Below are 130542 nucleotides of genomic sequence, written 5' to 3' on the forward strand. Positions count from 1 at the left end.
ATTTGTGTGGGTGACAACCATACACAAATTAGTGTAATTACAGAGGAAGTGAAGGCCACAGTGGTGAGCTTCTGGACTCACAATACTCGCGTATCGTCCAACAAAAAGGATGTGTGTCGAAAGCGTATTGCACGCAAAGTATTCGATAAACACCCAGTGCATCTTCTTGAGCAACCCCAGGTTTGTTTTGACTTCTTGAGTAACTACAAGCTTATTTTCATACAATTATGGCACTGGTTTGGTTGTACTTTAGTTGACTGTTGTATAGTTTGCTTATTCTTGCACATTGCTTTAGACCTAGTAACTACCACTGCCAAATAGGTAGCTTACTATACATGACTGGTAGCTACCACTGTGATCCTTATAAGTACCACTGTCAGACTTTGGTAGCGTCCATGTTGTCCTCGGTAAAGGTAGCTACTAGTCTGATAGGGGCTGCTACCAATCTGCCATGGTGTTCTTGATAAATTTGTTGGCTACCACCATGGCAGATTTGCTGGCTACCACGTTCAACCTGCTAGTTTACAGTCTCATAGTCATGATAAGGTAGCCACTAGTATGATAGTAATTTCTACCAGATTTCCATGGTAGTATTGGTGTACTGGTAGCTATTATTGTCAACTTGGTAGCTATCAGTATCCTAGTGCTAGCTGGAGCTATCACTCTGAGAGTAATAGCTTCCAGTCTGCCATGCAATCCTGGTGGAAGCTACCAGTCTGCCATGGCAATGTTGGTGGAAGCTTCCAGTTTGCTATGGCAATCGTGGTGGATTGGTAGCTATCACTGTCAACATGGTAGCTATCAATGTCAACCAGTTATCAATGTCAACTTGGTAGCTACCCTTAGGTAGTCTGATAACAACCAGCCTTACAGTGCTACTCATGGTAAAGGTAGCCACAAGTCTTAGAGTGCTTCCTAATATTAGACTCAGGCTCTTGTAACTTTTCTCCTTCCACTCATCACAAAATATTAGTTACCATTCTGAGAGTAATAGCTTCCACTCTGCCATGCAATCCTGGTGGAAGCTACCAATCTGCCATGGCAATCTTGGTGGAAGCTACCAGTTTGCCATGGCAATCTTGGTGGATTGGTAGCTATCTTTGTCAACCGGGTAGCTGTCACTGTCAACCTGGTAGCTACCACTGTTAACCTGGCAGCTACCCTTAGGTAGTCTGATAACAACCAGGTCTTAGAGTGCTTTCTACTATTAGACTCAGGCTCTTGTAACTTTTCTCCTTCCACTGATCACAAAAGTATTAGTTACCATTCTTATACTAGCTCCCACCAGATTGATCTCAGTTTTGCATGTCAACAATAATTTATGATTTTGCTAATAAGTGTACTGAATATCATTATTTAATGCAGGTAGAATTATTTCTTACCTTCGAACAGAGTCACCCAGAGGTACAAATTCACCAAAGAACATTTGAAAAGCTGAAACCTTATTTTGTATGCAAGCTTCGAGATCGCTACAGCCGCTGTTGCATCACTCATATTCAAATGTCATTCTTGAGGGATGTTGTAAACCATATAAGGCAGATTTATTATGGTGTGCATGGGAAAGAGTGTAGCTGTCAATGTGATATTTGTGGTGCAGATTTGAAATGTAGTGCTCAAACAAATCAGTGCCCTAGCCTTACAAAGCTTTGGGAGTCAGTTTTATGCTTGAAGGCTAGCGGGTCAAATTTTTTTGCACTGAAGTGTTTGATTGGCAAATGCTCTTCGTGTGGCCCTTCAAAGAAGCTACCAATTTGCCCGATTGAAGAGTTAAATGGTGCACGCATGGTAACAGTTAAGATTTTTGAAGACCTTGAAGTTGGCGAAACAGATTCAGGGAAAAGAAAGAAAAGAAAAGTTCTTTCTCACAAGGAGATGCAGTGCGGGCAGCTTCTCATACTGTTCAAGGATCATCTGAGTAAGTTCATAAAGCACAATTTTTTTTATAGATGGCAGGCCGAGCAGTTTAAAGATTGTCTACGTATCTTCCCTGAAGATGTGGTAGTGTCAGTGGTGGATTTTTTTGAAAATTACACTTTCAAAGAAGAGAACCAGATCCAATCGATGCATTGGTTTTCTAGCCAGGTGACAATCTTCGTTCACATTACATATGTGAGGATTGTAGGTAGTGTCCAAAAATACTATCATTTCTATATATATGATGATAAAAGCCATGATACTCTTTTTGTCCAACATTGATTTATGCTCCATTATGGTTGGTTGAAAGAGCTAGCATATCACTCAAAGAACATTGGGTCTAGTCAGATGGAGCAACCTTGCAGTTCAAAGCAAAGAGACCTTTTTATTTTGTTGCTCAATATGGAACTCTGACAAGTTTGAAAATGACACATCACTTTTCAGATTCAGGTCATGGGAAGGGCGAACATGATGGTGCAGGTGTTGTTATTAAGAGGCATCTCACTCAGGAGCAGCTAAATCCAGACTATGTGAAATTACAATGTGCAGCAGATGTGGTGCCATTTTTGAGAGAAACCATGTCCAATGGTGCTACAACCACGTATTCTTTGCAGGTACGACCAGTTACTCTACTGTTCTGGGAGGTCAAAGTAGGTGATGTGGATAGAAGCCAACGTTGGGATTGTAAATCTGTGCCTAATGCACGTGGGTTACATTGTGTTAGCGGCTACTTCTTAACAAATGGAAACTTCTTAGGTATCGGCAATTCTCATGCTTTTGTAGTGCTTGCTTGCAAGGCAGCTGGAGGAGGTGTTCGAACAAATCACACGTTTCTGCATGGAATTATGTTACCCTTGAACCTACAGATGATGTCGAGATGATGATGAGATTGAAGAGTTTGCATATGAAGGACACCATGATGCGTTGAGTGATGCACTTCATGTTGGTGACAATTTTGCTGTTATAGCTCCTCATGACAATAAGGAGCTTGTGGATTCCTATGTCTTGAAATGTATAGTAGAAAAGACTCAAACTAAAGATTTGCTAAGAGATGCATGGGGGAATGTTTGCAATGCCGGCTCATTTGTTGTCAAAGGAGTTTGGTACGAACAAGCAAAAGAAAATCCCTAAGAGTTTAAGCTATTAAATTCTGAGCCTGAAGCCACCTTGCAATCCCACCTTGTACAAGCTATTAAGTTCCCAATGCAGAAAGTGGGACGTACAAGAAAATTCTTACTTTCCTCAGAAACATATGAGGCTATTTACAATAGTACTCCTTTTGATGTATAACATTCCTAGTTCTAATCTAAGCTTCTTTTGATGGCCCTTCATCATCTTTCTTTTTTTTTTCTTTGGGGGAATCTCCGTAATCTCTGTGCTGAGCATCACCCTATTTTGCAATTGCTTGAATTGTGTCTAAAATGCCTATGTGATATCCTGAGGCAGATAGCATGAACACTCTGTCAAAAGCCTTTCCCTAAAAAAGGAGATGAGGGCAACTCCAGATGAGACTTGCACATGCAGCCGGCCATTCAAGGGTTCGATGCCCCTGACCGGATAGCCAACCGATGACAGATCTCGCACATGCAAAGCAGGCGGTTGCTCAATGATTGTGTTGACAGAGGATAAGGTCAGCTTTTGCAGGCCCACAACAGTAGGTGTTAGCAGTCTTTTGCAGGCTCCTGCTTCTCTCCCGCCTTCGCCATCGGCACCGTTATAGCTGAATGTCGTGAGAGGGGGGGGGGGGGGGGGGGGGGGGGGGGGGAGCCATTCAGAATAAGCGCAGGGGCATGCAAACGTGGCAGCACTTTTCGAACGTTCGAGGCTGCATGTGCGAGTCCTAAGAGACAATGGACAAGTGACTCTGGTAAATGCTGAATACATCTGATGCATGAATGATCATGACCACTAGAACCAACCCAAGTGCCCACCAGTACTCCCGCGTGTACATTAAGCCATAAGAAATAAATCATCTCCACAACAGACATAGAAAAATTAAACAAGTGTAGCTAAGTAAGCTGCAAGGGTAGCTACTATGCAGACTGGTAGCTGCCCTTAACATTTCCTGGTATCAGAAGCTGTGTTAAGTACTTGTAATTGTGCAACTGTGGAGGTGCAGTGATGAAAAATGCGAAAACATAAACAAGTGTACAATTTAACAAAAGCTGCTTTACTACATTGAGCATTGGAAGCTGCTTTACTACATTGTGTCATCATTACAAGTGAGCAAAATACTCCATAAGTCAATAAATGGTTGACTATTTACATTGCTTATCATGGTTACATGTCAGGATAATATATCTAGCCATAATACTCTAGACACCACTGCTTTGAGATCCTAATGCTCAAGTTATCGATCGGTCTCGGCAATGCACATTCCTCGGCATACTTGAGGCGATCTTTCCGCACAAAGCCAAGCCGTGAGCCAAGATCTTACAGTTGTTGTAAGATATCCTTGAATCTCACTGGGATTCTGATTTTCCATATTCTTCACAATGCAGAAAGTGCCTAGAGGATTCCACAGCTGCTTGTACTGTGTGTCATCCACTAGAATTGTGGACGTAGCAGTGTACTGACCTATTTTCTCCCAGAAGTCACTTAGCTTCTTGTAAAATACATGCTTTCCACTAGTTATCTTGATTCTAGCATCTCTTACACAATCCTGCTATGCAAGAATTTCAACCACCTCGGGAAGATGGTGACGCATCTGTGGATGCAGGTGGTGCACTTGGTGTAAGAGATTCTAGCATGATAGCTGCCACTATGAGAGTGGTAGCTACCAGTATTGTACGAGTAGCTACCAGTCTTGTATTAGTAGCTACAATTAGCAGGGTTCCCTTGATAACACAAACACAAAAAAACAGATAAATTTAAGCTCAATGCTACAAAATACAGCAGGGTGTATACCATGGTCCATGCTTAAGGGCACTGATGAGGTTTTGGTGTCTGATTGCACTCCTTGGAAATTGGCATTCGTACTACCGAGGATCACCAAAGACCGCATGGTACGCGAAATCGGTTGCATGCATCCCATCTCCATGCATGTTTCTTTGCTTGCAACAAGATGGCCAAAACAATACATGTGAAAGGCATGATTGCAGAGCAGCAAAAACATGCCAAGTGCATCGTCGTCGTACATCGTCAACCCACAAGCACTGCAAACTTTGTCCAAAGGCAAGGTGCCCATATCCACAGGTGGAACTTTCAGTGGAGGTGCAGACAACAAAACTGTACTTCTTTTGACCTACATGGTCTTCACAAAATCCATCCGCGCGTGTGCACACTCCTCCACTTCCTGTATAAAATCTCTCTCCTTTAGAGCACTATCCATAGCATCAAGTGGTGCCTTCTCCTCAACTACCACTTGCAGTGTTAGCGACAACCTGCCGACAGTATTTTTAAGCTGCTCCACCTTCATTGCATCCACAACATCGACGCTACCTTCTGCGTTTAGTAATGCAGCCTCTGCATGTTTCAACTGGCCTTTGAGATTTTCCACTAGGAGGTTGGCACCATCATTTCGGTGCACATCATCCTGAAGCAATTCCAGCTTCTTAAAAGCTTCATTATAATCTGACAATGCAAAAGAATGCTTGCTTACAACCATTTTGTAAACAGTATCTAACTCTGTAAGAGACGGTGGACCAAATAAATTCTTTTTTTGCACATCATCCACTGTATCGATCGGAGTTTCCTAGGGTGCCTCCAAATGATCTGGAGTCCTCGTCATTTGCCGCGAACTGTTAGGGGCAGAGGAGGAATGGAAAGCTGCCCATCGATACTTCTTTGCATGTAATTTGCCTAGATCCATATTTGTGACAATACTTTCTGAAAACAAGGCCCAGTCAACCTGTCCCTTCAACTGCTCATATAGAAAGCCTCTAGCAAATCCTTTAGTCACCTCCATACCATAATTGCTAGGAGGTTCTTGGGATGTGAACAATACATAAAACCTGCTCCAGAGCTCTGGCTTCACATCTCTACATTTTACTTTGCTGCCCCTCTTCGGCACCTCCTTAAAGCATTTCAACCAATCTTTGTTGGTGAAATCTACCTCAGTCAGCAGTCGAGCATCCACTCCAGAGTTGGGGAGGTCGTATACTTCATGTGCTTCACGCTTTCTCATGCAAAAGACTGTCTTCCTTTCAAATGGCACATATGGAGTGCACCAACGGCCTTTGCCCTGTAAAATACAGGGAAAAACATAAGACCATAGTTGTTTCCATACAGCAAACGCATACGGGTATGGAAATATGATTGGAGTATGGTTCAACACTTAAGCTTGAAACATGCACGGCCATAAATTTACTGAAAACTTAGATAACTTATGCATGGCGAGCATTTATAATATCACAATTTTACAGAAGTTTTCACATTAAACATCAATTGTTGCATTGAGCAGGAGCAGAAGCAGGCTAGGCATGTGCATGAATAGGTGGTACAACTACCTGTGTCCCAGACAGATAGCTACCATGTAACTACCACCTTGGTATTTCTTTGCTAAATGAACTTTTTGATTGGTAGCTGGCTAACATAATGCTACCAACTTGTTATGTTTTTTGCAGAATGCTGAATGCTACAACCTTGATGATATCTGATGCACTTTCCTTATATTAAATGAGTGTTGCAGGTGGTAGCTACCACACTGATAGAGTATCACTGTTTCATGATTCTTCATAGCACTATGATTGCAATCCATACGAGTACGGTCCCAACTATGCACAAGACATGAATGTGTGTGCAGCCAGACAATTGAAGTTCAGTCAAAAATGCAATGTGCACAAATATATCTGCTTGAATGCATGCATGACTCTACACAGGTTTTCAATGCAAGCTTGAATGCATGCATGCATGGATGCCTCTACATGGGTTTTCAATGCAAGCTTGAATGCATGCACATTAGCTTATGGAGCTTGAATGCATCTACAAACATCTAGCCTCTAACTTAGGTTTGCTTCAAAGCAAGCTTAAGAGAGCTTACATGGACCTTGGAAACAAGTTACAACAATAAATTGTGCAGAGACAGCCAGCAACACTAAGATGCAGTAGTACCTTAGTGTTGGGGGTTACAACATCTGCCATTTTTGAATGTTTCTTTGCTATAGGAGTGCAGGGCTTTGGTGAAGGAGTCAAGACCTTCTTCTTCCTCTTTCTAGTAGGGGAGTCCGAGGGTGGATTAGGCGAGGGAGATGAATGACGGGCCCTCTTCCGCCTCCCAGTAATTGTGGTTGATTTTGCTTCATCTGCAGGAGCTGCTTGGCCACCTGAGTTGCCCCCCCTCTGCAACCGTCAACGAGCAGGAGGCGTCATGATTGTGGAGTAAGGTGGCTCCCCTGCACTACTTTCACACACACAGTTGAAACTGAAAAGATAATTTTTAAAGTTTTTAAATCCAGCTCGCTACTCAAGCCTTTTGATGAACAATTTTCAAATAAAACCTTATAAAAGATTCTCAATGTTTACTCACCTAGCTACCAACTAGCCCACCCCCTTGCTACCACCCCCAAAAATGGGTAGCTAGTGTACCACCTATTCATGCATCCACCCCTCAGTACTCCAAGAAGAAGATGGGAGTCAAACCATCCTCCCTACCTGAAGGGAGTTCCTTGAGAGTCTCCTAAAGCTCCCCTGTCTGGATTTTTCTCTCAAGCCTTTGGTGTATCTCCTTAGAGACTAAGAAACACATCCATGCCCATACCTGCTCTTTGCATGAATCCTGAAAGCAGCTTATGGTAAAAGTCAATAGCAACTACATGCATATCATCCGGCTCTATGTAAATAGACCCATTCAGTCTCCTCAACTGGCAAACACTACTGTGCGCATGACAAGGACCCACTATCTCAAAAATCTCACCAGTAACTATGTCTCCCACATGAGTCTACTGAGATGCTTGATGGTGGAAGAAAAATGCATAGTGCAACTCCTCAATGGTAATCAACTCTTTCCGAGCATGTTGCATATGCTCCTCCATCCAAGGGCTGCTTGTGTGATACCTTGTATCCATCGTAGGTAAGCAATGCCCATCGGAGCCACTTCTCCTCCTCTCGGGTCACACCCAAGTAGGATGCCGACTCCTGGAAGAAGAAACAACTAAGCTCCACAAGGCCAGTTGCCGATCTAGAAGCAGGGCACCCGATGTATCCGAAATCATTGTCCAAAGTGCCACAACCTACTCTCTAAGCTCTGTATTCAACCAAATCCTCTCTAAAATGTGTAGCATGAGACTGCCACTCTCCTGTCTATTTGAAAAAGTAAGAATCACTCACACGTGGTCTAAAACAGTAGTCCCTACCAAAATACATACTAAACCACCCATGTCATAGAAGTGGTCATTAGCATAAAAACGATCTATCTTGGATAGATTCACCCCTCCTACTCTACGGTCAGACCAAGAGAAAGATAGGTTGTTTGGGGCCACACAAAGTCTGCATGATGTCATACATCCAAAGTCACACATAGATCCCAAGCAGCCAACTTAACCCTGTGTATAGTAGAATGGCTGCCCCCAATCCTCTATGAAGGGTCCTCAAGAATGTTGAAGCCCCCCCTCCAATGCACCACTACTCAGCATGAGGTAAGGACTCCACAATATGTGACAAAAACTCAAGCAGTGCACTCCTGGAATTGGATACAGAGATGTTCAAGAAACCCACAAGTCTATTTTGAAACTACATTGTGATTCATTGGGAACTGCATGGCACAATAATACCTCTCCTCATTATGGCCTTGTGCCATGAGTATGCAATAATCATACATACACTTCCTTGAATGCCTCCAGGCCCAAAGGCAACTAACCAAAATGTCTCAAAGTGACCATGCAAGATCTGTCCACAATGTCAAATACGGCTCTCACAAAGATGATGCTCTTGAAGCATAAGGATATCTACCACACCATCCACAAGGAATTTTTGAATCTCCTGCAGGATAATCCTAATGGGGTTGGTGAGAGAAAACCGATGCTTCCGTAGCATCCACCCACACAATCTTTGAGGCCAGTTTGGATGGGGAGAATCCCGCATCCGAGCACCCCCAAAATAGGTGTGTTTTTAGTGTCTATCCAACCCATGCCCAAGATAAGCATGCAATCCATAGAGCTGGATCCTCTGTCCAAGTATCCTAATGTACATATACATAGCAGGGAGCACTTTGAGTGTCTGCAAAAAATACCACAATGTGTCTACAACCTGCTACATTAGGTGGTGTCACAGAGAACTTGGCTAGTGGCCTTAGGGTTTATATCAAGGTTGTCACTCCTAAGTCCCTGTATGGTGAGAGAACTCAAGAGCCTAGGCATGGATCCAATCCAACACTATGTGCATAGTCCACTTTGTGTGATCCCTACCACAATGGAAAAGGTTGTCACTCCTAAGTCCCCGTATGGTGAGAGAACTCAAGAGCCTAGGCATGGAGCCAATCCAGCACTATGTGCATAGTCCACTTTGTGTGATCCCTACCACAATGGAAAAGAGAAACCAATCACTATGTCCACGACCTTTGTACCTCTGGCTTCCAAAAAAGGACATGTACTTTGAAGAAAGCTTCCTCAAGGTCAGGTGATGGGTCTCCAAAAAAACATGTAGAGTCATAGTCGAAGAAATCCCATCGTTGACTAATGTCAACACTAGTCGGCTCACAAGGGACTGGCACAAAGGGGAAAGCCTGCACCAAAAATGGCATCCTCAAGTAGGGCTATCCCTCCCAAGCCAGTCGGCACAAGCACTACCAAGTGATCTTCAAGCAGTTGAGGAGGGTCTTATCCCTTGATGCAATGGTGGGTAAGAGATGGGCTAGGAGACGAGGCAGAGGGGTAGTAGGGGAGATGGGAGGGGTAGAAGGGGAAGGTGGGGGAGGAGGAGATGGAGGAAAAATGGTGGAGACGAGGGGTAGGAGAGGAGGCGGAGGGGCTAGTAGGGGAGATGGGAGGGGTAGGAGGGGAAGGTGAGGGAGGAGGAGGTGCAGGCAGAATGGTGGTCTTGGGGGCGCGCACGCGGGGGGGGGGGGGGGGGGGGGGGGGGGGGGGGGGGGGGGGGTGGCTGAGCTGGAGGGAGTCTCCTTAGGCACATCTTGTTGTTGAAGGGGGTCAAATCAGTTCCTTTTAGGAACCCAATGCTCCTGGCCTATTGTAGGTCAATCTTGCGAGAGGGGCTTGTGTGGCGAACCTATCCCTGATGGCGGCAGCCATGTACTTGTTGCCAACCATCAATTGACTGGGTGCCTGTCTTTGAAGAGGTGCTAGCCTGTGCACCCTAAGTCTCTATCTTCTATGCCTAGCTAGCCTTGGTAGGTTGAGTTTGAGGCGTGGGGGTGGGCCTACTATGAGGATAGGCCCTTGCAAGATGGCCCATATGTCTGCATATGAAGCACTGGTTTTGGAGTCCTAAGTACTCCACTCTATTGTAGAACCATCCACCACTCATCCTAAATAGTAGGACTACCTTCGGGAGAGTGTGAAAGCCTCGAAATAGATTGTGTATTATAGGTATACCTTGACAACTACTAATGTTGTCGTGCGTGGTATCTCCAAGACGGTTCCAATTTTGGAACCTACCCTCAATAAAAGCTCAATCTGATAGTAGCCACGCCTTAGGAACTATACGTAGATGATCTTTTCCACCTCCAAGAGAAGGCACATCTAGAGGAGATCGTGCTTCTTGCCTCTACTAGGTTGGGTGTCAATAATCTTGTAGAGAACAGAGGTGGCCTGCAGGCACTCCACCTCTGCTGGAAGGCTTTCTTACTCCATTGGCGAGAGAACAAGTCGGATGGTGGGTTCTATGGGGTTGGGCAAGGGGAGTTCATCTAAGTCCCTCTGAAGTAGAGCAAAGTCCTCCATCTATGTCTATTGCTACTATGAAGAAACCCTATGTTCGAATCGACAACGAGGCAAAGCAAAGATGGCAAAGGGGAACACCTTGTTGACAAGACCAGATGCATCTAGTCACCACGACAAGAAGGAGGAGCAAGAAAAAAAAGTGTGCGGAAGCGAAAGAGGGGGGGGGGGGGGGGGGGGGGGGGGGGGGGGGGGGGGGGGGGATTTCTCTCAACACTTACAGGACAGTGTGAGCAGCAGGCTATGGAAGCGAAAGAGGGGGGGGGGGGGGGGGGGGGGGGGGGGGGGGGGGGGGGGGTTTCTCTCAACACTTACGGGACAGCGTGAGCAGCAGGCTATGGAAAGGGAGAAACAACGTGGGTAGAGGATGTTACCGTATACATGTGGTAGTGATGTGTGTGAACACACTTAGGACCGCCGGGGCATTTTTTCCCTCACTAGGAGGTTTTCTCCCCCGTGCATTGTATATACGCCCATCATTCTAGGGCTATCTACCTTTCCATTGCACACTAAGTAATACACTCTCTATTGTGTGCCTTGAGCTTCCTTCGTCTTCTCCAAGCTACGTGTGTTTTCCTACAACCCTAATTCCAACAATTGGTATCAGAGCAGGTTGCATCCTCCCGGGCTTAGTCGCCAGCAGCTCCAGCACACGCGTGCTCACTTTCTCCTTTTTCTGTGAGCTTTGGCGAGTGACGCAGGTCGACAAAAATTTCAAGACAACTCAAAGAGCTTAGTCTCCTCAGATTCTGGTTTGGGCTCATTTCGGCCTATGTTTTCAATACACGCAGTACTGCACATTCTATTTCATCATTTTGTGCAGAATTTTTATCGGTGCCGTTTTCTGCATAACATGTCCCTTACAGTCTTCTACGGTTTGTGCTATATAGCACATGTTGTCCCCGCTTTGTTTCTCCTTTTTTCGGGCAGTTTTCAAGTTAGGTGCAAAATTTACCATGGCTAACAACAACACATATGTGTTTAAGATGTTTGCCGCTGCTGAGGACAAATTGGATGGGGACAATTACCCTATGTGGGCTTATATGATGCAACATGTTCTTGTGTTGAAGGGTATCTGGAATATTGTGCAAGGCATTGATGTAGGTCCTGGTTCTGAGGATGTAGGAAATGTTGAGGATAATGCAGGTCTTGCTGCAAGGATTTCTACTATTAGAGTTGTTTTGCCTACAACTCAACAAGCTCGTTGGGATGTAAAAGATGCGTAGGTTCATGCATTGATTACATTGTTTGTGAAGCGCACTACTACTCCCCACATTCGTTCAATAAAATCTACCAAAAAGGCTTGGGATATTCTGGTTGGTCTTTATGCAAGTCGCAATGAGGTTAAAATTGCACTGTTGCGTAAAGAGCTAGAATCGAAGATTATGCATGAGGAAGATGATATGGACACTTTCCTTGTTGGTGTCAAGGATATTAATGAGCAACCTATTTCTGCAGGTGAAATCATTTCAGACAGCTCCCTTATGCAGACTGTTCTTGATCCCTTGCCAGATTCTTAACAGACTTTTGCTAGTATTTAGAGACTTCTGATCCAAGGAAATCTTGAAGTTGTCAAGTTTGATGTATTATGCACATTGCTGTTGCAAGAGTCACTTTCCAGAAAAAAAAGACTAGACACAGTGCAGTTGAACATGCTTTTATTGCTGCTCAAAGAAAGGGTGGTAACAACAATGCAACCACTTCTTATGGTTTTTCTGTGAGTGGAAAATCACCTGCTCCAAATGCTTTTGCTAGCAACAATTTGTTTGGTAATAAGGGCAAAAAGAAAATGTGTTGCCATTATTGTATAGCTAACGATCACTTGATCAAGCAATGTCCTAAGTTGAAGGCCAAAGAGGCTAAGAAGAAAGAGGGTGGTTCCACTACAAATGTTGGATCCACTCCAAATGCAGCTATTGTTGAGTCTTCTGTGAAAGGAGACTCTGATGCTAATGTTGATGCGGAATGGGCTTTTAGTACAAAGTGTACATATAATCCTAATGTCCGTGTTGCATGCATGTCAATTGCTGCAGATTCGCGTGTGGTATTTTGACAGTGGTGCTACAAAGCACATTACCTCACATCGTGATTTGTTCACCTCTCTCTAGTCTATCCCTTATGGGAATTCAGTCACTTGTGCGAACAATGCCTCTTATCTGGTTCAGGGAATTGGAAAGATTGTGCTTACTGATGCAAATGGAAGTTCTTTCACACTTGTTGATGCACTTTATGTACCTGGATCAAGAAGAATATTTTGTCTATATCTGCACTTGCTAGACTTGGACTTGTCGTCAAGTTTGTGGATGATAGATAAACAGTACATGATCTCAGTTTTGGTGATGAAATTGTTGCATGTTGCATATTATGTCGTGCTCACTTTGTATGACAAGTGTGGGCTAAATTTTGCAAATCTAGTGACTTTCATTGATGATTACTCGAGGCACGCATGGGTATTTCCACTTAAAGCGAAGTCCGAAGTATTTATGTGCTTCAAACAATTTCTGGCTATGGCTGAAAATGTCTCGAAATGTACTATGGGCACTCTCCGTTCCGATCAAGGGAGGGAATATATGTCTCATGAATTTAATGCAATTCTGGCTAGTCGTGGGATAAAACACCAATGTACAGTGCCTTATACGCCTTAGCAAAATAGTGTTGCTGACAGGAGAAATAGGTCACTTACGAAAATGGTAAGATGTATGGTCACTTGAGGCCATCATGTGTGCCACTTACGTACTTAACAGGTGTCCTATGAAAGCTTTGCAGTCTATTACTCCATAAGAAACATGGCATGATAGAAAGCCTTCTATTGAGCACATGCGTGTTTTTGGCTGTTTGGCATATGCTTTGGTGCCACAAACACAACGCAGAAAATTGGATGATAAAGCTGTCAAATGTATTTTTGTTGGTTATAGTGCTGAAAGCAAAGGTTACAGGTTGTATCATCCGCAAACAAAACGTATTCTGGTTTCTCGGGATGTAATGTTTGTGGAAGATTTTGTTCAGCCCTTGCTATCATGTACTAGAGACAGTAATGTAAGCTCACAGGACATTTATGACATTTTGTTGCCTCTTTTTAGTGGTGGAAATTCGAATGTAAATTCCAATGAGGCAAATGTACAGCCTATGGGGGTTTCTGAAAATAATACATATCAGCCTATTACTGATGTAGATGTACATGATGTACTTGATGAGGAAAGGGCTGAAAATGAGCAGGATAGAGGTATGCCAAAATGGCTATTGCATACATTGCGTGACAGTAAATTGGATGCACCTTTGTCTAGTCGTACTCGTTCACGCTCTCGTCATGCATTTTATGGATCAGATTGTTATGCTTTGGTTGTGTCTAGCTTACATGACGTTTGAGGAACCTCTGTCTTTTGATGAAGCACAGAAATCAAAAAATTGGATGGCTGCCATGCAATTAGAATATGATGCACTTATAGAAAATGACACATGGACTTTATGTGATTTGCCTCCTTGCAAAAAGGCCATTAGTACGAAGTGGGTTTACAAGTTGAAACACAAGCCAGATGGTGAGATAGATCGTTGTAAGGCTCGACTCGTTGCAAAGGGTTATGCACATAAAAAAGGCATAGATTATGAAGAGACTTTTGCTCCCACTTGTCGTATGAATACTGTGCATATTCTATGTGCATTGGCAGCTCATTTTGGTTGGGATGTACATCAATCAGACATTGTTATTGCTTTCTTGAATGGTGACATATTTGAGGAAGTTTATGTAACGTAGCCTTGCGGTTATGTCTAAAAAGGACAAGAGGATAAGGTATGCAAATGTAACAAAGCTTTGTATGGGTTGAAGAAATCTCCTCATGCTTAGTATGATAAGGCTGACACTCATTTGGCTAACGAGGCTTTCGTAACAGTCCAACAGAAAGCACATTGTATGTAAAGCGTGAGGGTGATGTACTTCTCATTGTGGTTCTTTATGTAGATGATTTGCTGATCATTGGACCAAACGAGAGACATATTGCTGAATTTAAGGCTGATTTGAGTGCTATTTTCAAGATGAAAGGTTTGGGGTTGTTGCATCATTACTTGGGTATACAGTTTAAGGAGTGTGATGGTGTGTCAGAAAAGTTACATAGAGATATTGCTATGTAAGTTTCGACTTGAGGATTACAAATCTATTGCCACTCCCATGGAAATAGGTTTGAAATTGAGTCTTCATGATGTTGGTGATCCTGCAAATGTCAGTCTTTACCAAACTGCTGTTGGATGCCTCATTTATGTATGCAACACAAGGCCGGATATTCTGTTTGCAGTCTCACAAGTCAGCAGATTTATGCATAGCCTAGGGTCTAAGCATTTGCAGACTCTCAAGAGGATTTTTCACTACTTGAGTGGCACTTTACATCTTGGCTTGTTTTATCCCAAGGGGGGATCATTGCCGCCAGACTTACATGCTTTTTTGGACTCAAATTGGACTGGTTGTTTTGACAGGTAAGTGTCTACAAATGGTTTTTGTTTCATGCTTGGCAGTTCATGTATATCATGGTTGAGCAAGAAGCAACCTACCGTGGCCACTTCTAGTTGTGAGGCTCAGTACAGGGCAGTCTTCACAGCTACGGTTGAGTGTGTATGGCTCAGACGCCTTATGGATGATTTGGGTGTTGGACAGGACACTGCCAACACTATCTACACTGACAGTCAGAGCGCATTGGCAGTTGCGAGGAACCCAGTTTTTCATGCTCGCACAAAGCACACTGTGGTGCATTACCACTATGTCAGGGAGAGGCTCTTAGCAGGAGAGATCAACTTGGCTTATGTGCCAACACAAGAAAACCTTGCAGATCTTTTCACAAAGGCATTGTCTTGTGAGAATTTTGAAGCTTTCCACAAAGCTTTGGGCTTACTCCCCTTTGTGGACTAATCATGTCCTCATGGCATGGCACTTCCCTTTACTCATGTGCCAGCTCTCGTTCACCGCGTCACTCCAGGGGGGGATTTGCTACCATATACATGTGGTGGTGATGTGTGTGAACACACTTAGGACTGCCGGGTTCAGGTGATTGTATTGTTGCTTCATGGACTTCAAGAAAGCCTTTGATATGATTCCAAGTAGCAATTTGTGGAGAAGGATGGAAGAACTCCAAGTACCAAGTGAGTTTGTGATGGTGATTTTTCGAATTTATGAGAAGGTGATATGTCAATTGCACATGAGCAAAGAAATTTCACATTTTTTTTCAAGCACTATTGGGGTTAAACAAGGGTCTCTATTGCCACCAACTCTCTTTGGTCCATACATTGATCAAATGCAACAAATGGTACAATTTGACTTTATGCAACAAGAAGCAATTGAAGGTCATTGTTTACAATGCGATAATCATGCTTTTATTGTATGTGGATGATATAGTGCTTCTATCACATACTTTGAAAGCTTATGGTTGTCCTTGCGAACTTTTGCTTGTATGGTGGGCTAATTGTGAAAAAAATCCAAAACAAAGGTTTTCACAATGTAAAAACCAACCGTAAGGAGAAGCCATGCACTGTGTACAACAACGAGACAATTAAGGTGATTGAGAGCTTTAAATATCGTAGCCTTGAGATCGCGGCCAATCACAAGTGGCATGAATGTGCTATGCATAATTTGGAAGCGGGGAGGACTGTGTAAATCTATGTGCCCGAGAGCCTGATGATGTGGGGGATGTCAACTATTGGCTTCTCAAGAAGTAACTTGTTGACAAATTGGTGACATTGGTGCTTCCTTAAGGAGTTGAAGTTTGGGGCACGAAGATCCCAAATTCTACTTGAAAAGAGTTTGAGAATGTCCAAAAGCGCTTTCTTACAAACTTTCTCCACGTTAAGACAAACACCATATATGCTCCGAACTTGCTGCCCTCACTTTTTTAGCCATTACTTAGACCTACACATTTTCCTCTCTCAACCACAATGTGGGCTCTCCATTACGACTCTCATTACAATGATCATCGAGCATCGAGGGTCACTTATCAGCCACACAAATAGTACATCACATGTATCTTTGGTCCCATAGGTCATATTTGACCTCCAAGGACTGTTAAAAAACCTCTCTCTCTCTCTCTCTCTCTCTCTCTCTCTCTCTCTCTCTCTCTGTGAACATGACTTCGTACCATTTCTTCACCCTGTGGCCAATCCTCATCAAGTATGAAAGTAGGCTACCTTTCAAATGTTTGATCTACTTTTGTTGGATAAGAGTGTCTTTGATCTTCTCTTTTAATAGTGAGAAGTTGCTACTATCAAACTTTCCAATGGTAGAGTTCCATGTCTGACATACACACCACCATTTTTAAGCACAAGTTAATAAGAAGTAGAGTTACATGTTATTATTATAGGATCCTAATGTTTCCATTGGATTCAACTTTGATCTACTTTTGTTGGATAAGAGCATCTTTAATCTGCTCTTTTAATAGTGAGAAGTTTCTACTATCAAACTTTCCAATGGTACAAAGTTCCATGTTTGACATACACACCACCATTTTTAAGCACAAGTTTAATAACATGCAACTTACTTCTATTAACTTGTGCTTAAAAATGGTGGTGTGTATGTCAAACATGGAACTCTACCATTGGAAAGTTTGATAGTAGCAATTTTTTACTATTAAAGATCAGATTAAAGATGCTCTTATCCAACAAAAGTAGATCAAACCTTTGAAAGGTTTAGTAGCTCAGCCTACTTTCATGCTTGATGAGGATTGGCCACAGGGTGAAGAAATGGTACAAAGTCATGTTCCTAGTGGCTCTAACCATGCCAAAAACATAGAGAGTTTATTGACTAGGATTGAAATGCTAGTGGAACAACCAATTCCTTATGCTACATTGAGAAGGTCATCTCAAGTTTAGACCAATTCAGCGGTTTGTCCCAAGCTTAGAGTTGGTGGACTGTAGAGAGTCCTCTTGCTGTGAGATGAGGCTAGGTTACGTGATCACAAACTTAGTGGAAACTCATATGAAATCAAATATGGATTCTTTGCAAAATAATACGACCTATAACTCAGTACCTTTGCCAAAAGAAAAATAATGTTTTTCCACATAAATAGAGCTACAAGTTGAAGATCATAGACAGTGGTGGGAAGCCTAAGTACATGGGCTAGATTCGTTGCCAAAAATTTCAAGTAAGGATGTCATAAAATCTAATATCTTACCAACCCAAATGATTTTCTCATATTAAACTCATCATTTAATGTGGGAGAATAAACAGAACAAGGGTTAGAATATAGACATGTGCTTATGGATCTATCTCAACATGGGGCCAAGGATAAAGGGGTCCAAATGAGAGATGGTCTGTCAAAGAGAAAGGCCACCTAATGGAACTTAAAGACCTTAGGTTTAGCTTCATTAAATACCTCCAAAGGTTAGTCCTTTGACCTTAGGCAAGCTAGGGCTATGCTTGAGGTGGGAACCCAGCCCAAGCTTGAGGTGCTTGGCATGCTTGTTGATTAAGGTGCTTGAGGTGCTTAATGAATAAGGTGCTAAGGTGCTCCATGACTAAGGTTCTTAAAGAGCTTGAGGAATTCTAAAAGGCAAACATGATCCCTACTCAAGGGGGGGCGAGCCCTCATTGTAGGAGCATGAGAGAGAACACACACACCCTCACACAAGGCAAGCTTGGTCTAAAGAAGTAACTAGGACATTGTCAAGTTCCTCTTCATGTTGCCCTTATGGTGTGCCTAAAGCCTATTGGTTGGCCTCTCAAGAGATCCAATGATACTTTAGCTAATTTATTTAATTGATTATGCCTTTATCAAGTCCTCTCTCTCAAAGGGGAAAGGGGGGCACTTGTCCCAAGGCTAGCATGATTGCTTGATATGCACCCTGCATGTGATTGGCTAGGGTTGTAGGGGTCCAATTATCTTCTAGGATAAGCTACAAGGGGGGGGTCGACCAAGGAAACTAGGGGCTAGCTTGGGGGGTATACTCTCCCACACACTCACACACACACATTCTCATGTGTGAAGTGCAAAGTGCAAGAGCTCCATCTCCTTCTCCAAGCTTATTGAGAAGTTAAGAGCCTACTCCAACACTCTTGGCTATGGAATGCAAATTCAACCAAGAGGCATGCTTCAATGCTTAAACTTGCCATCTTCTTCATCTTCATTACTATGCTATTATGCTATGCTAAGAAAGAAGAGTGATAATAAGTGAGTAACTATTTCTTTCTCCTCTGAATGTTTCTTGTTCCCCTTCCCTGCCCTCATTTCCCGCTACCTCTCTCCACCTTGGTAGATGTTTGAGGCCTTGGGACTGAGGCCGGGGATGGTTAATGCTTTTACAAAGATTATGTTATGCTCGTGATGCATGAATATTTCCATCTTCATTGCCTCACCTAGGTCACAAGGAACACAAAGATTGTATTGTACCAAGTCTCTCTTGATGGGAGAATCTATAAGACAAAAGCCTATTGGAGGGGGGACCGGCTCCACATAAATCCGGTCCTCAACTGTTGACAAGTTCTCTAACTCTCACTCTTGCAAAAGTATTGAATAAGTATAATGGTTATGTTGCTATCGCCAATCAAGTTCACCCTCTATGCTATCAAAGGAGTCTCACAAAAATGCTCACTCTAATTCTCTTAATTCCGCTATTCTCAAAGTTCATAGGCCATTTCCATTACAAATAATATGGTATAGATTATCATGAGGCTTCATCGACAATTGTCAAAATCAGTACTCTACAAGATAGCAATTTCTTGCTTTAAGTTGCTAGAATGACATGGAGTTGGCCCAAATCAATATTAAGACATTGTTCTTACATGGCGATCTTCATGAGGACATTCATAACAGCAAGAGAGTTTTCTTGAGAAGACAAAGGTATCTTGGTGTCTTAAGATAAGACTTTATGATTTAAAGCAAGCACCAAGTAAATGGTATCATAAGTTTGATGCTGTTGTAAAAACGCAAGGATATAAACATATCAATCTCTTGCTTTTCATGAAGAGATCTACAAAGGGTAGTCTTTTGATTTTGATCCTTTTTGTGGATACAACTTGGTAGAATGGTCATGAGGTATGCATTGAAGACAAAGTTACGCAAGAACTTTGACATGAAGGTTTTGGGAGGAGCAAGCCATCTTCGTTGCATGCACATCATGCGGTAAAGGTCAAAGATGTTCTTTGCTTGTCAAAGAAAGAGTACATTTTTTGTGTACGAAAGCAACTTTGATATCCACTCCAACAGAATTGTTGAAAAATTGATGAGAAAGGATTGACATGGAAAATATGCCTATATATCTGATTTGAACATGTCTAACATTGCATTTGCAAGTGGGAGTTATAAGCAATTTCCGAGTATATCGTGGAAAGAAGCATTGGAGGCAACAAATCAAAAGTCTAAAACAAACTATGACTTTGAATCCATTCATGGTCATAGCAACATTGTTTGCAAGACTATACACCTCAATCTACCACAAAATTTGAGAAAGTTCCTGCATCAAATGCCAACAAGGAAATCACACCAAATGCCAACAAGGAAATCACACGGCTTACTTGTCTAGTGGGAGATTCAAGCATTAATGTAAAAGTTCCATCTTTGCATCATGGAAATAATGCAAAAGTTCCAATTTTGCATCATGATAGGCAAAGTGTATTCTTAGCAAGTACGCAATTCAATGTTTCATGAGGAGCTAAAGCACGTTGATGTGAGGAATCACTTTATTTTGCGAAGTGATTGAGCACCGGTGCATTGTGGTTGTCAAGATTCACACAAAGGACAAGCCTATTGATCTACTAACAAAAGCCCCTCTAAGAAGTTTACACATTGTCCAATGCTTATGGATATTGGCTAGAGATCCATACTCTAGATACCTTATATACTTGCTTAAGGCACCTTGACAAGTATAAAGTCTCGACTAACCAACTCGCTTACTCTACTAATATTCTTTACAATACACAATAAGGAGCTCTAACTATGGCTGCAGTGATTATACACATCTTCCACCCACATGTATCTGCTCTCCATTCTCTTTCTCACGCTCTTCGTGCATGCACATCCATATGCAACAATCTCATTATTAAACTGCACCTTTCCCCTACCAAGGGAAAAGAGAAATCGTGGCACACATTAATTATGTAAATGTAACTATTGTAAAGAAACACCATTTGCATGGCATCCTTGTCAAGCCGTGGTAGCATCAACAACTACAAGTGGCTGTATGGCGAGGCTAGTCTCATGTCATGTTTGGTTTTGATGGCCACATATAGACCACAAAACACCACAATTATTTTGTTCACCTTTTGAATGAAGTATTTACGCGCCAAAAAATTGATCAACCTCGCCGACTGCCTTGGTGCACTTGCTACTAAATGGAGGCCTCGTAAAAAGCTTTGGCTTGACCTTAAAAGTGATCCAATTTGGATTCCATCTCTCCATGATTGTTGAGGAAACATGGACCTTCATGAAGTGCTTCATGCTTCACTTGACCATAGATAGGGTAGGCTATCTTTAACTCCTCACCAGCAAGCTCAAGGGTTGTCGCTACGATAGTAAATGTGATGGGATAGAGGTGAAGTGGCAAGCTGCAAGATTGTTGCTTTGAAAGGCTATAGGGCATGAAGAACCAAAGAAGTAATTATGTACTCAACTGCCCTATTGGAACCACACAATGATTCCCACTAGCTCCGAAGTGTGCAAGAACTCAAGAACAATCCCTCAATAACATCACTCGATTTAGAAAAGCCTTTTCTTATTTGCCCCATAGAACTGTAACTTGAATTGACAAGAAAGATATTGCATTCTAGAAAAATGCATAGAATAGATTGCTCACTATAATATCCATTTAAGAAAGAGACTTTATTTCAGAGATGTGAATAAGAGAAAAAAACCAAGGCTTTGACTCAATGATTTTCGGCAAATGAGTGGGCGTGTAAAGGCCAGACTTTTGAATGCACAAGGGATTCCCAAGAAATAGATGAAAGATCTGTACTGACCTACATACACTGCAGTAACCCGTTCACTCAATTAACAAGGTTAAGGGTCATGTTGGAATTCTAAAATACAAAAATAAGGCCAATATGAGGCTCTTAAATGAAAGGACTTTTTTACAAACTAAAATACTAAAGAAGATTTCAATCATTTAATGCTTCACATGCAAAAGTCAAATGTATGCCTAACTCTCTTTTTCACTGAGGCTACTTAGCTTTCCTTCACTATGACACACACAAGTCCTTGTGAAATTCAAAAATATCCCTTTGCAGAAAGAAGCCGTGCTTCACTAAAGAGGCACAATTAAATTTCTAGTGCAATTTAGCTTACAAGCGCAGGATTTTCATGTAGTTAGTGCTCTTGTCGATATGAAGAGGATATGGGTGGGGATCAGCATGGCTGATCACCCCATGGCCATTAAATGAGATACATAGTGCTGGTTGACCCCATGAGAGAGAGAAGCAGAAAGAAAGTTGAGTTGACCTCGAGCCGCTCCTTATTAGTTATATGGCTCACCTTCATTCGGTATTCCTCTGGTTCTGTAAGCTAATATGCTGAAAGAGAGACTTCCAAGGTGTGGTCCCAAAATATGCCCATGTTAGAAGCACAACTGTACAGGATTTCAAATCACCCTGTGCCTTGGGCACATGAAAAACGACGACAATTCTTGAAACTTTCCTTTGTGTTCATAACTTATATCCTGAGTGTATTGCAACCACTCCACCAACAAGATTCTCATAGTCCACCTTTTGAAACCCAGCTTGCCGGATCATGAGTGCAAAGTCTTCCTACATTGCCAGACAATGCGCCTCTTGAGTAAGGTTCTTCTCACAGCAAAGGAGAACTCTTAAAGAGAAAAGTAACGAACCTGTCTTGGGAACTTCCGTATGCTTTCGACAAGATACTGGTAAGAGTTCTTATCGTTTGCAACAAGGTCTCCAATGCTAGGAATGATTGAAAACGAGTAAAAATCGTACCTGTTGTGAAAGTCTCGGAAATCACTACGCAGAGTTAAGCATACACCAACCTCACCACCTGAGAATTGCATGGTTATCCAGCTTCTAAACAATGCAATGCGACAGCCTAACACCCTTGAAAGACAATGCTTCCGTTTTGGCTATGGAAACGCAACTAGCTTCTATTTCTTAGGGCTCTCATCATGTATCGCACATTTGTGGTATCAACTATCACAACTGCAATCTCAAATGAGAGGCAAATCCGCATAATGCTGTCCTAAAACAAGTTTGAGCATACAAAACAAGTCTGTAACAGTAAAATCAACTTCTATGTATGTGTATGTATGTATGCGTATAATATACATTATATGTATATAGAATATATACAATCCCAAACCAAAATCATTGGCTAGCAACTGTTGACTTGTGTGTTTATGTATAATATATATCATATGTGTAACGAATATATACAATCCCAAAACTACAATCGCTGGCTAGTAACATCTGTAAAGACACTTTCGCAATGCTTACACTTACAGCTGCTTAAAAATTGGATTCTCCACATGACTAAGCTCCAAGCACAGAAAGTGGCCACCTCGCCGTAACACTCTATACCAGGTAATCAATAGTCAATCAAGTGCAGACTTTTGCAAAAACACGCCAAAATGAAACATAAGTTGAGCATCAGACCTATAAGACTCACTCAAAACTTTGTCAATATGAGTCACGTTCCTGATACCAAAAGCAATGGTGTAGCCGTCAAAAGTATTATCGTTGTAGCATAAAGCTTCTGCATCCCCTTCAACCCATACCAAAGATTTTGCTTTGCCAAGCCCTGACCACAGTTCAGTGATCAACTTCAATGCACGTGCCAGACCTCAGGATGCATGTAATTGACGGTCTCCATACTTACATGCGCCGACATGCCTTGTTTAAATGTATCTGACAGACATACCAGACTTTCAATATCAGAGTCAAGACAAGAAAAAGCTCACCCTTCTCTTTGGCCCGGCTTTTGCCAACCTCAAGCATTGCTGGATTGATGTCACAAACATGCACTCGTGTCTCATCATCTGCCTCTAGATCCAAGGACTTTTTCAGTATGCCTGACTGTTCACATCTATAGACAGCATCCAAAACACGAAATGCAACATCACCTATTCAGCAGAAGATGGGTGAGAGACTCATAATCAAGCAAGCGCATATCAAACTTTAACACTCTGTGCTAGAATAGACTGCATCTAACTCTTAAAAAAGCTTCCTAGACGTCAATTGAAAACCGCTTAATATTCATGATCCACACATTACCTGTACCACCAGCCACATCTAGATGCTGCATGCCAGGAAAGGGCCTAAGCTTTGACACCAATCTGCAAACAATAATTGCTGTGTGTAAGATCCCACCATCACATTCATAACACATCTGACCAGCCCCCCTCTCTCCACTCACTATACCGTATAGAGCACAAAATCAAGACACACAAGGAAAGAGAATAATAAAACATGAATAAGTAAATAAATTAAGCATTCCTTCAAAACAAACTTGCAAATTAAAACTTAGAAAAAACAAAGAGACTTGGACAAAAGAGATGGACAAAGAGAATCAGAGAATCTTACTTGGATGAAACTTATATGAAAACATGTCTTGTTGTAAGGCTTTTGTACTGGTTGAGCTTTTGTATTCTCCAGACATGGTGGTTCCTTTATGTTTGTACATAAACCTTGAAACTTCCATATTCTCCACACATGCATTGTTTTTGTTTGTTTTGTGTGTGTGTGTGTGTGTGTGTGTGTGTGTGTGTGAGCAGGCGTGCTTGCATGCATGTGTTTGTGTGTGTGCGAGCAGGCATGCTTCCATGCATGTGTGTGTGTATGTACACACGCATGCACTCTCCAATAATTGTGAACTCAACCGTTTGTCAATGAAATAAATAAATACCGCCAGGGGCCTAATTCAGGGACCAATACTTCTAAGAGCCGAACACTGCCACTCCCTGTATTTTATCTAATTCAGGGGCTAGTGAGAGCCGAATATCCGTGCGTCCCGTTTGGTATGAATGATCTGTACGTTGTTCATATTCTACCCTGAAGTCTAAAGTGGCTCAAAAATCATATCAAAATCATAAGTGCCAAAGTGGCTCATACTCATGGTACCCTCCCCTAAAACTAGTTCTCATAACTCAGACCAAGCATCTCTATGGTGGCTATCTCCAAAATGACACAATAGAATGAGGTAGAGGGTGATAATCATATGTGATCTACACTAATCATAAACAAACTGGGTGGATCCATGATCCTCAACCTCCCGGTCTTCTGCAACATTGACTTCGTCCTTGGTTGTCTTCTTGTGGGTGATGGCCTTCTTCTTCGGTTGTTATTCCTGTAACAATCATTTGCTTGTTGGCTTAGCTTCCCGCATGTAAAAACATTTGGACACATGGCAGTAGGAGAGCAACCTGCAGATTAACTCTCTCAAGTTCTAGAAGTCTCATTCAAGAGGGGGAGCCCAAAAGTGTGGTTTTTATCATTGTGAACATAGTGTGTGTGTGTGTGTGAGTGGTGGGTGCGGGTGATCACAGCTTTAATGGAAGCTTGCCTTCTCCCTTGTCTCTTGTAGCGCGATGATTGCTCTCGTGCATCTCTCTCCCCTTTGCACATATGGTAATGCCTCCCTAGTTGGGCTTCTCAGATGAACACGTACGGTTTTGGGGGTTTTATGCGCGTTTGCCAAGCCAAGAGCCTTCTGTACAAGAACCGGATTAGCTAATTGGCTAATCCCCTAGAGATATGCACAGTTCCATCACGAAGAATTGCAAAAACGGAGTTTTCTCTGTAAAAACTCATCCAATTCAAAGGGGAATTGTCTCATTGCGTGCGGAAGCTTCTGAACCCGTAGACGTGTTCGCTCCGCTCAAAATGATGCGAAACAGAAAATTACAGCCTGCTGTCTTTTTCTGCAGGTTTAGGGTTTTGCACCTAAACTGCAAGGTAACGCTAGGGGAGCCTCGAGAAAGATTTCCCACGAGGAATTTCGCCTAATTCAAAGGGCAACTGACCCTGTCCGGGAGCTCGAAGGCTACCCACAAGAGTGATCGGCACGCCAATCGGAGCACAAAACAGAGAATCACACCTTGCTGTAACTTTTTACAGATTTAGGGTTTTGGCCAGTATTGATGCCTATAGGTCCCTAGAGCTTGAGGGAAGCTAAGGAATCACCGGAGCAGGTGTTTTGGTGCAAATTGGAGGCCATAAATAGAGATTTCAACATACTATCATTTCTCGCCAAGTTCTGTAAAGTGTGGAAAGAGGCATTGTTTACTTGGGATTTTGTCCGTGGAGACTTCTACTGTGGTTATGCTGCCGAAGTTGGGTTAGAATAGGGGGATTTCAGCCCGATAAAGTGGGACAGCTTGTAGAAGTTTACAAGTTTTTCTCAAGTGTAATAAGAAATACCGAAAGGGGCGCCAACCTTTGGGGCCAACGCGATGTCACTGTCTGCTTGGGAGCGCTCTAGCTGCCAAGCATTGGTTTGTTTGAATTGTTGAACTCCGAAGTTCCTTTGTATCGTACACTTCAAATAAAATTTGTCAAAGTAGAGATCGGGTGAAAGCTAAAGTCTACCACCTTCTAGCGAGTCTACGGGCCGGTTTCATCTTCTCCTCCTCTTGTAGAGAGTTGATGAATACTTGAAGATCTCGTGCAGGCTCTTTCTCCTCTAAGATTGTGACAATGTGATCATATTGGGTTGGCAGTGCTGCTACTAGTAACACTCCAACTTTGTCTTCTTCTTTAACTTCACATTTGATGTACGTAAGTTGTGTGACGAGGTTTGTACGTCTATTGGTGAGACTTGCAATATTCTCCCCACTCTCCATGGTAAGCCCTATATAATTGCCTTTTTAGACTAACTTTACTTTCTTTGCCCTTGCCCTGAAATTTTTCCTCGATTTCTCCCAAGCGTGAAAAGTACTTGTGCACTCATTAACAAAGTGTACATGATTTGAGTGCAGATCTGTAATAAAGATGTCTAGTGCTTGTCCATCTTTGGCTTGAAGTTGTGCAGTAATTTGTGAAGATGAAGCCCTAGTTTGTGTTGGGTCTAGCTTGGCTTGTTTATCTAGAGATGTTTTTATAATACTCCACAAATCATAAGCTAGCCTCTCATTTTTGTCTGCCAGGGGTGGAGACCCTAACCATTAACCCTTTCTATCTCTCTCCATAATGCTGATCGGAGTGGTCTTAACAACCTATGGATTTGATTCTCCCATGTCTTTGCAGTTTGATCAAGTCATCTTCAAAGAGAATGACTTTGACATACCTCTTGCCAAGACTGTGTGAGACTTTGCCCTTAGACAAAGAATAAGTACTTGAAAAATCTTTGTAGGAAACTTCCTTTACATAGAAAGCTTCTGCTTCTTTACCGTGGGAATAGCCTTTGTATAAGAGGTAGCCCATTGCCTTTCGTGAGAAAACTCCCTTAGGGAGGAAATAGAACTTTAAAGCTCTCGTGAGCCCTATTTGCCGGAATGAGTCTACTGTGAATTAAGGCCAATTGAAGAGGAGCTTTGGCGCCTAATGCCCCTTTATAAAAAAAAATTGCCGCGTGTGAAGTACACCCAACGAACCAAACCAGTGAACTCACCACAGTTGACTAATAAGATGAAGTTCGCCCACGTTCCTTGACTAAAAATAGTGTATGCCTTTGAACTCACGACCCCAAAGCCAAGAATAGGCAATTGTGGATAGCCAAACCACCAAGTGGGTTATAGTGTGAAAGGAAAGGTAAATATAGAACTCTTATGCAAGAATGTGCAAAGGACTTCACACTCTTTACACACCTATTTTGAGTAGGATTTTGAGAAGGCTAATTGGAGACTCTTGTTAGAGTTATGGCATCTCTTTGGATTGGTCCAGTCGGTCCCGCTTTCTCCCAGGTGCCCTTTAGGGCAGCCCTAGACAGGAGGCAATATAGCGTTTTTGGTGCAACTTGCAGAGCATTTGGACTCAGCCCTTTACCTGCAATTTTGGACAGTCTTGGAGATCTTGCACAGCTTCAAGACCGGCAATGCTCAGATAGTCTTCTATGAAACTTCAAAAGAGATGCTTAGAGAGCTAGATGTAGGAAATCTGGGGCTTGACAGACATTTACAGGATAGAGAGCTGACAGAGTATGAGAGACATCTCACAGAGATGGCGACTACACATGGTCTTGCCATACTTAATGGCCTACAACGTTTTCTAGAGCGACCGATTCCACATGCTTTCCACACAAGCATGGGGCCAGCATGGTGGACTATGTCATGGCACAGCCAAGCTTCATCTCTTGCATTCAGGATTTCATAGTAGGACCTAGACCAATGGGTGTAGCAGTGGATCATGCTCTCTTGACATTTTCCATCTCCTTTCATTACAACACAACCCACGAGTCAATAGGAAGGACACATACCCGCCATACATTTACACTAGAGACTGACTCTATTTATACAAAGGAGATCTATAGGCAGTCGTCTATGTACAACAACCAAGCCAAGACTTTGTGTCGAGGAGATCACCACTTTAATGACAGACATTGCATGATGCAATAGCAGAGGCATGCTCGCACACTCAACCTGATCAACGATGCCGTTTTGGGAGGCACACCTCAGAACAGTTGGTATGACGAGTGTAGAGAGACGAGAGCACAGCTTTAGAGGGATCTTCTCCTAAGAGTCATCAATCACAAATAGTCTCAAATAGCCTTCCGACGCTTTGTGCGAAGGCAGAAGCGAGCGTTTCTAGCTCAAATGGAGCGAGACTTACACCAATTGTTCTTGAGTAGAGACTCAGGGGAGGCATGGCGTTTTTGTCATGAGCACTCCCTTCCCACAGTGATTACTTCTCCTGCTGTGTCGGGTCAGTATGCAACATCCTCATATACGGTCCTTGGATAGACACCCCTTCCAGATCCTCCTGAGCCATGCCCATTTATGAGTAAATTCTTTACCATTGAGATGGTAAAGACGGCCATTGACAAGATGAGGACCAGGAGTACATATGATCATGATGGTCTAGTGGCAGAGCATGTTATACATGCTAGAGATATGCTAGCAGAGGTTCTTGCAATCTCTTCGCTTGTGTCATGTGTGAGGGTCTACCTGAGACTTGGAGACTGGCTACCACTGTGCCTATCTTCAAGGCAGGTGATCCTACGGAGCCTCAAACTACCTTACTATAATGCTTGGACACACATTGGCACGTTTGTATGCATCTATCCTTGAAAAACAGTTGAGCAGAGTGAGGGCATGCACCCAACGAGACAAGCCGGTTTTAAGGCTTCTCCACTCTTGATCATATTCTGACACTCAGAGCCATCATTGAGGAGGGTAGCGCACATGGGAGACGGATTCATTGTAGCTTTGTGGATTTCCACAAAGCATTTGACATGGTGCCTAGAGCCAGATTGATGAGCAGACTACATGAGATGAGTAGATGGGCAAAGAGGAAGGGTATACGCGCAGCAGCGTAGCCAGGGTTTAGAAGAGGTTTTTTGATCTTGACCACATTCTGACACTTAGAGCCATTATTGAGGAGGGCAGATCACATGGGAGACAGATCTATTGTAGCTTTGTGGACTTCCGCAAAGCATTTGACACAATGCCCAGAGCTAGATTGATGCGCAGACTACAGGAGATGGGAGTACCCACAAAGCTGATTTGGGGGATTATGGCATTATACAAATCAGTAGTGGGGCATGTACGCACTCTAGAGGGGTTATCTACATTAGTTCACTCCGCTATCGAGGTGAAGCAAGGCTGCCAGCTCTCTCCTACTCTTTTTGGTATGTATGTGGATGAGGTTTTTGACTCTATTGAGAGAGAGGGTGATAGAGGTGCACAGTTGGCAAGGACATGGATTCCATTATTGTTATATGTTGATGATATTGTGTTGAACTCCAACACTCCGGAGGGGATGCAACGTCACTTAGATGCTTTTCATAGGTTTGCTCACGACAGTGGTCTATCTGTCAACCTTGGTAAAACCAAGGTTATGGTGTCTAACACCACCCCACAATGGACCAAGAGATCAGCACCCACATTCACATATGACCATGAGACAGTGGAGTATACACATGCTTACACCTAGCTTGGGGTGGTCTTTACTGGACCAGCATTTTCATTGAGGAGAGCATTAGACACTAGACTGACTAGAGCACATGCAGCATTGGGTGGATTGGAGAGGATGTGTTCACAGATTCAGTTTCAGGAGCCTCGGACAAAGCTCTGGCTTTTTGAAACTTAGGTGGCTTCCACATTGCTCTATGAAGTTCAGATATGGGGGCCTTCATTGGACCATCACGGGAGGTCGGGTCGCACTGATGGATGCGGAGACATGGAGAAGCCTCTAATTCTCTATGATCTCGTCGCTTATAAGAGCCAAGGCTTCAATACCACATGACATTATTCCAGTAGAGCTAGCTGCCCCCCCACTAGTGGTTGAGACGCTTACCAGATCAGTCTCCGTTTTACACCGCTTGTGGGACCTCCCCAGAGACAGATATGCCCGCCTAGCACTTGAGTCCTCTCAACAGTTAGCTTTGCAGGGAAACATAGCATGCTGGTATGGAGAGATGACATCATGGTTTCAAATACATGGGTTCAGCATGGACAAGTTGCCCCCCTTCCAGTACTCATTGGATGCACCCTCTCTGACTCTTACACAGTCCGAGATCACCAAGCTCATCCGTTGTAGCAGGGCTACAGTGTCACTTCACAGGACAGACAGTTGGACAGTTGGTTACACTTGGTCTGGTTCACACTGGACGGACCCTCTGGTCTGGGAGTGACACGTGGCAGGTACCTACCGGCGGTGGTCTAGTGGACCTCGTGGCCAGGTCACCACATGGTTGACATTTACGAGCCGTTGGTGGCTCTTTATGGTGATACATATGAGTAGTCGTTCTGGGCCAGTGATTAGCTTGTACGTAATAGTCGTCTAGTGTGGATCTTTTACACAGAGCACTGCTTCACCATCCCTGCACATCTGAGCCTCGACACCCCATTTGTACCTGGAAGTCCTGGGCTGGAGCTGAGTGTGCTGCCACGCCAGAGTCTGTACATGGTTCTTTGGTTCTTTGAGCTAGTCGAGTCCTCATGTTCTGGTCCACTGTTGTGTCTCTGTTGTTATCCATTGTTCCTGTATTTCATTCTTTTGAGAGAGTGTCCATTTGTTTGAGTGAGATTGTCACGCACATTGCATTGAGGGGCACCCACACTGTAGAGAGCACGACACATTATCCACGCTACAGCCGTCAAGACCTGATTCAACTAGATACTTGGACTTGGATACAACCGGCTCAAGAGTTGGGCACGAAGATGGCTTTCTATAGAGAGCATCTTCTCCAGCTTAGTGAGGATGGTTTTGTGATGAGGCCCAAATACATGGACACCCACTTAGTGTCATGGAGGCTTGAGAGTCAGTCTTCTCGAGTTTCCTACAAGAAATCACTAAGGAGATTCTGGAAAGTCTTGGAAGAAAGTTCTGGAAGACTCTAGAAGACGGCATCATTGCTTATGACATCACCTGTATCATCGTCGATGTCATCGCCTGTGTCATCACCTGCATCATCGCCTATGTCATGGCCTACATCATCGCTTATGCCATCACCTGTATCATCACTAGAAGGTTCTAGAAGTTTGAAGAAGAATCTAGAAAGCCCTAGAAAGTTGAAGAAGGATCAAGAAGGTTCTAGAAGATCTAACCTCCTCAAGAAGAACCTAGAAAGTTTCAACCTCCTCAAGAAGAACGTAGAAAGTTCTAACCTCCTCAAGCACTAGTCTAAATAGGGGTCTTGGGCTACAAGCCCCTCAGTCTTGCTAACACTAGTTGTGAGGCTCCTATGAGGTAAGCCCTCTCCTAGTTCTTGTCTTATGTTCAAGTCTTGTCCTTGCAATCAAGCCTTGTCTTGTACTCAAGTCATGAAATCCAAGTCTTGTATCTAGTCCTCTTAATCAAGTATTCAGTCTTGTAATCCAGATTCAGTGCTCATAAGAGTTTAGCAAGACTCCCATCTCTTAATCTTGTCAAGCCATCATGGAGCTGGCGATGGAAGGTGTCATCAACGCATTGCAAAGCATCCAAGCTCAATTACAAGAACTTCGCGAGAGTAATGCTCAACTTCAAGCAAAGCAACCCCTAATCTTGGGACCGACATTGCAAGATCTTCAACATCAAATTCAAGAGCTTCAAGAAACAAGCACACATCAAGCACAAGCTGCAAGATCCAGCGATTCTCAACAACATAAGAAGGAGCCTGAAGGTCAGCTTGCCTGAAAAATTTGATGGGACTAGATCAAAGTTTAGAGGTTTTCTCCAACAAGTGTGACTCTTCATTCGAATGCAACGAGAGCGTTATCTAGATGATGCCTCTCAAGTAGGCCTTATTGGGACCCTCCTCTCAGGTACCGCTCTCTCTTGGTTTGCTCCCTTACTTGAAAAAGTAAGGGAGCAAAACATGGAGGAGAGGAGATCCTTACTTGAAAAAGGATCTCCTCTCCTCCATGACTTTGAAGCTTTTGTGCGGGAGTTCTCTGCAACCTTTGGGGATACTGGTAGAGCAAGGGTTGCTGAAACCAAACTTAAACCTTCGCCAAAGGTCAAGACCTACATCCGTCTATGCATCCGAATTTAGACAACTCGCTTGTGATTTAACTTGGCATGAAGAATATTTCATTAGCCAATCTCGGTGGGGATTAAAGGATGACGTAAAAGATCTTTTATTGACTATGCCAAAAGTTCACACACTAAGCCAGTTCATCTCTCAAGCAATAGAATGTGATAATTGACTATTTGAGAGATGACAAGAGAGGCGTCTTGGGGCACCATTGCGGTCTGAAACAAAAGTGACACATGAAGGCTACACACCTCAAGAGGGCCATGAATCAAGCATTGAGCCCATGCAAATTGATTCAGCACGGTTTCAACCTCTCTCAGCCCAAGAGAAGCAAAGGTGAGACATTAATGGCTTATGTATGTATTGTAGAGAGCAAGGGCACATTGTTCAACAGTGTCCAAGGAAGAGAAGGATGAAGGTTCATGGTGCAACGGCCTGAATGTGTTCGGAAAACATGGATGCCCAACCTCAATAGAGACCAAACGGTTGGACAAAAGACAGGCAAAAGAAGGTCTCTTTCTTCCCGCTGATTCCACTTCAAGTTTTATACTACCAATCAAGATCCATATGTCGAGTAGACACATGGATGGGAAGCATTACTAGATTCAGGCGCAACGGCGTGCTTCATGGACAGAGAATTTGTAAAAGAACAAGGCGTACCACTTGTGGAAAAGTCTAATCCAACAATTGTAGAAGTCATTGATGGTCGTCCCCTCGCTTCACGGGTTGTCAGGTATGAAACTCGCCCCATAGAAGTAACATTAAAGGAGCATGTTTTAAGAATAACATTCAATATCATACAAAGCTCAAGCAATCCAATTGTTATTGGGCTACCATGACTTGAATTACATAATCCTAACATTGATTGGAGGGCTCGGAGAATTGAACCACGGCAAGCCCAAAAGAAGAAGGGAAGGTATAATAGGCCTACATATCTTGGAGCCAAGGTCTTCATGCATACAGCCAAAAAGCATCCAACTTTGCTGATATTCGCAACACCGACCGACACGTCAACAGAAAAAAGCATGGAGGCATTGCCACGTCAATATCAAGATTACAATGATGTTTTAGAGAAGAGAAATGCAGACCTTTTACCGGAGGATTGACCCTATGATTGTGCTATAGAGCTTCATGAGGGAACCCAACCCCCTTTTGGCCCAATATACAAGCTATCTCAAGATGAATTGGCGGAATTACGAAAAAATAGTGATGAGAATCTTGCTAAGGGGTTTATACAGCATTCAAAGTCACCAACAGGAGCTCCAATACTCTTTCTAAAAAAGAAGGACAAATCTCTTCAAATGTGCGTGGATTATAGTATAGGGGCTTGAACAAGATCATCGTCAAGAATCGCTATCCCCTTCCCTTAATCCCAGACCTTCTTGAGCGCCTTGGCAAGGCAAGAATATTCACAAAAATAGACCTTCGTGGTGCTTGCAACCTAGTCAGGATCAAAGAAGGCGATGAATGGAAGACAACCTTTCGCACAAGGTATAGCTACTTTGAATCTACCGTCGTGCCATTTGGTCTCACAAATGCCCCATCAGTTTTTCAACATTTAATGAATGACATCTTTCGGAAGTATTTGAAGTATTTTGTGGTAATATACTTGGATGATATCCTGATATTTTCCAAAGATCAAGAAGATCATGAGCACCATGTACGGTTAGTGCTTGAAAAGCTTCGTAATGCAAAGTTGGAGAAGTGTTCTTTTCATCAATCTAAGAAGGAAGTTCTCGGTTACGTTATCTCTGAAAAGGGAATCTCCATGGATCCAACGAAGGTTCAAACCATCGTTGATTGGGAGACACCCACCTTGGTAAGAGATGTTCAATATTTCCTATGATCTGCAAATTTCTATCGTATCTTTATCCTGGGGTACTCCAAGGTGGTTACAACACTCACAAGGTTGACAGACCATAATAAGTTTGTTTGGGACTCAAAGGTCGCGAAAGCTTTTTAGACTCTCAAGCAAGCTTTCACGACCGCACCCATTCTAATTCATGCAGATCCTACAAAGCCTTTCATCCTAGAAACAGACGCTTCAGATTTTACCCTTGCGCTATTCTATCCCAAGTAGGTGAGGATGGCTAAGTACATCCAGTGGCTTTTCATTCACGCAAGTTCTCAGCTGCAGAAATCAATTATGAAATCCATGACAAAGAGCTCTTGGCAATCGTCAACTCTTTCGAAACCTAGCGTCACCTACTTGAAGGAGCTCCTCATAAGATCATTGTCTATACTGATCACAAGAATTTGGAATACTTCATGGCATCCCGCGCCTTGAATCGTTGCCAAGCCAAGTGGAGTGGTATCCCATCAAGGTTTGATTTCATTATCTATTATAGGCTTGGTTGTCAACAAGGTAAGCTAGATGCCTTATCAAGAAGATCTACCTTGCACCTAAAGAAGGGGACGCAACATTTGATCAACAAGAGTCAATGATTTTGAAACCGGAGCAGCTTAAGCTAAACACCACCATAAGCCAAGATCCTAAAGATTCTACTTTTCTTTCTTAGGTGAAGAAGCAAATTGCCAAAGACCCACTTAATATTAGACAACAACTACAAGGACAAGGTGTTAATGAGGAGTGAAAACGCTCGCTGCTACTGCTCCCGCGCCTCGCTTGCCTTGCCCGCCATCACCAACCCAACCCAACCCTAAGATCCTAAAGATTCTACTTTTCTTTCTAAGGTGAAGAAGCAAATTGCCAAGGACCCACTTGCCCAGAATATTAGACAACAACTACAAGGACAAGGTGTTAATGAGGAGTGAAAATGCTCGCTGCTACTGCTCCCGCGCCTTGCTTGCCTTGCCCGCCATCACCAGCCCAACCTAATCCTCCCCCCCCTCACAGCCCCCCCCCCCCCCCCGCCGCCCTCCCGCCTTGTTGCCCTCCTCTTTCGCCCTGCCGCGCTGCCTCCTCCCCCCGCTGTCCCGCTGCCCCTGCTCGACACGCTGCCCCTTCCCACCCTCTCCCACACTGTCCCTCGCTGCTCCTCCCGCCCTTTTCGCGCTGCCCCCTTCCCTTTCTTTCCCACTGCCCCTGCTCGTCATTTCGCCCCCTTCCCCCGCTCCTCCTGCTTGTGCCATCCCCTCCGCCTCGAGTCTCTGTCGCTGACAGAACTGTTTTCACAGCGGCTCCGACTCCCATCGCCTTCGACTCCCCTCCGTTCACCCTTGCAACAGTAGACACAGATGGAGGACTCTGCTCCGCCACAGAGGGACTCCACTGCAACCCCCTCGCCCAACCCCGCAGAACCCACCGTCCGACTTACTCTCTCGCCGACAGAGGTGGTGCGTCTTCAGGCTACCTCTGTTATTTGCAAGAATCTCGGCACCAGACCCAGCAAAGGGGAAGTGCGCGATCTCCTTCAAGCCCGTCTCCTCGCAAAGGTGGGCAAGATTCTCGATGTTCAGCTTCTCCGACATGGCTACTACCAGATATAGTTTGAGACCCCCGAGATGGCGTCCAAGGTCATTGCGATGAGCCCGCTGGCCATTCGTGCAGTTCGAGCACACTTTCGACAGTGGCGCCACGGTTTTGACCGAGCTACCGATGTTCTTGTCGAGGAGGTAGACCTACCTATCTCAATCTGCTTCCCCGGCCTAAGGAAGAAGTACCTTCCGCTCCTTTCCAAGATAGGCTGAGCGATTGGGACAGTCCTCGAGCTGCCAAGGGGGCTGGCATCCCCACAGTATGTGTTCTCGTTCGGGACACCCACTCCCTCCCAAAGGTCATCCTACTACCTCGGGTGAGAGATGGTTGGTTGCGACAGAGTGTGGAGTATTCACCCCTCCCGAATCAGTATTTCATTTGTCGACAGATGGACCATCTTGCGAAGGCCTATCCACGGACGAGACCCCGTCCTACACCACAGGCCCCAGCCCCAGCCTTCAAGGATTGGCCAGCAGCAGCAGACAGTCACAGAGTACGCACGCAGAGCCACCCTCCGAGCCTGGGGCTCAAGCGGAGGAGGGTTGGGAGCAAGTTCGTGGTCGACGTCGGCAGGCGCCACTGCACTAGCCTGGCACTCAGAGTGATCCCCAATCTCCTGCCCAGCAGCAGTGGGTTCCCACTAGGAACCGATTCGACCCTCTTCAACAGGACGAGGTCCCTACTCCATCCTCCACCTCAGCCTCGCCCTCGACAGCCTCTCCTCTCCCCCAAGTTCTCCTCTTCCGTCCCTCCCCATCCACCTCCTCTCTCTGCCTCTGTATCTCGCCCTCCTCCCTCTGTCGCTCCCCCACGCCCCCCTTCTCCCTCGAGCCCCCCTACTCCCACATCTACTCACGCTCCATCCGCGCAACCATCCCAAGGGGTAGGACCTTCCTCGGCTGCTAGGAGATCTCTTGGCAGCGCTTTTGCAACGAGTCGATTGGCGAGAGAGGGACAGCTTTCTTGTGACCCCCTCTTCTGGTGCAGACTTCTCTCCTTGCAACAGTTCCTCATGGTCTGACGAGCTTCGATATTCGACGTCATTGGGATTTCTTTGCCTATGGTGACCCCTCACCAGACCTTGAGGCAGCTTGCTTCAGAGTTCATGTACTGTTCCTTGCAGCTCGGGGTATAGAGGCCTTGGACTCAGCGGTTGGCTTCTCTTTTCCCCTATGCGGCAGGGACCAGTCTGAGTGGACTTTAGACTCAGTGTTGGAGTGGCTGCAGGCACAGGCCCTAGAGTTCTCTCATCACATGGGAGACCTAGGGGTTACAGACTTGGTTCAGACTCTGTGGCCTTTTGCCAAGTTTTCTGTGACACCTCCAGACTTAGCAGGATGTAGACACATTGTGGTTCACTTCTTTGCTGACACGCAGAGCCCGCCATGTTATGTACACATACATGAGAACTCCTAGACATAGGAGGTTGCTTTGCGCACGGCTCGTTCTACTTGGGCTTGGGCTAGACACTCTTTGTAGTCACGCCTATCTCGGGGACGCTCGGATGCTGATTACTCCCCCTCCAAGCCTGCCTCGAAGATAGCAAGGTTAGCTGCTGTTGCAGCATCAGTTCTCTCTCGCTCCCCATGAGGATCATCTCATGGAACGTGTAGGAATTAGGTGGGCTCCAGTTTCAGCGTCAGAGGGCCGACTGTGTCCGGAGCTTCAGCAATGCCTTGTGGGAGGAGCGATTGACCTTCTTATGCTACAGGAGCATCATCTGTGTGAGAGCCGCATTAGACGTTGTGGTCAGCTTTTGCATGGACGATATGAGACTTTTTGTTCAGCTGCATTTGGGTTGCATTTGGACCTAGTGGCATCCAAGGAGAGGTATGTACGACTATTGTGGACTCTTGGCAACAGGCCATTGTGGACAGAGGTATTATTGTACCTGGCAGGGCTCAATGGATTACTATGCAGGTTCAAGGGTGCCTCTTTGGTTTTCTGAACATCTATGCGCCCAATGTGGCGACTGCACATGCAGAGTTTTGGTCTCACATTGTAGAGTCTCTGCCGCAGGGAGAGCAATGGTGCATTGGGGGTGACTTCAACATGTTGGAGGATCCCTTTGACAGGATTGGAGGTAGCCACACTACAGTGCATGGAGTTGAGTTGGCAGCTTGGGAGAGGTTATGTATGACTCTGTGGGTTTCAGATATGTGGCAACATTCTAGCTTTGTGAGGCCCCCAGAGTGGGAGGAGTGAATCTATCTCAAATAGATCGCTTCTACACTAGCGACCATTTTTGTGATTTGGGTGGGACAATTTGCATTCTCGCCGGAACTTCTTTTCCAAACCATGCACCAATGATTCTCACAGTGACAGATAAATAGAGGAGGGGGAGCACGATGCTACGCATCCCAGAGAGGGTCTTGCTGGACTCTCTGCTCAGAGAGCGAGTAGAGGCTCTTTGGACAAAGGGCTTAGACATGCGGGACTCTCTTGCTGACAGAGTGGTCATTGGACTTGCTTAACTTGGCCGGGCTATTTCTCCAGGAGTCTACGGCCCGCCTGGCTGCAGCGAGAGGAGTAGCAGCGTCTCTGACCAGGCGTTGCTTCACGCAAGAGTAGCATCCAGACAGTCCCTGGTTGGAGGAGCAGTTGCAGCATGCTCGCCAAGAGCTTGCCAACACAGAGGAGAGACGCCATGGGTTTGCTTTTCATCGACAGGCATCGCAGTGGACCCAAGTGGGTGACAGAGTGACAAGGGATTTCTTTGAGACAGTGGGGCTCTAACATGCGCATGCCAGGGTCATCCAGTTGAGGAGGCCTGACAGGTCTGTTGCTTCAGAGCCTGAGGACATGCATGCAATTGCTACTGACTTTAACCGTGACCTATTGTCTACAGAGCCTCAGTCAGAGTGTCAGGATGCATGTAGAGAACAAGTGTGGGCACACATGCCTTGTCTTGTGACTGAGGAGATGTGCCAGAGGCTTTGAGCTTCCTCTTCAGCTAGCGGAGCTACACGCGGCCCTTAGAGCACTTCCTTCCCCATGGTAGCTGTCCACATGAGGATGGCTTGACTCCCAGTTTTTCCTTGAAGACCTATTGTTTGCAGAGCCTCAATCAGAGTGTCACGATGCATGCAGAGGGCAGGTGTGGGCACAAATGCCTTGTCTTGTGACTGAGGAGATGTGCCAGAGGCTTGAGCTGCCTCTTCAGCTAGCGGAGCTACACGCGGCCCTTAGAGCACTTCCCCATGGTAGCTGTCCACGTGAGGATGGCTTGACTCCCAGTTTTTCCTTGGAGTACTGGGACTTGCTTGGCTCAGATCTCTACAACGCTTTTCAGTACACCCTGCACACAGGAGAGATGCCTGAGAGCATGAGTGAGGGCCTGATTTACCTCATTCCCAAGGAGGGTGGCTCCTTGGATGAGATTCGACAGTGACAGCCCATCATCATCCTCAACTCATCCTACAAAATTCTTGCCAAGGCTCTGAGTTTGAGGATACAACCACTTCTGGAGAGCATTATATATGGGACACAGATAGGTTTTGTCAAGGAGTGTAGTATCCTTTACTTTCTGGGAGGCTTTTGCCCTCCCGCGTCTTCATGGTGGGAACTGGTGATACTTCTTCTCGATTTTGAGAAGGCCACGATAGAGTTGACTGGGACTTTTTAGAGGGCACCCTTCGCAAGATGGGCTTCTCAGATGCTTGAATCAGAGGTGTGTCAGCACTTTACAGACGGGCACACAGTCGGGTACTTTTGTCAGGGGGTAGAGGTGATCGTTTCATGCTCACACGTTCGGTCAGACATGGCTGCCCTCTTGCCCCCTTTCTCTTTCTGTTCTATGCTGAGGCGATGAGGAGGTTTTTGGTTTCACAGCAGGTTGGTCTACGTGGCTTAGCGCTTCCTATTCGGGGAGATGAGAGATTGGATGCTGAGTTTGCAGAGACGACTGAGTCTTGTACTTGGATGGCCAGGAGGCCAACCTTCACAGGTGTGAGCAGGCTCTTGAGACCTTTTGTTGTGCATCAGGCGCACTGATCAACTGGAGAAAGACGGTGGCTTTCTCCGTTGGTAGTGCTCCTACGCCTGATTGGCTGCCAGGTGAGGATTTCAAATGGATTCCCCCAGGGACTACAGTTCGATACTTGAGCTGTCAGGTTGGCTTGGACTTGTCTCCTGAGCAGCATATAGCTCCCTTCCTCGTGTCCATCAGGAGGAAGTTGCTACATTGGAGCTCCGAACGACTTTCTTTGGCAGACAGAGTTGTAGTGGCCAACCATGTGTTGTTGGCTACTATGTGGTACATCGCTTCTTGTTGGATCTTTTCGAGTTCTTGCATCAGCCACGTAGAGAGGCTACTGATCAGGAACTTCCTTTGGTTAGGGCGTGACACTCAGATAGCCCAAGCCAAAGTGGCATGGCAAGTCATCACTCTTCCTTGTTCTTAGGGAGGGTTGGGGATCGTAGACCCAGCACAGTAGAGCAGAGCCCTTCTAGGGAAGTTTGTCATCAAAGGACTTCTTCCAAGGGAGGAGCCCTAGTAGGAGTTTTTGCTTCAGCGGCTTAGTGCTAGAGTGCCTCAGGCTGCAGGCCCCTGGCGACTTTCGACTAGATGGATTTTCACAAGGATGCGCAGAGTTGGCGTGAGCAGGAGACTACAGGACCGCTTCGCTGTGAGTCTGCTCCGCTCCTAGGAGCGGCTACGGAGAGGCCTGGAGCAGCGTCAGCCTTCTTGCACGAAGGAGCGCCAGAGACAACTCCTCGTTTAAGACCCCATGGTAAGCACTCAGAGAGGCCACTTGAGTGGTAGTAGGCCTGATGTTTCCTGGGGTCCCATGGCAGAGGGTCCAACACGCACTTTAGGTGACTGACTACAATTCTCGGGCTTGTCGGAGGAGCTTTAGGGCATCCAGCTTCAGGGCATGAGAGGGGTGCAGAGCATGTGTCAAGACATCATAGAGGCAGTACCAGCTGAGTGGCTCACACCTCTCGAGTCTGCAACGCCCAGATGGATGGGAGCCTTCACTCGACTGGAGGTTCTCATCGCAGTTCGGGCTTGCTCAGAGAATGTACCCTCCCTGTTTTTTGAGCTATAGGGTAAGGGACGCTTACACCGAGTTTAGTAGAGGCCCAACATGTGGCAGTGTGTTGTTTTCAGAGGATCCGAGTTGTGGGCATCTGCGGGAGGACTTGTGTCATAGATCCTGACCCAGCACCTCTCGAGATTGGCCATTGGAGGCTGTGGGCTTGGGAGAGTTGTCCACTAGCACAAGTGGAGTGGGATCCTAGAGAGTAGTTTTGGAAGGACCCTTTCTCCTCACCAGACCATCCGGGTCTCCCTTTCTTTCAGTACACTGTTCAACTGGGACGTCACATACTGGCAGCACGGAGAGAGGCTCGTCCTGCTGCAGCACTTCATTGGCAGGAGGAGGGTCTCACAGCTGAGTTCTTGTCACCTTTTTGGGAGAGGTTGTGGGACTCCAAACAGCCGAGGCGAGTCACTTTGTTCCAATGCTTGGTTGCACATCGAGCTACAGCAGTTGGGAGCTCGCTATTACATAGTGGTCTCTCGGCAGCATGCGCAACGCCAACTTGTGGAGAGTCAGCGTCACTAACTTTGGGATTGTCCTTTGGCAGAACAGGTTTGGCTTCGTAGTGACTTTTGTTGGAAAGTAGGTAAGGCAAATTGAGTAAGTTTGTATATAAGCAAAACTAGGCTAGCACTAATTGGGAGAAGAGGCAGCAGGAGCACCTTGCTCAACAGGCAACTTCTCACCAGAACCCATCAGAAGGCCTAGCGTTTTGCAGATTGCAGGACCTAGCGTTTTTTCCATCAAGACCAAGCTACAATACGACAAGGGTTCAGTCAGTCCAGTTAGTCTAGATGTAAAAGTGAGCTGGCACTTTTGTGAGTCTATTCGTAGACCGTGCATGCCCAGTCACTTAGTGTAGATGCATATCCTCTGGTTGCACACAGCATGATCATAAGAATTCCCATCAAAATCCTTCAGGGAAATTTTCCAGTGCATTTAGCCTATTTTACCTATTTTTGACATTTTTCACTTATTATTTTTAAGTGACTTTTGTTGGAAAGTAGGTAAGGCAAATTGAGTAAGTTTGTATATAAGCAAACCTAGGCTAGCACTAATTGGGAGAAGAGGCAGCAGGAGCACCTTGCTCAACAGGCAACTTCTCAGCAGAACCCATCAGAAGGCCTAGCGTTTTGCAGATTGCAGGACCTAGCGTTTTTTCCATCAAGACCAAGCTAGCGTTTTCTGCAGCAGACAGCCCTTGGCGTTTTTGCAGCAGATCATCTAGCGTTTGCAGAATTCCCAAATCAGCCTAGCGTTTTTGCAGACAGCAGACAAGCCTAGAGTTATGCATTTTGCAGAGCAACTGGCGACGATAGAATTTCAGCCCTAGCGTTTTTGGTTTGCAGATCAGCCCCAGCGTTTTGCAGCTTTACTGCGACGAAACATCAAGGAACATCAGCGTTTTTAGTTTTCAGCAGTTAGCACCCGCAGATAAAGTCCCAAACCTCGCAGATCTCACCTTCCCGCAGCAGTTCCTCACCGCACGATCAGTTTCCGCAAGGTTTACAGTTTCAGCCCGGAAAACGCAGATTTCAGCATCTACGGTTTCAGCACATCATCGTTGCATCGTCGCCATCGACATAGACTCAGAATTCACCAGATAAAGATTTGCAGATTTCAGCCATTAGAGTTTTCAGATTTTAGGCCGTCTTGTCGTCATCGACATCTTCGGCAAGTCCAAGCATTGTAGAGATTTGTGCAATCATAAGACCACTCTCGCCGACGAGAGTGGGGCCTTCAGAGGAGGGTTTTACGTCTCTGGTGTCGTATTCTCAGACCCCCAAGAACTGAAGACCCTCAAGAACCCAAGACCCAAGATCACAGTGTATGGTCATCACTCGAAGCGGAATGGATACTTCGCTTAGAGGTGATGAGCATGAGAGAGGCGAAGAAGAATTTTCCTCACCAGGAGGTTTTTCCGACCCTCCCCCTTCCCCATCTACGCCAAGGATTGCACTAACTCCTATGGAGGAGTTGAAGCAGATGTTTATGAAAAGGAAGTTAGAACGCGAAGCAAGAAATGCAGAAAAGAATGGCAGAAATGGAACGCAGACACACAGAAAGAGACGCAGAAAGAAAGGCAGCCCAAGCAAGACAAGAACAGAGCGACCAAACAGGAAAGACTTCTGGTGACTCTTTTCTCAAGTTCAAGCACAAATGTAAGAGATTTGGGGAAAGGAGACTATCTCAGTCTCTTCTTCTCCCAAGCATGACACGCAGGATTTGCATGATTATGAAAAGCATGATGAATTGAATGACAATGATTTGCATGATGATTTGAATAACAATGACAAGCATGATGATTTGCATGATCAAGATGTGATTTCTCACAAGCATGATGAGTTGCATGAAGATGTTGTGATTGTTCACAAGGATGATGTGTTAGTTGATACTTTCTCTAGTGAAGCTAACCTCGTTGCAGATTCCATCAATCACGAAGGATCAATCTTGGCTCTCGTGCCTAGGTCCAAAGCACCCTTCAAGAAGAACCGATCTTGGCTCTCGAGCCTCGGTCCAAAGAACCCTCACAGGAAGTATTATGTGTTCGCATGATTGATACGCACGCATTGTCCGAGTGTTTCATTCGTGATCGTTTCCTGTATTTTAGTCAACGTCTTTATGTGATCCCTTTTTCCTAGGCATGACATATTGTACGTTGAACACGTTTCACTCATGAATGAGCACGAATGTATGCGGATTGTTCATGAAAAGCTGAAAAGTATGCATTCAAGGAAGTCACATTCCATCTCTTCCTTGGCACGACACAGTTGTAGAAAGAGCACATGAAAGTATGAGCACCAAGCATGGGCATTTCCGTCCGTTGTGAATTGCCACAGTTGATTGACTTAGATCAGGAAGAAAAGATTCGATCTCATGGTTTGCGTGTATGTGGTGAACGGTTTGCCATTCCGTCTATTTGTTCATCTACATTGCATACACAATCTTTAGGAAGACAATATTTTTTTCAGTCACTTTACATGGAATATGTATGCTCATGGTTTTGTGTTGGAAATGGGTTCAGGAATTTTCAGCCATGGAGATTCTTGAAGAAGAAAGAAGCATGACACTCGACGAATTTGAAACATTGAAGGAGCCACACAAGACTTTGTGTCGCTTTCGGCGCGGCCCAAAGAAGCAAGCGTTGCAAACCTTTATGAAGTTCAAGTACCGCACGACCCACACATCAGAGTGTGGCGGCGAAGAGTCCCTTCCAAGATTCCAGATGCTATTAGTGATCTCCCTTGATGCCATACAGTTTGGTACCAGTACCTCACTTTGAAAAGGAGGGGATGTCACGTGACACATGCAACCCTATGTGTCCGTGGACAAGCTACAACACGACAAGGGTTCAGTCAGTCCAGTCAGTCTAGATTTAGAAGTGAGCTGGCACTTTTGTGAGACTATTCGTAGACCGTGCATGCCCAGTCACTTATAGTGTAGATGCATATCCTCTGGTTGCACACAGCATGATCATAAGAATTCCCATCAGAATCCTTCAGGGGAATTTTCCATTGCATTTAGCCTATTTTACCTATTTTTGACATTTTTCACTTATTATTTTTAAGTGAGTCTTGTTGGAAAGTAGGTAGGGCAAATTGAGTAAGTTTGTATATAAGCAAACCTAAGCTAGCACTGATTGGGAGAAGAGGCAGCAGGAGCATCTTGCTCAACAAGCAACTTCTCAGCAGAACCCATCAGAAGGCCTAGCGTTTTGCAGATTGCAAGACCTAGCGTTTTTCTCCATCAAGACCAAGCTAGTGTTTTCTGCAGCAGCAGACAACCCTTGGCGTTTTTGCAGCAGATCATCTAGCGTTTGCAGGATTCCCAAATCAGCCTGGCGTTTTTGCAAACAACAAACAAGCCTAGCGTTTTGCATTTTGCAGGGCAACCGGCGACAACAGCAGAATTTCAGCCCTAGCATTTTTGGTTTGCAGACCAGCCCCGGCGTTTTGCAGCTTTACCGCAGCGGAACATCAAGGAACATCAGCGTTTTCAGTTTTCAGCAGTTAGCACCCGCAGATAAAGTCCCGAACCTCGCAGATCTCACCTTCCCGCAGCAGTTCCTCGCCGCACGGTCAGTTTCCGCAAAGTTTACAGTTTCAGCCCGGAAAACGCAGATTTCAGCATCTGCGTTTTCAGCGCGTCGTCGTTGCATCGTCGCCATCGACATCGTCATCGACATAGACTCAGAATTCAGCAGATAAAGATTTGCAGATTTCAGCCATTAGAGTTTCAGATTTCAGCCCGTCTCGTCGTCGTCCTCATCGTCATCAACATCGTCGGCAAGTCCAAGCATTGTACAGATTTGTGCAATCATAAGTAGACCACTCTCGCCGACGAGAGTGGGGCCTTCGGAGGAGGGTTTTACAACGTCTCTGGTGTCGTATTCTCTTCTCTCTCTATCTCTCAGTCTCATACACTTACATGCACAGTGTGCATTCACTTTGTTTGTGATCATAGCATTCTCTCATTAAGAACGGAAGCCTCTCCGTTCCATAAGAACAAAAGGAACCTTAAGCACAGTTCGGAGCACTCATCTTGAGCAAAGCGCAAACATTCATTCCGCTGCACCTAACACGTAACTTTGGGTGGCCTCAAATGTGGAAGGTTGTCAAGGAGTATGTAGGCACTTGTGACACTTGCAATAGATCAAAGGCCCCTCGTCATCGTCCTCATGGGTTACTCCATCCCTTGCCCATTCCAAGCAAGCCATGGTCATCCATTTCCATGAATTCATTGTAGAGCTACCCTTGTCACAAGGATTTGACTCCATTTTAGTGGTCGTGGATCGGTTTACAAAGATGGCACACTTCTTTCCAACCACCAAAACCATCACCGGAGAAGGTACGGCCAAACTCTTTTCGCAACATATCTATCGTTATCACGGATTACCAGATGACATAGTTTCCGATCAAGGCCCACAATTGTTTTAATTTCCGAGAAAAAGATCCTTCTATTAGTTGATGAAACTGCCCATAGGGCTACAAACACTGTCACGAGGACATGGCAATTGCTAACTTGAGTTGTTGGTTTTTTTCCGATGATTTTTGTTTAATTTTTGGGACCCTCTTTTTGAAGTTGCAAATGGTCGGACATTGTATGGCCAGTGTGAAACGGCCGGCAGAGCCGAGAGTTTCACCTGCAGTCGGGAAGGGCAGGTCACCACGAGTTGCTCGGTACTAGGGAATTAACTCAAAAGAGGCAAACTCGACACATGGCGGCTCCAGATCATTCTGCCATATTTGCATGAAGAGGGGGTGCCCATTTTGAGAGAGGAGACTGATTTTGTTCATTAAGTGCTACTATGTGTGTGAGTAGTGGGTGCAGGTGATCACAGCTTTAATGGAAAGCTTGCCTTCTCCCTTGCTCTATGTAGCGCGATGATTTGCTCTCGCGCATCTCTCTCTCTCCTTTGCACATATGGAACCGGATTAGCTAATTGCTAATCCCCTTCAAGTACGCACAGTTCCATCATGAAGGAATGCAAAAATGGAAGAGGGGGCGCCCATTTTGAGAGAGGAGGCTGATTTTGTTCATTAAGTGCTACTGTGTGTGTGAGTAGTAGGTGCAGGTGATCACAGCTGTAATGGAAAGCTCGCCCTCTCCCTTGCACGACGATTTGCTCTCACGCGTCTCTCTCTCTCCTTTGCACATATGGAACCGGATTAGCTAATTGCTAATCCCCTTCAGGTACACATAGTTCCATCACGAAGGAATGCAAAAACGGAGAGTTTTCTCGCATGGAAACTCATCCGATATACAGGGAATTGTCCCATTGCATGCGGGAGCACCTGAGACACGCGTAGGCGTGCTTGCTCCGCTCGTAACGGGCCAAACAGAGAATTACAGCCTGTTGTGCTTTTCTGCAGGTTCAAGGTTCCGCATCTAAACTGTAGAGAATTGCCGGGGGAGCCTCGAAAAGGCCTTGGGATGCGTGTACAGGGTAGTAGGCACCTAACAGTGGCAAAACAGAAAATTACAGCATGCTGAAATTGACCTGCAGCTCACTGGAAAGCTTCCATACCACAAGGGAAAGTGTCCTTGACGTGTACTTTTGACCTACAGGGATTTTTGCAGCGTTACGCTGGCGAAATTGGGTCTAAAACCTGCAATTACAGCCATGGACAGGTTTGGACAGCTTGGTGAGGGTTAGGTGGAAGCGTTGGGATCGTTTATTTGTCAGGGGAACCTCGGGAAAGCATTGGGTGCTTGTACAGGACAATTTAGAGAGATTTCCCGTGAGGAATCTCGTCTAATTCAAGGGACAAGTGACCCTACAGGTGCGAGAGCTCAAGGGCTACCCAAAAAAGTGATCGACACGCAAATCGGAGCGCAAAACAAAGAATTCAGCGAGCTCTAATTTCTCGCCAGGTTTTGCAAAGTGCGTGGAAAGTCAATGCCTACTTGGGATTTTGTCCGTGGAGACTTCTACTGTGGTTATGTTGCCGAAATCGGATTAGAGTAGAGGAATTTCAGCCTGATAAAAGTGGGACAGCTTGTAGAAGTTTACAGGTTTTTCTTTAGTGTAATCTTAAGTGTAATAAGAATAAAGAAATACCAAAAGGGGCGCATGTCTTTGGGGCCAACAGGGTGTCGCTGTCTGCTTGGGAGGCTCTAGCTACCAAGTTGTGAAATGTCGAAGTGTTGAATTCGAGTCACACGCTTATTCGTGAAGTTCGAGATCTATAAGCAATCATAAAGGGAGACTCTCCCAATGAAAAATCAACATATGTACAATGAGGCTAAATCAGGAGATGGGAGGAGGGAAAAGCCACACAGGTAGACGATAGTGCCATGTGAGCCCACCCTCGACCATGGTGAAGAAAGGCCTAGGGCGCCAGAGTCGAAGGAAAGCCTCTCTGCGCTCCCGCATGCGGTCAGAGCTGCCATGGAGTCTCATGAACTGTCCCCTGAGAGTATGGATCGCCTCTAGCCAAAAATCTCGAACTCTCTCTACTGGTGGTATAGGGCGAGTCTCGAAGATGCGAAAGCAGCGGGTCCGCCAGATGAACCAGAGTGTCAGGCCGCAGACGAGCTCCCAACACTCCTCTCTCTCACTGCACCACTCCTGTGGAGTAAGCTCTATAGCACGCAGGAGTGTAGGCCGACCCCCCTGGATCACTATCATCCTGCTGGTGGAGGATAGCTCAAACTGTAGTGCCGGGCCAGACCAAGCAACTTCCCCCCAAGTGTATTGTCGTGCTATGGAAAAAGTTGGCATCAGCCGAAGAACCTGAAGCCAAACCTATTGTTCCATAGGGCAGTCCCAAAGACAGTGACGCTGACTCTCCACAGGATATCCACAAGCTTCACACCACTATGTACAAGCCAGCTCCCCATTGCTGTAGCCCTATGTGCAACCAACCACTGGAACAAAGTGACTCCCCGCGGTTGTCTGGCGTCCCACCATCTCGCCCAAAAAGCTGACAAGAACTCAGCTGTGAGAACCTCCTCCTGTCAATGAGGTCCTGTGGCAGAACAAGCCTTTCTCCCTGCTGTCAGTATGTGACGTCCCAATCGAACAATGTACTGAAAGAAAGGGACGCTTGGATGGTCGGCTGAGGCGAAAGGGTTCCGCCAAAACCACTCTCCAAGATCCCACTGCACTCGTGCAAGTGGACAGCTCTCCCAAGTCCACGGTCTCCAATGGCCAGTCTCAAGAGCTGTTGGTTCAAGATCTATGACACAAGTCCTCCCAAAGATGCCCATGACTGGGACCCTCTGAAAACACCACTCTGCAACCTGTGGGGCCTAAGCTGAAACTCGGTGTAAACGACCCTCACCCTCTAGCTCGAAAAACAGGGAAGGTACAGTCTCTGAACAAGCCCGAACTGCGATGAGGATCTCTAGTCGCGTGAAGGCCCCCGTCCATCTGGGCACTGCTGACTCGAGAGGAGTGAGCCACTCAACTGGTACTGCCTCTGTGATGTCCTGATACATGCTCTGCAACCCTCTCATGCCCTGTAACTGGATGCTCTGAAGCTCCTCTGACAAGCCTGAGAACTGTAACCAGTCACCTAAGGTGCGAGCTAGACCCTCTGCCATGGGACCCCAAGAAACATGAGGGCTACTACCAACCAAGTGGCCTCTCTGAGTGCTAACCATGGGGTTCCAAACGAGGGGCTATCGCAAACGATCCTCCGTGCAAGTAGGTTGGTGCTGCTCGAGGCCTCTCCTCAAATGCTCCCAGGAGCGGAGCAGACTCACAGCAAAACCGTCCTCCAGTCTCTTGCTCATGCCAACTCTGCGCATCTCTGTGAAAATCCATTTGGTCGAAGGTCCACAAGGGCCTCCAGCCTGAGGCACTCTAGCACTAAGCCGCTGAAGCAAAAACACCTTCAACGGCTCCTCTCCTGGAAGCAATCCACTTACAAAAGACTTCCCAAGAAGGGCTCTGCTTTGCTGTGCTGGGTCTATGATCCCCAACCCCCCCTACGAAAAAGGAAGAGTGATGACCTACCAGGCCACTTTGGCCCGGGCTATCTGAGTGTCACGCCTTGACCAAAAGGAAATTCCTGATCACCCTCTTTACATGGCTGATGCAGGAACTCGAGAAAATCCAACAAGACGTGATGTACCACATAGTAGCCAACAACACCTGGTTGGCCACTACAACTCTGTCTGCCAGAGAAAGTCTTGCGGAGCTCCAATGTAACAGCTTCCTCTTTATGGACATGAGGAGAGCAATCTGCTACTCATGAAACAAGTCCAAACTAACCTGACAACCCAAGTACCGAATTGCATTCCCTGGGGGAATCCATCTGAAACCCTCACCTGGCAGCCAATCAAGCATAGGAGCACTACCAACAGAGAAAGCCACTGTCTTTCTCCAGTTGATCCGTGCGCCTCATGCACAACAAAAGGTCTCAAGAGCCTGCTCACGCCTATGAAGGTTGGCCTCCTGGCCCTCCAAGTACAATGCTAAGTCGTCTGCAAACTCAGCATCCAGTAACTCGTCGCCCCGAATAGGGAGCGCTAAACCACGTAGACCAACCTGCTGAGAAACCAAAAATCTACTCATCGCCATGTCTGAGAAAGGGGGCAAGAGGGCAGCCATGTCTGACCGAACGTGTGAGCATGAAGCGATCTCCTCTACCACCTGCCAACAGTACCTGACTGTGTGCCGTCTATAAAGAGATGACACACCTCTCATCCAAGCATCTAAGAAGCCTATCCTGCGTACAGTGCCCTCCAAAAATTCCCAATCAACTCTATCACCAAAATCGAGAAAAAGTATCACCAAATCTTGACCATAGTGGCGAGCGAGGGCAGAATCCTCCCAGAACGTAAAGATGTTGTCAAGGATACTTCGCTCCTTGACAAAACCTGTCTGTGTCCCGTGTATAATGCTTTCTAGAAGTGGCTGAATCCTCAAACTCAGACCCTTGGCAAGAATTTTGTAGGTTGAGTTGAAGATGGTGATCGGCCGCCATTGTCGAATCTCATCCAAGGAGCCACCCTCCTTGGGAATGAGGTAAAACAAACCCTCACTCATGCTCTCAGGCATCTCTCCTGTGTGCATGATGTACTGAAAAGCGTTGCAGAGACTGAGCCAAGCAAGTCCCAGTACTCTAAGAAAAAACTGAGTCAAACCATCCTCTCCTAGACAGCTACCACAAGGGAAGTGCTCTGAGGACCACATGAAGCTCCTCTAGCTGAAGAGGGAACTCAAGCCTCTGGCGCATCTCCTCGGTCACAAGACAAGGCATATGTGCCCAAACCTACTCTTTGTATGCATCCTGACGCTCTGACAAAGGCTCTACTGATAGCACGTCACGGTAAAAGTCAGTAGCAGCTGCTCGCATGTCCTCAGGCTCCAAAGCAACTGACTTGCCTCTAGTTGCTAGCAAGAGGAATAGACTCAAACGCAAGACTCCTCCAAGTCACGAAAAGAGTCACTCAGGAACCGTGTGAAGTTGTAGTCAAAGAAGTCCCAGCGTCTGCGAATGTCAAAGCAAGTCAAACCTCTAGGGACTGCTCCATATGGAGAAGTCTGCACCAAAAAAGGCGGCCTCAGGTGGGGAAGTCCCTCTCGAGCCACATGGCTTGTGGCGAAAGCACTACCCAGAGATCGTCTCACGGCAGACGCGTGTCCAGTCCCCTGTGTTTGAGGAGGAGTGGAGGGGTCGGGAGATGAGGCTGTGAACCCCATCAAGGAGAAAGGGGGGATGGGAGGCGGGGGAGGCGGAGCGGCAACTTCTGAAGGAGGAGGAGGTGGAGGTGGAGGTGGAGGTGGAGTTGGAGGTGGAGGAACGCAAGAGGACGAGGCCTCCTCAGGCGGGTCCTGCTGAAGGGGGTCAAAACCGTTCCCAATCGGAACCCAATGTTGTTGAGCTACAGAAGGTCGACCACCATGGGAAGCAATGGGGAGAGCCCTCCCCGATCGGCAACACCCAGCACCTGCTGCCAACCGTTGGTTGTCTGATTGCCGGTGTGAGTCAAGGTACCAACATGTGCATCCTATGTGTCTGGCTGCTGGGCATGCTCAGCCTTGGGAGGCTGCCCCTGCGCTATGGGTCCAAGTCTCCTGCGAGGACAGGCCTTTGCCAAATGGCCCATCTGTTTGCAAATGAAACACTGATTCGTGAGGCCCGAATACTCCACGCTCTAACGGAACCAACCCCCACTCACCCTAGGTAGTAGGATGAACTTCGGGAGAGTGTAGGTGTCCCGAACCAGAACACGTACAATGGGGATGCCGGCCGCGTTGGCAGCTACAGAGACTGCCGTGTGAGGTGTCTCCAGGACAGTCCCAATCTCTGAGCCTATCCTGGACAAGAGTGGCAGGTACTCCCTCCTCAAACCGGGAAAGCAGATGGAGATGGGAAGGTCTGCCTCCTCTACCAGAACATCTGTAGCTGGATCGAAACCATGCCTCCACTGTCGAAAGTGGGCTCGAACAGCTCTGCTGGCCAAGGGACTCATCGCGATGAACTTAAGACTATCTCGGAGGTCTCGAACTCTATCTGATAGTAGCCGCGTCCGAGGAACTGAACATCCAAGATCTTGTCCACCTCGGCGAGAAGGCGGGCCTGGATAAGATCGCCCACCTCTCCTCTGTTCGGTCTCGTGCCGAGAAGCTTGCAGAGGACGAAAGTCGCTTGCAGGCGTTCCACCTCTGCTGCAAGGCTCGCTTGCTCTGTCGACGAAAGAGCAAGTCCGATGGTGGGCTCTATGGGGTCGCGCGAGGGGCCTTCCTGAGAGTCCTTCTGAGGTGGAGCATGAGCCTCCATCAGTGTCTGCCGCCATGGAGAAAGGGCAAAATGACGATGACGAGAGGTGGCCCTCTCCTGGCCGAGCACGTCGTACGTGCTTACAAATTCAGCCAAGCAAGACCAAGGGGGAGGGGGTGGGGGTGGGGGTGGGGGTTGCGATGCGGAAAGAGCGGGAGTGCGAGGCTGGGGCGGGCGAGCTGAGGCGCGGCAGGAGGGGGACTGAGGTGTGGCGGGCTTGGGCGGACACGCTGACGGCTAGTTGCGCGCTGGTGCAGCGCGAGGGGGCTAGGGAGGGGAGAGCGATGGCGAGAGAGGGGAGGTTCAGAGCGTGCGCAGGGGAGATGCCTCCTCGCCAAAAGCCACACTCCTTCGACGACTGGTCACACCCCTTCACCATACGGACGCGACTCTTCACCCAATGGTTGCAGCTCTTCGCCGAAAGGATGTGTCTTTTCGCCTAAAGTCATGTCTCTGCACAAAGAGACATGCCTCTTCACTGATTCCTATAAAAGGAACCCTTGTATCACACTTTCAATCAATCGAACACAGAGTCTTCTAAGTCTTGTTCTAAGTCTTGTTCTAAGTTCAGTTTCAGTTTCTTAAGTCTTAATCATGAGTTTAAGTACTTAATTAAGGATTAGCGACTAGAATCCTTACAGTGGTATCAGAGCTGATTTTTTCCCGGGACTTGCGGGTTTTGGAGCCTCTCACCCTCGCCGCTACCCTCTTCACCCTCTCCCCTTTCCGGAGTTTCATGGAGGAAGCCGAAAGGCGACACATAAAGGTGATGTGGAGACGACACATTTAAACCCTTACCCGCACCAGACACAGAGACAGAGAAGGGATGGCGGCCTACTCTTACTTGGGAGGACGCAAAAGGAGGTATGACCTCGACGCTGGGCACTTGTCTCTGCACAATAGACGTTTCTCCCGCGTGCTCCGCACTCTTCTCCTTCTCCGCTGGCACCCCTTGGTGAAGGGGCGCACCCTCTGCAAGTGATCGCACCCAAAGTTGCTGATTCACTGGATATATACCCTTTCGAAATTCTCACGCTAGTTCTCACGCTGGATATACCCTTTCGCTGGTGATTGCCTTTTCACCCTTGTGCCTTTTGCACATTTCATACCAAGGTGGACACACTTATTAAAAAGGTTTGGTCCCAGCCCTATTAACTTTGGCCACTTTGAGGCAATCTTAAATTAAACCATCAGCGTAAGTCCACAAAGCCCAGCCAGCGTGCGTAAAATAACCAGCCAGCGTATAGAAAAAAACCACGCAACCAGCGTACAAGAGAAAAACACCAGCCAGCCCATGGACCTGGATAATAGCATGATTAAGAACACCACTTCTGTCAGAATTTAACATAGCAAGAGTTTGATCAGACAAGTTTAGATTTCCGCATGGAGTTTCAACTTTCTCCTGGGTGATGTTATGGATGGTGTCTCTCTTCAAGAACTCTCCACGATTCAACCCAGCAGCGAACCAACCCCTAGTGGCCCTCTTCAGCGTGGGTTCGACACAATCGACAACCCCAATCCAATTATTGGTCACTAATGATTGACCGCCGATGGTCGCCAGAATGTCTTTGCCTTTACCTTGGTGCCCGGTTTACAGAAAAGCAAAGCCCAGCAAGAAACAATTGTTCTCTCGGACTTGTTCCCGATGTTTCCGGGTGGTTCCCCACACTCCTCTTTCCCAGTAGCTGATGCTCCTCCCGATGTTTCCGGGTGATTCCCCACACTCCTCTTTCCCAGTAGCATAATAGGCGATGGAGCCAGATTTTGCCTCTACGTCACATACACCTGTACCCAAGGATCTGATAGCAGTTCTCAAAAAGGGGATGGCAGCAATTTCATCAAGCCTCGCATCACTTCACAGTCCTTGGATAAGATGCAAATGCAAAATTCTTCTCGGAGTCACCCAACAGCTTCTCAGATAATACAGGAATCTTCTTCCGACGCTTCCGTGGTCGACCAGGAAGAACCACTCAAACAAAAGCCTTCGGAACTCGAATTTTCTCACCCAAAGCATGGTTTCTCAGAGCAACTAGACACAAAGTACCTTTGTGCGAGCAGGAAAAGTCTCAGCATGAATATTCTTGGAAATGCTACAATTCTAAGCAACCAACTTCTTATTGGAATCATCAACAACAAAAGCAGCAATATGAAGCTTCCAACAGATCATCAGCAATATCAAGATGGGCTTACTTAGTGGCACATATATCCGACCCTAGTCAAGTACTCGGTCGTGAACGCCACGATGCTGGACAAGTTTCCCCTCGCGAGCCATGCCCTACATTTAAGTCTTTCTTGTCTGATGGTGGTAAAGTTGAAGATTTATTGATCCTTTCCTTGTGCAAGAGGATCCTTCAGAGGTCTAAGAGGCGACAACTCCTTCCCAACTGGAAGCCTTAATACCCACTGAAACAGCTGAAGATTCAGAAGATTCCAATTCTTATGTGACAACCAACAAGCACATAAACCCTTCTTTGACCGTGATCCAAGCAGGAAAATTTGCCTCGTCACCGCCCTTGCAGAATACAGTCTTTGTCTCTAAACCGATACCAGATACTATGGTGAATGATAATTCTTTAAACTTGAAGACTTCACTCCTTACCTTCAGCAGTGCAAAGGATAAAGCAGATACAAACTCTTGCAGTAAGCCTTTAGTCGTTGAAAATGAATCTTTGGACACAACTTGTTCCAGTGATAAACCTTTACAAATGGATCTATCTTCGAACACTACTCTGTCTCAGTCTACGACATCCCTTCAGGAGGATTTTACTGTTCCAGACAAACCAATGGAGTACCTTACAGATTTCCAACCAGTGGTCATCACTCAAGCCAATTTATCAATAATTTCACTCGAAGCAAATACAGATTCAATCTTTTCTTGGACAAAGCTTGAAGTTAGAAAAGACTTTGACAAAGACACTTATCAAGTTGCAGATATGATCAGTTTTCAGTTTGGCAAAATAGTCATGGTCAACAACAGTGCCATGACGTGGGACTTAACAGAAAGAGCTTTGGATGCAGAAGCATAACAACAATACATTTCCTTCTTCCCAGAGTTTCTACAACTACCCTGGGTCTTATTTAAAGAGAATGTCATGATTGTGACTTGTTACACTCTTCTTGATTCATTACAGATACAGATGCGAAGTGTGACTAATCCAAGAGGACTCCTGTTCTCGAATGGTCACACCCCTTCGCCCAAAAGACATACCTCTTCGCCAAAAGCCACACTCCTTCGACGACTGGTCACACCCCTTCACCATACGGATGCGACTCTTCACCCAATGGTTGCAGCTCTTCGCCGAAAGGATGTGTCTTTTCGCCTAAAGTCATGTCTCTTCACAAAGAGACATGCCTCTTCACTGATGACTATTCAATTCCTATAAAAGGAACCTTTGTATCACACTTTCAATCAATTGAACACAGAGTCTTCTAAGTCTTGTTCTAAGTTCAGTTTCAGTTTCTTAAGTCTTAATCATGAGTTTAAGTACTTAATTAAGGATTAGCGACTAGAATCCTTACAGAAAGGAAAAGAGGAGAGTAGGCAAGATTGGGGGAAACACACAGCGCAGTCAAGATAGCTTGTGTGTCTCTTTATTTCTTTTTGTATATAAGAGAATGTTGGTGAGTTATTGACGCGTGTCCGAGCGGCTGGCCACATGGCCTTTACCCAACAATCTCCCACTTAAAGGCCAATGTGGCCATAAGTGGTGACTAAAGCTAGTATGGATAACCATGAAGCATGACAGCTTCACCCTCGTACAAATCTGTTCAACCTACATCCATTAACTCGATGCAATGTGCAAACCGCTCCATCGCTAAGCTCTTCTTAAGAGCATCTGCTGGGTTGCCATCAATGTGAACTTTGACAAGCTCCAAGCGCTTTTTCATCAACGCATCCAGAATGAGATGATACCTCACCTCAATGTGTTTCGACTTGGAGTGAAACACGAGATTCCTTGCCAAAGCAATGGCACTCTGACTATCACAATGCAAAACTAGAACGTGTTGAATGTCTCGATCTCCCACAAAACGTGCCAGCCGTATAGCTTCTTTGATGGCATATGACGCTGCAACATACTCAGCCTCTATAGTGGAAGAAGACGTACAATCTTGGAGAGATTATCTCCAAGAAATGACTACTCCTGTAAATATGAAAATGTAGTCAGATAGATCTCCTACTATCTCTGCAACCCACATAATCTGCATCCTTGTAACCAACAATAGATGCATCACTATTGCCGAAGCGTAAACACCTGTTTGTTGTACCCTTCAAAAATATTTGAGGATGTGTTTCACCGCTATCCAATGTTGCTTGCCACAATTAGCCATATACTGACTAACCACTCCCACTGCAAAGGCAATGTATGGCCTCATAGCTACCATAGCATACATAAGATTGCCTACAATCGAAGAGTATGACATACTTGCCATTTCTGCTCTCTCAGCATCTGACTTGGGAGAATCTTCCTTGCTAAGTTTCAAATATAATGGTAGTGGGGTATTCATTACCTTCCCCCCCTGCATATTGAAACGCTGCAAGACTTTGTGAAAATAGGATTCCTAAGATAACTCAAGAATGCCTCTTTTCCTATCTCTCTTGATACGCATACCAAGAAAATGATTTGCTTTGCCCAAATCTTTCATAGCAAAGTTTTTGCTCAGCATTTGCTTCAATTTGGCGATCTCCTCAGTGGACTTTCTTGTAATGCGCATATCATCTATATATAGAGTGAGAATGACCAAAGAACCATTACTGAGTTTCTTTGTATACAAGCAATGATCCTCTTGACTCCTAAAACCCTGAGACCGCATAAAAGAGTCAAACTTTTGATACCATTGCCTTGAACCCTGCTTCAAGCCATAAAGTGCTTTCTTAAGTTTGCATACAAGCTTCTCCTTGCTAGGCTGTTCAAAACCTTCAGGTTGCTTCATGTAACATCCTCTTCTAGATCCTCGTGAAGAAAAGCCGTCTTCACATCCATTTAGACAAGCTCCATGTCCTCTTGGCAACTAGGCCAAGCATTGTACGCAATGTAGTCATCTTGGCCAATGGCAAGAAGATTTTGTCAAAATCAACTGCCTTTTGTTGCTTAAATCCCTTAGCAACCAATCTTGCCTTGTACTTAGGCCTAGAATCATCAGATGTAAACTTCTTGTAAACATGGCCATTTGCAAGGTAAGGCTTGCTTACCTTCTCGCAATTCAACCAAATCCCATGTCTCATTGTTCATAATCGAGTTGTACTCAAATTACATAGCCAGCTCCCACTTGACATTGTCTTCCATTTGTAAGGCTTCTTGATAACAAGATGGCTCATCGCAATCTGTCAGCAAAATGCAATCCAATCCTGGCTGAAACCGCTCAGGAGGATGTGAGGATCTAGTAGATTGTCTCAAAACCTGACTACTGCTCTCTGGCCTGTCAATTGGAGCGCTACTAGTGGAATGTACATCACTAGGCTTCTGAGTTTTCACAGATTCTGCAGGAATGTCTTTCGAATGTGACTTTCCTATACTCAACCTCTTTGATAGGTTTCTTGTACAATTACTTTGCGTGATTCTCGATACCAGAGATGATAGCCTATCTCTCCATCTGCATCATAACCAAGGAAAATGCACTTGTGTGACTTTGGGTCTAGCTTTTTCCGAAGCTCTTTGGACACATGTGCATATATGCCTCGCATCCAAAGACACGTAAGTGATCATAATGTGGCTTCTTACCAGACCACAACTCCTCTGGACTCTTGTAATCCAATGGTATGCTAGGTGACCTGCTGATAAGGTGTATTGCTGTGAGTACTGCTTCTGCCCAAAAACCTTGAGTCAGATTCGCCATAAAAAGCATGGCTGTGAATCGCTCATGGATCGTCTTTGATTCATCCTTTCTGCAATTCCATTTTGATTTGGTGTGTAAGATGCAGTAAGCTACCTCCTAATACCTCTCTTATTGCAAAAATTCTCAAACTCCTTGGAGACGTATTCTCCACCATTGTCAAGCCTTAAGCATTTGATCTTCTTGTCAGACTGATTCTCTAAGAATGCTAAGAATTTCTAGAAAGTAGAGAAAACCTGATCCTTACATGGCAAAGGATAAGCCCCACCTTTCTAGTGGAATCATCTATAAAAGTCACGAAATAGCTAGATCTCCCCTAGAGACTTGGTCAGCATAAGACCGCAAACGTTACCATGGACAAGCTCTAGTCGGTGCAAATGCTTTCTATTCAGTGGCAATCAGGTCGTCCTAGTTTGCTTACCATAGATGTAATGTTCACAAATAGAAAAATTAGAATAACTCAACATAAGCAAGTACCTAAATCGAGCTAGTGTTTTCATTCCCTTCTAGCTCATATTGCCTAGCCGGCTATGCAACAACTCGGTAGACAGTAGCTCAGCTACGGATAAACATTTCACTTTTACACACAAAACATAGTAAAGCGTTCGATGTTTCTGACCCCTGAGAATCACAAGATTTCCCTTGCATATTGACCATGAACCATTCCCAAAGGTTGCCGTGTAACTAAAATTGTCAAGCTCACCAGCAGATATAAAACTTTTCTCTAACTTGGGAACATGTCTAACATTTTAAATTATGAATTCCATGTCATTTTGCATGACTAGCTTGATGTCTCCAGCACCATGTATCTCAAGCTCAAAGGCAACCCCGAGCTTGACTTTGCCACTAGTATATGCATATGTAGAGAACCATTCTCTATGAGGGATTAAATGGAAACTGGCTCCAGAATCTATGACCCAATTCTGATCAAAGCTAGCATCTCGTGTAAGAAGAGCATCGGGGCACTAAGATCTGCTGTAAAAATGAGAACATCTGAGAAACTATGGACCTTGGGCACATTTGCAATTTTGAGAAACTTAAGCACATTGAGCTCCTCAATCTTAGCTTTGCCCTTGGTGTCATTGTCAGACTTTTTTTTTCTTGAAACTTTTTTTTCTCTATCTGTCATATGCGACAATCTTTCTTTGCGTGTCCTTTCTAATCGCAAGGGTAGCACTCGACATTACGCAATGCAACCCATCGTCCCCATAGATCCACAAACTTCAACTCATATAATGAGTCCTCTAGCATGCTATCTTGCTTCAACTTTGTCGACAATTGTCAAAGCCTATCCAATGTTGTGTCCTCTCAAAAACGCTTGACAAAGGCTACTCTTAATAAGCCCGATCTTTCCTTAGTTGCTTGTGCCAAGGCATTGTACCATGACCTTGCCTCCACCCTCATTAGAAGTCGGAAGATACGCAAGCGCGAAGCATCATCATCTCTCCCAGAGATGACACAAGCTATTTCCAAGTTGCTAGAAAGTTTGCAGCATCTTTACCTGTCACGAGGACGTGGCAATTGCTAACCTTAGTTGTTGGTTTCTTTCCAATGATTTTTGTTTTATTTTTGAGACCCTCTTTTTGAAGTTGCAAATGGTCGGACATTGTATGGCCAATGTGAACGGTAGTTTCACCCGCAGACGGGAAGTTGGTCGGCACTGGAATTCGTACAGTAAGAGGATGTCTAGGCTTAGAGCAAGATCATACAGGTCCCCCCCGTCGCACTTAGCAAGTTGGTGGATACTAGGAAGTGAACTCAATAAAGGCATAAAGTCAAGGTGGGATCACCAACAGAAAGTATCCGACAGTTGGGCCACATTGCACTTTTGGATGCGGTCCCAATGAGGATAGATGGTCAGAAGACCAGCGGGAGCCCGACGGAAGCATCTCCTAAAAATTAGGGAACTGCTATTCTGGGCCGTGAACTGTGTTCGCGTCATTACCTTCGGTATGACCAAGGGAACATTTTAGTACTCTGCTGCAAAGTCAACTGATGCACAAGTTGAGAGATTTTTAAGCAGGAAGCCCAATGCGGGGAAATTGCATGTATGAGTGCCAAGTGGCACTTTGTGGTCAATTTACCAAGTCTGGGAGAACAGAACCCGTAACTGACTTTGGAGAGCAGTTTTGGAGGCTGTTAACTTGGATTTTCAGCCATTTCTCTCCATTTTTGAGCTTCCCATGACTTTGCCTAGGTCCAAGGAGCTCATTTTCAGCATTGGAAGGCATCAGATGCGTGTTTACAGGGCTGTTTTGCCGCGTTTTCAGCGATACGCAGGTTTTGGCAGCCATGGAAATCTTCTCCTTTTTGCATCTATTTGTTCACAGATGCATTACAGGTCAAGGGCAAAAGAGGGGGCGCTCGATTTATGCTGGGAGGATGCTTCATTGAGAGCCTGTCACAGGTTAAGAGCTATGGAGTGCTTTCTTTCCCTCTATGTACAGTATGGTGACGGGAGTGATGCCCCGCACGCTACATACTGCTCTCTCTTTCTCCCCTACGTGCAGTTATGTGATGCCCCACAAGAGGGCTACTCATTTGACTGATGTACAGTTGTGTGGGTTCATGCTTTTGTGCTGAGGCAAGAGCCTCCTTGAGCAGGAACAGGGGTAGCTAACTGCTGCTCCAAAGCAGGCACTGGTGAGGGTCATAACCTCACCGTACAGGTGCAAAATCAGCGCTGTGTATGCGCTGTAATTTGACTGTTTTTCAGCCATACGGACGCCAGGATCATTGGGAATCGTGCCCCACTGGCAAAGGACACTTAGGGGACTGTTTGGGGCTGAAAACAGGGCAAAAACCAGTAAATACAGCGTGCTGAATTTACTGTTTTTGGACAGGAATCAGAGGGTATACGACAGTGCAAGCGAGTTCCAGCAGGGGAATTGGTTTCGCGCAAGTTTTGGGGCTGTTATGCTGCCGAAATTTGGCCAAATCAAATGGTATCTAGGTGGATACACGTGAAGGATTCCCAGGACCTTACCTTGTAATTTACCCTCCTAAAGAATAAAGAAATACCGAAAGGGGCGCCAATTTTGGGGCCTACAGGTTGTCGGCGTCTACTCGGAGCATTCTAGCTTCCGAGCCGTGTGTGTGTTCAAGTGTTAACTCCCGTCGCAGGTTCTCTTTGCAAAGTGCTCTGTGTGTGTGTGTATAAAGTAAAGAATTTCGGGTGAAAGCCAACGCCTACCGTCCTACGGGCCGGTTTCATTACCCACCTTACCAATGAAGGTTGGAAATGTTACACTTGTCATTGTAAGAGTGTGAAAATTAACTTAACTTGAAAACCTTTTTTTTTTAAGATTCAATATTTGGGTGCTTGGTAGATAGAAAACATACTATACAAGGATAAAAATAATTATATCAATAATTACTTCATGGTTAATCATAGGGAGGATAACGGATAGAGAAGAGGTGTTTTATCTCTTGCAGTCGCTCTCTACCAAACATGGTTGTAATGAGTTGTTGGTAGAACATCTTGCAGTCCAAGATTACTTTGATTGATTGAATTTGTTGTGGTGCATAAGGTTAATTCTTTTCACAAAGTTGATGCGTTGGATCCATCACATGATAATGCCGAAGGGCTCCTTCCTTTGTAATGGAAGATTACAGCTCGAGGTGTAGAACTCTTGGTAGTCGAGGTCGAATTTGTAGTACCACAAAAGAAGGTCGTTTTTGTCGTCTAGCTCTAGGATTGCCTCTCTAGCAATCTCTTCGAAGAGCCTGAACTCTCTCTCTTTGAGCAACTTCACTTTCCTACAAGAGAGAGTGTCATCCAATGCATACACAGGTGTGATGAGATAGGTGGTGAGTCTTACCACTTGTATTAGTCCCAGTTAGATTCATACGTAGCAGGCTGTAAGGTCGTCGTCATAGCCTTGATCCACAAGTAGTACTCCTTGAAGATGTGTCTCTCTGCCAAGAGAACCCCGTGTCAAAGACCTTGTCAATGACTAGCTCCGCCACTTTACTCAGTAGACAATGTAGGATCCATGCTGCTGTCTCTAGTTCATGGCTCATGAGACGAGAGTGAGACGTAAAAAGACTTTAGAAGATTTATTCTTTTGTTTTAAAACGTGGTGATTGTCGACGTTGAAACACCCTTGAATCTTTTGGTGCAAGGGAGAGAGAGGGACCACGTGCTCGTAGTAACTTCTTCAAGTTGCAAAGGATAGTTGTGGGCGTAGGTGGGATAGGTGGGGACGTAAGTGTAGAGAACCCTGGTGCTACTTGAAAGCCTACCAAAGTAAGAATGTCCGTGCGGATGTCGAGGGAGAAAATGATAGCTCCTCCTTCACTTTGGGTTGCACTCATTTCGGAGAAGTGGTTATTGGCAACAGTGTGAGCATGATACAGCCCGTACCTTGCTTTTTATGCCTGCGGGGATGATGAAAAATGTACACAGTTTGAGTAGGGAAAGAGGGTCTTACCACCTCTTCAACACTGACGATAGAGCACCCCGGCAAGAGTGTCTCGATGACTTGCGTCAAGCTTTCTTCAAGCTTCTCTTCGGTTAGAGAATTCGAAAAGCCACACATCCATGAAGAAAGATAAACATGACAGTCTTGTAAATTGAAGGTTTCAAGAGCCCTCCTCAGTGGGGACACCAAATGAGAGGCGGCTTGCGGAATAGACCCAGTGGCCACAACACCAAGGCTAACGCATAATGGCCTCGTTACGAAAGATAAACAATACGCCCACCACCTAGCTTAGGATGCGGCTAGGACGCAAGGTGAGCATCAACACACATCACTCACATACCGGGGCATGGAACTACTCACTCCCCCACTCAAACACCACCAAAGGTAATAGACTCTATCCACTCAAGGGTGAGTTGATGCACGTGCGATAGTAGAAGATAAAAGAGAGGAGGAGGAGAGGAGGGAGAGACCCAAAATGATCATAGCAAGTTGTCCGTCATGGACCGTGAATCACAATCATTACACATATATGCATATGTAGAGAACACAAGAGGGTGAAATGAATTTACAATTTAAGAGAACTCGATTATGATGGTTCAATTGTTGATGTCGATGTGTACACCGAGATACTTTACTACCACCGGATGCGTGTTTCCATAGAGAATCTACGAGCTGTGCTATTCCACAGAGCCTCGCCAATGATGCTAGCGAGCTTTGAGGCATACGGTGCGTCCGATGATCAGTGCAATCTATACATGCGGCATGATAGAGAGTGTAACGGCGTGTGATAGTTGTGCTAATTAGAAGTGTGACATAATGAGAGGGAAACCTATCTAACACATGGTGTATAATGGGTGCTTCATACTGAGAATAGAAGACATGCCGACGGTTGGCGTTGTGATAGTGCATGTAATTGTTGTTATTTGTGTGATGACAACCTCTTCTTATATAGAGGATGGAATTTCCTATATTTTCTATTGGGGAGTGACCTACACCATGTGACTGTGGGTCAGCCATGTCTTCTGGATAATGCTTGACAACGGTCCACAGAGAGAAAATAGTAGAGGAAGAGAGAGATGGAGAGAGGAGTAGGGTAGAGCATTGGGTTTTTTTTTAACAAGGTGGGCTAGTCATAGCTACCTTATTGAGAGAGGGGAGAGGGTTTTTATAGCAAGTTGCCAAGGTTGGCTTGTCTTGGAGAAGATAAATCCGCAACTTATAGAAGACATGCCGAAAGTTGGCGTTGTGATAGTGCATGTAATTGTTGTTATTTGTGTGATGACAACCTCTTCTTATATAGAGGATAGAATTTCCTATATTTTCTTATTGGGGAGTGAACTACACCATGTGACTGTGGGTCGGCCATGTCTTTTGGATAATGCTTGACAACGGTCCACAGAGAGAAAATAGTAGAGGAAGAGAGAGATGGAGAGAGGAGTAGGGTAGAGGATTGGGTTTGTTTTTTACAAGGTGGGCTAGTCGTAGCTAGCTTATTGAGAGAGGGGAGAGGGTTTTTATAGGAAGTTGCCAAGGTTGGCTTGTCTTGGAGAAAATAAATCCGCAACTTATAATGGTAGTGGCTCTAACTTTGGACAAGACCTCATTTAATATGGTCTTGTCTCTCTCACTCATGCCCTAGATTTCAAATCTAGACTAAAAAATATATACAATGATCCTCTTTTTAATACAAGAAGAGAGAGATCATGAGGGACGCAGGTGGAGTAAAAAGATGACTACGAGGTTTGATGTTGCTGTTTGAAATTGATGAGAGATAGGCATGGCCCACCTAGTTGGCGCTTCTGTAACTCGATGCTTTGCTCGAACATGCTTTTTCTTGCATCGTATCGTTTGCGGCAATCGTAGTCCAGTGTTTTTGCGGTCGTCACGATTGTCGTCATTTCAACAAAGCCGTTGCCACGAGGCGCGTATGTATGAGAGCTTGTACATGTGTGCGAATGATGGTGGCTGTAATTTGATTGTTTTCAACTTATGGGCTGATTTGTAAGAGTGTTCGGTGATAATTGTGAGAGTGGGATGTGTGTTGATGAGTAGGTTGTGTGTGTGCGTATATGTATATGAGTGTGTGCGTATGTCTGTGAGTGAGGAAGCCATGGATGTTGAGAGAGAGAGAGAGAGAGAGAGAGAGAGAGAATGTGTGTTTAGTGTGTGAGAGTGCAATTAGGGCTTAGTAGGTATGTGTGTCCTTGTGTGTGTGAAGAGAGACAATCATAGAGTTACGAAACGCCAACTAGGTGGGCCATGCCTATCTCTCATCAATTTCGAATGGCAACATCAAACCTCGTAATCATCTTTTTACTCCACCTACACCCCTTGTATTCTCTATATTCTTGTATTAAAAACAAGATCATTGTGTATATTTTTTACTGTAGATTTGAAACCTAGTGCATGAGTGAGATAGACAAGACCATATTAAATGGGGTATTGGACAAAGTTAGAGCCACTAACACTATAAGTAGCGGATTTATCTTCTCCAACCACAAGCCACCCTCGGCAACTTTCTACAAAAGCCCCTCTCTCAATAAGCTAGCTACAACTAGCACACCTTGTAAAAAAAACCCAATCCCTCTACCCTACTCCCCTCTCCATCTCTCTCTTCCTCTTCTATTTTCTCTCTATGGACCTCTGTCACAAGCATTATGCAGCAGACATGACGGACCCACAGTCACATGGTGAAGGTGTCACTCCAATAAGAAAATATAAGAAATTCCACCCTCTCCCCCTATATTAGAAGAGGTTGCCATCACACAAATAACAACAATCACACACACCATCATAACGCCAACCGCCAGTATATCCTCTATTCTCAATATGAAGTACCTATTATGTATCATGCGTTAGATAGGTTTCTGTCTCATGATGTCACACTTCTGATAATTAGCACAAACTACAACTATCACACGTCGTCGCACTCTCTATCATGCCGCCGCATGTATAGATTGCACTAATCGTCCAACACATCGTATGTCGCAAAACCCTGCTAACACCATTGGCGAGGCTTTGTGGAATAGCACGGCCCGTAGATCCTCTATGGCAACACGCATCCGGTAGTAGCAAAGTATCTCGGCGTATGCATCGACATCGAGTGCGTCATCATTATCGAGTTCTCCCCATTTTCTAAATCCAAGTCACCCTCTTGTGTTCTATACATATGCATATTTGTGTTATGATTTTGATTCACAATCCATGACGAGCTGCTTGGTATTATCATTTTGGGTCTTTCCCCCCTCTCCCTCTCTCTCTCCCCCTCCTCCCTTTTATCCTTCACTCTAGCACGTGCATCAACTCACCTTGAGTAGATAAAGTCTATTACCTTTGGTGGTGTTTGAGTGGGAGAGTGAGTAGTTCCATGCCCCGGTGTGTGAGTGATGTGTGTTGATGCTCACCTTGTGTCCTAGCCGCATCCCAAGCTAGGTGGTGCGCGTATTGTTTATCTTTCGTGACGAGGCCATCATGCGTTAGCCTTGGTGTTGTGACCACTAGCTCTATCCTGCAAACCACCCATCAATTGGTGCCCCTACTGAGGAGGGCTCTTGAAACCTTCAGTTTACAAGACTCTCATGTTTACCTTTCTTCATGAATGAGTGGTTTCTCGAATTCTCCAACTAAACAACCGAAGAGGAGCTTGAAGAAAGCTTGACGCAAGTCATCAAAACACTCTTGTCGGGATGCTCTATCGTTAGTGTTGAAGATGTGATAAGACCCTCTTTCCCTACTCAAAACTATGTACATTTCTCATCATCCCCGCAAGCGTAAAAGCAAGACATGGGCCACATCATGCTCACATTGTTGCCGACCACCACACCTCCGAAATGAGTACAATCCAAAGTGAATAAGGAGCTATCATTTTCTCCCTTGACATCCGCACAGGCGTTCTTACTTCGATAGGCTTTTAAGTAGCACCAGTGTTCTCTACACCTGCGCCCCCACCTTTGCCACCTATCCCACATACGCACACAGCTAGCCTTCGTAACTTAAGGAAGCTACTACGAGTACGTAGTCCCTCCCTCTTTATGCACCAAAAGATTCAAGGGAGTTTTAGCGCCGACAATCACCGCGTCTTCAAAACAAAAGGATAAATCTTCCTAAGTCTTTTTACGCCTCACTCTCGTCTCATGAACCAAGAACTAGAGACAGCAGCATGGATTCTACATCGTCTATCGAGTGAAATGGCGAAGCTAGTCATTGACAAGGTCTTTGACGCGGTGTTCTCTTACCGAAGAGACAAGACCCTCCATCTTCAAGGAGTACTATTTGTGGATTAAGGCTATGACGATGACTTTGCAGCCTGCTACGTATCAATCTAACTTGGATTAACACAAGTGGTAAGACTCACTACCTATTTCATCACACATCTGTATCCATTGAATGGCACTCTCTTGTAGGAAAGTAAAGTTGCTCAGAGAGAGAGAGTTCAGGCTCTCCAAGAGATTGCTAGAGGGGCAATCCTAGTTTTTTTGTTTTGTTTTCGAAGTCGGGCGAGGCAAGCCCGTCCGCTCCCTTATCCACCGTAAAAGTGGACAAGAAGAACGACCAGGACTATGCCCCGAGAAACCAAAGGCAGACGCTTTTGTCACTAGTTTCCTCTGGACTCGAGAGGCCAGAATTATCTACACTCTTAGGGCGATGACTGTTCCCTTGAGAGACCCATTTCGGTGGGCGTGACAGCGACCAAGTACCTCTGTTCAGAGGCCCAGGTACTGCGGGACTTGCTTCGGTCTTCCCTTTGGAGTTGCCTCCTCTAGGTAACTTATCGCTCACCTCACTAAACTGCCTTTGAAACCCGACGGTTTTCCCCTAGGAAATGCCATACCCGCTTGGAAGGGCGTCGGCTCACAGGTGGCGTCTGCTGAGGCTGGTAATGTCTCCCATTATGCATTTCCCAACCCCTTTTAGGTGAAGTTGACCCCCTCGGGGGGGAATGGCAGTTGGGTGCTCTCGTAGCTCATCTGGCTTCGCTTGGGGAGAATTACGTCATTTCCCCCGGAAGGGATCGGATTCAAATAACGGCATAGGAAGGGGAGCATTATCTCCCCATGTGCCTATGCAGAGCACCTAAATACCGGGGTACAACTTCACCGAGGAACTTCGCCACCGGCACGTGCCCTGCAGTTCCGTCCCTCGAGTGCGGATCACGGCGTACCCAGAAGGGCAGCCGCTTCCCGCGAGCCTCCCCACCAAGGAGGATAACGGTCCTTTCTTCAAGGTCCAACGAAGGGTCGAGTGCGTTGAAGGTGGAGTTGAATCGGTCTAGCCAACGCCCCCTAGAATCATCTGCCGCCGGACACCTCACCAGCAAAGCGAACGACCCTCTAACTGAGAGCACACCGTGCAAATGCTGTGTCCGCTCATATAACTATCAGCCAGTCTAAGCCCACCTACTCTCGCGAGAGTCAGCATTCTCTCCTCCTTTCTATTGACTAAAGTGCTCCTATTGAGCTGCAGTAGGTATCCACGTGTTTGTTCATAGCCGGCCTCCTTATAGGGCTCCAACGCCAGGCACGAATGCCTCTCGTCCCACTTGTCCCATGCATGGTAGCGTACTGAACTGAAGTCAGCCGCTAGGATATATTTATTCATCCAATTCTCGGTTCTTGTCGTCCAAGTCCACTTCTTGAACGGTTGGTTCTTAGGCTTCTTGTTTACCAAGGAGCCTATCCAAGTAGATGAAACCGAGCGGTACTTGTCAAAAGCCCGTGCTCGTTGTCCCCCACAAAAGGCACATACGGGTGGTATGTTAAACTCATGATGGAGAGTTGCCGTCCCTACAGAGGTTAACCTTGCTCCCTTTCCGAGTAACATTCGCATCCCGGTGGCGACGAGGCGCTGCAGAGAGTGAAGGACACGCTGGTCGTGGCCCCCCATAATTTCCGCGCCATAACAAATCACTGGATATACGCACGCCTTAAAAACAGTTAGTCGAGACCAGATAGGGATGGCTCGGTTCGCCAGTAGGTGTTGACATGCGAAGAGACTCTTCCTCCCCTTGTCCGCTCGCTCTTTAACGATACGTTCAATGGAGAAGGTCGAGTCAACGTCGATGCCAAGGTATCTGTACATTTCACCTACTTCAACCATCTCACCACCCAAAGTAAAGATCCTCATAGAGAGATCTTGCAGGTCGCCGTGGAACACCGTGACCATGCATTTGTCAATTTCAAAAGTCATGCCCCAGGTCTTTGCCCATTCACTTACCTTGTCAAGGCTCGTTTGTAGGCTTTCAGGAGAGTCAGCAAGTAAAACCAGGTCGTCGGCAAAAAGGAGTCCTTTTATTCTCTTGAGGAGGTTAGGTACTTCCAGGCCCCATGTTTCCCCATCTGCGTCCAAAATATCATTGATGTATATATTGAATAGAAAGGGCGATCCCGGGCATCCTTGGCGGACTCCCCGCTGCACCGGAATCGAATCCGACAGTTGATCCATATGTCAGATTTTAACAGAGGTGGACCTGTAGAGCGCTTGGAAGAATCTAAGTGCTCGATCTTGCAGGCCAGCCGTAGCGAGCTTTAGGAACAACGCCTCGTGCAGTACTGTGTCGTATGCCTTCTTGAAATCAATGTAGGCCACATAAGTTGGTTTCCCATCCTTGTGACGGAGTTTCACGATCTCTTTCAGACAAGCGACTTGCCCTATGCATTCCTCATTAGTACGAAAGCCTGCTTGGCCGGGATTGAAGAAATTCCTCTTTTCAAGTAGCTTAGTGATCCGCCTAATCACGACAGTAGTGAGGACTTTTATGGCAACGGAGATTAACGCGATCCCGCGGTAGTTATCAGTGTTGGTCAAATCGCCCTTCTTGGGAATTGACACAATCACTGCGTCGCTAGCGCGGGCCGGATGTCTCCGGTATCGTAAATGCCCTCAATCATGTGCAAGTAAGCCTTGTCCATCTCCGATCGTGGTTTACGCGGATCAGACCTAAGCCACTTATCTTTCACAAGCAGCTTAAAGAATTCGGGTGGTAACCCGTCACCTCCAGCTGCCTTGTGTCTCTTCAACCGCCGACAGGCCTCCCGCAATCCTAGTCCTAGAGCCAACAGACAAAGATTACCTTGTCTTGTGGGACTACTTATTCGACCTCGACTACCAAGAGCTCTATACCTTCAGCCATAACCTTGTGTCCCAAAGGAAGCAGCCCTTCCGTATTATCATGTGATAGATCCAACGCATCAACCCTTTGCAAGGGATCAACCTTATGCACCAAAACGAATTCAATCAATCAAAGTAATCTTGGACCGCAAGATGTTCTACCAACAACTCATTACAACCATGTTTGGTAGAGTGCAATTGCAAGAGATAAACACCTCTTCTCTACCCTTTATCCTCCTTATGATTAACCATGAAGTATCTTTTGATATAATTATTTTTTTTCCAATATAGCATATTTTCCATCTAACAAAAACTTGTGTATTGAATCTTTAAAATTGAAAAAAAAAACATGTCAATTCAATTTTCTCACACTTACAATGGCAAGTGTAGCATTCCCAACCTTCACTGGTAAGGTGGGTGAAGATGCTGCAGATTCTCTAGCAACTTGGAAATAACTTATGTCATGTCTGGGAGAGATGATGATGCTACGCGCTTGCGTATCTTCCGACTTCTAATGAAGATGGAAGCAAGGTCATAAAAATGCCTTGGCACAAACAACGAAAGAAAAGTGGGACATATTAAGAGCAGCCTTTGTCAAGCGTTTAGGAGAGGGCACAACATCGAAGAGAATGTTGGGCAATTGTTGACAGAATTGAAGCGAGATAGCATGATAGAATACGCATCATATGAGTCGAAGTTTGTAGATCAATGGGGACGATGGGTTACATCGCTGAGAGAGAACGAGGGAGCACTTGATTTTCTAAAGAAGGATTGGTTTGTGGCTGGCTTATAGCCAACTCTTAAAGAGAGGTGAAGGGAAAGTTTCCTTCTACATATGAGCTAGAAGTTGAAGTGGCATGCCTTAAAGACAAGAAGTTGCACCTACAAACCAGAAATGTCAATGAAGAGGAAGTCGGTAGGACCCGACCACCTCTAGCACCACCTACAACAGCTACCCAGAGGAGTCAACCACAAGAACCAGTTAAAGATCAGCAAGACTTATATACTTCATAAGTTCAGAATAGTCTGAACTCACGAATTATAAGAGGGAATAAAGCATTCATAAAACTATAAATGCAAGGGACACAAGAAAAGAAAAGAAAAACAAAAACAAACAAACAAACAAACTAAATCACTTTATTTGCTACGAAACAAAACTAGATAAAACAAAACATTATTAACTTAAAAATGCTTTTAGAAAAGGCATGTGTAAAATAGGTTGACGCAACTTACTTTGCTTAAAACAAGTACTCAACTTTAAGCAGAAAAAGGATAAGACATCTTAAAAATTTAATCCAACTTCGCACAACAACTTCTAACGGAACACATTCTTAAGTCCTCAGGAAAGCTAAATACGAAATCGAAAAATGAATACTACTACAAACCTACGAAGAGCAAAGAACCAAACTTGACAATATGTGATCTCAACTTCGCTGCTTGTCCTAACAGGAAGAATAAGTATATCACCTTTATTGTTAAGTGCAGCGGAATGAATGTTTGCGCTTTGCTTAAGATGAGTGCTCCGAACTGTGTTCAAGGTTCCTTTTGTTCTTATGGAAGGGAGAGCCTTCCGTTCTTAATGAGAGAATGCTATGATCACAAACCAAGTGAATGGACACTGCGGGAAAATGTATGAGACTGAGAGATAGAGAGAGAAGGGAGATACGACACCAGAGATGTTGTAAAACCCTCCTCCGAAGGCCCCACTCGTCGACGAGAGTGGTCTACTTATGATTGCACAATCTGGTACAAATGGTATGCATGAGACTGATGCAAGTCTAGGCTTTGTCGACGATGACGACAGTGATGACGAAGTCGACCTAAGGGCTGAAATCTGCAATCTTGCTACTGCTGTCCAAAAACGCTACAGGCTGAAATCTGCTAATCTTCTATCTGCTGAATTCTAACTCTATGTCGGTGACGATGTCGATGACGACGATGCGACGACGACGCGCTGAAAACACAGATGCTGAAATCTGCGTTTTTCAGGCTGAAATTGTTGCGGAAAATGACCGTGCGGCGAGGAACTGCTGCGGGAAGGTGAGATCTGCGAGGTTCGGGACTTTATCTGTGGGTACTAACTGCTGAAAACTGAAAACGCTAATGCTCCTTGCTGTTCCGTCGCGGTAAAGCTGCAAAACGCCGGGGCTGATCTACAAACCAAAAACGCTAGGGCTGAAATTCTGCTGCTGTCGCCAGTTGCTCTACAAAATGCAAAACGCTAGGCTTCTCTAAGGTTCTGCTGTCGCCGGAATCTGCAAAAGCAAATCGCTGGCTGATTTGGTGATGAAAACGCTAGGTGATGGCTCTGCTCCAAAAACGCTAGGTCTCTTTGGGGGGGGGGGGGGGGAGTCTGCTGAGAAGTTGCCTATTGAGCGTGGAGCTCGTGTTGCCTCTTTTGCCAAATAGTGCTAGCTTTGGTTTGCTTATATATTTTCTTACCCAAATTGTCCTACTTACTTTTGTTGGAAAGTCACTTAAATTAATAAGTGAAAAATACCAAAAATAGGTAAAATAGGCTAAATGCACTGGAAAATTCCCCTGAAGGATTCTGAAGGATTCTGATGGATTCTGATGGGAATGCTTATGATCATGCTGTGTGCAACCAGAGGATATGCATCTATACCAAGTGACTGGGCATGCACGGTCTACGAATAGACTCACAAAAGTACCAGATCACTTCTAATCTAGACTGACTGGACTGACTAAATCCTGATCATGCTGTAGCTTGTCCACGGACAGATAGGGTTGGATGTGTCACGTGACATTTATCATGCATAGCTTGGACAACAACTATGACATCCCTACTCACGTCGTCAGTGTCCAAGAGTAAGTGCAGGTTTATATAAAGGTCATTCATGCTTTGAACGTACTCTACAAAACCAACAAGCTGAGTTTTTATCACCCTCCGGAGGTGATGAGCATACTCAACCATGATAAAGGCTAGCATTTGTCAACTATAGTAAAAATACTAGAAGCGCTAAGATCAAAATAACAACATAAGGTGTTATTGAATCAAACAATAAGTGGGCTTTTTAGCTCTCCACTTCTATTGAATTTACTACTGATAATCTTGAACATTCCAAAGGAAGAAACATTAAAAATAAACTTACTACGATGCAAAAATGAACGAACGTTTTTCATGATTCTTTTGAATGAGTATCCTTTTTCAACTAGTAAAGAAATAAGATGGCAAGATTGAACAACAAAAGTAGATTTACTAGAACAAAGACGAGAAAATCTAAAATAGTTGAGAGCAAATGACACCGTACTTAGCTAAAAGAGAAATGTTCGAAGAAATGTGAGGCATACGGATGATTTTTAGATTGGCATATTCTGGTTCAAGGCGCTTCTCATAGATATCTACTTCTAATCCCAAGGGAGTCTGAAAAATCTTCACGTCTAAAAAGGCACAACAATCACTATTTGTTGTACAGTTAAGTTCACAAAACTCCTTGGGATAAATTCCTCCGCCTACAAAACTCGAATTCAAGTACATAAAATCTTGAAAAGAAGAAACGTCAGAGACAAAAAGATCATCTACAAAGCGTCTTACATTGCATAATGTCACAAATGCGGGCACCACCTGCCAATAGAAAAGAACAAACTGAACAGACTTTTAGCACTTCAATACAACTGAACTGAAAGAGAGAGACGACACGCGACACGGAGTGGCGGAAGTCCACCCCAGAGAGTATTGGCCCCAAACCTTGGCGCCCCTTTCGGTATTTCTTTATATTGCATCATCAAAGTACAAGCCGGTACTCCAGACTCTGCACCTTCTCCAGGAAGCATGCCAGAGAATGAGCCCTAGCCTCATATTTAAAGGCCCTTGGCCTAAAAAGCAGTTTACATGAAAAGCTTTCAAACTCAAAAGCTTCTGGTCCAAAAAGCAGTTTACATAAAAACTTTCAAACTCAAAAGCTTCTGGTCCAAAAAGCAATGCCAAAAGCTGCCAACGTAAATCACGGAAATCCGTACAACCTACCACGTCATCAGCCAGCGCAAAACGCAGAAATCTGTCCTTAGGGTTAGGGTTAGGGTTTCTGCAGTTTTAGGGTTTCTGGCAGCAGAATTAGGGTTTGCAGGTTTTAGGGTTAGGGTTTCCAGAATTAGGGTTTCAGCAGTTAGGGTTTTTGGCAGAAATTAGGGTTTGCAGGTTTTAGGGTTAGGGTTTCCAGAATTAGGGTTTCAGCAGTTAGGGTTTCTGGCAGAAATTAGGGTTTAGGCCCCTCGGCCGACATCTGCAAGTTGGCTCCCTTCTTCAGGGCTTTGACACGTCAACAATTTGTTACATCTCCCCTTCTTGAAAGAGAGTAATCGTCCGCGATTACAGCATATCTGCAAAACAACTCAAGTTAGCTCAAAAATTTCCGAGGGACATTCCGAGGGACAATCAGTTTACTCTTTTTATTAAGGAGTTAGCTTCTCCTTTCTGCTCTTTTGATCAAGGAGTTAGCTGCTCCTATCGGCTGTTTTGATCAAGGAGTTAGCTTCTCCTTTCGTCCAGATCGGAACTCTTGATAATCCGGCGTAGTAAAATTAGCCATCACACCCAGACCGTACTGATCTTCCTCGGGTGTCTTGATGCACTAAAATTACATACCCAGACAATCTCATCCAATTAGGAATATTCAGTGTTTGGCACATCACAATGCAACACAAATGCTCACATATGCATGTTACAAGACATAGAAACATAAAGCCGCCGATGAACACTCCTCCCGCATAACCTAACAAGGTCCGGGCCGGGAGATATTCAACGACTCCCTCATCACTCCTCCCGCATAACCTAAAAGGGTCCGGGCCGGGAGATATAGAGGCCTTTTACAACCAAACGCCCCCCAGACCGCAGCTTGCGTCGTTTGGAGGTGCTGAGAGTAACCACTGCTCAGACTTCTTAATACTCCTCCCGCATAACCATCCAGGTCCAGGCCGGGAGTCACACCAACAATTATTTTACAAGCATACAACCAAACGCTCCCCAAGCATCGGCCTGCGTCGTTCGGAGGTTTTCAAACATACAACAAAACGCTCCTCAGCATCGGCCTGCGTCGTTCCGAGGTTCAAACAATACCAAAACAGTATTTCTCACTTCTCCACCCAGGAGTAAAATCACCAATCATTGAAACCAGTATCAAACCAGAGAAACAATTCAAATCGGCACCAAAACAGGTTCAAAACAGATACCATCCATTTCAAACAAATTCCAAACAGGATCACCAAACAAGCTCAAACAGAACTCAAACTTAAAAAGCAATCTCGACATCAATCGAGCTCGAAAAGTCGACTGACTTTCCATCCTGAAACCTGCACCAAAAATTAGGGTTAGGTTTCTTCCATAAGGTCATAGCCGAGCACAACATGGTCCATCAGCTCTTGAACAAACAGTGTTTCTTCGGCAGTGATGGTAGTCCCATGATAGCAATCGCACTCGCTCTCCAAGTTCATCTACTCGTGAAGAGACATCTATTGGGAGATGTCGAGAAACTTCAAGTTATAATCTGCTAGGGTTTCCATGGCAAGCATTTCAGGATACCCCACTCTGCCAGAAGTTGCACTTTGGAGTATGCTGCTTGGTAGCTGTAGAAATCAACATCTGCATAGCACTGCTTCTGAGAAAAAACAGTGACTTGAAACAAATTTGGATCCTTCTCTTGCAAGTGATCTTAATTGGCTTATGCCCTGTAAGACACTGCGGTGAAGACGGGAGCGCGCCCGATGCGCGATGAAGTAAGGGTGGGGGTGGCTGATGAGTCCGGGTTGGGAGGCGCAGATATCCTCGAATAAAGCTCTGTCTGCTCTTTAATAAGTCCGGGTTGGAGCGCGAAGATATCCTCGAATCAAATTCTAATAGCTCTATCTGCTCTTTTGTAGGACTGGTATGCTTTTAGAAAAGCACACGCCTGATGCTCTGATACCACTGTCACAAATGCGGGCACCACGTGCCAATAGAAAAGAACAGACTGAACAGACTTTTAGCACTTCAATACAACTGAACTGAAAGAGAGAGACGACACGCGACACGGAGTGGCGGAAGTCCACCCCAGAGAGTATTGGCCCCAAACCTTGGCGCCCCTTTCGGTATTTCTTTATATTGCATCATCAAAGTACAAGCCGGTACTCCAGACTCTGCACCTTCTCCAGGAAGCATGCCAGAGAATGAGCCCTAGCCTCATATTTAAAGGCCCTTGGCCTAAAAAGCAGTTTACATGAAAAGCTTTCAAACTCAAAAGCTTCTGGTCCAAAAAGCAGTTTACATAAAAACTTTCAAACTCAAAAGCTTCTGGTCCATCACGGAAATCCGTACAGCCTACCACGTCATCAGCCAGCGCAAAACGCAGAAATCTGTCCTTAGAGTTAGGGTTAGGGTTTCTGCAGTTTTAGGGTTTCTGGCAGCAGAATTAGGGTTTGCAGGTTTTAGGGTTAGGGTTTCCAAAATTAGGGTTTCAGCAGTTAGGGTTTTGGGCAGAAATTAGGGTTTGCAGGTTTTAGGGTTAGGGTTTCCAGAATTAGGGTTTCAGCAGTTAGGGTTTCTGGCAGAAATTAGGGTTTAGGCCCCTCGGCCGACATCTGCAAGTTGGCTCCCTTCTTCAAGGCTTTGACACGTCAACAATTTGTTACACATAACTTGTGCAAAAATATTGGGCAAGTGTTAGCACGGACAAAACGCTCCATAAAATCAAACTCATAAGTAAAAAGATAGAAATTAGCAAGAAAAACAGCACAATTGGTGCCCATAGGGATACCAGTTGTTTGCTTGAAAAAAGAGTCCCCGATGGTTATATATAAATTGTCCAAAAGAAAATCTAACCAAGATATGATGTCAATGTCATCTACAATCCTGGTGAATCTCTTTCCTCCTTTGTCTACATCTACATTCTTATTTTTCATCCATAACAAGTCAAAGTTCAAGGCTGACTTTTCTACTAGCAATGCCTTGTACCTATCCTTCTCAAGCTTGTACGCAAAAACTTTTGAAATAAGAGACTTGACTCTAAATTTAAGGTCCTCCAAATTTAGCTTCGTGTATAGCGTTGTAAAGTCAAAAGTTTGGAGACATAAAGGAGAAGATTTCTCTTTAAGGCTTCTTGAAGAGTTCAAAAACTTTAAAACAGGAATCACACCTACTGAATCATTTAACATCCAACTTGAATCGGTAGGTACGTCTGCTTCCTTTAGCATATTTTTCCACAATTCATTTACGCTATGTAAAATGGCTCTGAAACAATAACTAAGCCATTTGGAAACCTCGGTCAAAGAGGTGTTACAAGAAGCAGCTATAAATCTAGGCTTTATAGGATTCTTGTGGAACTTCCAAACGGTATATAGAAAAGGTAATTTAGGCTAGCACTTGAAACCAAAAGACTTACAAAAGTTTTGATGTTTCAAGATAACATCTTGCATTGAAAGATCACAATCCTTGTAAGTCTGAGAGTTTACTTCACCTAACAAGTATTCTAATTAGAACTTTTTGCACGTAACAACAAAGTTATTAGAGCACTTATCTACATAAGAGATTACAAAATCGCGATGAAATTTCACCACGATCAGAAGAAGATAAGCTATTCCTTCCTGAAGAAACGTTCCGAGAGCAAGATGCTAATTTCAAAGAAGCTTTCTTGAGGACTACAGACTTCCAATGGGTAAAGATACCTTGAACTCCTAAAGACTCCTCAAACTTTACTACAAAACTAGAAATTCCTTTTTCTATGGCTTTGAGAAGGCAAGAGTCGTTTGAGGAAGGGAGCCTATATTTAGTACCTCTTGAGAAAAGGTCTTTCAAGGAATCCGAAGGAAGGATAGAACAATCGGCAGTAACTACATGACCCAAAGCTCCATTTACGTAAGAAGAAAAGACAGTTTTACTGCAAGTGCAATCAATACTTGAGATTGCTAGCCTTTCTTGCTTTTTAAGATTACGTCCTATGTCACTATAGTTGAAAGCTTTTTGTCCTAAAGTTTTCACATATTTGAAAGCTATGACAAGATGGTTCCATACCTTTCTCGGACAAGGAGGGAGAGCATCCAAAGCTTCTTGAGATCTCAAAATAGAGCTTAATCCAATCTTGTCTAAGTCGGGGGAGGTAAAGATAGTTATCAACAAATCTTTCTTTCCAACCAAGGGATTTTTCAGACTAGGATATTTGGACTTCAAAAATTTGTCTAATAGTACTCGAAGCTGAGTACTATGAGACTCTCTTAGCTCCAAATCTTCATAAGAGTAGTTCTCAAGGGTATACAAGAGCTTAAATAGGATTCTTATATTATACCTTTCAAATAATTTATAAGAAAAAGAACCCAATTCCATGGCTCTAGATAGGTAAACCAATCTCCGTTTGAAATGTCTATAAGCAAAAATTTTATGGTTAGAAGAGTCATCACGCTCAATTCTAGAGATTGAAGCCCTAGGGAGCAAGGCAGGTTCTAATTCAGATGAGTCAATGTTTGGAAAGAAGAGAAGATACCGGTACCGTCTGGACCGGTTTGACCGTCTGGAGAAGAAAGGCAGGAAGAACAAGGATTTTAGACAGCACTCAAGTTTGACACATTTTCAAGCTATAAGAACAACCACAGGGCTTTGCTTTTATATAACAGTTTGACATAGTCTTTTCGGTAGGCCGCTTTTCCGAACATTCTAAAGTACGAAGAGCATCATCGTATCTGAAAGGGAATGCCCATACTTGGTGGTCGACCCGCTCTTAGGAAGCGCCCACCAAGTGATTAAAATCCAAGCGCGTCTTCACTTCTGCATGGCTCATAGAAGAATAGATGTTATCACAACTTGGAATCATCTGAGGATGACCAAGGAAGATACCTTGGACGCCTATTGTCAGAGGTTTTGGGATACTTTTCTACCTGCCTCTTCCTTTAAGAAAATTAACTTCAAGCAACAAGTTCAGTGGTTTTGCTGCAATTTACCCAAGGAAATACATCAATACTGTCTACAAAAGAAGTTTGACTCCATCAAGATACTTATGGGTCATGCCAAGCAGGGCTTTGGTATGCATGTTGGCACATTTACGTACCCATCGTACAGGCGAAGATCTACGCAAAGGGAGCAAACTCCGTTCAACAGTGACAAGAAGAGGAAACAGCAGAACAAGAAGCCAACTGGCCCGAGATTCTCAACCGGGAGCTGAGCAACATGCTAAGTACTACAAAGAGGGCAAGTGCTACAGTTGCGGAGTACATGGGCACGTTCTTGCGAAGTGTCCTAAGAAAGAGTCAAACGGGGACAAACCAGAAAGTTCCAAAGCGGCAAAGGAGCATGCAAAGAAAGGAAAGACAAAGGCAGGGCTGCTTCCGAACTTTGTGGATTCTAGAGACTAACCCAGAACAAACAAACGAGAGTACGGAGCTCTGCAGTGCATGGGGCAAAGTACCTGATCAAGAAGTCCTTATCTTCTTCGACAAAGGATCCAAAGCCAACTTCATGTCGACGGAATTGGCGGCTCAGCTTGGAATCACACCAGAAGAAATGTGACCATCGATGGAAGCGGCACCAGGAGGGCGGAATGTTGCCATTACCAGGCAAAACTGTTAGGGAATAAAGGCCTAAGTGCCTTGTATTTACTAACTTATAAGTTAAAAGACTTATAAGTGAGGGGGCCCAAGTATGAATGGCCCCCTAGTCACTTACTCATATACTCAAATGTGAAGCCCAAAAGAACAATAGCGTGGCTTTTCCCAAAAATCCAACGAGCTCTCTCTCTCTCTCTCACGTTTTCTCTGCGTGTGCTCTTTCTGCGCCAATCTCCCCTTCTCCTTCACTCTCATTGCATAGGACAGCAAGTGGGCTCTCTCTCCTGCTCCCCCACACATGGTATCAGAGCTTTAGGGTTTCCAAGAGAGCCATCTTCGCAACACAGATCAGAATTCTGTTCTTGCTCGTTGCGGGAAGGATATTCAACCGTTTTCGATCAACTCTGTCGCGAAGGGATCCTCTCACCGTGTAGAATCGACCTCCGGTGACAGTTTCCCCAAAATTAGGGTTTCAAAAACTGACGAACAGCAGCCTATTTCTGCTGAAATTGACCAATTTCTGGGTCAATTTGATGCAATTTCATTAGGGCAAGTCTCACAAGTCAATCTTACAGGTGTTTCCACCAACGAGGTTCTGAAAATTCAGCAAAACAGGTGTTTACAGGTCTGATTTTTGCCCTAAAACAGGGAATTTCAGCAAGCAAATGATGTATACACCTTGTGGAAACCTTTGGTAAGGGTTTGGCAGTGAATGTACGCCGTTTTGGGGTGATTTCGCGTGAAATTTGCTCGCTGTTTTTCTGTAACAGCAAGCTGTTTTTTGCCCGATTGCGCACATTTGGGCGTGTTTAGGTCGGCAAAACAGGATTTCAGTGTTTGCAATCACTCAGAATGGCTTCTAGCAGTGAAAGTGGCAATTTGTTGCACATTCGCAAGCTTGAAGGTGCCCATAACTTTGCTATATGGAAGAAGCAATGTTATAATGTGATGTTGCAGAAGAAACAGGCGAAACCTATTAAGTTACAGGGTGTGAAACCGGTTGATATGGAGGTTGAAGAATGGGAAGAAGTGGACGAGTTGGCTCGCTCCACGATCATGCTTTCGGTGTCTGACAATTTACTCTTCAATGTAGAGAATGAGCAGACAGCATGGGGCATGTGGAAGCGTTTAGACGAGTTGTATGCACAGCAGAGTGCTACCAGTAAAGTGTATTGGCTTAAGAAGCTTATGGATCTCCGCATGAAGGAGGGCACGCACATGTCAGTGCACCTCAATGAATTCAATTCTATTTTCAGCCAACTGACAGAGCTGAAATTCACGATTGATGAGGAGTTCAAAGCTACTTTTCTGCTATGCACATTGCCCGAAAGTTGGGATGTATTCCGGACAGCTCTTAGTAACTCAAGTGCGTCACTTAAGTATGCAGATGTAGAGAGTTCTCTCTTGATGGAAGAGATGAACAGGAAGAACACCACAGGTGGGTCTTCTAATGCATTGCACTTGAGAGGCAGGTCTCAACAGAGGGAGAAATCTGACAGTAAGGACAGGGCACGCAGCAAATCTCGTAGGAAAGATGTTGTGTGTCATCATTGTGGAAAGAAAGGGCATTATAAACGGGAATGCTATGAGTGGAAGAAAGAGAAGAACAAGGGTGCTGAAACTGATGCAAAGGACAAGGGAAATGCCAAGAAGAGCACTGTGTTGATTGAGGAAATCAATGTTGCTAGTAGTTGTGACAGTGACAGCAGCACTGATGTACTCAATGCCTCTTCTGTGGATGCACATACCCTTGCTATGGGTTCTGATGTGGACATGCATACTTGGATTCTTGATTCAGGTGCCTCCTTTCATGTAACACCTCATAGGGATTGGTTTACACAGTACTCAGGTGAAGTGCAGGGCACTGTTTATTTGGGAGACAACTATGCATGTGACATTGCAGGTATTGGCAATGTCCAGTTTTCTTTTGCTGATGGTATGACCTTTGTTTTGCACAAAGTGCGTCATGTGCCACAACTCAAGAAGAGTTTGATTAGTACAGGGCAGCTAGATGATGCAGGCTATCACACCACCTGTGGTGATAGCAAGTGGAAAATTTGTAAAGGGGCCCGGATTGTAGCCAAGGGTTGTAAATCGGACACTTTGTATCCTTTGCATGTATCTAGTGTGCGTGACCATGTTGTCGCCATAACCGAGCAGCCAAGTGTTTCTTTGTGGCATGGCCGATTGGGACACATGAGTAAAAGAGGTATGGAAACTCTGTCTCGTTGTGGTTATTTGCCGTGTTTGAGGTATGCTGATTTTTCTCATTGTGAGCACTGTATTTATGGTAAGCACAGTCAAACACCGCACAAAAGGTCTATTTCTTTGAAGTCTCACAGGTTAGACTTAGTGCATTCCGATGTATGTGAAATGCCACAGTTGTCCTTAGGGGGAAAGAAATATTTTGTCTCGTTTATCGATGATGCTACACGTAAGGTGTGGGTGTATCCAATACGTGCTAAAAGCGATGTTTTGGATACTTTCAAGAAGTTTCTTGCGTTTGTTGAGAATCAAACTGACAAGAAGCTTAGGTCTTTGCGCTCAAACAATGGGGGGGAGTATGTATCAAAAGCATTTATTGACTTTTGTGCTACTAAAGGTATTAAAAGAGAGCTCACGACTCCTTTTAATCCCTCTCAGAATGGAGTTGCAGAGAGGTTGAACCGGACTATCCAAGAGAAAGTTCGGAGTATGCTGTCACATGCTGCATTACCTCATGGTTTTTGGGCAGAAGCTGTGCAAACAGCTATTCACTTGATTAATCGCTCACCTAGCAAGGCTTTGAGTGGAAAGGTGCCTGAGGAGGTGTGGTCTGGCAAGCCACCCTCATATGCACATTTAAGAGTGTTTGGTTGTGAGGCCTATGTTCACATCCGGAGTGAACTGCGCACCAAACTAGAACCAAAGTCTCATAAATGCATTTTCCTAGGATATGGTGAGGATGGTGAAATGGGGTATAGATTATGGGATCCCGCATTACGGAAAATCATACGCAACAATGATATCATCTTCAATGAGAATTGCATGCACAAACAGCCCACAAAGGTCGAGGAAGTGCGCCGGGTTGTTTTTCGTGAAGATGTTACATATGGACAGCCAAGAAGGCCCAATGTTCAGCAGCCTTTACATGCTGAAAATGCTGCTGAAAATCAGCCATTTGCTGCTGAAAATCAGCCATTAGCTGCTGAAAATCAGCCCCAACAAGTTGCCATTGATGCACCACAGGTAGGGGAACAGGTTGATGCTCCTAGACCGCCCGTTGTTGCGATGCAACCGGCTGAACAGCCTGCTGTTTTTGATGGTTTACAGGCTGAAAATCCACCTGTTATGGATCATTGGGTGCGTAGGTCTACTCGGGTGACAAGGCCCCCCGATAGATATGAACCGTCTTTGGACTATGTCATGCTTACTGATTGTGGTGAGCCGTCTTGCTATAAAGAGGCTATGCAACAGGAAGACAGTAAGAAATGGTTCAAAGCAATGGTTTCGGAAATGCAATCTTTGGAGAAAAACCATACATGGGACTTGGTTGATTTGCCTAAAGGGCATAAGGCTCTGCCATGTAAATGGGTTTACAAGACCAAGGTCACATCTGATGCTTCTTCTAAGTACAAGGCACGTTTGGTTGCTAAAGGGTACAAGCAAAAGCATCGTGTGGATTTTGATGAGATTTTTTCTCCTGTTGTAAAGCTTGCCACATTACGTCTTGTTTTAGGCCTGGTTGCTTCTGAAGATATGGAGTTAAAGCAAATGGATGTCAAAACAGCGTTTTTGCATGGCGATTTGCTTGAGATGATCTATATGATGCAGCCAGAAGGTTTTGTGTCAAAGGGGCAAGAGAAGAAAGTATGTAGACTCTTGAAGAGCTTGTATGGTTTGAAACAGTCTCCCCGTGCATGGTATCACAAGTTTGATACATTCATGAGGTCTCAAGGATACAAAAGAAGTAATTATGATCACTGTTTGTATATCAAAACGGCAAGTGATGGATCTCTTCTATTGCTGATTTTGTATGTTGATGACATGCTTATTGCGGGTAAAAATATCACGGAGTTGGATGCATTACAGCAAAGCTTAAAGAATCGCTTTGACATGAAGGATCTTGGTGATGCTAATCATATTTTGGGCATGCGTATCTCTCGAGATAGACCTAACAGGCGTCTGTATCTATCTCAACGAGATTATGTTAATAAGGTGCTACATCGTTTTCATATGGATGGGGGAAAGGCACTTGGTACTCCGCTGCCTCCATATGTAAAACTGACTGCACATGACTGCCCAAACACAGATGATATGCGGGCTGAAATGGCCAAGATTCCTTATGCATCAGCCGTTGGCAGTTTGATGTATGCTATGGTTGCTACACGCCCGGACATTGCATTTGCGGTGGGAGTGGTAAGCAGGTACATGAGCAATCCTGGCAAAAAGCATTGAAAAGCAGTGAAGTGTATCTTGAGATACTTGAAAGGCACTAAAGACTTGTGCATTTGTTTTGGGAAGAGTGAGACATTTGTGCATGGCTTTACAGATGCAGATTTTGCTGGACATCCAAATTGCAGGAAGTCTACCTCTGGATATGTGTTTACATTCACAGGAGGTACAATTTCTTGGATTTCTAGACTGCAAAAATGTGTTGCTTTGTCTACCACTGAGGCTGAGTATGTGGCTGCCACTGAGGCATGCAAAGAAGCTTTGTGGCTCATGAGTTTGGTAGAAGAGCTTGGCATTAAGTCACCGGTTCCTGTGCTACACTGTGATAGTCAGAGTGCTATTATGCTTGCAAGGAATCCTGTTTTTCATGCCAAGACAAAGCACATAGAGGTGAAGTATCATTTTATCAGGAGTGTGCTTGATGACAAGAGCATTACACTTGTCAAGGTGCACACAGATGACAATCCTGCGGATCTTTCCAGCAGAGCGGTTTGCATATTGCCGTCAGATGATGAGTGTTGGATGAGTAAGTGCATGATCAGCTGATGTATCATAGTTAGTTGATTCTTTGATCTCCCAAGGTACATTGCCTTTAGGTGGGAGGTTGTTAGGGAATAAAGGCCTAAGTGCCTTGTATTTACTAACTTATAAGTTAAAAGACTTATAAGTGAGGGGGCCCAAGTGTGAATGGCCCCCTAGTCACTTACTCATATACTCAAATGTGAAGCCCAAAAGAACAATAGCGTGGCTTTTCCCAAAAATCCAACGAGCTCTCTCTCTCTCTCTCACGTTTTCTCTACGTGTGCTCTTTCTGCGCCAATCTCCCCTTCTCCTTCACTCTCATTGCATAGGACAGCAAGTGGGCTCTCTCTCCTGCTCCCCCACAAAAACACTGCTCCATTTATCTTGGCCGTAATGTTTTTAAAAAGCATGCCGACCAGACCCATTTCCCCTATATCTAGGTAATAATATCCTTACATGGGCAATGGACATTTGCTCACTGCCTTCAGAGCTAGCCGAAGTGTTATACATTTCACCTCCCACCCTTCGTTTTCAACAATTATATGACATTAGTTCTTTAGTTTGATTTCTTTTGCGTTTGCATAGCATCATTGTCACTTTCTTTTCTCTCCTCTTTGCTCCATAATCTCTTTCTACTCCTTTTAGTCATCCTCTCTAACACACCGTCTACTGGCAAACTCCAAATCCTAGGCCCTAGGGGGTGCCCAACATGTCGCTTAAAGAAGAGAAACATGCCGGTTTCATGCCTTGAAAATTCTTGCTCATGCATCATAAAAATTCTCTTTCCCTAAATCGTCTGGCTCCATGTCCACCAATAGGAATACTAAAACTATGTCCACTAAAAACAATGGAGCTAGTCTTACTCTGATCAAGTAATGAAACGTTTTACACATTCTACTGACAAACAAGAAAACGAGAAGCAATGCAGCACATTTGCACCTGTCTTTCCAAAGCCGATGGAGTCCTCCGCTCATGATGTCATTCATCAAATCGTACTTGGATGCCACACTTGTGAAGACATTCCCCACAAGCCGTTCCTTCTCCTCCTCTGGAACTTCTCTGAATCCTAGAGATTGAATGCAGTTAGGCATGCCTGATAACGTAGAGTCGGGTGTTTAAGGTAAGTAAAATACTCACCAAAGCTGGCGGTGCGTGGTTGATGTGAGAGCGATGCTGGGTGGGCATAAGAGGCCGTGTATAGCAGGCGAGCTCCAACAGCTGTGGCTTGCAAGCTTCTGCTGCAACATCGTCGTATCATTTTTGAGGTCTCTGAGGATACGACGTTAACTCTCTGTCTCTCTCTCTCTCTCTCTTCTCGCTCTCTTCGTTCTTCGCGCTCGCTCGCACTGAAATTAATAAGTGATACGTTCCAGCGTGTCCAACGTTCAAAAGTAGAGAGCCTATTTTCTCCTTTTCACCTCGGATACGTAAAAGGATATTTTTGAAATTTGAGGGGTATTTTGGGAATTTCCACAAATTAGAGAGGTATTTTGGTAATTTCCCCTTAAGTTAAAGGATTATGGAGGTTGCACGTCGAGCACGTGTCAACGGCATAGGGTAAAGAGGCCATTATAAGACCACCGAAGAGAGGGAGCTTAGATCTCCAGTCTTCGAGCTCAATTATGACCAATCAGTAGCTCATTTGATTCGCCTCATCGAGGGCTTTTCGAAAAATTTGATCTCAACTTTTTTGACGATCGGAGTTGAAAATTACAATTCCATTTGTGCATTCCCGTGTAACAAAAATAGGTGTGAAAAAGAAGACACATTAACCCCAAAAGAAAGACATGGGTGCCAACAAGGCTTAAAGTCACCCATTGCCCAATGAAAAGCTTTCATTTCAAATAAAGTGAACGTTGAAAATCCTTTTGAATTGCACAAAGTGGATCCAACTTTGTTTTATTATTGGGGTGTCATTGTCCTCTCTTTGGGGGGTGGTTTTTTATTGGCCCCCTTACCCTGCAGACATTGAGATAAAAAACCAAGTTTAAATTACCTTCGCCTCTTGTGAACAAACGGGGGGGGGGGGTTACTGTTAAAGTTTAGGCATCTCAATTGAACTGCCCAATGTGATCCCATTATTTAGTTTGGCTTTTAGATATTTATTTTACTTATTTGTCAAAGTCTTGGGTAGGGCAATTTACTGGGATTGCTATATAAGCAATCCCTTACCTCCATTGTATACACATCCAGTTATTCATTGATTGGTTCAGGAGAGTCTCTCTCTCGTTCTCGTTCTCTCTCTCTCTCTCTCTCTCTCTCTCTCTCTCTCTCTCTCTCTCTCTCTCTCTCTCTCTCTCTCTCTTTTGGTCTCCCCTTGGTCTCTATGCTTCCGCATCGTCGACTTTGACATGGTATCAAAACACCTTGGTGGAGCTCCGTGTCGCTTGAAGCCCTTGGTGGAGGAGCGGTTCTGAGCAGGTTGGGGAACCTCGTCACCACCAAAAATCCCCTCCTCTGGTCCCAGTGTTTCAAAACGCTGCTATGTAGTAGCATCGAATCCCCTCCCTATTCTGCCTACGAGCGTTTCAAAACGTTGTGTTGGCAGCGCCTTGGCAACATGTGAGGGCAACAGTTTGTCTCTGCGTTTTAAGACACTGCATCCTGCTATTGAAGTACACAGGGCCCCTCCCTTTGCATTTTAGAACACATGCAACGTGAGGCTTTTGGAGCACCGGCAACAACCCCCACTAAGTGCAGCGTGCTAAAACGTTGTGTATGTCTTGGGACAGCGCCTCCCTTGTGTGACGACAGCCATGCACCTTGAGCAAAGCCCAGCCTTTTGAAACGCTAAGGGCTATAATCAGTGGAGGGAAGCTCTCAAAGAGGGAGAAGTCATGTGGCTTGAGCGAGCAAATTAAGAGAGGGTGTTAGAGTTGGAGATTCTGCGCCTTGGGAGCAAAGCCTTGCAGAGTGGGGAAACTGGAGTTGAAGAGAGGGATTGCAAAGGGTGCGGAGTAGCTTGGGATTAGTGCAACGGATGTGGATCAGCATTAGCTTGGTTATTCTTGTGGCTTGGGATTCGTTCGGCCACCTTGGAATGCAAAAAGGTACCCGATTACCAGTTCTTTGCAGCTTCATCATGGCCTTCCCTTGCTCAAGCGCAATCGACGACATCGACCAAAGACAACCAAAAGCTATGGATAATGAATCATCAACCATCCATTTAGCGGCCTATGCACCGGCTCAGTTCTCAACGAACCCGACAAGTTGTTTGGCTCGAGTTTGTGAAGTCAAAAGCAAATGGAGGAGTTCGCTAGAGGACAACAACAAAGGTCAGTTGGACACGGATGGTAGTACTAGTACTCAGTTAGCTGTCTCGGTACCTAGGAGGTACGGCCACAATCATGATTGTGATTCGACACTTTGTTTGGCTCAAGAGTTTGAAGCCAAAGGCAAAAGCAGAAACTCAAAGGAAGACAAGGATAAAGGCAAGCTGGACAGAGATTACGGTAATAAAGATCTGGCAGAGGAGATCGACATGGCACTTGTGGCGGTGGCCACAGTGGTCTCGACGTTAGATTTCTAGTCAGATGACAGGTGTCACCACTACCTTCAGCCAAAGAAAGGCTTGTGAGTGGCAGAGAGGGGCAATGAATGCTCCCTATAATTAATTTGGACCCTTGTGTTTTTAGTTCAAGTTATTGGTGTTTGGACCCGTAGGTCGGAGTTCAATGCACATGCATCTGACAAGAAACCAATCAAACGTCTAAAACACTATGGATGAGTGCACCAATCCATTGTTGTTGGTCAGATTATGGTGTTCCAATAGTTCATTATCTTGGAGTTTTATTTTTTGAACGTGATGTGTACATAGTTAACAAATGAGGATTATTGGACGTAGTATGGTCTACAGTTAAAAGTTTCTACAAAGGCAACCGATGCTCAAGATGGAATTACTTTTAGGTACAAAGTTGAGGAGAGCAACACCGAGGTGTATCCAATTGGTGGCCACTACTGGGGTGTCCATGGTAGCTTCTTCATCGACTTGATCTCACTATTGATGTCCACTAGGAGCTACAGAGAGGGTGTTAAAGTTTAGGCATCTCAAGTGAACTGCCCAATGTGATCCCATTATTTAATTTGGATTTTAGGTATTTATTTTACTTATTTTTCAAAGTCTTGGGTAGGGCAATTTATTGGGATTGCTATATAAGCAACCCCTTGCCTCCATTGTATACACATTAGTTATTCATTACAAAGGTTGATTGGTTCAGGAGACTCTCTCTCTCTCTCTCTCTCTCTCTCTCTCTCTCTCTCTCTCTCTCTCTCTCTCTCTCTCTCTCTCTCTCTCTCTCTCTCGTGCTCACTCCCCTTGGTTCTACGCTTCCGCATCGTCGACTTTGACACGTATTGCAATCCAAAAAGAGATTCGTTGTCGTTGGCTCTTTCTGAACTCGCCCTAAGGTAGTTGCCCGCCCAAAGAATAGCTTTGAGTGTTATGGAGTCGAGGAGGCATGTTTGCCAATATCTGACCGGAACCACCATCCATAGGGGTTCCCTCAGCACCCTGGAAATGCAAGATGTCCATTCGCTTTTCACGAAGGAGCATTCGATCCCATGACCCCACGCTCTCATGTTCTACAACTTAACCAAAAGATCATCTTCTATACATTGATGTTTTTTGCATACTTTTGCATAGTGTGTGAAGCCATATCAAATTTTTGCAACCGTTGAAACTAGTAAAGTTCCAATGGCTAAAATGTGCATGTCAAATTTTTTGCACCTAAAATAACTTCAGAACAAAAATTGTGCATGTTGAATTTTCCACACATATTCTTGGAAGCATTGAACTCATACAGCTCACAAAAAAAAATTTTGGATCCACAATTGTATCACAAAAAGCGGGATCATGCACGATAAGTCTTTTAACCAAGTTTTGCAAGTACATATACAAATAAGAGATTCTTCTTGATCTCAAGAACATATAAAGCATCAGCAAGTGCAAAAAACCATCACTCACAGCAATGAGCACAATCTTATCAACTCCCTTGATTCTATAAGAAGCATTGTTGGCACATGTAACGATATTCCTATTAGGGACAATCTCAACAAAAGTGAACACATCAGTTGAGACGTAATGTGCATGGTTGCACCACCAAAAATGATCCATAGAACTTATGATATATGGATCAACAGCATGTGGTCAAGTTCACACGATATAATAAAGGCCCACTATGCATCTTGCACAACATTTTTTGAATTTTCATTTGATAGTGCATGGTAATGGCCAACTATGCATCTTGTACATCATTTTTTTGATTTGTATGGAAGAAGCATCTACTTCATTTTCCTCTTTTTTGGAAGCCTATTTGGCATTTAGTGTAGGGTATTTCTTGATGGGGTGATCACTTTTCTTACAAGAATTGCATTTCAGCTTCTTCTTGCATTTATAACCAAACTTCTTAGACTTATTGATATTCGAAGAAGAAGTAGTTGCTACAAGCTTGTGACCCAAAGGAGCGTGTTTCACATCTAGTTTTGGAGAAGTATCTAATACATTTTCCCTTGAAAGCCTCTTTAGCCTTAAGCTCAAGCATTGCTTGATGAGGTGATCACTTGTCTTACAATAATTTCATTTTACCATTTTCTTGCATTTATTACCAAACTTCTTAGAAATAGCAAAGCACCTATTATAGGCTTGTGGCTTAAAGGAGCATTGGAAGTGACTCAGAGGAACTTTTGGATAGCGACAAATGCTTGCTCAACAAAATTCCGCTTAGCCATGTTTTCTATGATTTGGACTTCTACAACAATACAAATATAAGACCATCCATTTTTGATGCATTGTCACGAGTCTCAAAGTGGATGCAAAAGTTTGATAAGAATCTGACAATCCATCAAACACTTATCTGCATAAGGAAACAATCTACACAAGGAATTTTCTAGGAATGACCTCACCAACACAAATTGAATGATCTTTAAGATTGTTAATCTTTCCAAGCAATACGTTTATATTATCCTCGTCGTGCATAACCTTTGATTTTAACTTTATCTACACGTAGGTAATTTTTGCCTCATTACACATACAAAGAAGCTAGTTTGTCCCATGCCTGTTTTCTTATTTTTCTCAACAAATTTGTGTAGTAATGAAATTTCTTGACAAATTATGCAATCAATGCACGACCCTGCACATCTTTAGGATTGAAATGTGCCTTCTTAATAGTTGGCAGGTTTCAAACCCCGTTTGATGCATGTATGGGAACATCTCTCTAGCATGCAGCAGACTCAGTTTAGTGGAGTCTTTGCATGGCAAGAATGCTCTATATATGTACAAGGTGTTTCTTAATTAAGATGTAGCGTTATTTGTCTTACTATTGTGTCGACTTCTACTCTCTCTTGTTCATCCTCTCCTTCTGAACCACTTCCCCTTTTGCCATGGCTTCCCCAAAGCTTGCACCCTCCCTAGCCTCCCTATCAATTGGTATCATAGCTTCTTGGAGGCTTGTGCCCGGAGAACATCGTGGGAAAGGTTGCCTATGAAGGGGAATGATAGTAGCACGAGTTGCACCAATTTGCTCATATCTACCCGCAAGCAGTTTGCCTTCGGATGTTGTTGAAGTTTCGACACATCATCTTCTACTACATCGCCCTCTATAGCTCGCTGCAAGCAGACTTCACCATCAACGTTGCTGCTACAAAATTCGACATTCTGGTTTTCAAATTTCACACTATTTATTAAATTGTCCACCTTATTTGAGCTCTTTGGCTTTAATCAAGTGCCTATTCACACCCTTAGTGCTCGGTGCTCATAGTAGATTAGAAAGTGATCTTGGAGGCTTACTTTCAAGCTCAACAAACTATGAATTCTATATTTGCAGCAAATCGGCAAGCCTTGGCTCAGAATTTAAAAGCCACAATTCAAATGGCATCACATCTCAAAAAAAAATCCTAAAAATGATTGCACGTTTTTAGCTAACGGTGGTGTGGAAAATCCAATCGTATTCGACAATAGTCTTCAACATAAAGCTCTTTTGCAGATTCAATATGGTGTTGAAAGTCGACAAGCTCAATGGAATGGGTTTCCATATTGGAAAATAAAGGTAAAAGGTTATCTTATGCGGAAAAAATTATGGAGTGTTGTGAAGCCGCTATATCAACCAACGAAGTAGGTACATTGACTGCAGTTACCATGGCATTATCTGCACAGCTACAACGCAAGGACGAGCAAGCATTAGTGCCTATGCACTTGGTAGTTGTGCTTCTACTTCAGCTTCATCCAAAACCTCCAATAGTACCAGATCTTGTGCCATTTGTGGACGCAACAATCACCAGACAAAAGACTGCTCCAAAAAGAATCCTTGTATTCACTGCGATAAGACAAATCATCCTTCAAATAAGTGCTTCAAAAAGGGTAAAATCCAAATTCATATGGTTGATGGGGATACAGAATCCGAAATACTTTTTGTTGACAATGATTTTCTTTATATCAAATCCTTTTATGTTTTGCATAGACAAAAATAAATTGTACGGGTTATAGACACTGCCACACACACACATAAGTGGTAAGACCTCCCAAGTTATCAGTTTTTTTTGTAAACTAATTCTCATGAGGTTATTGGGTAAACCGAAACCAAGGTTTGGTAGTGAACCAAAAACTCCATTTGTTGGTACTTGAATAGTAGCACCAGGTTATGGGTATACCAAAACCCTTGGTTCTCAGAGAACCTAAAACTCACGATTGACGAGTACATCAAAAACTCAAAATAGCATGAGACGGTTAGTATAGTTCGCGCTTGAGGGGGGGATTGTTAGGTTTCAAGCCTGTTTGATGCATGTATGGGAACATCTCTCTAGCATGCATGCAGACTCAATTTAGTGGAGTCTTTTGCATGGCAAGAATGCTCTATATATGTACAAGGTGTTTTAATTACATCATAGAGTTATATTTTTTACTACTATGTCGACTTCTACTCTCTCTCATTCATCCTCTCCTTTTGAAGCATTTCCCATCTCGCCATGGCTTCCCCATGCTTACATCGTCCTTAGCCTCCTTATCAACGATAGGCAAAAAAACTCTAGCTATAGACCTGCTAGAACCTACACCATCACTCACTAAATTTGTATCCAGAGAACTTGGGCTGCCATCATCACCTTGCATAATCTTCCAAAATCCCTTTGCAAAAAGAACATGATACACCTTTGTATGCCCACACTGGGTAGATCTCCACATCCAATTTTTCCTCAAAGACAACACGCGAAAATCATTATTCATGTCATCCATGGATGGTTGACTGCACATGATGCAAAACTTGCCTTTGTAGGGGAGAGATGTGGATGCTATGAAGGTAAAAGTTTGTGGGGCTCACCAAGCAGAGGGCTACCTTATAATTTTATGTCAACCATGGTTAATGGTCATGAGTGGTAGGGATAGGTGGGGCACTATGATGCTAGAAGTGAAATCAAAACAAGAGGAGTGGTAAAAAGGCCAAGGAGGTCTACTATGATAGAAAAAGTGATAAGAAGGAGAACATGGAGTGAAATAATATATGCCCAAGTTTAGCTCTACAATTCCTCAAACAAGCAAGAAGAGTTAACAGTGTCAATGGAGAGTGATAGCTCCATTGAGGTGATGGGATTGATTGTTATTGAAGCTAATAAGGTAAATATACCATAGGTGAAAGAAGGTAAAATAATGAAGATGCTAGCCAAGGACTTGATCGAGGAAGAAAGAAGCACCTATTTGACCATGTGAGGGCACTACCTTATGATTTTCATTGATGGTGGGTATGACCAAATTGCATGTTTTCCATGGTAAAACACAACATTAATATGAAGGAAGGAAGCAAGCCAGTGATGCAACGACTACGGCAAGACTACGACAACTTGCATCGTTTGTTTACATGAAGCTTCACTCTCTGAAATAAAAAAAATGTGGGATGTAGGTTTCATCTATTAAGTAGAAGATTTTCCGTGGGTTTCTCCCATGGTGGTGACTACTGGTCATGAGAGCTTGTGTGGATTACAAGCCCTATGAAGAGGGCTCATTTTCCTTTACCATCATGATGGGATTCTCTATGACGTGGCATGACACAAAAGGTAGAGTGTCTAAATAGGTACTCTTGCTATTTCCAACTTGAGATGATAGAAAAAGATCAAAGAAAACCCACCTCTATAAGCAATAGAGGTGTTTTTCTTATAGTGCAATGTCATTTAGTGGGATGTAGGTTTCATCTATTCAGTAGAAGATTTTCCACAGATTTTTCTCATGGTGGTGACTACACGTCATGAGAGCTTGTGTGGATTACAAGTCCAATGAAGAGGGCTCATTTTCCTCTACCATCATGATGGGATTCTCTATGATGTGGCATGACACAAAAGGTAGAATGTCTAAATAGGTACTCTTGCTATTTCCAACTTGAGATTATAGAAATAGATAAAAGAAAACCCACCTCTATAAGCAATAGGGTGTTTTTCTTATAGTGCAATGTCATTTGCTCTCCCTACTACACTCTATCCGGGGCATTCACTAGTAGTACTAGGAAGAAGTCACCTACATGCACCAAAAAGACCTTTTTAACCCCTATATATATATGAGACCCTCCTTTGTAAAATCTACCTTTTAAGCCTTATAAAACCCTACCATATGGTAACCCTTAGTGATTACCTTGAGCTAATGCAACTTTTAATGCTTTATAACTCATGTACTTTTTCCCTTTTGAAAAGTCAATAAGAGTCCTTTCTGTTAATTTTTTTGTTTATAGCTAGCATGCACTCCATAAACTCAACAAAAGGATGGGTGGCCAATTGAAAGTAGATAAATGTCACATTGCTATTATACAAGTAACTTAGTTGGTCATGTAGTAAGAGAAGTAGAAGCTGACCCTTAAAAAATTCAAAGGACTCCACTTAAATTGGAGTGAAGAATAGTTCAAAGAGATAAAAGAAACCTTGAGTTCTCTCCCAACATCAACTCCCCCAAAGTTGGGGGGATATTCTATGCGAGTCCAAATGTTGGAAATGATAATTTTGGGGTCGTGTTACTGCAAAACAATATTGATACCTCTTTTAGGCAATCCACTTACTTTGCTTGTAGGCTAATAGAAGAAGACAAGACAACTTACATTGTTGTAAAGCACACAATTATAGGCTTAGTGTTTGATGTTGGGAAGTTTGGGTCCTACTTGTTCCCACCAAAATTTGTCATTGTGATATTGCAACACATGGATGTATCCACATGTTTTTCAATGTCATGCCAAGGGTAGGACTAGGTGCGCACGGCCTAGGCAAAGTGCCGGACACACAGTACTACAAGGTTCTATATATAGCTAAGAGCCAGAGGGCCAATGGCCTATATATAGTGTGGTTAGGTGGTTATTCGCATGTTTGTCTCCCCTCTAGTCTTACATTGGCATCAAGCGAGGTGGAGGGTGAAGCGAAAAGAAGCACGGAGCCAGGTTCTCTCTCTCTCTCTCTCTCTCTCTCTCTCTCTCTCTCTCTCTCTCTCTCTCTCTCTCTCTCTCCCCCCCCCCCCTCCCCCTCCCTTCTCAAGGAAGCCTAGAGGCAGGGCTCTCCTTTTTATCCCTCTCCCTCTCGGTCCATGGTGAGCTAGGGGCTATGGAAAGAAGGAAGGGAAGGACCCCTTAGGAAGAAATCCATCATCTTGGTGCGAGGCCGACAGAGGCTGTGGAAGCGACCTCTTGAGGTGGGAACCATGCTCGACCAACCTGCGTCAAACCGAAGAAGGCCAGGCTTGAAAGATGCGTGCCAAGGAGAGAAGAAAAAATATTTTCTCCGCGGCCACGAGAGGAGTAGTGCATGGCGAGCTATGAACGCTTGAAGGCCTGTGCAGTCGGCCGCCATTGTTAATAGTAGGTAAAGAGCTCTTTTAAATAAGAAAACTTTTTTGGTATGAAGTGGGCACGCTTAGAGGCCACCTAGGGGCTTTTCCCACAGCACCGGTATAGCAGTCACCACCGCATGCATTCGCCATGTATGGCATACAAAGAACACTAGCTCGCAGGCTCCGGCAAAGCATGCAGAGAATGCAAAGTGCAAAAACACCAAGAGCGTCCAATTTGTCGTAAGCGAAGAGCTTGGGCAAGGCCGCCTCGGCATGGCCAAAATCAACAAAGTTCATGGATTCAAAATCACAAACAAGCATGCAAATGTCATGAGGGAAGGCAACATGCATTGGTCATGCATGGCATGTAAAAGAAACAACTCAGAATCCCACCTTCTATCAAAAGGAGCCACATGGCCGTCATGCATTCCCAAATGCATGCTGATGCAAGGCATGATACTGGTGGAAAATCATGAGGCATAGAGCTTGCAAGGGCAAAGATGGGATTTTGCTACTACAGACACACAAAATAGGCAGTCGACCTGGCAAGTCGGCACGAGTACGTCATGAGGTATGTAGTTGATTTTTATTTTTACTGAGAACATGTTTGATCGTTATGGCATTATGAACGGTCTTGCAAGTAGGGCGGTATGCTACCGCAAGAGGGAGTGGAGCTCATCTGCAAAAGATATGTGTCTAGTCTCTAGTTAACATGACTGTAATGTAATCAAAACTATGTTGCCTTGCACCTCAAATACATGTATAGGGTAGACCAAGCCAATCCTAGCTCCTCTCGCAATGACTAGCAAAGTGCAATGCATCTGGAAAGAATTTGCTCTAAGCACTACCTGACATCCATTGTCTCTCAAATGTCTCACTGAGATCAAACTGTCTCAATTGAGGAACATATCACACATGACAAAGTGTGTATAATGCACAAGTGGGTGATGAAAATATAAATCTCCTGTACCCTCTATGTCACATGTTGAACCATCAGTAAGTCGCACACAACCAAGTCTCCCACTAGAAAAACTACTAAACCACTCACGACCGGTGTGACATGGAAAGCAACATCGCCATCTAGTAACCACTGTGAAGAAAGCGTGCTATCCATAAACATATCTGCAAGAGGTATACTCGAGGTAAGCGCGATATCGCCATCACTAGCATATACCACCACTGCAATTGCCTCTCTAACATGTTTCAAAGGCGCATATGCATCTCGCATACATCTGCGTTGCTGCCTCATGCGTATGAAATATCATCATCTGATGTGTCCTATGTGACCACAATGCCAACATTCAAGTGTCGACATGAATGATACCGTTGTCTCACATGAGTTATCGTTGTGGACTCATAACTATCACAGATATCAATCGCCATAAGTGAAGCTATGACTCTATAGCATGTACAAGGGAAATGTGCATAAACCAATACCGAAGAGAAGTGCACCAAACTTGGGACAAAAATAGCTCCTTGCAGGGAGAAAACACTGTAAAAAAGAGCTCACCAACACTCATAGTGCTCAAGCACATCAATGCAGAAAATCTCCTATAGTAGTGTAACCACACTATGCTTTGCAATTGTCACCCTAATGCAAGTCTCAACTGCCAAAAGTATATGGAACTTGTAACTAGTGACTACCTATAAACTGTATGCAATAGACTCACGATCAAAATATCCATCAATATAAAATTGTGCATGCCATAGTTCTACCTGTAGCCATTGCAAACATACATAAATCTCACTCTTGTGAGAGTGGATACAAGAACACCAATACATGTCCAAAAACAACCATATGCCCGTCAATGTGGGAGCAAAGTCACCACAACTAGGGAGAATCACTGTCTCAAAAAAAAGACCTCAATTACGTCAAAAGTGTGTACAGCAATCAAGCCAAAACTATGGCTAGAAATCTAGGGAAAATCAAATAGGGTCTCCCCTGTAAAATGAGCAAAATCTCAATAAAAATCTCAACCACAAACCTTATCAAAGATGCCAAAGTCGGAGAAGCTCTTGACCACTATAAACTGACCCAAATATGTCAACTAAAAGTATGGCAAAGTGGGAGTACACCTCAACCACTAAAGTCTCCAAAAGAGGACTCAAAACCATAAACTATAACACTACGCAATGCCAATGAGTAGAACATCCAAAATAGCTCCACAATGTGACATAAAATGGCAATTCGCACTCTACATACATAAACATAGTGACCACACATAAACATGGGTTGAAAGAGATGCAATCCAAAAAACTAATCAATGAGGAAACAATGCTCTCAAGAGAGCTCACCGGCACTCAAAAGTGCTCGCCAAAATGCATGTACAATGGGCATCAACCATGCACCATAACCATATCTAAATGCATCCTCAAAGATCATAAACCAAAGCACAATATCACTACCAAAGTGTCATGTGAAAACCTGTGAAAGAAGCTCCACTTGTATGCTTGAAAAATTGTGTCTCTCAAGACCACTTCGATGGTATGTAAACGTGTCTTTGATTCTTTACCCAAATCTACCAATAAACCTCAAAAGCTGAAATTGCATCTTTAGATCAGAATTATGCACTCAACTTTGAGCACCTATCGTGCTTCCAAAAGTGCATCAAACTCGCACACTACGAGAAAACAAAAAATCTAATTTTTTTTTCCCATATAGTCAGTCTAAGCTGAATGTCAAAAAAATGGTGAGTAATTTGCAAATTCTTTAGCATAGTCGTGGATCACTTTGAAACAAAGAGAATTTGTGGGAAAAACTTTTAGATTTGCTTTTTACAAGGAGAAAAACAAATTTGAAATAAGCGCTACTGCACACACAATTTTTAGAGAAGCACTTTTATCTACACACTATCTTTCACATTCTCTTTTGAGCTTCTAGAAGAGGAAAAAATTGTATGTCGATAAGAAAATGCTCAACATCATACTCCTGACCGATTGGGGACCTATTTCAAAGCTGTTTACGCCCTCAAAATTTCGTTCTGAGCACTATCAAAAGATAGGTTTCAGCCGCAAAGAAACCCGTCTTGTGTAGATTGGCAAGCAGGAGGTGGTCAGCATCAATATCGGCAAGCAGGAGGTGGTTAGCATCAATATCGGCATCGGCATACGTCACTCATTAGTCTTCAAAGCAGTATCTATAGACCAGGTACACATATATATCATCATATATATATATATATATATATATATATATATATATATATATATATATATATATATATATATATATTGCAGTCTGCATTGCTACTTCTTGTGCTTGCCAGGTTCCAGGGGAGATGTGGCCATACGACGGCTTGACACCATAGGCATGTATTGCAGATTGATGTACTGTGATTGTGGGTCTTCTAGTTGTGAGTCATGCTAGCAGACAAACCGCCGCAGCGGTCATAGGACAGTGATTGGTCTATTGTAGGATGTATGCTAGTCTTGGGCAGTTTGCTGAGCCATTTGAGAGGGTCGTGTGTGAGGTTTTTTGAAGCCAAGCACTGGGGGCTGGGTTACACAGTGTGAGGTGGATTAGGTTGCTCGAGTTCCCCTCTACACGCATCCTCTTCGATGACTTTTATCCCATAGGATGTATGACTTTGTGTAGACACTGGATTGCATCTTATGCGTCAGGCCGTTGAGGCATTGTTTAGGGTTCAGTCTTGAGACAGATACAGGTTCTGTGATCGCCCATACAGGAGACAGTGTATGCTTACAGGATAGCATATTATAGAGATTTTTATATTTGTCCACCGGTAGCCATTTATTGTTTTTAAGCTATCTTTTGGTTTCCAGAGCTCAATTTACAGAGGAGACTCTGTCAAAATTTTTTAAAATACTGACAGTTCTTGAGGAGAGGTGTTCAACTTGTTGTTTACAACTTGTTTATTGTGTACAGAGGCTAGTTTACAGGGGAAACTCTGTTGGATTTTTCCCAGGAGTAAACAGTTTGGCAGACATGGCATCTTCTCAAAGTGAGACTCTTTACGACAAAAAGAAGTTGGATGGCACAAACTTTCCATTCTGAAAGAAGCAAATTTGGCAGGTTTTGGTGCTAAAAAAACAAGTGAAGCCACTGAAGCTCAAAGGGGAGAGACCAGAAGGTATGGCTGAAGATGAGTGGGAAGAGCTTGACGACTTAGCTTGTTCCACAATCATGTTGACACTGGCAAAAAATGTTTACTTCAACATAGCAGAAGAGACTACAGCGTATGGCGTATGGCAAGAGCTAGAGCTATGTGGTATGTACGAGAAACAAAGTGCTACTTCTCAGATTTACTGGCTCAAGAAATTGGTGATTTGAAGATGAAAGAACGGACAACCATGTCAAATCATCTCAATGAATTTCACATAATTTTCAGCCAGTTAACAGCACAGGAGATAGTCTTTCTTGATTCAATGAAGGCTATGTTTCTCTTAATCACTTTGCCAAACAGTTGGGATACTTTTTGCATGGCATTAAGTAATTCTGTCGCGCCAGAGGGTCTTACAAATGCCAATGTAGAAGGCAGCTTGCTTACAGAGGAAGTGAACAGGAAGAACATTGACAAAGGCAAAGGCAATAGTGCTTTGCTTGTTCGAGGGAGACAACAGTCTAAAGAGAAGAAGGCACAAAACTGAAGTAAGTCTCATGACTCAAAGTCAAAGGATGACATAGAATGCTACCATTGTGGCAAGAAGGGTCACATGAAGAGAGACTGTACGAAGTGGAAACAAGAAAAAGGCAAAACAAAGAGTTCTGAGCAAGATGAAAAGAAGAGTTCAGTGAATATTGAAGAGGTGAATGTCACAGGATTTGGTTCAGACAGTGATTCTGGTATAGTGGCTGGTAACATCTTCCTCACAAGCAATTTTGATTCTGTTTTCTTGACTGCAGAGGATGGACATGCTATGAGTGATTGGATTATCGACTCAGGGGCATCTTTACATGTTTCTCCGCACAAAGAGTGGTTTACATCATATGTGACTACTAAAGATTATTTCAGACTTGGCAATGAGCAGGTTTGTGACATACTTGGAGTGGGAGATGTGCAGTTGAAGTTTTCGAATGGCTCTTCTTTATGGCTCAAGAATGTCAGACATGTTCCAGTAATCCGAAAGAGCTTGATCAATACACGGAAGTTGGATGATGCGGGTTATGTGGCAGTTTTTGGGAACAGCGCTTGGAAGATCTCCAAAGGTTCGATGATTGTAGCACATGGCAACAAGTTAGGAACTCTGTACACTTTACATGTTTTAGAGGTTAAAACCCATGTAATTAATGTGATTGAGCAGCCAAGTGTGTCACTGTGGCATCGTAGGCTGGGACATATATCAAAAAGAGGAAAGGAAATACTTTCTTGTTATGGTTATTTGCCTGGCTTTTCATTTCAAGATTTCGAGTTTTGTGAGCATTGTGTTTATGGTAAGCAAACACAGGAACCGCACAGATCAAAGGATTCGTAGGGACGAACGGTTAGCTCTTGTGCACAGTTATCTATGCGGACCAATGCCTAGTTTGTCGTTAGGGGGAGCAGCGTACTTTTGTACCTTTATAGACGACTATTCTCGCAGAGTATGTGTTTACTTCTTGAAGCACAAGGATGAGGTGCTCAAGGTCTTTAAGACATTCTTGCAACTTGTGGAGAATCAAAGTGGTCAGAAGCTGAGATGCTTAAGAACAGACAATGGTGGAGAGTACATTTCCAAGGCTTTCCAAGACTTTTGTGAAGCAAAAGGGATAAAGCGGGAACTTACTGCACCATACAATCCTTCACAAAATGGAGTTATAAATAGGACCATACAAGAGAAGGTCAGAAGCACGTTGTCAAATGCTGAGTTGCCGGATGCAGTGGCTACAACAGTCCATTTGATCAATAGGTCTCCTAGTAGGGTTCTGGATAAGAGTGAAGTGGCCGAGATGCTATGGATATGCAAGGCACCTTCGTATAAGCATCTCAGAGTCTTTGGTTGTGAAGCTAATAGCCATATTTCTAAGGATTTGAGGAATAAGTTAGAACCAAAGAGCAGGAAGTGTATATTTCTTGGCTACGGAAAATCGGGCGAGATGGGTTACCGGCTTTGGGATCCCGAGTCCCAAAAAGTTATTCGTAGCAATGATGTGCATTTCAATGAAGCCAAGTTTCACGCTAAGCTAGAAAAGACAGAGGAGATCAGAAGAGTTGTCTTCAGGGAAGATGGACCTGGTGCTAGACATCAAGACAGCATGGTCAGGCTCAGGAACAGCCTATAGTGGCTGGAGAGGCAGAATCAGTTGTGGTGAGACGTTCTGAGCGTGTCTCCAAACCACCTGATCATTATGTGCCACCTCTAAATTATTTCATGCTCATGGATTGCGGAGAACCATCTTGTTACAAGGAGGCATTACAAGTGGTTGACTCGAAAAAATGGCAGTTGGCCGTGCAATTAGAGATGACGGCTCTGCATAAGAATCAAACGTGGGATTTGGTTCAATTGCCAGAGGTCAAGAAAGCTCTACCTTGTAAGTGAGTTTACAAGTATAAGCTTACTCCTCATGATGGGCAACCAAAATACAAAGCACGGTTGGTTGCTAAGGGTTTTAAGCAAGAACACGGAATAGATTTTGATGAAGTGTTTTCACTAGTTGTCAAGATGACAACATTGAGAAGTGTACTTGCTTTGGTTGCCAAACATGATCTGCATTTACATCAGATGGATGTGAAAACGGCATTTCTTCATGGAGATTTGCATGAGGAGGTTTATATACAGCAACCAGAAGGGTATGTTGAGAAAGGCAAAGAGAAATTGGTATGTCTTTTGAGAAAGAGTCTCTATGGCAAGTTTCACCAATTTATGCTTTCTCAAGGATACAAGAGAAGTGAGACAGATCATTGCCTGTATACTCGACAAGCTAAGGATGGTAGCTTGATAATCTTCATCTTATATGTGGATGACATGCTACTTGCTGGTAGACAAATGGCAAAAATTTCAGCTCTTAAGTAAAAAATAGCAAAGGTTTTTGACATGAAAGACATGGGTGAGGCAAGTCATATACTGGATATGCGTATCCAGCGAGATAGGTCAAAGAAGATGCTTTACTTATCTCAGGAAGAGTATATTGACAAGGTGTTGCAATGTTTCCATATGGACAGGGGAAAGGCATTGATGACACCATTGCCGTCATATGTGAAACTAAGCAACCAAGATTGCCCACAGTCTGAGGTGGAAAAGGTTGAAATGGATACGGTGCCGTATGCGTCTGCATGTGGGAGTTTGATGTATGCAATGATTGCTACACGTCCGGATATTGCATTTGCAGTGGGAGTGGTTAGCAGATATATATCAAATCCCGGCAAGAAACATTGGGAGGCAGTGAAAGGTATCATGAGATACTTAAAACATACAAAGAGTATGCGCATATGCTATGGTAGTCAGGATTTGAGTGTCAGAGGATACACTGACTCAAATTATGCAGGAGACTTGGATAAGAGGAGATCTACATCAGGCTATATATTTACGTTAGCTGGAGGTGCCATATCATGGCCATCTCCATTACAAGATTGTATTACGCAGTCTACTACAGAAGCTGAGTATGTTGCCGCAAATGAGGCATGCAAAGAAGCTATTTGGCTTGGTAGATTTGGTAGCAGACTTGGGAATCAAAGTAGATATGCCAGAGTTATATTGTGATAGTCAAAGTGCTATACAATTGGCAAAGAATCCAGTGTTCCATTTGAAGACTAAGCATATTGACGTGAAATATCACTTCATTAGGGAAGTACTTGAAGACGAGCAGATACAACTGATGAAGATCCACACCAAGGACAATCCTGCTAATCTACTCACAAAGGGACTTCCAGGAGAGGGCTTTGTGCATTGTCATGAGTTATTGGGCATTGGATAGATGGCAGCCATGTAAATCTTTGTACGTTTATGTTCATAGATTTACAGTTACTTAAAGTGCCACATTGGACTTTAAGTGGGAGGTTGTTGGGATTAAAGCCCAATTGGCCTCTTATACGAATATGTGGCCGGCCGCCCGCCTAACTCGCTTATCACTAACTCTTTGTATATACTCATTTATACTTGTGTGAATAATAAGATTTGGGAGATAACCCTTCAAAGAATTCTCTGCGTACTGTGTAAGCTCTCTGTCTGTGTATGTGTGTGTGTGTGTGTGTGTGTGTGTGTGTGTGTGTGTGTGTGTGTGTGTGTGTGTGTGTGTGTGTGTGTGTGTGTGTGTGTGTGTGTGTGTGAGTCGATCTAAGCTCCGCTCCGCGACTTCAGTAACATGGTGCCTTCAGTTCTTGTGTGTCCTTGATGTGGAAAGCATACCAAGCCTCTTGATCCTAGCCACTATGACATCCCCTTAGAAGTAATGAAGAGGTGTATCCCCAACTCTAGTAGATGGTCCCCATAATGGCCTCTATTTGGTCCTTTTTCCTATGATGTGCCAGCAACCCCTACCTCCTTGTCCTTCAATATATGTAGAATCTCCATGTCCTTACAATCATATAAATTGCACTACAATATTTAATTATAGGCATTGGATCCTCATAAAAGGAAGACCTATCCCATAGTAGAGTATTGCATAATCTTCTTTGATAGGCATATTAGGGCAATGCCCCTATCTCCTCCTCCACTTATGTCCCCTCCTTAATGATGGCATAAGATGACCCCGTTGGTGAGAAGTAGTATGTGTTGGGGTATAAAGCCCAATGTGGTCGCCCAGGTAAGTGGGCGGGCCGCCAGGTATGTATACATATTCTTTTGTTAAAACCTAATAAGAACTCACTATGCTCTACACATTACAGTAGAGCGAGTTCACCATATCGTCGTGCTCTTCTTCTTGCACTCTCTCTCGCATCGCACTTCCGCTCGTACTCCTTCAACTGGTATCAGAGCTCAGATTGACGCTCGGGGCAGCATTTGCAGGTAGCCAGGGTCACCTGCTGAGATTGGAGTGAGATTCGACAGGCGAAGACACGGCCCCAATTCCTATGGGACGGTTCGAAGGGCTTGGTGTACTCAGAATTTCATTCTGAGGTCATCTCGGCCACCGTTCGTCTTCGACAAAGATCTGTGCAGGCCATTTTCGACTACGTGGTCTCGGCGCGTGTAGATCCAACTCTGCAATTTTGGGGTTTCGGCCTACGACTGCAAGTGCTGAGGATATCTGCACTTCCAGAGTGCTGATTTGTGGCTATCTACACAACGAAGAACGGCTTACAATTCTTGGAGGCGTGTCACATACGACACGAACGCACCTACACACAGACTGTAGGCGACATCCACCCGTTCATCAGGTAGCTTGTGTTTGCTGCTTGATATTCCAGATTTCATCCCGACATTGCAGGTACTTCCACATGGGATGTATTGTCAGAGATGATGTATGTCTGTTGAGGGTTTGCTGGCTGTGAATCACGCAGCAAACAACCGCCGCAGCGGTTATAACATACAGTGGGAAATTTGTGGATGTATGACTTTGTGGGAAGTCTATGTACTGTCAGATTTACTACAGCCTTTGTTGAGGGTCGAGTGAGGTTTTATTGAGCTGGGGGATTCTCGAATGTTGAGATCCTTTCGGTGATACAGGTCTTGGAGCGATCCCTCGAGCACCCTTAGATAGGCAGCTAGGATGTATTGACTGTGAGTTAGACAGTTGGGATTGCATCTTTGCTTTACTACTGTTGAGGCATTGTCGTAGTCTATGCTTACGGGACAGTGACAGGACAGTGAGAGACAGTACAGGTGTAGGACAAGTTTACCCACAGCTTACAGTGTTAGAGAGACAGTGGTTTTTGAGCTGTTTTTGGTCTGTTTTTGAGTACACCAAAGCCATTTTACAAAGGAGACTCTGCCGAAATTTCTACAGAATCTGAAGCTTTCTTGGTTCATTTGACAGGCTGATATTGGTTCAGAGGTCAGTTTACAGGGGAAACTCTGTCGAATTTTTCCCAGGAAAGTAAACTACTGTGAAGCGTAGCTATGGCTGAATCACAGGACACTGCTCTTTACAATATCAAGAAGCTGGATGGAACCAATTTCCCATTGTGGAAGAAGTAGATTTGGCACGGGTTGGTACAAAAGAAGCTGATAAAACCTATAAAGCTCAAGGGGATAAAACCAGAAGATATGGACGAAGATGAATGGAGCAAAATGGATGAATTGGCACTTTCTACCATTATGCTGACTTTGGCAGAAAGCGTTTACTTCAATGTAGTAGACGAGATGTCGGCTTATCAAGCATGGACAAAGCTGAGTGATCTTTATGAGAAGCAGAGTGCAGCTTCATAGGTATACTGGCTTAAGAAGCTTGTTGACTTGAAGATGAAAGAAGGGACACCTATGTCCAATCATTTGAATGAATTCAACACCATCTACAATTAGTTGTCAGCTCAAGGTGTCAAGTTTGATGAACCTGTTAGAGCTATGTTCCTGTTGATCACATTGCCGGAAAGTTGGGACACTTTTCGCACAGCTTTGAGTAATTCTGCACCTCCAGATGGTTTGACCATAGCAGGTGTAGAAGGAAGTCTGCTTACTGAAGAAACCAACAGAAAGACAATGGACAAAGGCAAAGGAACAGCCTTAGTTGTCAAGGGAAGGACCAAAGAAAAGTACAAAGGTGGAAAGAGGGATCAGTCTCGTAGCAAGTCCCGCAGTGCTACAGGCAAGAGTGACATAGAATGCTACCATTGTGGCAAGAAGGGTCACATGAAAAGAGACTGCAGAGAATGGAAAGCAGAAAAAGGCAAAGAGAAAGCAGAAGACCATGGTGAGAAGAACAAGTCCTCAGTGAAGATTCAAGAAATAAATGTGACAAACACTATTGCAGAGGATGGCAGTCTAGTGTCAGAAGATATCTACTTCTTGAAAAATACAATGGACTCGGCTCTTGTTATAGCATCTGATGGAAATGCACTGAGTGAGTGGATTATAGACTCAGGGGCATCACTTCATGTGTCTCCAAACAAGGAGTGGTTTACCTCTTATGTGACCACTAAAGATCATGTTCGGCTAGGCAATGGGTAGACATGTGAGATCTTAGGTGTTGGAGATGTTCAATTGAAGTTTCAGAATGGCTCTTCTTTCATGCTGAAGAATGTGAGACATGTTCCCGCAATTACAAAGAGCTTGATCAGCACAGGTTTACTTGATGATGCTGGCTACGTCACCACTTTTGGACAGAATATGTGGAAGATATCCAAGGGTTCTATGACAGTAGCACATGGAGTAAAGTCTGGAGGACTTTACATGATTTATGTATCAAATGTCTCTAAAAATGTAATCAATGTAACCGAGCAGCCGAACGTTTCTTTGTGGCATAGCCGGTTAGGACATATGTCCAAGAAGGGAATGGAAATTTTGTCTTGTTCTGGTTATTTGCTTGGATTGTCATTTAATGATTTTGAATTCTGTGAACATTGTCTGTATGGTAAGCAAACACAGCAACCACATAAGCATAGAAGCAGTAGAAGAGATACACAATTGGAACTTGTTCATTGTGATTTGTGTGGACCTATGCCTAACCTATCTCTAGGGGGAGCTTCTTACTTTATGACATTCATAGATGATTACTCGAGGAAAGTATGGGTTTACTTTCTCAAGCACAAGGATGAAGCGTTTAGTGTTTTCAAAACGTTTGTGACACTTGTGGAGAATCAGAGTGGCAAGAAGCTTAAATGCTTACGCACTGACAATGGTGGAGAGTATGTTTCAAAGGCCTTTCAGGACTTTTGTGAGTCAAAAGGTATAAAACGTGAACTTACTGCTCCTTACAATCCTCCTCAAAATGGTGTTGCTGAGAGGATGAATAGGACCATACAAGAGAAGGTCAGAAGTATGTTGTCTAATGCACAACTGCCAAATGGGTTTTGGGCTGAAGCTGTATCAACAGCTGTTCATCTTATAAATAGATCTCCTAGCAAGGTTTTGCAGAAGGATTCAGTGATAGAGATGGTATGGTCAGGCAAAATGCCCTCATACAAGCATCTCAGAGTCTTTGGCTGTGAGGCATATACTCATGTTCCAAAGGAATTTAGGAACAAACTTGAGCCAAAGAGTAGAAAGTGCATCTTTCTAGGCTATGGTAATTCTGGTGAGATGGGGTACAGACTTTGGGATCCCAAATCCAGAAATGTTATCCGCAGCAATGATGTTCACTTTAATGAAGCCAAATATCATTCTAAACCAGAGAGGGTTGAGGAGATTAGAAGAGTTGTCTTCCAAGAAGATGGACCTGCACGTGCAAGAAAAAATGTAAGGGCTCAAGAGGAGCAAGGACAGGATAGAGTGGAACCACAGGTTGTGGCTGAGCCTGAGCCACCTATTTTGCATAGATCTGGACGTATCACGCGACCTCCTGATAGGTTTGTTCCATCTATGAACTATGTCATGTTGACTGATTGCAATGAGCCTTCATGTTACAAGGAAGCAGTGCAAATGAAGGACTCCGGGAATTGGCAATTGGCCATGCAGTTAGAGATGACAGCTCTGCATAAAAACCAAACATGGAAGCTAGTTAAATTACCACATGGCAAAAAGGCTCTACCTTGTAAATGGGTTTACAGGTATAAGATCACCGCCCATGATAGTTAGCCAAAGTACAAAGCAAGGCTTGTTGCCAAGGGCTTTAAGCAAGAACAAGGCATTGACTTTGATGAAGTCTTCTCTCCGGTGGTCAAGATGACTACATTGAGATGCTTTCTTGCATTGGTTGCCATATTAGATTTGGTGTTGCACCAAATGGATGTCAAGACAATGTTCTTTCATGGTGATTTAGATGTGGAAATTTACATGCAGCAGCCATAAGGGTTTGTTGAGAAAGGCAAGGAAGATTTGGTGTGCCAGTTGTTAAAGAGTCTTTATGGCTTAAAACAATCACCGAGGGCATGGTACCATAAGTTCCACAAGTTTATGCTTTCTCAAGGCTACAAACGTAGTGAGTTCGATCACTGTCTATATATAAAGAAGGCTAAGGATGGCAGTTGGCTTATCCTTATTTTGTATGTGGATGACATGTTGATTGCTGGCAAGCACTTGGAAGAAATTTCAGCTTTGAAGTCAAAGATGGCAAAATCGTTTGACATGAAAGACATGGGTGAGGCAAGTCATATACTTGGTATGCGCATTGAGAGAGACAGATCAAAGAAGTTGATTTGGTTATCTCAAACAGAGTATATTGACAAGGTTTTGCAACATTTCAATATGGAGAAGGGAAAGGCATTGAGTGTTCCATTGCCACCATATGTGAAACTTAGCAAACAAGATTGTCCTGTGTCTGAGGAAGAACAGACTGAAATGGATAAGATTCCATATGCGTCTGCAGTGGGTAGTTTGATGTATGCAATGATTGCTACTCGTCCAAACATTGCATTTGCACTGGGAGTAGTAAATCGATACATGTCAAACCCAAGCAAGAAACATTGGGAGGCAGTGAAAGGAATATTGAGGTACCTGAAAGCTACAAAGAGTATGCGTATATGCTATGGGAGTCAGGAGCTAAGTGTAAAGGGTTTTACAGACTCAGATTATGCAGGTGACTTAGACAACCGAAGGTCTATGTCAGGGTATGTCTTTACATTGGCTGGTGGCGCAGTATCATGGCGTTCTAGATTACAAGATTGTGTTACTCAGTCTACTACAGAGGCTGAATATGTTGCAACATCAGAGGCATGCAAAGAATCAATTTGGCTTAATCGACTAGTAGCAGATTTGGTAATCAAAGAAGAGATGCCTGTGCTATATTGTGATAGTCAAAGTGCTATACAATTGGCTCGCAATCCAATTTATCACTCAAAGACAAAGCATGTGGATGTGAAGTATCATTTCATCAGGGAAATGCTCGAGGATAAGCAACTTCAGCTTGTCAAAGTTCACACCACAAAAAATCATGTTGATCTACTTACAAAAGGACTTCCCTCAGAGAGCTTTGCGCATTTTCGCAAGCAGTTAGGCGTAGGGTAGTGCATCACTTCTCTACATCTCTTGTATATTAGCTTGTAAAGTAGCTTCTCTCACACTTAAAGTACCACATTGGACTTTAAGTGGGAGGTTGTTGGGGTATAAAGCCCAATGTGGTCACCCAGGTAAGTGGGCGGGCCGCCAGGTATGTACACATATTCTTTTGTTAAAACCTAATAAGAACTCACTATGCTCTACACATTACTGTAGAGCGAGTTCACCATATCGTCGTGCTCTTCTTCTCGCACTATCTCTCGCGTCGCACTTCTGCTCGTCCTCCTTCAGTATGCAATGTAGATAAATCTATCTTGTGAGAGTTGGAGGGTAATCCATATGTATCTTTCCTTGCTTTCTTCGACTGCTACTCTTACCTATCACTGTAACTCTCCTTTGAATAGGATTGCTACTCCTTCAAAGCCTCTTGATGTGCCCTATTGGGTGGCCCTCCTATATGTTGATTCCTATAGATACCCACTAACTGAGATAGTCCCCTCTCTTAACTCTAATGTGTCTCTACTCACACCATTACCTCCACCTCCATCATATGTTCCAATCGTTGAAGCCTTACAAACGTGTGGCATGCAAACTCTTTGGTGCTCTAGCTACATCCTTGTGAGATCGTTAGCTACTATAAAGAAGGGAGCTCACTCCGAACCTCAAAGTATACTCCTCTTACTCACAAAGATTGTGAGTGCCTCCTCATTTTGGAATTGAATGATGAGATCTCTCTTCTTTGTTGTGTCCTTCTACTCTCTCCAAGCTTTGGGGCAGGGGGTGGGGGGGTGGGATTTGTTCTTTGTGTAGATATCCAAGGCATGCACATAATGTCCATACATCCCCTTCGAGAGTAGATTCTACTCCCTCAAGAATACTTGTGACTCTCACATTGTGTCTACGTGCATGTCGCATGCTCTCCTTCACTTCATTTATTTGTTTTGCTTCACCACTTCCATCCACCCCTCTCTTGTTGTCTCCACCTCACCCTCAAGGCTATTGATGATTGCTTTGGTGAGCTCCGTTTTGATTGGGCCCTTCTCTACCTCCTATAATATCTCCTTACAACGGTATCATACAGGCCCATGACCAAATGAGAGAGTGAGGGTAGTTTTGTGGTTGTGCTAGTTGTATCCCGAGGCGATCACTCATCAAAAGCTTCCTATATCATATGTGTTCAAGAGGTTAATTATAATACACCAATATACATATTATATTCACCTTGTGGGCCTATTAAAAAAAACCCCACCCCTCTAATGTATACACAAAAATATAAAGTTTTTAATATTAATAATATTCTCTCGTTAACTCTCATGATATGATACAAGTATTGAAAGGTGATCACCTCGAGAGCAGGAGCCGTATTTGAGGTAGAAGAACCTTTTTTAATAATACACATGAGTGTGCCCACCCGGTACCTGACATGAGGTAGGACCCCTATTCCTAGGTCAAAGTATCTATATTTTGCAGCTTTTTAGCCTTGTGTATGCTGTGGCATTATTGTGCCACCTTGGCACACTTATGCCACGTAGGTTATTAGGCAGAGGTGTTATATATTTGAGGGGGCATCCACATAAGTGGGTGGTGTGGTTTCACTATGTGAGTCATGTAAGAGGGGTGAGTCTCTAAATAGGGATCCCTAGAGCTTCACTCCCACTGGATCCTTTGGCTCCTTCAAGTCGCTACTAACAAAGCCTTGAATCTTGCATGAGTCAAAAACCATTGTCTTCATCTCTCCAAATGGCATAATTCTCACCCTTCAATTGCAGATATGTAGGAAAGGCGGATAGGAAGGGGTTTTGATTGGTTAATTTCTAGCAACGTAGTAGAACTACAAGAAAACTCCCCAATCCTTGTTGCTCCTTCATCTACAAATTCCATATATACTTCTTTATCATGAACCAATTTTTTTTTAGAGACGTCACCCCCATTCATGCTTGACAAGAACTTGGACATGTGAATTGGCTAAGATTGGTTGAAGTGAAGTGAAATCTCCAAATCGGCCAAAACGAACAAATCAGCCCCCAAGAGGGTGAGAAACAATAGCCACTAGCCATCAACTCCTGTTTTTTGCAAAAAAATATGCACCAAAACGTTACAGAGATCACCCATCCAGCTTGAGAGCATGTTGTGGCTTTGATACAATGTCAAAGGTGTAGCAAAAAAGGTCAATTAGATGATGATCAAGTTTGAAACCATGAGCATAACTCCTCTCCATCATCCCGAGAAGCCATTGGATCTCCAATCTACCAAACCAAATCTCTTTCGAATTAGCCTCCAAAAGTAAGCAACCCCCCACAAGTGGCCTAGGGTAACCGCACGGTGTTCAACTCCTATAAGAGGAAAAATGACAAGGAAAGGTGATGTATGTGTGTGTGTGTAATCTATCTATATATATATATATATATATATATATATATATATATATATATATATATATATATATATATATATATATATATATATATATATATAAGAGAGAGAGAGAGAGAGAGAGAGAGAGAGAGAGCAACACTGCCAATATCAAAATGATAGAGAGAGAGAGAATGCACAACAAAACACCTCAAGAGCTTGGTCACACTTGTGCAAATTGGCATCATGGCCCTCTTGAAGTACATGACTGAGTCATCAGCAAGCTCAATGTCAAGTAGCTCTTTTCCCCTAATAGGGAGCTCTTAGCCATGCAAGACAAGCTCCTGTGAAGTCAAACATCTGCTCATTGCCTCAATGTAGAAGAGAAAGAGGAAGGAGGAAACCCTATCTAACCAAGAGCGTGAGCATGAAGCGTGCCCCTCTTCCCCTTGACAAGAGCACCTGACTGTGCGCACAACCTATAAAGGGTTGACAACCTTTGATCCAAGCATCTGAGAACCCCATCCTATGTAGAGTGCCCTTAAGAAATCCTAGTCAACTCTATTGTAAGCCTTCTCAAAATCAAGAAGGAGTATCGCTAGATCCTTTCCTCAAAGATGCGCAAGGATAGATGCCTCCCAAAAGGTGAAAATATTGTCAGGGATGCCTCCCCAATCCTTGTTGCTCCTTCATCTACAAGTTCCATATATACTTTTTTATCATGAACCAAATTTTTTTAGAGACGTCACCCCCATCCATGCTTGACAATAACTTGGACATGTGAATTGGCTAAGATTGGTTGAAGTGAAGCGAAATCTCCAAATCGGCCAAAAATGACAAATCAACCCCCAAGAGGGTGAGAAACAATAGCCACTAGCCATCAACTCCTATTTTTTGCAAAAAATATGCACCAAAACCTTACAGAGATTACCCATCCAGCTTGAGAGCATGTTGTGGCTTTGATACAATGTCAAAGGTGTAGCAAAAAAGGTCAATCAGATGATGATCAAGTTTGAAACCATGAGCGTAACTCCTCTCCAGCATCCCGAGAAGCCATTGGATCTCCAACCTACCAAAACAAATCTCTTTCGAATTAGCCTCCAAAAATGAGCAACCCCCCACAAGTGGCCTAGGGTAACCGCACGGTGTTCAACTCCTATAAGAGGAAAAATGACAAGGAAAGGTGATGTATGTGTGTGTGTGTGTAATATATATATATATATATATATATATATATATATATATATAGAGAGAGAGAGAGAGAGAGAGAGAGAGAGAGAGAGAGAGAGAGAGAGAGCAACATTGCCAATATCAAAATGACAGAGAGAGAGAATGCACAACAAAACACCTCAAGAGCTTGCTCACACTTGTGCAAATTGGCATCATGGCCCTCTTGAAGTACATGACTGAGTCGTCAGCAAGCTCAGTGTCAAGTATCTCTTCTCCCCTAATAGGGAGCTCTTAGCCATGCAAGACAAGCTCCTGTGAAGTCAAACATCTGCTCATTGCCTCAATGTAGAAGAGAAAGAGGAAGGATGCAACCCTATCTAACCAAGAGCGTGAGCATGAAGCGTGCCCCTCTTACCCTTGACAAGAGCACCTGACTGTGCGCACAACTATAAAGGGCTGACAACCTTTGATCCAAGCATCTAAGAACCCCATCCTATGTGGAGTGCCCTTAAGAAATCCCAATCAACTCTATCGTAAGCCTTCTCAAAATCAAGAAGGAGTATCACTAGATCCTCTCCTCAAAGATGCGCAAGGATAGATGCCTCCCAAAAGGTGAAAATATTGTCAAGGATGCTATGCTCCTTGACAAAACTTATTTGGGTCCCATGTATAATGCTCTCAAGTAGCGACTGAATCCTCAAACTCACAGCCTTGGCTAAGATTTTGTAGGCTGAGTTGGGAATGGTGATGGGTCGCCACTGTAGAATCTCATCCAAGGAGCCTTCCTCCTTGGGGATCATGTATATAAAACTCTCACTCATGCTGTTAGGCATCTCTCTAGTGTGCAAAATGTAATGGTAGGTGCTACCAAGATCCAAATCAAGCATGTCCAAAGAAGCTGGGAGTCACCATCCTCCCTTGGACAGCTACCTCAGGGGAGTGCCGTGAGGGCCTCATGGAGCTCCTATGACTAGAGAGATAGCTCTAGTCTCTCACGCATATCCTCAGTAACTAGGCAAGGCATCTGTGCTTAAACCTGCTCTCTGCATGCATCCTGATGCTTTGATTGTGTCTCAGTAGACAAAAAATCATGGTGAAAGTCAACTATACACATATCCTAAGCCTGTGAAGCAACTGACTTGTCGTGTCTTCTCTATTGGATGACACTGGTGTGCGCATGGCAGGGCCCCACATTCTTAAAGAACTCCCCTGTAACTCTGTCGCCCACCTGGGTCCACTGAGATGCCTGCTAATGAAAGGCAAACTCATGACAATGCTTGTAAGCTCTTGTTGAGCCTATTGCATCTGCTCCTTCAACGAAGGGCAGCCTGGGTGGTGCTCTTGCATCTGCTATAAGGAAACAATGCTCCGTCGGAGGCGCTTCTTCTCCTCCCTGGCTGTACCCAAACTGGTTGTATCCAAGCAAGGTGCAGACTCCTGGAGGAAGAAGCGACTAAGCTCAACAAGTCTAGAGGCCACTCTACTTGTAGGGGTTCCCTAAGTGCCCAAACTCTCTGTCCAAAGTGCCACCACCCCCTATTTGAGCTCTGGATCCAACAAGATCCTCTCAGGGATGTGCAACATTGTGATTCCACTCCTCTGTATGTTTGTCAGTGTAAGAATCAATGGCACATGATCCGAAAATGTTGTCCCTGCCAGAATGCAAATAGACCTTCCCATGTCACATATGTGATCATTGGCGTATAAGAAATATATTCAAGATAGATTCACTCCTCCTACTCTACGATCAGAGTGAGAGAACGACAAGCTGTCTCGGGGCCACAACAAGCCTGCATGCTACCATAAATTCGAAATCCTCAAGGTCATACATAAATGCTCCCATGCTGCCAACTCATCCTTGTGCATTGTAGCATGGCTACCTCCATCCTATTTGAGGGGTCCTCCAATATGTTGAAGTCTCCCCCGACACACCACTGCTCTGCATGCGGTAAGGACTCTACAATATGTGACCCAAACTCAGCTTGTGCACTTTCCACATTGGGTGCATAAATGGTCAGGAAGACACGAACACACAAAATTTGACCACACCGTTGAATGCATCTCTCACAAAGATGGTGCTCGTGAAGCATAAGAATATCAATCATACCGCCCACAAGAGACTGTAAAGGATCTGTTATGCAAAAAACAACATTGACAGAAATTTTACACAAAATGACAAAATTGCATGCCCGACACTGCTTGTAGTGGTGGAAACGAAAGCCTAAATGAGCCTGAATTGAACATCAAAGTATTTGTCGACCTTCTGACAGTCACCAAAGCTCACTGAAATCTGAGAAAGTGAGCAAATGTGTGTTGGTGATGTGACGACTAAGCCTGGGAGGACGCAATTTGCACTAATATTAATTGTTGGAATTAGGGCTGCAGAGAAATGCACACAGTTTGGAGAAGATGAAGGAAGCTCAAGGCACATAATAGAGTGTACATTACTTAGTGTGCAATGGAAAGATAAGATAGCCCTAGAGTGATGGGTGTATATATAATGCACCGGGAAAAAACCTCCTAGTAAAGGAAAAAATGCTCCGACGGTCCTTAGTATGTTCACACACATCACTACCATATGTATATGGTAACAGGAATTGCCTCGAGTTAACTCATAAATCTTTTGTAATAAATTCAATCATATACATCCATAGGGTATTATTTGTGTGGTTGAGCTAGAAACCTTGGTGGTGAGTGAATGAAATCTTTACTTCTAAATTGCAGTAAGAGCAATGCAAAGTGTTAACTATTTTTTTGGGTGGTGGAGAAGACGTGATTCCTTCAAACATAGTCAAGAAGTACTAAATATAGGCCACTGCATATTTCAAATGTACCCCATACACCTCTATGTATATAAGAAGAACAAGATTTCTTCACATGGAATAAACGTGAAAAGTAAAAGGTTTGAATGGTGTGGCAATGAAAGTCAAAACCTTACAAAGGTTATAAAGTTTCTTGACATGCATAGTAAAAGAATATTTGTATTCTCCTTTTGTTGTTTAATGATTTTATCGGTTGTAATGTTTTTTGCTCCTCCAAAAAAGAGCATATAGGAAAGAAAAAGGAGAGTATGGTCTCTACAAAAAGTGATTTTGAGATTTTTTCAAGTACCATGAACACCCTCAATCATTTAAGAATATTTGAAAGGAAAATACCTTACATGATATAAAAAAAAGGTATATACAAGATTGCTGACAATTTACCTTGTCACATATTGGCTTTGCATACTTGGACAGTCAAGGCATACACAATGCACATAAAACTTGCACCAAAACAACATGAGCATGGTTATAGGTATTGTCAAAAACACAACAAGATACAGTCATCTGTTCCTCTAAGATGTACAAGAAATGAGAAAGCAATGATACAAATCTTAATTGCAACTTTCAAGTATTTTTATATATCAGAAAAAGAGAATCTCCTTGGGAAGTTATCATCATGACAAAAGGGGGGGGGGTTTACCAAAAAAATTCACATTATAGTGCATAGACCAACCTAGAGGGTTTTAGAATTTGGTTCCATTCTAGATGAAGGTGTTTATGCTATGAAGAGTTTTTACGCCAAAAGTTTGCTCCAATCTGCTTACAATTAAAAATTCCACTACAATGTTTCTTCAAAGATTTTTTTTTTTTTTTTGACGCTATCTTGCTCAGAACTTCGATGATATGGTTAAGAAAGTGAATATGTCAATGATTGGAAGTATTTATCAATGATTGACATCTGAAGAAGAGAAGTTTCGTCCCCAAAGAGTTGGTCTAACGGTAAGGCTTTGGCCTCTCAACCTACGGGTTGTGGGTTCAAAGCCCCTGTTGGGTCACACTCTAGAGGGACACCTTGTGCTCACCTGGTGTTCACGTTGCTAGGGCTCTTGCCCTTGGACACTTGAGTGCATCCTCCTCCTGGGGTGGGTCACCCGAGGAGGAGGTTCCTAGCTGGTTGCTACGAGTTCTCTCCGTTGTTCCTAGCATGTGGTGCATCAATTAGGTGGCCATGGTGATGCCTACGCGTGGCTCTTGCCCGATGGTACGCGGCCCTTGCCTGACCATGTAACATGCCTAATATTTGGAAGGGATAAGCACCTCCCCTTGTGGGCCCTATGGTGTGTAGAAAAAAAAAGAAGGAGAGAAGTTTCAAATTGCCAATCCCTATTTTAGGTTGAGATAGCGTGTGCTTTTGATACTCGGCTTTTTAGATTTTTTATCATATTGGCAATATATAATGATATACAAAGTAATGGCTTGATCAAAGACTCACCTTAGAATTATCATTAAATGAAGCCACATTTTTTTCTTCAATGGCTGTCCACAATCCCTTGTGTTTGATGCAATTGGCATAGCTCCACATCTACTACCGTTTCTTTGTAATATACATTGATTTCCCTCATGACAAAGTGATAGCATAAAACATAGTGTGTGTGTGTGTGTGTGTGTGTGTGTGTGTGAGAGAGAGAGAGAGAGAGAGAGAGAGAGAGAGAGAGAGAGAGAGATTATCTTTGAAAGCCAAACTCGGCCTATGAAACAAGGGTTGTCACTAGCACACAGACGGTAGCACAACCTGTTGTTAGAGAGAGAGAGAGAGAGAGAGAGAGAAATGAAATGTAAGATTAACGTCTTCAAAAGGCCAAAAATGACCTATGAGACCAAAAGGTTACATGTGGTGAATCTCATACCAGGTCTAGGTACAAAAAGTACAAAGAACTGAAAAGAAAATAGTGGGTAGGGGTGCGGTGAAAGCTGATACAAAGGGAATACAAAAAGGCGGGGGGGGGGGGGGGGGGGGTACTGATACAATGGAGCTCTCTGACAGTCGAGGCATCATATACATATACATCAGTATCCAAAAGGCTATAGAGATTCAATGTCATCCAAGGTAGGCACTTTGTCGAGACGGCTCTTATGTTGCGCCAGTATGGTATGGATCCTTTGTCGCAATCTGCATCGATGTCGAGAGGGCCCCCTCATCCGTGGGTGACGTGACCGCCCCAACTCTATCGCCCGATCAAGCACTATGCCTCTGGTGTTGTTATGCTGCTGGGGTTGCTCGGACTCCTCTGTCTGTGTGACTGAAAGAAATATGTAATCTTCCGTTGTTGCTGGATCTCTCTCATTGTGCCCCTCTTCAAGAGGTCCTCTCTGTGTCTGCGAATCTCCAGTGAGTATAGTTCGAGGCATCTTTGATCCTAGTATTTCGTGACTCTAGAAAGTGGCGCAAAACCCTCTCTGAATAGACAGTGAAAGCGGCCTCGTATCTCGTAGTATACTGGGCAGTGACATATGTAATCCTGGACTCAGCGGGTACTCCTCTAAATCTACCTGTCTCGATCTCTAACTGATGTGAGGATGTGCGTCTCTGAACAATAGCACATCGTATCCCGTGGGATAGATGAGTGTCCATGTATTCTAGCCTGATCACACAAAACCATCCTCCATGAGTTGGAGAAGATGCTCTCTATAGAAAGTCATCTTCGTACCTAGCTCATGCGTAGGTTGTATCCCATGTCCTCTTCGTATGCAACTGAATCAAGTCCTGTTTGATGAGCCTAGTAATCTCTGCCCTAGTGAGGGAGATGGAGGGTGCATCCAGAGTATACTGAAATGGGGGTAGCCGATCCATACTAAAGCCATGTAAATGAAACCAAGATGTCATCTCTGCGTACCAACATGATCTATCTCCTTGCAATGACAATTGTCGCGAAGACTCTAGTGCTAATCAAGCATATATGTCTCTAGGGAGAGCCCAAGTGCTATGCATAAATGAAACTGATCGAGTGAGTGCCTCCACTACCAATGGAGGAGCAGCGAGCTCTGCCCTAATAATGTCATGTGGTACTGAGGCCTTGGCCCTAATCATCTGAGAAACCATAAACACCAAGGGCTTCTCCATACATCTCCATCCATTAGTACTGCCAGCTCTGCTATGATGATCAACTGAGGGGCCCCATATCTCCACTTCATACAGCATGGCCGAAGTGACCAAAGTGTCAAAGAGCCAAAGCTTTGTCCGAGGTTCCTGGAGCTGAACCTGCGAACATATCCTCTCAAGTCTCCCCAATGCTGCATAGGCTCTGGTCAATCGCATATCTGTTGCACGCCTCAGGGAAAATACTGGACCACTGAAAACTGCCCCAAGATAAGTATATGTATCTGCGTACTCCACAGTCTCTCGACCATATGTAAAAGTGGGGGCGGACCTCCTTACCCACTACGCCGTGGTGTTAAACACCGTTACCTTGGTCTTACCAATGTTCACAGACAATCCATTGTCCCGTGCAAATACATGCAATGCATCCAAATGACACTGCATCCCCTCTAGAGAATCTGAGATCATCACAATATCATCAACATATAATAGCAACGGAATCCATGTCCCTGCAAGCTGATCACCTCTATCACCCTCTACCTATACATAATCTGAAAACTCATCTACATATGTCCCAAAGAGAGCCGGAGATAGGGGGCAACCCTGCTTCAACCCAATGGTGGAGTGAACCATGTCGGACATTCCCTAAGTAGTGCATACCTGTCCTACCACTGTCCTGTATAAAGCTAAGATCCCCCAGATCATCTCTGTGGGCACCTCCATGTCTTGCAATCTGCGTATGAGTCTGGCTCGTGGAACTGTATCAAAGGCTTTGTGGAAATCCACAAAGCTACAATATATCCTCCTGCCATGGTGTCTACCCTCTTCAATAATGGCTCCGAGTGTCAAAATCTGGTCAAGAGTGGAAAAAACCTCTCCTAAACCCTGCATGTCCTGTTGCCCGTATGCCCTCTCTCTCTGCCCATCTACTCAACTCATGCTCAAGAATTGATGCGTATAGCCTAGCCAAAGTGTGACCAACCATGATGGTTCGGTAATTCCCGGGAAACATAGGGTTTTCCGACTTGAAGATAGGCACAATAGTGGACATCTCCAAGTCCCAGGGAAAACCTCGTACATGGCTCTATTAAACATCATAGCAAGAGGCTATGCAAGCATATCTTAGACATGGATAAAGTGCTCTGCTACCAGACCATCATGATCTTGTGCTCTTCCTGTCTTCATCTTGTCAATGGCTTTCCTTACCCTCTCAGCAGCAAAGAAAGTACATGTTTCTGGGCATGCCTCTGGAGGGTCAGGCAAAGGCGGCTGCCCTGATGCTGTATAAAGAGATGTAGCATATTCCCCCCACGTCTCTGTGGAAGTGATGGCTGGCGGTGGAGAGTGCTCATTGAAAAGCCTCCATGCCTCACTAGAGTCCTAACTCATAAAAAGCTGATACAGATCACACTCTAATTGAGATAGGTAAGCCCTCTTCTTTCGTCACACTAGGCGGCGGAAGATAATCCGTGATTGTCTATGTGTAGTAGTACCCATGAGCACCTCTCTTTGTAATCGGATCCTGGTCTCTCTACACTCCTCATCATACCAACTGTTCTGAGGCATGCTCCCAGATCGTCTGTGTGTAGGCTGGCTTTGGGGATACGCCTCTGATGCTGCATCATGGAGCGTCTCTATCAGAATCTGGGTGAGCTCATCTAGTGGTCGTCCTGGCTCCTGAGTGCATAGTTGCCTGTATATCTCATCAGTGTACACGTGATCCTTCTCCCTCGTGAAAGTATACCGAGTATGTGTAGAGGCCTCTCCTAATGGAGCTGTGTTGAATTGGAACGATAGACTGAAAGACAAGATAGCATGATCAACTGCTACCCCAATTGGCCTAGTTCCCACCATGAAATCCTGAAAGGAAGGAATGAGTCCTGGCAGAGCCATAACATAATCCACTGTACTAGCGCCATGACGATGTGAAAAGCATGTAAAACCACCTGCAGGGAATCTCTATAGGCCATTCAAAATGGCCAATCCATGTGCAGTCCCCATATCGATCAAGTATCTGCGATACTCAGTGTGCTCCTCATCTTGTGATAATCTAGATAGATCCATTTCTGTAATATCAAGCTCCCCCATCAACTCCTCTGAGGTATCATAGAGTACTAGCTGTGATGGGCAGTCCTAGCATTGAAATCTCCAAGATAATAATGTCGCCATCTCTAGAAAACTCCCATATTGTTACCATATACATGTGGTAGTGATGTGTGTGAACACACTAGGACCGCCGGGGCATTTTTTCCCTCTTTAGGAGGTTTTTTCCCCCGTGCATTGTATATACGCCCATCACTCTAGGGCTATCTATCTTTCCATTGCACACTAAGTAACACACTCTCTATTGTGTGCCTTGAGCTTCCTTCATCTTCTCCAAGCTGTGTGTGTTTCTCTGCAACCCTAATTCCAACAATTGGTATCAGAGTAGGTCACGTCCTCCCGGGCTTAGTCGCCAGCTGCTCCAGCACACGCCTGCGCACTTTCTCCGATTTCAGTGAGCTTTGGCGAGCGTTCGCAGGTCGACAAATATTTTGGGAAACGCTCAAAGAGCTGGATCTGCTCAGAATTTTGATTTGGGCTCATTTCGGCCTCCGTTTCCACTACAGGCAATACTGCACAGGCTATTTCGTCATTTTGTTCATAATTTCTGTCATTGCCGTTTTTTGCATAACAGGTGCCTTATAGTCTTCTACGGTTTGTGCTATATAGCACAGGTTGTTCCCGCTCCATTTCTCCTATTTTCGGGCAGGTTTCACATCATGTGCAACATTTACCATGGCTGACAACAACAACACAGATGTGTTCAAGATGTTTGCTGCTGAGGACAGGTTGGATGGGGACAACTACCCTATGTGGGCTTATATGATGCAACATGTTCTTGTGTCAAAAGGTGTCTGGAACATTGTGCAGGGCATTGATGTACGTCCTGGTTCTGAGGATGTAGGCGATGTTGAGGATGTTGCAGGTCTTGCTGCAAGGATTGCAGCTGTTAGAGTTGTTTTGCCTACGGCAGAACAAGCTCGTTGGGATGTTAAGGATGCGCACACTCATGCATTGATTGCGTTGTCTGTGAAGCGCACCATTGTTCCTCACATCCGTTCAGCGAAATCAGCAAAACAGGCTTGGGATATTTTAGCAGGTCTTTATGCAAGCCGCAATGAGGCTAAAATTGCTTTGCTGCGTAAAGAGCTGGAGTCGAAGATTATGCATGAGGAGGATGATATGGACACTTTCCTTGCTAGTGTCAAGGATATCAATGAGCAGCTTATTTCTGCAGGTGAAGTCATTTCAGACAGTTCCCTTGTGCAGACTGTTCTTGATGCCTTACCAGATTCCTACCAGACTTTTGCTAGTACTTGGAGACTGATGACCCAAGGAAATCCAGAAGTTGTCAAGTTTGATGCATTATGCACATTGCTGTTGCAAGAGTCACTGTCCAGAAAAAACAGGACTAGACAGCGTGCAGTTGAATAGGCTTTTATTGCTTCTCAAAGAAAGGGTGGTAACAGTAATGCAGCCACTTCTTATGGTTCTGCTGCGAGTGGCAAAAATTATGTTCCTAATGCTTCTGCTGGCAGCACTTCGTCTGGCAATTCTGGTGATAAGGGCAAAAAGAAGATGCGTTGCCATTATTGTAAAGCCAATGATCACTTAATCAAGTCGTGTCCTAAGTTGAAGGCCAAAGAGGCTAAGAAGAAAGAGGGTGGCTCCACTGCAAATGCTGGTTCCACTACAAATGCAACCATTGTTGAGTCTTCTGTGAAAGGATATTGTGTTGTTGATGTTGATGCAGAATGGGCTTTTAGCGCAGAGTGCACTTACAATCCTGCTGTCCATGATGCATGCTTGTAAGTTGCTGCAGATTCACATGTGTGGTATTTCGACAGTGGTGCTACAGAGCACATTACCTCACATCATGAATTGTTTACCTCTCTCGAGTCTGTCCCTCATGGGAATTCAGTCACTTGTGCCAACAACGCCTCTTATCCAGTTCAGGGAGTTGGAAAGATTGTGCTCACTGCTGCTAATGGCAGTTCCTTCACACTTGTTGATGCACTGTATGTATCTGGGATCAAGAAGAATCTCTTGTCTGTATCCGCACTTGCTAGACTTGGACTTGTAGTCAAATTTGTGGATGACAGATGTACAGTTCATGATCTCGTTTTGGTGATGAAATTGTTGCATCTGGCCTTTTGTGCCGTGGGCTGTATAAGCTCACTTTGTATGACAAGTGTGGACAAAATTTTGCAAATGCTGTTGCAGATTCAAGGGCTATTTCAGATGCAAAACTTTGGCATACACGTTTTGGTCATCTGAATTTTGCCAGTTTGCTGCGTTTGCAGAAATCTGATATGGTTGCTTCTTTGCCACCTCTTGAAGCACCTGTCAAACATGTTTGTGAAGGCTGTATTTTGGGTAAGATGCAGCGTTCTAAATTTCTAAAGGATGGTTTAGTTCGGGCCACATGCAGGTTACAGCTTGTGCATAGTGATGTTTGTGGACCCATGCAAACTCCGTCCTTGGGCAATTACCTGTACTTCGTGACTTTCATTGATGATTACTCGAGGCATGCATGGGTATTTTCGCTTAAAGCGAAGTCCGAAGTTTTTATGTGCTTCAAACAATTTTTGGCTATGGCTGAAAATGTCTCGAAATGTACTATGGGCACCCTCCGTTCCGATCGAGGGGGGGAGTATATGTCTCATGAATTTAATGCATTTCTGGCTAGTCGTGCGATAAAACACCAATGTACAGTGCCTTATACGCCTCAGCAAAATGGTGTTGCTGAGAGGAAAAACAGGTCACTGACGAAAATGGCACGATGTATGGTCAAAAGTCAAGCTTTACCACATTCTTTTTGGCTTGAGGCCATCATGTGTGCCACTTATGTACTTAACAGGTGTCCTACGAAAGCTTTGCAGTCTATTACTCCATATGAAGCATGGCATGATAGAAAGCCTTCTATTGAGCACATGCGTGTTTTTGGCTGTTTGGCATATGCTTTGGTGCTACAAGTGCAGCGCAGAAAATTGGATGATAAGGCTGTCAAATGTATTTTTGTTGGTTATAGTGCTGAAAGCAAAGGTTACAGGTTGTATCATCCGCAAACAAAACGTATTCTGGTTTCTCGGGATGTAATGTTTGTGGAAGATTTTGTAAAAGGACAAGAGGACAAAGTGTGCAAATGTAACAAGGCTTTGTATGGCTTGAAGTAATCTCCTCGTGCTTGGTATGAGAAAGCTGACACTCATTTGGTCAAACAAGGCTTTCGTAACAGTCCAACAGAAAGCACATTGTATGTAAAGCGTGACACTGGACCAAATGAGAGATATATTGCTGAATTTGAGGCTGATTTGAATGCTACTTTCAAGATGAAAGATTTGGAGCTGTTGCATCATTACTTGGGTATACAGTTTAAGCACTGTGATGGTGGTATTGCCTTGTGTCAGAAAGTTACATAGAGACATTGCTATGTAAGTTTGGACTTGAGGATTGCAAACCTATTGCCACTCCCATGGAAACAGGTTTGAAGTTGAGTATACATGATGCTGGTGATCTTGTGATGTCACTCTTTACCAAACTGTTGTTGGCTGCCTCATTTATGTATGCAACACGAGGCCGGATATTCAGTTTGCAATCTCACAGGTCAGCAGATTTATGCATAGCCCAGGGTCTAAGCATTGGCAGGCTGTCAAGAGGATTTTCCGCTACCTTAGTGGCACTTTACATCTTGGCTTGTTTTATCCCAAGGGGGGATCATTGCCGCCAGACTTACATGCTTTTTCGGACTCAGATTGGGCTGGTTGTTTTGACACGAGAGTGTCCACAAGTGGTTTTTATTTCATGCTTGGTAGTTCATGTATATCATGGTTGAGCAAGAAGCAACCTATTGTGGCCACTTCGAGTTGTGAGGCTCAGTACAGGGCAGTCTTCATAGCTACGGTTGAGTGTGTATGGCTCAGACGCCTTATGGTTGATTTGGGTGTTGGACAGGACACTGCCAACACTATCTACACTGACAGTCAGAGCGCATTGGCAGTTGCGAGGAACCCAGTTTTTCATGCTCGCACAAAGCACATTGAGGTGCATTACCACTATGTCAGGGAGAGGCTCTCAGCAAGAGAGATCAGCTTGGCTTATGTACCAACACAGGACAACCTTGCGGATCTTTTCACAAAGGCATTGTCTCGTGAGAAGCTTGAAGCTTTCCGCAAAGCTTTGGGCTTACTCCCCTTTGTGGACTGATCCTGTCCTCAGGGCATGACACTTCCCTTTACTCATGTGCCAGCTCTCGTTCACCGCATCACTCCAGGGGGGATTTTTTACCATATACATGTGGTAGTGATGTGTGTGAACACACTAGGACCGCCAGGGCATTTTTTCCCTCTTTAGGAGGTTTTTCCCCTCGTGCATTGTATATACGCCCATCACTCTAGGGCTATCTATCTTTCCATTGCACACTAAGTAACACACTCTCTATTGTGTGCCTTGAGCTTCCTTCGTCTTCTCCAAGCTGTGTGTGTTTCTCTGCAACCCTAATTCCAACACATATATCATCATCCAAAATAGAGAAAGGGGCGACTGTCCTCTAGGTGATGCATATACTGACGTACTAGGAGGGAAATAGCAAATAGCGATGTAGAGATATCTGCATGTCTCTGCCTTCAATCTCACCCACATGTACCTAGCATGCTCATCCCTCCAAGCTATATGTATGAGCTATCAACAAGCTCTCGCTTGAGGGCTGAGACCTCTTCTTTGAGTGCTTGTGACTCCGCCTTAAGTGCTTGTATCTCTACGTGCAGGTCCTCTTTCTCCTTCTTCCATTACGTGCCTTCGTTGAGGAACATTGAAGAAGGTTTGCCTTCTCCTTCCACCATCCTTCCATCTCTACTTTCCATTCCTTCATCTCCCTTTCCACTTGTGTTATCCGCTTCTTTGTAAGCATGAAGGTTGCCTTCATACGAGACTTGCAAATTGGTGAGGCGTTCATGATCTCCATCATACGGGTCCCTATTGCGCAGGCCCTCAGTTCTGCTCGTGTTTAGTAATACTGTTGAGTCCTGATAGGATTCTGCTGCTCCAACACAGTGGCTAAACGCGATGGCTGATGCTGTGAGCTCCACGCGATGGGTTGGCTGATACAATGCTGAAGATGATGTACTGGGCTGAACACGATGAATCTGAATGCTCTAGAATGTTGATGGTGCTGTGGAACTGCGGGTACTAACGATACGGCTGAATACTGATAATGAAAGTGTTGACGGGTTGGAAGAAGAGAGAGAGAGAGAGAGAGAGAAATGAAATGAAATGAAATGTTATATTAACGTCTTCAAAAAGGCCAGTGTGACCTATGAGACCAAACTGATACAAAAGTGGTGAATCTGTTACAATGTCTGAAAAGTGTGAACGTGTGAAAATAAATGCGAAAAACTAAATACAAAGTATTAGATAAACTTCTTAGGAGCATTCTGGGTGTCTGGCTAGAATGCTTCTAATCCTTTGTTGTAGTCTCCTCCGGTGAAGTGTGCTTTTGCATCTCGGTCGTGGTCGTCTCGATTTCCTAAGCTCAATCGCCCTGTGCATGAGGGTGCCTTTGGTATGAATGTGGGTACTCCTTTGTGCTCGCTGCTGGCCTCTTGCTTCTCCTTCCATTCCTGCTTCTCTCGATCCGAAGAAATCTGTGATCTGCCTCTGAGGTTGTAGTGCTCTTTGTCTTCTCATTAGATTATCCCTGTGCCAGTGTAGTTCCAGTAGGTACACGCCTAAGCACCTTTGATCTTGGTAGAAGAGAGAGAGAGAGAGAGAGAGAGAGAGAGAGAGAGAGAGAGAGAGAGAGAGAGAGAGGAGAAGAGAAGAAGAGAGTTTTAACGTCGTAGGAAACTATCCCAAGAGACCTTAAAGATCTAGCTGACGAGGAGAGTCATCAGCTTGCTCTCGTCTTTGCACTCGCGCTGCTGCTATCAGCAAAGCCGCTATTTATATTACAAAGCAGCGCTATTTTTATTACCAAGCATCGGAGAATCTGAAAATAGCCTCAAAAAGCTTCAAAAGAAGCTTAGAAGATGCATACAAGATTTGATAGACACCACGCCTATATCACTACTTGCAAGCATGCAATCCCAACGAATCAATATAAATAAACGTACAAGATTTGATAGACACCACGCCTACATCACTACCTGCAAGTAGGCAATCCCAACAAATCAATATACATATGTGATATATCCTCTGTCATTTCGAAAAAGGAAAAGTATAACAGAAAATAAAGACTATAGCTAAAGCTAATTGATAAACCGGTGATCGGGGGTGTACAATGTGTGTGTGTGTGTGTGAGAGAGAGAGAGAGAGAGTGTAATCGGCCTGTTAACTTCAAAAAGGACGGTAGACTTTACTTCAAACCTTAATTTACCTTTCACCCATCATTAGTCGTCTATCCTACCTATGCTATAATGACACAAGAGAGGGGAATGGGATACAGATGTTAGAATGCATCTGTATGCGAGTCAGACACCATGATGGCCCCTAAATTAGGCGCCCCTTTCGGTATTTCTTTATTCTTTAACAAAGGGAATAAAAGCTGTGGTTCCCTACAAGCTGCCCCGCACAATCTTGGCTGAAGTTCAACTGTTTTGGCTTGATTTCGGCAACGTAACTGTACTAGGACCCTTCACAGTCAATATTCCCACGCATTGGATGACTTTCCCGACGCATACGAACACTTTGCAAAACCTGGCGAGAATCTGCAGCACGTTGAATTCCCTGTTTTCTGCTCCGAAAATGCGCCAGATCACCTGTACAGCGGTCCCCTTGCGTCCCCGAACCTCCGGGGGTATTAGGGTCCGTTTAGGGCCAAAACCCTAAACCTGCAAAAATACACAACAGGCTGTAATTCATTGTTTCGGGCTCCGTTTTGCGTGCCGATCGCATCCGTAGCAAGTCCTCGAGCTCCCGCACCTATAGGGCTACTTGCCCTTTGAATCGGACGAGATTTGGCACGTGAAACCTCTCCGAATCACATGTACCTGCGGGGGATTAGCCGCTAGCTAATCCAGTACCTGTGCAAGAGGCTCTTGCCTCGGCAATCGCGCATGAAGCCACACAACTGTACATTGGTCAATCTGATGAGCCCACTAGAGGGGCATAACCATAAAGAATAGGGGAGAGAGAACAGTGAGAGGTGTGCAGGTCATGACATCCTGCACCTCACTATACATAGAGGGTAAGCCAGCACTCCATTGAAGCTCTCCCACCTGTGATGACAACACTAAAAAACGAGCTCACACCTGAAAATCACGTTTTTGCCTTCTCTTTAAGTAGTAAACTGGCCTCAGAGTGCCATGTGTCACTCATTTGTGCATTTTCTCGCTTTAGACCCTCAGGTCTAAAAATATCTCACCTGCAGCCTCTATTGACTTGGCCACAGAGTAACAAAATGATCCCCATGTCAAACTTCACGTAATGACGCGAAGACATTTTGCCGTCCAAAAATAGCAATCCCTAAAATTTAGGAGTTTTTGCCATTACATTCTTCTAGGTCATCTGACCCTCTTTGTACACTGCAGCCACACCCATAACTGAAATGTAGCCTATGTAGCAAAGGATTCCGCTTTGGCTGGCCAATGACCCCACTTTGGCTAACCATAGTCCTTGTCCAACCTTAGTGCTCTTTAGCCCTCAAGCCTGGACTCTCTCTGAACAGTTTCACACTGGCTATGCAATGCAGGGCAGTTAGATTTCCAGAGGGGTGTTTCCAAAAGGTAAAACAAACGAAATTCCCCAAAGAAAGAAAATAAACAAAAACGGAATTGCCACTGGCTGGTGACATATCCCCCTCTTGAAATCTCAAACGTCCTCGTTTACACCTATGTCGTACATGGTCACAGTCAACCCTGGTGTATTCAACACCTCGTCGACACATGTACGACACATACATGCTCATTGTCAACCCTGGTGTATTCAACACCTTGTCGACACATGTATTGCATACGCGTGAACCCTGTCCCAATGACATAGTGGAAGCGTCACACTCTGCCATTGCTTTGAGTCCATAACTTTCCAATGACAAAATGAAAGCGTCACATTTTGTCACTGTCTATTAGTACACGTTGGATCCAGTAACCTTTCGAGCATACCCAAACCGGCAGTTTAAGAATGCAATTACACATGTACCCTTTAATAGAAGCAATTATTGTATCCTTGACAAACTGACAAGAAATACTCACTTCTATAGCACTAACCAAACTTTTGGACATTCCATAAGAGCAATTGCCAAACTGACAATCTGTACAGCTCTTAACATTCATGTAACATGCACTTCATTTGAGCTCGCTGTAAGTAACATGTACATAATTTCTTTCAGAAGCCATTGTCACACTGACAATCCATGTAGCTCTGAATCTCAAGGGGTCAAGGTAGGTTGCAAACCAAGGTTTTAAGTTCCCATACTTTTAGTGACTCTGCAAGTTCACTTTTTTCCATCCACTTGACATCTAGAGGTGAATAGCTTTTGAACTTTTCCAAACAGCACTTTGCAACCTTGTCTTTTCTTTTCTTTCTTTATGTGCCAAAATCTGTTCCGGGACCAAGATCTCGTCAAGTTCCTTGACTTCCGGCTGATCTTCAGCTAGCATATCTTCTGGCACATCACCCACATAGGGTCTGAGAAGACTCACGTGAAACGAATTGTGAATCTTCCAACTCTCAGGCAATTTCAGCCTTTATGCAATATCACTGATTTGCATATTGAGCATCGAAAACAATCTTTCTCTGCTCTTCATCTTGATCTTTGGAGATTAATCTGTGATCTACCCTTATGCTGTCACTTTTATTGGGCTGAGAATTCTCTTTTTGACCCAATTTTGGCAGCATAACTGTAGTAGAAACATTCACAACCAAAAATCCACATATCCAAGTGATTATCCACGCATAATAGAGCACTTTTGCAAACCTGTCCTGGAAATTCAGCACGTTGAATTCTCTGTTTTTAGCTCTTAAAATGCTCCAGATCACTTGTATTACTGTCCTCTAGCTTCCCCGAAGCTCTTAGGACAAAACGGCATCAAATAAGGTTAAAACCCTAAATCTACAAAAAAATACAGCAAGCTGTATTTTCTTCTTTTGGGCTCTGTTTTGCGTGCCAATCGCACCAATTCGTCGCCTTTGATCTTCTGCATCAGTAGGACTACTTCCCCTTTGATTTACACGAGATTTCTCGCAAGAAATCTTGTTAAATCATCCTGTACCTGTTTTGAATTAGCCTTTAGCTAATTCGGTACCTATATGAAATCATTCCAAGTGGAAGGAGTCTGTCCTTGTAACAACAGTGTATTCCACACTGACTTGCATTTTTTTCCAGAAAAGTGGCAGCTTTCCTGACTTTAAATGCTCCTTCCAATAAATGCTTTGTCAAACTGTTCGAGGAAAGAGAGAACCTTTGTCCTCTCATCAAAGCCATTGAATGTGTCAATGGACTCACTGATAATCTTTTTTGTATGGCTTTAGCTTATCCATTGACTCCAATTTGTCAAAAGAGACAGTTTGCATAATGGGTATACCCGTGGGAGCCATCTGTACTCCCTGGCCAGTAACATGTTGATGTCCAAGTGTCATATTCACTGATGGAATTGAAAAACCAGCCATACCCAAGTTGCCTTGTGACACCCCAAACTGACCTTGTGTGCCCTGAAATCCTGGGTGCAAACCAATGTTTGCATACATGGGGTTGGGCACCATGCCTTGCATACCCCTAAACACAGTTCCTGGCATGCCAAAACTGCCTTGAACTTGATGTGCTATTGATGAAGATTGTATCAACTCCATAAACCTTGGATTCTCCATCAATTGCTTGAACATGGTCACAGCGGTAACAACCTGCAAAGCTTTCTCTGCTTGCCTGAACTCTTGCCAATTTCATGTGTAGTTGGAATAGACTATCTATCCTTTGAAGAGGAACCCTCTTCCTTGTTGCCATCCATCCTATATCCAAAGAAAGACTCGTAGCCTTTCTCACCTGTAAATCCAAAGAAAGACTCGTAGCCTTTCTCACTTGTATCCAAAGAAAGACTCTCGTAGCCTTTCTCACCTGTAAATCCACTCAATCTACTTTCAAACTCTCAGTGTTTTCAAGGTCATCCCAAACTCTGTGTGTGTCTTTAACCCAAACTGACCAAGGCTCACTTTTTGAGGAAAAAGTGATTTAATCCCGTCGATGGAACCATGTAACCGGTCTATTAACTTCAAAAAGGGCGGTAGACTTTACTTCAAACTTTGATTTAGCTTTCACCCATTATTAGTCATCTATTCTACCTTTGATATAATGACACAAGAGAGGGGAATGGGATACAGATACTAGAATGCATCTGTATGCGAGTCAGACACCATACTCACTCCTAAATTTTTTTCGGTATTTCTTTATTCTTTAACAGAGGGAATAAAAGTTGTGGTTCCCTACAAGCTGCCCCGCACAATCTTGACTGAATTTCAACTATTTTGGCATGATTTCGACAGCATAACTATACTAGGACCCTTCACAGTCAGTATTCCCACGCATTGGATGACTTTCCCGACGCATACGAACACTTTGCAAAACCTGGCGAGAATCTGCAGCACGCTGAATTCTCTGTTTTTTGC

At 44.2% G+C, this 130542-nt stretch overlaps 1 protein-coding gene across 3 annotated transcripts; it reads right to left on the bottom strand.

Moving 5' to 3' along the window:
- Window positions 1–21845: 21845 nt before the first annotated feature.
- On the bottom strand, window positions 21846–85187 carry LOC147450100 (S-adenosyl-L-methionine-dependent methyltransferases superfamily protein). 3 transcript variants are annotated; one of them, XM_086519435.1, is made up of 8 exons: window positions 84972–85187; window positions 84774–84900; window positions 23929–23990; window positions 23616–23693; window positions 23311–23455; window positions 23158–23229; window positions 22533–22641; window positions 21846–22452 (listed from the first exon to the last, which is right to left on the bottom strand). In XM_086519435.1, the coding sequence occupies exons 1-8, from the start codon at window positions 85090–85092 to the stop codon at window positions 22351–22353; spliced, it is 816 nt and encodes a 271-aa protein (XP_086375561.1). In that variant the 5' UTR covers window positions 85093–85187; the 3' UTR covers window positions 21846–22350. The 3 variants fall into 3 exon arrangements, with proteins under 3 accessions (XP_086375561.1, XP_086375562.1, XP_086375560.1); XM_086519436.1 differs by having other exon boundaries at window positions 23324–23455; window positions 23616–23777; XM_086519434.1 differs by having other exon boundaries at window positions 23616–23777; window positions 84972–85186.
- Between the last annotated feature and the right edge of the window lie 45355 nt (window positions 85188–130542).

The sequence above is a fragment of the Adiantum capillus-veneris genome, chromosome 9 (assembly GCF_014529385.1).
Source record: "Adiantum capillus-veneris isolate H3 chromosome 9, ASM1452938v2, whole genome shotgun sequence".
Lineage (NCBI taxonomy): Eukaryota > Viridiplantae > Streptophyta > Polypodiopsida > Polypodiales > Pteridaceae > Adiantum > Adiantum capillus-veneris.

Bases quoted from the DNA above. Each gene is read 5' to 3' on its own strand.
- LOC147450100 (XM_086519434.1), bottom strand. From the start codon at position 85,092: ATGATACGACGATGTTGCAGCAGAAGCTTGCAAGCCACAGCTGTTGGA. The intron at 23,456-23,615 runs GTGAGCTTTTTC...AACTGTGGTCAG, and splicing joins AAGCCGGGCCAAAGAGAAGG to GGCTTGGCAAAGCAAAATCT. The intron at 23,230-23,310 runs GTCTGATGCTCA...TACCTGGTATAG, and splicing joins GTTTTGAGTGAGTCTTATAG to AGTGTTACGGCGAGGTGGCC.